This window comes from Xyrauchen texanus, chromosome 10, assembly GCF_025860055.1.
Source record: "Xyrauchen texanus isolate HMW12.3.18 chromosome 10, RBS_HiC_50CHRs, whole genome shotgun sequence".
Taxonomy (NCBI): Eukaryota; Metazoa; Chordata; class Actinopteri; order Cypriniformes; family Catostomidae; genus Xyrauchen; species Xyrauchen texanus.
In genome coordinates, this window is record NC_068285.1 from 40,967,939 (window position 1) to 41,112,117 (window position 144,179).

The following is a 144,179-nucleotide window of genomic DNA, read 5'->3' on the forward strand; positions in this document are numbered from 1 at the left end:
AAATGTAATGTTGTACATATTGTTCTGCTCTGTGTACGTGTCTTTTGGCCTCCCATGTATGATCTGTTGACCCCAGATGCAGGCTGCAGTGAGCACGATAGTGAGTCAATATATTTAGCAACTGCTGACTGTTTTTCTTTTCCTCTTTATCATGTTCCGCATACTTATTTCTGTGATCTGATTAAGGTCACACCCATCCACAAAGTCAACCGTAACGCAATCACGGCTGGAACATCTGTATATGGCCTCTACACCCATTTTCTCCCCCTTGACCTTAGGCCTTATTACCGCTTTCCTATGACATGACATGCTTGCTCTAATAAACACTGAATAGATTGAATACAGACAGAGTGTGTGTGTGTGTGTGTGTGTGTGTGTGTGTGTGTGTGTCATTCTTTCTATTTCCTTCGCGAAGTCTACAGAGACTCAGACTCACGACTGCACCTCACTGGGCACGAACATAGAAAGACGGGACTGGGGAATTGGAGATTGCGACTAGATCCAAAATATTCCTAACACTGGTCTCGAGACACAATGTAAAATCTACGGAAACGAGCGATTCAAACGGACCATTTATGTGTACCTCTGACCATCGCTTCATGCCATCTACATACTCAGGTGAGGCACTATCTCAACTCTGTTAAGCATTGGCACTTTAAAGGCACACATTTTTGAATTTTTGAATTTTTTTTACAAATTTAATATTTTAAACATCACATTACCCGCTAAGAATACACAGATGCAGGTGAAAACACTGGAGATCAGAAATTGAAAACATGCGGATGAATCAGCACTGGACGCCGCATATATAGTGGAACATATGTCACTCAATTGGACATGGATTGACAAAGTTTAGACATGTACATAAAGATTTCTGCCACATATATTTTAGTTATCGAAGGTACATGTTTTTGGAAGTTCAAATAATCCATTAAAAATCCTCTTGGCTCAATGCCCCCTCAGTCTGAATTGACATGACACCTCTTTCCAGGTGTACCTTTAGGAATTAGAAAAAGATTGACATGATTATTGTAGATTTTCAGCACAAACAGTGCATCTAAATGCAGCTTTTTTTATTTCAACATACTAAGATTCTTTTTTAATTGAACCAACACACACAAAACGTTTATTTGGCTGTTCCATTCAACCTCTTCCCAGCATGCACTTGGGCATAACTAATATGTTTGCATTGATTGGTTGTTTGACTGTGGGGGCCTGGGAGTATGCCCATCCGGTCTATATGTGTTTTGTGGATCTGGAGAAGGCGTATGACTGGGTCCCCCAGGAGATACTGTGGGAGGTGCTCAGGGAGTACGGAGTGGGGGGGTCCCTTCTTAGGGCAATCCAATCCCTATACGTCCAAAGCGAGAGCTGTGTCCGGGTCCTCAGCACGAAGTCGAGTTCGTTCCATGTGGGGGTTGGTCTCCACCAGTGCTGCGCTTTGTCACCAATCCTGTTTGTGATATTCATGGACAGGATATCGAGGCGTAGTCGTGGCGAAGGGGTGCGGTTCGGCGGGCTGGGCATTTTGCAGATGATGTAGTCTTCATGTCAGCATCGATCTGTGACCTTCAGCTCTCACTGGATCGCTTTGCAGTCGAGTGTGTAGCGGCTGGAATGAGTATTAACACCTCTAAATCTGAGGCCATGGTTCTCAGCAAGAAACCAATGGAGTGCGTACTCCGGGTAGGGAAGGAGGTATTGCCCCAAGTGAAGGAGTTCAAGTACCTTGGGGTCTTGTTCATGAGTGAGGGGACAATGAAGCGGGAGGTTGGCCAGAGTATCAGGGCAGCGGGGGCAGTATTGCATTCGCTCTATTGCACCATTGTCACGAAAAGAGAGCTGAGCCGAAAGGCAAAGCTTTCGATCTACCGGTCAATTTTCGTTCCTACCCTCACCTATGGTCATGAAGGCTGTGTCATGACCAAAAGAACTAGGTCGCGAATACAAGTGGCCGAAATGGGTTTCCTCAGAAGGGTGGCGGGCTTCTCCCTTAGAGACTGGCCTGGGAACACCTTGGGGTCCCCTAGTCAGAGCTGGTTAATGTGGCTAGAGATAGGGAAGTTTGGGTCCCCCTGCTGGAGCTGCAACCTGACTTCGGATAAGCGGTTGAAGATGGATGGATGTTTGGTTGTTTGCATGGTTTTATGTACAGTTTTGTGGTTAATTTTATAATCATAGTGGGTAACTTGTTTTTTAGGATGTAAGTTAGGAGTTTGTTTCTCTAATAAAATGATCAATTTATTGATTGTTAACCAGGTTTTATGTACCAATTGTCAAGGTCTGTGCATGCCATTTAAAAAAACAAAAAGTTCAATATGTAAGTCCTTTTTTATTGAAAATTCTAGTCCCAGCCCATTAGGTGGCGATAGAAACAAAGAATGTGAATCACCAAAAACAAAAGAATGTGAAAGTGAAAGAGGAGATTTATAGTAAAAAAAGGACTAAAATATTTATATGTTTCTCACACACACTTATATCATACATATCATTATATATTTACAACATTTATTAATCTTGGTTAATGTTCATTTATAAAGATAGACTTGTTCATTGTTACTAATGTATACATATACAACTTTCATTTATGCATTTATGATAAAATTAATATAAACCAAGATTAGTAAATACTGTATAAGTAATGTTCATTGTTAGTTCATGTAAAATAATATAATTTACAATACAACCTTATTGTATAGTGTTACCAAGGTATTACAGAATTATTTTAGATAGTATTTACTTCTTGATTTATTTCACAATTACTTTACTATATTGTCCAATTTGAATATTAACACGCATTTTTGGGGCCGGCCTGCTGTAATACAACAGATGTTGTATATAATGAGAGTAATAACTTGGCACATTGGAATAGTTTTATTTACCTGCTCACCTGTAGTGCCCAACAGCTGAAAATCATATGCAGCAATTGCGATATAATAAATGTCTTTATTGTAAAAGACAAACATACTCTGCTTTAAAGACTCACTACAGTTTTCCTAAGATGTTTGTTTACAAGAAAGAGTTTGAAAATCAAATACAATTATGAAATATAGACTACATACTGTTCCTCTATCCATAAAATGCTTTAGCCTTTTATTTTCAACCCCAAAACCCTGAACATTTGGGATCTCTGCAAAACACAAGACGTCCTATGCTATCAGAACTCTGTTATGTATGGTCTCAGAGTTATTGAAAACAAATGCACAGTCTCAACAGAGAACAAAAATTAATTGCTGGGTCACAGGAGGTCAACACATACAGTATTTCTTCAATCCTTCCTTACAACAAAGAAAAGAAAGAACCAATGCCCCATCCCCATCCCCATCAGCTGACTGTTGTTAAACAGTTACGAGGCACATTCTCAGTCTGCTTTCTGCCTGTGGGGTTTATCAACGTGCGCTAATCTAGCGGAGAACTGAGACTCTCTCTCATGAGAGTCTGATGAGTTTCCCCTGCAGGACACTGGACCTTGAAAATACATGAAAGCTGAAATTCTGAGAAAACGACCACATGGGCTGGTTTCCTAGAGGAGCAAACAACAATGAAATCAATGTGAAATGAATAATTATGACGGCCCCTGTCTGTCTGTCTGTCTGTCTGTCTGTCTGTCTGTCTATCTATCTATCTATCTATCACTCCTTCCGTCCATCTGAACTATCTATCTATCTATCTATCTATCTATCTATCTATCTATCTATCTATCTATCTATCTATCTATCTATCTATCTATCTATCTATCTATCTATCTATCTATCTATCTATCTATCTATCTATCTATCTATCCGTCCATCTGATCTATCTATCTATCTATCTATCTATCTATCTATCTATCTATCTATCTACCTATCTATCTATCTATCTATCTATCTATCTATCTATCACTCCTTCCATCCATCTGATCTATCTATCTATCTATCTATCTATCTATCTATCTATCTATCTATCTATCTATCTATCTATCTATCTATCTATCTATCTATCTATCTATCTATCTATCTATCTATCACTCCTTCCGTCCATCTGATCTATCTATCTATCTATCTATCTATCTATCTATCTATCTATCTATCTATCTATCTATCTATCTATCTATCTATCTATCTATCTATCTATCTATCTATCTATCTATCTATCTATCTATCTATCTATCTATCACTCTGTCCGTCTGTCCGTCCATCTGATCTATCCATCCATCCATCCATCCATCCATCCATCCATCCATCCATCCATCTATCTATCTATCTATCTATCTATCTATCTATCTATCTATCTATCTATCTATCTATCTATCTATCTATCTATCTATCTATCTGTCTGTCTGTCTGTCTGTCTGTCTGTCTGTCTGTCTGTCTGTCTATTTATCACTCTGTCCGTCTGTCCGTCCATCTGATCTATCTATCTATCTATCTATCTATCTATCTATCTATCTATCTATCTATCTATCTATCTATCTATCTATCTATCTATCTATCTATCTATCTATCTATCTATCTATCTATCTGTCTGTCTGTCTGTCTGTCTGTCTGTCTATCTATCTATCACTCCATCCCTCCATCTGATCTATCTATCTATCTATCTATCTATCTATCTATCTATCTATCTATCTATCTATCTATCTATCTATCTATCTATCTATCTATCTATCTATCTGTCTGTCTGTCTGTCTGTCTGTCTGTCTGTCTATTTATCACTCTGTCCGTCTGTCCATCCATCTGATCTATCTATCTATCTATCTATCTATCTATCTATCTATCTATCTATCTATCTATCTATCTATCTATCTATCTATCTATCTATCTATCTATCTGTCTGTCTGTCTGTCTGTCTGTCTGTCTGTCTGTCTATCTATCTATCACTCCATCCCTCCATCTGATCTATCTATCTATCTATCTATCTATCTATCTATCTATCTATCTATCTATCTATCTATCTATCTATCTATCTATCTATCTATCTATCTATCTATCTATCTATCTATCACTCCTTCCATCCATCTGATCTATCTATCTATCTATCTATCTATCTATCTATCTATCTATCTATCTATCTATCTATCTATCTATCTATCTATCTATCTATCTATCTATCTATCTATCTATCTATCTATCTATCACTCTGTCCGTCCATCTGATCTATCTATCTATCCATCCATCCATCCATCTATCTATCTATCTATCTATCTATCTATCTATCTATCTATCTATCTATCTATCTATCTATCTATCTATCTATCTATCTATCTATCTATCTGTCTGTCTGTCTGTCTGTCTGTCTGTCTGTCTGTCTGTCTGTCTGTCTATTTATCACTCTGTCCGTCTGTCCGTCCATCTGATCTATCTATCTATCTATCTATCTATCTATCTATCTATCTATCTATCTATCTATCTATCTATCTATCTATCTATCTATCTATCTATCTATCTATCTATCTGTCTGTCTGTCTGTCTGTCTGTCTGTCTGTCTGTCTATCTATCTATCTATCACTCCATCCCTCCATCTGATCTATCTATCTATCTATCTATCTATCTATCTATCTATCTATCTATCTATCTATCTATCTATCTATCTATCTATCTATCTATCTATCTATCTATCTATCTATCTATCTGTCTGTCTGTCTGTCTGTCTGTCTGTCTGTCTGTCTATTTATCACTCTGTCCGTCTGTCCGTCCATCTGATCTATCTATCTATCTATCTATCTATCTATCTATCTATCTATCTATCTATCTATCTATCTATCTATCTATCTATCTATCTGTCTGTCTGTCTGTCTGTCTGTCTATCTATCTATCACTCCATCCCTCCATCTGATCTATCTATCTATCTATCTATCTATCTATCTATCTATCTATCTATCTATCTATCTATCTATCTATCTATCTGTCTGTCTGTCTGTCTGTCCATCCATCCTATCTGTCTGTCTGTCCATCCGTCCTATCTGTCTGTCTGTCTGTCATACAATGTTTCATTTTGCCCCCTAGTGCTGTCATTTCTGCACATATACAGAAAACAATAAAGATACAATAATTTGCTTCAAGCCTTGCAAAAAGAAATAGACTTTTCTCCTTCAGATATAAATAAAAAGAAATCTCATGAAAGCAGCAATTACAGTTTTTCTCAGTCGCTTTGGTACATTTCTCGAATCATCCTCGACATTTGCAAAACAGTAAGTGCATTTCTCAAAACAATTCGTACAAATAGCAAAACACCATGGAATACCTGCAAAAGCCAGTCTCTTGCTCAAAATTTTTAGTTCATCTCTCAAAAGTAAATATCTGTGTAAATGAACATGTCAGTGCCATCAGAATGACAAGTCTTTGTGTCATTGTGTACGGATAAGACAAATTGCTTAGTCATGTTGTCAATATAACAGTGTGCTCTGGAGGGATGTTCTGATGTAAACTATGACTAAAGTTTTGATGACAATTATTGTAAAGTGTAGGTTACACCTTAGTGTATGTGGGAGTTTGATTGCAAGAGACTGGACAAGATTCACATTTACTCTTTTACTGTTTGTACTGTAATTTGTTGGCAGACCATGTAATTGCGATACAGAAAGGAAAAGACAGCAAAAAACAAAAGTAGAAATGTGAACATAGGACAATCTCCTTAGGGAAAACTGTACATACAGTGCTGTAGGAATTACAGTGCAGTCTTCCTACACCTCCTGACGTTCCTGTCTGTTGGGCCACAAATTCTCATCCACATCACAATGAATATCTTCTCTTGTGATGCAGCGTGGAAAGAATCTTTCAGAGTGTCTTATCCAGCCTCTGCAAGCATCTGCTGTGATGTCATCACACGCTGCATCCATGGCAGCCAGAAGGGTCATCTGTGTATGTGGCTGGCAATCATATACTTTCCATCTCCATGCTGAGAAAAATTCCTCAATGGGGTTAAGGAATGGGGAGTAGGGTGAGAGGAACTCCATCAACATCCTGTTGTGAGCCGCAAACCATTGCCTGATGATGTTGGAGCGATGGAAACTGACATTTCCCCAAACTATCACCTACTTTGGCAGGTCATCTCCAATCTGACCCCTCTCTTGTTCAGGGATGAGATCCCTGTAGAGAGTGTCTAAAAAGTTGACAAGACGCTCTGTATTGTATGGCCCAATAATGGGAATATGCGTTAGCACACCATTCTCAGAGATAGCAGCACCCATGGTTATGTTCACGCCCCGTTGGCCTGGCATATGAACTGTAGCTCTGTGGCCGATGATATATCGACCAAGCCTTCTGCGTTTCGTTAGGTTGAAGCCAGCCTCATCCATGTAGATGAAGCTGTGCGGTGGTTCACTTGGTTCCAATTCCATTATACGCTATATCCAGAAGACACAAAATGAGTTTAATGAATTACATGCATTTTGTGATGCTCTTATCTCATCAGGAACACACATATGTCCTCAGGCCTCTTCTGCCTCTTCCTCTGTTTTGCCTCCCAACTCCTCCGCCACGCAGCCTCACTCCTCTTCCTCTTCTTCTTCTCTCTGGCTGTTGACCCCGTCCAATTCCTTGTCCTTCCATTGTCAGACATTGTAACATTGTATTGTGCTCTGCTATAAATATACGTACCAGTTGATGGTTCATGAGATGCACCTTCGTTAGAGAAAATCATGATTCACCTGGGAGCAATTTACCAATTCAGGACAGATTTAGAAAAAAAGTCTAATGGAAATTTGCAGAAATATGCTTGACATATTATGACAACTTGTTCAACCATTTTGCATGTAAAGACTTATGCTATGAACTAATGCCTAAATGTTGTGGGGGGTGAGACTATTCAACAGAGACCCATTATAATACATTTTGATCAACATGACATAAGCAATTGATAATGTAGGAAACAGCAGATAATTGTACATAATCATTTGCATGGATGTACCAAAGCAATTTGCAATTGTTCAAAGAAATGAGAAATTGCTTTTTTGATGTGCACAAGTGACACAATGATGTGAAGATTGAACAGGTAGTTTTGAGAATTTCAATTCTGATCTGAGAAATGTACCAAAGCGACTGAGAAAAACTGTAATCCTCTATTAGCATTCATGCGTTCTTGTTTTCTCTTCCCTGCTGTCAAGCTTCTAATCAGCGGTCAGCACAACTGCTAATTAATTATACCAGTAATCCTTTGCTGTGCTATGTTGTAATACGCTGAAGTCATTTGATCAACTTCCTCCAGGATCTTTTGAGTCTCTTACAATTTTTTACAGGAGGCCAATTACTCTGATATTGTGCGCTTGATGTACAAGTTTCTAATTTAACTTATATCTAACCAGCAAATGATTCTGTGCATGGACGATGATCCTCTGTCATCATTATTAGAGTTTAAATTAAATTAGTTGTTAATTCATTGACGTTTTAGCTATTTAGCAGATGAACTAATTAATTAGGTTTAAGAAATTTAGTGCAAAATGCATTCAGTGCAAAATGTCTGAAGTTTGTTTCTAAGTGTAATGTGCAAATTACTTTTTTATTTTTAAGGGCATATGCCACTAAATGTGGAAAAAGAACAAAGCTTAATTGAAAGAGAAAAGGAAGGTGGTTTAATTAAAATGTTTCTCTTTTGTATTATTCTCTAGTATACTTGTAATTGGTAGTCTGAAAGTGTTCCAAAGGCTAGCTCAGCACTATGGTCATATAACATGGTCAGTAAACATCCGCAGAATAATTCAGTGGAAAAAATAATGACTTAGGTTGCTAATGGTACAAAAAGTAATACATGTTTAGTAAAAAGCAAAAATGTATTTTAATCCATTCATAACTGTATTTCCCCATCTGTCGCTCACTTCGACGTTGTGTCGAAGAAGCGACACTAGGGGTCTCTCTTGAGTGCCGAATATGCCTCTGATCAATGAAAAAAGGCCAATGGGAATTAGGCAGACGGTATTTGCATACCCCGCCCCGGACATACGGGTATAAAAGCGGAGAAATACGTTGAGTTCATTCAGAAATGTTCTTCGGAGCCGATGGTCGTGTTGCAGTCAGCTGCGAGTTACACACCTGTTCCTGTTACCTCTGATGCTTGCCTGCTGTTGGATCTACGGCGCACTTCAGCAGCTTTCCTTCTCTGCACGGCAGTGCAGTTTGCCCCTGGGTGCTTCAACAGCACAAAAAAAACTAAAAGAGTTTTATAAAAGAGTGATTTTCTCTAAAAGAGTTATTTCCTCTAAAAGAGCAATACGATGGAGGCGATGGTACGCCCCCTCGGACCACCCGCCCCCCGGCACACTCGTTGACTTCCGTCCGTGCTCGAGGCGACAGCGGCTTGCCTTACAGCCAGCCTGCCTATCGTCTAGAGCTCGAGGTGGATGAGCTCGCCGCTGCATCGGAGAGCGCGGCGTCTGACACTGATGACTCCCCTGGGCTGCCGCCTTCGGGCCAGCACACCCAGGCTGAGGCTGATGCGCAGATGTCCGATATGCTTGCCCGGGCCGCCGCCAGCGTGAGGCTAGACTGGAACCCTTCGTCCTCCCCACAGCCATTGCGGTTGGATGACTGGTTCCTGGGGGCGCCGCGCCTCTCACAGCCACCCCCCGGTCCCGTTTTTCACGGAAGTACATGATGAGCTGACGTCTGCATGGAGGGAACCCCTCTCCACACGTCACAATGCCATTGGCTCATCCACTCTCGCTACCCTCGATGACGGAGCGGCCCACAGGTACACGGCGATTCCCCAGGTGGACATGGCTGTTGCGCTCCACCTGTGTCCCGAAAACCCTACCACCTGGCGGGGTCGCCCTGTACTCCCCTCCAAGGCCTGTAGGACAAAGTCTTCACTGATGGCCAAAGCCTACAGCGCTGCTGGACACGCCTGGACACTGCCGGGTGTGCGGAGCAAGGTAAGTGCTTCGAGACTTTTCTCAGCATCAGAGCCTCGGGACACGTCCGAGCTTGGATGAGTGGCTTTCACTTCCCAACCCATCATGCTGGCTGGCCCGGACCATTCGACTCGGTTACGCAATTCAGTTTGCCAGGCCCCGCCCCCTTTCACGGGTGTCCACTTTTCCGCAGTACACGGCGAACATGCCAAATCCCTGCACGTGGAAATCACTACTCATTTACTCAAAGACACGATAGAGCCTGTCCCTCCAACCGAGATGAAGAAGGGTTTCTACAGCTCTTACTTCATCGTACCCAAGAAAGGTGGCGGCTTACGACTGATCTTGGACTTGCGAGTTTTCAACCGGGCCTTGCACAAACTCCCGTTCAAAATGCTCACGCAAAAACACATCTTAACTTGCATCCAGCATCTAGATTGATTCGCAGCGGTAGACCTGAAAGACACGTACTTTCATGTCTCAATTCTGGCTCGACACCAACCCTTCCTACGGTTCAGGCATATCAATACACAGTCCTTCCCTTCGGCATGTCTCTGTACCCTCGCATCTTCACGAAAGTCGCAAAGGCAGCCCTTGCCCCGCTCCGAGAAGCCGGCATCCGCATACTCAATTACCTCGACGACTGGCTCATTCTGGCCCACTCCCGAGAGTTACTATGCACTCACAGAGACCAGGTGCTCAGGCACCTCAGCCGTTTGGGGCTTCAGGTCAACCGAGAAAAGAGCAAACTCACCCCGGTTCAGAGTATCTCTTTTCTCGGCATGGAGTTAGACTCACTCTCAATGTTAGCTTGTCTCACCAGCGAGCGTGCGTAGTCAGTACTGGACTGCCTCGCCACCTTCAGGCCAGGCACAACGGTCCCTTTAAAACTTTTCCAGAGGTTCCAGGGGCATATGGCATCCTAGCCACGCTGGGGTTGATGCATATGAGACCGCTTCAGCACTGGCTTCAGACTCTAGTCCTGAGACGAGCATGGCGCTATGGCATGCACCGGGTAATGATCACCCCCGCCTGCCGCCAAACATTCAAACCCTGGACAGACCTCTGCTTTTTGCGGGCAGGAGTGCCCTTGCAGCAGGTGTCCCGATGCATCCTGGTCACGACCGACACCTCCAGATTGGGTTGGGGCACCGTGTGCAATGGGCACGCAGCCGCGGGTCGTTGGAACGGGGCCCCGCTGCGCTGGCACATCAATTTCCTAGAGTTGCTGACTGTTTTCTTTGCCCTGCAGAAGTTTCTCCCATTAGTTCGAGACAAACATGTCTTAGTCAGGTCAGACAGCACCACCGCGGTAGCGTACATAAATCGCCAAGGCGGCGTATGCTCCCGCCACATGTCACGACTTGCCCGTCGTCTCCTCCTTTGGAGCCAGCAGCGACTCAAGTCAGTGCCACTCACATCCACGGCGACCTCAATGTGGTAGCGGACGCGCTGTCACAAGAACGCTGGCCCGGCAGAGAGTGGAGGCTTCACCCAGTCGGTTCAGCTGATTTGGGAACAATTTGGCCCAGGTAGACCTGTTTGCCTCCTGTCTGCTGTGCATGTACGCATTTCCCCCAGTGAGCCTTCTTGCACAGGTGCTGTGCAAGGTCAGGGAGAACGAGGAACAAGTCACCCTAGTGGCTCCCTACTGGCCCATCCGGGCCTGGTTCTCGGACCTCGTACTCCTCACGACAGCCCCTCCCTTGCGAATTCCCCTGAGGAAAGACCTTCTTTCTAAGGGACGGGGCACGCTCTGGCATCCGCACCCAGACCTCTGGAACCTCCACGTCTGGCCCCTGGACGAGACGCGGAAGATCTAGCTAGTCTACCACCTGCCGTCGTAGACACGATCAGCTAAGCCAGAGCCCCTTCTACCAGGCAACTTTACGCCCTGAAGTGGCACTTGTTCGCAGATTGGTGTTCTTTCCGGGCTGAAGACCCACAGAGGTGCGCAGTTAGGTCAGTACTCTTATTCCTGCAGGAGAGGTTGGAGGGGAGGCTGTCCCCTTCCACTTGAAGAGGTTAAATCCTTCCCGGCCAAGCCTGTTCCCCTCCTGGGATCTCTCAGTGGTCCTCACGGGCCTTCAGAGATCCCCCTTCAAGCCGCTAGAATCAGTTGGACTCAGGGCCCTCTCTCTAAAGACTGCCCTGCTGATCGCGCTCGCCTCCATCAAGAGGGTCGGGGACCTGCAAGCGTTCTCTGTTAGCAACACTTGCTTGGAGTTCGGTCCGGCAGACACACATGTGATCCTAAGACCGCGACCGGGCTATGTGCCCAAGGTTTCTACCACACCCTTCATAGACCAGGTAGTGGACCGCATGAAGAGCTTTAGACGTTCTGAGCAGCTCTTTGTCTGCTTTGGTGGACAGCGGAAAGGGAATGCTGTCTCCAAACAATAGCCTCTGTTTCATTATACCATTTCATTGGCCTTTCACACCCAGGCCGTGCCTCCCCCCTTGCGGGTCCGAGCACATTCAACAAGGTGTGTTTCATCCTCGTGGGCACTGGCCAGGGGCACCTCCCTGACAGACATATGTAGAGCAGCATTTGGGCAACACCCAATACCTTTGCAATATTTTACAGTCTCAGGGTTGAGTCAGTATCGTCCTGTGTTTTCTCAGGTCCGAGCCTGAGAAATCGCTTGCACCTAGCGCCCTTTCTCTCGGTCGAGGTAAAACTGTGTGCTTTCTCTCCCAGGAGATTCCGTCTATTCGGATCCCTGGATGACTCCTCCCTAGCCCTATGGGTCCACAATTCGGCGGGGGAATATCGCTGACCCAATCCACTGCGGGTACTCAGATCTACCCTGTTCTGGAATAGGTGCTCCGCAGGTCGGGACTCCTGCATGGACTCCTCCTGTGTGTATTTTCCGCGGTACGGTCCCCTTGCGAGTTGACCCGCGTCTCCCTAAGGCAGTTCCAGCTGCCCTCCTGTTGCCATGCCAGTTCCAACTTCCCCCTCCTTGAGGCTGGATCTACCACCACGCCATTTTTTCCACATGTGACCTGAGTGGCCCTTGTGACGTATTTCGCCACTTTACCTCCCTTTCCTAGGCAAGTGTGGTCTCCGCAGGGTCTTTGCCCCCTGAAAGAATAGGAAACTGGGTAAGACCCCCTTCCCACGATGCGTGTAAGGGCCCCAGCCATTTGGCTCTATGCGGGAAACATAGAGAGAAAAGAGGCCCGGCTAGGCTCGGCCCGTTCCCAGGTTGGCAAGCGTCACCTTGTTCCCCTGCTTAGGGTAACCAAAAGGACTCCGACAACTTTTTATGGGGCATTGGGGAAGGGTACATGCAGTCTGACACAACTGGTCGCCTTTGCACGTGAAATACCTGCCCGCTCTTGTGTCAGCAGTGCACGTACACGGCTCAGCGCATGGCGTGATTTGAATTGGACCCCTAGAGTCACTTCTTCGACACAACGTCTCGTTCCCTCCATCAGGGAACGGAGGTTACATACGTAACCTAGACGGTAATGGCAATGTTAACTTACAAATTAAAAAAAAATATATATATATTTTTTTTTTCTGTAAAACTATGAACGTCCTCCAGAGGCAGCATTGTAAGACATCCTAGGCATGTTCCCGAAGCAATGGCTGTTCCAAAAGGTTAGCTTCTTAATTATTCTGCCTAATATCCTTGCTAGTGTCTGTACTGCCTGGTTCTCCTGCCCTACAAGTTCCTGATTTCTGCCTGCCACTGAGTAAGCCTGTTCCTTGTCTAATTTTCCCTGCCAAGTCAATCTCTGTTTTTGGCTTTATCTGTCTCAGACTCCTGAGGGAGCCAGATCCCAGTCTGACTCTGCCTGCCCAGGCCTTGATGTTCCCGGTTCCATCCTCGTAATTATCAGCCCCTGGCCCTTGGGTTCTACACCACTGTCAGCTCTACCCTCTCACCCTGCCTGTTGACTTTGGGTTACATCAGCCTTCCTTGCCTGCCTGCGATCATATCCTCTTGGCCCCTGGATTGTGTGCTTCCTCAGCCCCTACAGACTGCTTTATTTTCTGCTCTTCAGATTAATAACCCTCTTTTTATGTTAACCTGCGTTTGAGTCCTACATCTCTCACTGGGCCCTGACACCTTTGGTCCTAAATGTAATAAAATTGGGTTTTTAATGCAATAAAGGCCTTAAAAGCAATAATCTTTGGTACTCAATATAAATACTTTTAGCCCTAAATATAGTTTAGGGGTCTAAATGTAATAACTTTAATGAGTACTTCATGAAATAACCATTGGCTGTAATTGTAATAACAGTTCCAAACACTTTTGGTCCTAAATTTTATTACATTTCTTACATTTAAGAACTTTAATTACATTTAGGACAAAATTATCATTCTTATTAGAGACATTGTTTATTTAATTAATCACAAAAGTCATTACATTAAGACCCCTTGAATACATTTAGGAGCTTTATTATATTTAAGACAATTACATTTAGGGTCAAAGGTTATTACATCAGCACGATCACATGGGAGGTCGCAGGTCGGCATGTTGTTTACAAGAGTTCCGGTACCCTAGGATCAGCCACATTATGCCAACGTACTGACAACCGGCATCTCCTATCGGACATGTTTGCATCAGCTCCAGCATGTTTACCTTTCCTTTGTGACGCAACCGGAATCGTGTTGCATCAGCAGCATGGGAGACCTGAGTTTGGATCCCGTGTTGAAACTAGGCAATCACATTCTCATTATCAGTGAAGAGCCCGATTCGGAAGTTGAAATTTTCCATCTTACATAAAACTTTTACTCTACTGATGGTAAAATTTAGGTTTGGGATGTAGGGTTATAGTTTATAATACAGCCTGTACAGCTGGGGACAGTGTTTCCAATTTCGGTGAGCACAGATCGATTTTAGCTACAGAAAAATCAACCTACTGTTTCCGATTTCTCTTTTAGAACTGTCTGATTACATTTAGGGCCTTTAATTACTTTTAGGAACAAATGTTCTTTACATTTGGGCCTTTTTTACATTTAGTAGACATTTAAACAAGTTAGTACATTTGTGCCATCTAAAGTTCCTGTTTGGAGCATCAGACATTTTTTATGTTTTTTAAGTCCCAGATTAAATCTAACAGCCAGTTTCATGCACACCCAAATCACTTCATTAGAGCTGCTGGTTTTTATTAAGAATACATCACATCACATTACACATTTAAGCTCTGTGTGTTGTTAAAGTCCATCCATTAATGAGCAATATTGGTGATGTTTCAGATACCAGTTTTGCTTCATTTATTTTACATTCAGAAATCCTCTTTGACGCTTTGGACAGCTTCATCAACACAGCAGTGTTTGTTTTAATGATCTATTGCCTGATGTCACTTGTATCATGATGCTTTTCAGTTTAATACATTGCTTATGTTCAGAGGAAATGTCATGTAAAGGTACAGCAAAATAATTTACAATATTTTTGCTAGCATTTGAAACAGTTTAGTTTAGAAGAACTCAGTTTACTGACCTGAAGAATATGATTTCAAATAGAATATGTCACAAGACTAACACTGCATAGTAGGGACAAGGTTTATGTGTTTTGTATTTCTTATGATAGTGAAAGATCATTCATTAATGGTTCAATCTCAGTCATTTGTGTCCCCATTACTCATTTCTGAAATAATTAAAAAGATACTGAAGTAGTCACATTTTTTGATGGATTTACCTCTGTTTTGGATGTAATGCAAAATATATTTTTAAATAATAAAGCATTTATCTATTTGAAATTTTTTAGTTTTTTTTAATCAAAATACCAGCCAATACTGTCCCTGTTCTTTTCTGCATATCGTGGCCTCCTTCGCCATATCGTGGTGCCGTTTTGCGGCCCTCTTCAACCAGCCGCGGCCCGTTCTGCATAACGCGGCGGCTTGTTTCAGCTTATTGCCACCTGTTCGGCCCCGTTCGCCCCTGTTTCGCGGCCGGCCAACCTGGAAAACTCCCAGTTCTTTCTTTGGCCAGTCCGCCCCTGTGGCTCACCTAAGTGTGTCTAAGATTTATTACCAGAACTTACACAGATATCTACTCAAATGCTTACTGGTACTGGTACTGGTACAGATACTGTACTTACTGGGTAAAATAATGTAGCTCTTGGTGACTTATTCCATTTGTTTAAATCAGAGGTACAGTGTGTGCTTATTTAATTACTCTTATGAATACTTATGTTCAGGCCGTTTGTCAGGGAGAAACTTTTTGATTTACTGCCTGCGATCTTATCACAACGTAGATCTGATATTTTAAAGGAACCATACATTGATATACAATGCAAACTCATCTGAAAGCCACGCTGCAGTTCATTAGTTATGTGTAATATAGTGCTCCATCTCTTAGACATTAGGAGACTAATCAAATCTAAAGGAAATAGAGGTTATCAATGGAGGAAATGGTCTTCTTTTGCCTTAGGGAAAACTTAAAATAGCTTTCTCAGTGCCTCAGAGAACAGAGAGCATAGAGACAGAGACTTTAACAGTGCTATTGTCAAAAACTTTTTTATCCATTAGCAGATTTATTAAGACAATATATTTAGATTGATTTAGACATCTATCTCTAAAGGGTAAGATGTTCTGGTTTGAATATGACAACGTAAAGTGATTAGAAGAGTATGTTGTTGTCCATGCAGTCCACAATATCAAAGTGCTTTTTGAGGTCTGCACACCAAAACACACAAAGTATACAATTATACTGTCACATTCACAAGAGCTAAAATCTGAATGGTTTCTTTGTATTTTTAGATCATAAGGCAGGGTACGTTCCATCAGTCATTTTGCATGCAGTCCATTTAGAGGGCTCTACGGACTGACACACTTACAACTTGAACGCCTCTGCAAATGCTGATTGATTACTCCGAGGCTCATGGTCCCTGTTCAGGGTGTTCAAAAACACATTTGGACTGCAGCTTGCAGAGAAAATTGTTTTCTGCAGTCCCATGTCTATAGAAAGTGCTACATAGGTGAATCTCAAGATATCATCTCTAAGTCATATTTCACCCCCCAAATTAAAAGAATATACCAATACAGTACTGCCTTCCAAGCAAATTAAATAAATAAATAAATAATAATAAAAATAAAAAAATGACATTTTGGATTGTTATTACTAGAGTGTAATTTCTGCATTGCATTTTGTAATGAAACATAAGCATAATGGAAATTGTTATTACCTTAATGTGTTTTGATATTTTATTTATGAGTTGTGTTGTCACTGTAAAACAGTCATATTTGGTACCACTTTACATTACATGTTCCCTTTCTTAAGGGCTTACATAGTATAATGGTTATGACTAATAATTGATTTACAAATGCTGTATGAATCATTGATCTGCGATTATAACAACATGTATTAAAAGGATGACTTTCATGCAATATTACAAAAAGTTAGCCATTTTAACTCACATGTTATGAATGTTTAATAACACTTAGTCAACAACATTAGTAACCTATGAAAGTGTACCTTGATGTAAAGTGGAAATATATGAAGAAATTGAGAAACCTATTAACATTAGACCAACATTAGAAACACATGTACATAAAGTTCAGGATTGTTTTATGGTCATCGGGTTTTAATATAAACGTCCCTTTTTCAGGACACTATATTATAAAGATAATTTTGTAAAATCCAAATAACTTTACAGATCTTTATTGTAAAGGCTTTACACAATGTTTTCCACTCTTCTTTAATGAACCATAAATAATTCATGAATATGCACCTGTGGAACGGTCATTAAGACACTTACAGGTTACAGACGGTAGGCAATGAAGGTCACCGTTATAAAAACTTAGGACACTAAAGATACCTTTCTACCGACTCTGAAAAACACCAAAAGAAAGATGCCCTGGGTCCCTGCTCATCTGTGTGAACATGCCACCAGCCATACTGCTCGTTCTGTGCCTGATTTCCTGCAAGACAGGAATGTCCGTGTTCTGCCATGGCCAGCGTCTGGGACTGTTGGTTCGGAGGGTGAGGGCTAGGGCCATTCCCGCCAGAAATGTCCGGGAACTTGCAAGCGCCTTGGTGGAAGAGTGGGGTAACATCTCACAGCAAGAACTGCAAATCTTGTGTAGTCCATGAGGAGGAGATGCACTTAATGCAGCTGGTGGCCACACCAGATACTGACTGTTACTTTGTCCATGAGATTTTGACACTCCCTTTGTTCGGGGACACATTATTCCATTTCTGTTAGTCACATGTCTGTGAAACTTGTTCAGTTTATGTCTTAGTTGGTGAATCTTTTTTATGTTCATATATATATTTACACATATTAAGTTTTCTGAAAATAAAAGCAGTTGAAATTGAGAGTTTATGATACATATTATGTTTCTGATGAAAATCAGTATTTATAAGTGTATTAATTAGTCATTCATAACATGTTATTATTAGGGCTGTCAAGCTATAAAAAAAAAAAAAATTCTAATTAATTACATGGTGTCCCGATTAATTAATCACGATTAATTGAATGTACAAATATTTGCTGAGAAAGCCCCTTATATAACAATAACTCAATATATATAATAATGAAATAATGATACATAGTTATCTTTAAACATTTAATATATATATATATATATATATATATATATATATATATATATAATAAAAAATATTCAGATAATTAAAATGTATTACATTCTTGTGGCAGAGGAGTTAATCATTAATAAGACAATACAAAAAGCGGCTTTAGAATACAATGTATTGTTTACTACCATATTATTGATCATAAGTCAATCATACAGTTCACAGCAATCCATTACACAAGTGAATTTGTCAATCAGTTCGAGATTTATTATGAGGGATTGTTTAAGGACCCGTCAATAAACACCTGCGTCAGACATGCTTGTGTAGCGTCTCGTGTGCGTTGCGTCATAAACAAAATTTTTAGGTAACTGTGTCAAGTTAAATATAGTTTAATACTTAGAACACATATTGAGATCCCTTAGTTCGGATTTGCGCTACAAGTGTTTTGAACACAAGAATGTAACACATGTTTGTTCTGTCTGCTGAATGGTTGTTTTCTTCACTGTATAAACTGCGCATTGCTCGTACAGCTGATGTTTCACTTACTGCCCTCTGGGGTAAACAGGTGGTACTACAAGCTTGTATTTTTCAGGAAGGAATCTTCCTTATTATGGTCTGGGGCGATTAATTGCGTACATTTTTTTAACGCGTTATTTTTTATCAAATAAATCGCACTAATTTAACACGTTAAATCGACAGTCCTATTTATAAGTTAAAATCACTTTTTGGCAAGTGTTCGATGAAAGTCACCATCTAATGCATGTTGTTATAGCTGACTATCAATGATTTATAATGTATTTGTAAATGACAATTTAGTAATTCATTAACCCCTTTAAAAACACTTAATACATTATTATGTTACTTAATGTAAATTAAAAATTAATAAATTACAAATAATTATACATAACACGTAAAAAATAATTAAAAGGATGGTTCACCCAAAAATTCAAATTCTCTTATCGTTTACTCACCTTCACATCATCCCAGATGTGTTTGACTTTCTTTCTTCTGCTGAACACAAATTAAGATATTCAGAAGAATATTTCAGCTCTGTAGGTCCTTAAAATGGAAGTGAATGGTGACCAGACCGGTATAAATTGGGAAGCCCCTAACAGTAGGTGGTGATATGCAAATGGATTTCGAACCAATAAAATAAATAAATAAATAAAATATGAAGAATGTGAAAGTGAAAGTGAAGATTGATTGTAAAAAATGGCTTAAATTTAGATATGTTTCTTCTGAAGACATATATTTAACCACTGGAGTCTTATGGATTAATTTTATGCTGACTTTATGTATTTTTTTAAGTTCTGGTCACCATTTACTTGAATATATGGACCTACAGAGCTGAAATATTCCTCTAAAAATTATGAGAGAATTTTTGGGTGAACTATTCCTTCAATGCTAGAGTGTTACCAATTTTTTTTTTTGTACTACAGTACAAATTTCAGTAATCATTTTTTTTTCCATCAGTGTAAATGTTGGGCAGTACAACAAATACTACTTTGATTTGTAAATAATCACTAATATTTCATGACTTTTACGTTACAATTAAATGAGAATTGGGGGAGGGGTACTAAATTGGAGTGAAAATAAAATTATTGTCATTATTGTCATTATAATGTCCTAATAATCTTAATTTTCTATAATCAAGATATCATTTCTCATTTATTTATTTTCATTTTGGGGTCAAATATGACCTGAACATTCACCTACATAAAAACTGATTCCATGATGGTTTTGAAATAGCTTCAAAGGCTCAGTTCTCAGGGAAATATGTAATGTACTGTGAAATGCATCGTGAATTCCAGAACATTTCTTCTTAGGAACGAATCTATAGCAAGAGATTCTTATGCAGATATGGTGCAGCTATGAAACTTGTGACCACCATCATACAAGTTTGTCCTGGTTTATTTTTTTGGTTGCAGACACCCTGTTGAGAACCATGATCATAATTGACATTTATCACCGTGCATAACATGAGTTTGTAATCGAACACCCCTTGAGACAACCCTTCAATTTCCAACATCACTCATTGTCTCGTACAGTTCTGTGGGATTTAATGGAATTTGTTCAGACAGTGGTAACAGAGATATTCCTCACCCAGCTGTCTCAATGCGCCTTTTGTTCAAATTCATGAAACAGTCATGGGTTCTGTTTACACGGTTTCTCACATGTTGACCCTGATGTTAATCTGTCACTCAACAGACCTCTTTTGATATATATCAGATGAACCTGAACAACATTAGATTTTGGAATCTGTGGTGCCAGTATGTCACTTTTTTTTTTAAAGCTGGGAAGAAAATCTAATGCCTGTTATAAAGATAGACGCATTGGCTTCAAAGTTCTGCTTTAATATTTTTGATTTAGAAAACAAGATAAACTGTTGAGTCAGAAATGTGTCATTAGAATGTCTTTATGATCAATCAGATTTCATACATCATACCAGTAAGTAAACAGGAGGATTTGACTGGCAGCCCAAAATAACAACCCAATTAGAAGTGCAGAATATTGAGATTTCAAAATTATAAGAAATGATTTCAGAAAATGGAAACAATCATATTGTGATTAATGTAATTGTTTAATGTACAGCAGTATAATTTAGATGTTAAAATACTTCCTTCCATCCCAAAGGAACAGTTCACAAAAAATCAAGTCTGTCATCATTTACTAACCCTTCAATTATTTAAGCCCATCTGGGACTGTTGGGTCCCAGTGAGCATTTTAACTTATATCATGTTATGAATGACTAATTAATACACTTATAAATACTGATTTTCAAAAACATTATATGTATATATTATATATATATTATAATACTCATTTCTAGCCATTTAACTCTAAATCTTTTAAGTTCTTTTGCACACACTACCCTTTTCTTCTCATTTATTTTTCAGTTGTGACATTTTCTTTGAAACTCTTTCTAAAAGGACAACATCCCAGAATCTTCTCTTCACTGTTGTAGATGAAACATTGCGTTTGGCATGTTCTGGTCATTGAAGCTGCTAGTTTAGGACCTGTGAGGAATCTGTTTTCTCAAACTAGAGACTCTGATGTATTTGTTGTCTTCTTGCTGTTGTGCATCTGGGCCGTCCACATCTCTCTCTATCCTGTTGAGATCCTGTTTCAGTTCTTTTTTCAAGACACTATAGCATGGAATAGCCTTCAACAGACGGCTTAATTTGTAGAGGGGTTTGCGTCTTTTTGGACATTTTTAAAATAAAGAAATCACATAGTTGGCTCAGCATTTTAAACTGTTCCAACAAATTAGAAATATTTCAATAATATCACAGAAAATACAATAATTTTTTATGGATTACATGGCACAATATTTTCTTAGTGGACTGGAGTAATGAAGGGTGAAAATGGACCTTTGACATCACGGTTAAAGATTTAATTGGAAATAAAATAAAAATACAAAACATTTTTTTCAAACAATGACAATAGTAATAATATACAACATTACTCCTGTCTAAGGTAGTTTTTAATCAATATAAAAAAAATGGAAAAATGCATTGTAGTGTAGTTATAGTATGTTCCAGCAGGTGCTAACTGGTGAAACTAGAGTGTTTTGGAAATCTGTTTGGAAACAAAAATTATTTTGCAATTCTGTTTGGAGCCACTAGTGGTGTAGAAAGTTTCTCTTTTAGCTAACCCTTAAATACACAGGGTTTCGTCAAACATTATTACATTCCTCTGGTCTTTAGTGACCCAACATGTATGTCTATCACAAACAGATCTACTACATTCCCAGATAGTGTCCAATTCTCAAAACTTTTCAAAACTATTTGGAAATCATAGAATAGAATATATTCTGATACACATATAAATATTTTTTATATATCAAAGAGATGATGCAACAACTATAGAACAGAACTTATTCACCACTGAAATTTCACAAGACACAACTTGCTGTCAAACACATATTGTATGAATATGTTTCAATTCACCATTGTCACACAGAAAATCAATGTGTTATCATTTGTATATGGTACTCAGTTGTCTCTTATTAAACAAAGAAATAGGTATCTGGTGATGGTACATTTATTTACACATGAAATAAGCATAAAAATATAATTTATGAACTCACAAAAACAAAAAAGCGACACTATTACATATCTATAGTGTCTTTAATGACCCATACACTATCGGTAATTAAGAAGTTATTAATTATATATAATTATATTAGTTATTAATTCTACTTTTTTGTTGTTGTTGCAATTTTGCCTTTTTTACACACTATTCAGAAGAGAAAGTTTGAATTATACTAAAGAGGTGTGGGCATAACTCCATTAAAATGAATGAGGTCCTGGGTCACTAAAGACCTGAGGTATGCATTACAGGTTAGTGCAGATTGGGGTATGTGCAGCCAGATGTTAATTTTTTTTTCATTTTTTTCAATTTAGTTGACACACACACACACACACACACACACACACACACACACACACACACACACACACACACACACACACACACACACACAAAAACGCTTAGTATAATTCTTTATTTTTCAAAAATGTCTTGCAATATAAACAATTAACCTAAACTTTGAGTTCTCATTCCCATTATTAAAACAGAGCCCTTTTTTCTTTTTCTTTTTTACTAGAATGGTGGTGTGTGGTCGAGGGATTTTCTGAAATCTTCAGAAGCTCTGGAGGTGGGGCTGTCGCTGTTCCCGACCTCAGCATATTCATATATCTGATGCAGCAGTGCCTCATCCTCATGTGGATCCTCGAACATCCTCCTGCAGGCGCGAATAAACGGAGCTCGACTGAAGTAAGCGCACGCGCTTTGAGATGTGTTCACTGACCGAGCATACAGAACTGCATCAAACAAGTGAGTTAATACTTAACATCTTCTGTTTTGTCATTTCAATTGAGCCTATGTCTGGGCTACATCATTCCCCAACGAAACTTATGCAACATTTTGCTAACATATATTTGTTTTGCATTGCGGTGTAGAAAATGTACTCGCGCATTTGGTTTTCTATACTACACCATAAGCTGAAAAGCACCACCTTCTCGTTTATTGCGATAAAGCTCTGGGAGATATGGAATACTGGATTTAGTTATGAAGCCTGCGAACACTATATACATATATGTGTAAATACATTGGACATAAGCATTGAATGAATCAATGAATGAAAGGATGCAAATCCCTCATTCACGCGGCGCTGTCCACCGACAAGTGCTGAAATCTCGGAGGATTCAGGAATGTCGCAAATTCAATTAAACTTTCCTGTCAGTTTATTCATAACTATTTACAGCTTTTGATTTTTATGATAGCGTGAAATTCCTGACAGAAATGTTTCTTTTGAGATCGGGAACCGCTATGGCTACTTCTCTATAGTCCTATAGCTGTTAAACGGAGCACACAGAAACAAACTTACACTGATCTCATCATCTCTTCTCATAATGATGTTTGCATATGGGGTGGGGATCAAAATGGAAAATCTGTTGGACTCATTCATCTTCACGTTTATGGACATATAGTACAGTAGGTTATATTATAGTTTTCGTTTGGATAGTGATGCTAAACATTGAGGGTGTTGGTACAGTAAGTCACCACGTGACTGCAGCTGAAAACATAGTGAGCTACATAGACAGTATCGATGCTTTTTAATGATTCGGTCGAATCGGTTCGCAAAACGTTTGTGAAACGCTCGAATGAAAGATGTTTGTTTAGGAGTGGTAACTGAGGTGGGTGACGTGTTCAAACCATAAACAACTCCACAAATCTGTAACTTAATTGGAAACATAGTCTTATTATTTAGCGATAAATTAATATTTATTCAAGTTTAAGACTAAGTAAAAAAATAATCTGTAAATATTTTTGGGCCCCTGGCACTTTTGCACTCTGGGCCCCCTTTCTTATTGCAACCAGAACAAATTATTATTATTTTTTTTTGTATTAAAAGTTGTCAGTAATAATAAACGTGAACATAATCACGGCTGCACATTCAATAAGAGACACTAAAAAACTCATTTGAGCTTGAAAATTCATTAAAATATCAATGCATTTAAAAGAAAGAACTTTACATTAAATTAATTCATAAATGAAATAAAATAAATTTAATAAATAAATTCATTTCATCAATCAATTTGAATGGATATGGATATTAAATTTTTTATTTTTACATAAATTGGTGTTTTGATCTGCCACTCCAGGTATTCCTCAATCAAAATGTCTTTTATCATGTGAACTTACTTTTGTAAGATTTTGGTGAATATATTTTAAATAGTAGAGAATTTCCATGACAAGCCCTTGAATGCATATGTGGGTCCTATATATTTCCTATGTAATTCAGTGCATTTAACACTGGTATTTTTTTTAATACATTGATTGATTGAAGAGTAAAATAGAAATATGTGTCATATGGCAATATAGAGTACATAAGGTTGTAGTTTTACAAGTTTATAACAATTTAGTTTTTTGTAAAAAATTATTTATTTATTTTTCATAATCCTATTCCTAGTGTATTTATATGTACAGCATGTGTTTGCGTGGGTAGTTGTTGAGACACTTCATGTTTTCCCACCAAACATGGAAATTGCCCATATTTCTTTTAGACAGGCTTTTTTAGACTCTCATCCAAAAGTGTGAACTTCATTTTCAATGTGACTGAAAGTCTTCAGAATTAAATAAAACATATACATAAACTATTTAAAAATGTCAATTGCTTACAAAATTATCTTTAGTGTTAAAAATACATCGTTTTATGAAGGATACTCCTCTAGATTTCCCCTGGGTCTATTTTGACTCACATACAGCATTAAAGAGGGGTGAAGTTACATATTCGTTCTAGAGTTAACTAATCTCTTGGAATGTCTAAAGGCATTAATAACAACAGATTTTATACAGGTGAAAAACTGAAAGCTTGGCCCATAATTGAAAGACGACCAGGTTTTAAAGCCCTTGATTTACCTTTTTTATTTGTAAAAATTACCACAGGTTTGAGCTTGGAATATGTTCTCGTTTGGTTGTCACCAAAAACTCCCTGCCATGTTCTGGGAACATTAGTTTATTGTTACATAAAGGGGATTCCAAGAGAAAGTTCTGTACAGGTTCTTTTTAGGTTGTCATACAAACCTCCTTGCAACGTTCTGGGAAGATTATAAAAAATATATCCTAAAAATTACAGAACACATTGGAGAACGCTCTGTACAGGTTTCAAATTGGTAACCAAATACTAACTTTAGGGGAATGTTCTGAGTTTGTGTGTGTGTGTGTGTGTGTGTGTGTGTGTGTGTGTGTTTGTGTGTGTGTGTGTACCAAACAAGTTTAAAAACACTCACTAACAGCACTTAAAGTACCTAAACAGTACCATGTTTATACCATGTAAATACAATGGTTGGCACACTTTTCATTCTTGTTGAATATCTTGGTGGAACAAACGTTAAGCTACGCCAAATAAAATCAGGCTCTTAGGTATAAAAACAACACATTCAATGTCACAAAATTTTTAATGACTTTTGTTAATTAATGATTACGTTATGTGCATGTGTGCCAACCAACCCCATAACCTCAGTCTGGCAGTGTTAAAACACTAAAGTTCTGAGAGAGAAGGAACACACACAAAAAACAAAGGTTAGTTTACTTTAACCAGGTCGACGGAACTCAATGTGTTTGTCTTATATCATTAATATGAACAATGATTATGCAATTTAATATAATTATATTAATACTGTATGATTATGATCAATAATTTTTTGAATTAATATGAACAGTCTTTTACTTATATAGGTTATAAGGTATAACGTTATACATTTTATGAAGGCTTTGAATTTTTTATTTGTATTTTTTGTGTATGTGCTGACAAACTTTAAAACCAACGTGCCAACCAATCCTTACACTCTTTTGGTAAATGATGCTATCCAGCTAGCATATCTCATCACAGGCTTACCAATCTTATTCAAAATACAGGATCTGATACGCATCACTATTAACAAAAATTAATAGTCTATATTTAAAACAATTTCTGTTTTATTTCTATAACATTTATATCACAGGAGTTTAATTGTTAATTTGTTATAGATCAAATTAAATGTTGTCTTCACCTTAAAGTTCAGCATTCAAATGCCTTGACTGAATCAATCCGTAAAGTCAAAAGTCATGTATCTTTTGTGAAATTAAATACAAAGATACCAGAAATTACTTCTGTGACAACAAACCCCGTTTCCCCTATTATTGTATACATCACAAGTACCATGTCTTAAAGGGATTTATTTTTTGTTAGGACACATATTATTACTGAAAATACAGGGCTGAGTTTCCCGAAACCTTCTTAACGCTACGTCGTTCTTAAGTTACACCTTAAGCTGTACCTTATCGTTAATACGTGTTTCCCGAAACGTTCTTAGTTAAGTATACCTTCTGTAAGTCATACTTTCGGAAGGTTGGTCTGGAGCACTCTTAGCTATACCTTATCACTGTTGGCAGTTCACTCCGCTAGTGGGCACCACTGCAAAAAGCTTCTTTACATCTTAGTCTATACGAATATTATTTTTAATTGAATACACCCAGTGTTCAATTAGGCTAATTCAAGTGTTTTCATGCAAATAATAAAATTGTCATCACACTGATTGTTGTTAGCTTTTTAATTATATTATCCAAAGGTACATCAGCTGGCAAACCATTCGAAAGTAAAGGCTTATTCGTCTATTTAAAGAGAATGACTGTGGTGGGGAATTTGGTCAAACTATGGCAGCGATACAGCGAATAGTTGTGCTAAATCAAAGTCCGCGCCGTCCGCGAAGCCATTTAGTGTATGTGCACTATTATATTCGCGAAAACTTTAGTCCCCTGGCTACCATGTCAGAAGATACAATTCAAAAGAAATTTCGCCTGCCACGACAGCGAATTCAGCAGCTTTTAGATCTTATTAAAAAAATCTTATTATTATCCAAGACAAACTCGACGGAACCACCCCCTCAGCCCCGAAATTCAGCTGCTTGCGGCTCTCCGTTTCTATGCAGTGGGGAGTTTTCTGGAGGTGGTTGGGGATGGATATGGACTGAGTAGCCTAAGACCTCGGTGTGGCGGTGCGTTCGTTTAGTCACAAACATCCTGCTCCGTCATGCCACAGATTCCGCCAGGCACGAAGTGATGGAGGCGCATCAAAGCTTCCATGCCATTGCCGGTATACCACAAATAATAGGGCTTGTCGACGTGACACTTATCCCCATAGCCAACCCATCAGCGCTCAACCAGGCCTTCATCTGTCGTAAGGGCTTCGCGGCCATCAATGTCCAGGTGGTGGTGGACCACAGGGGATGTTTGCAGACGTGGTGGCAAAGTGGCCTGGTAGCGCACACGACAGCTTTGTATGGGCCAATTCAGTAGTGGGTTAGACGCATGACACGTTTGAGCACGAGGTTGTGCGTTCGCGCACTCTTTCCGAAATTATATAAAATATCCAGGGTTTAATTTAGTTTGCAATTTGTAATTTTTTTTTTTATAATATCCCATGAGTCCAAATAAATGCAATTTCCACTATTTCTGAAGTGCTTCTTTTAAAAAGAACACCGCTTTCTCACATAACGCAGTGAAGCAGCCCCAGCACGAGAGAATAATTGATTCTCGAGCCATCGATATCAACAAATTCAGCACCATCGGCACGGACAGCACCGGGTAACGTCGCACGTAAGAAGGTATATCTTAAGCGGCTTCCTAAGGCATGGTTCGAGGAACACACCTAGAAATGGTATACCTTCAGTTAAGTTATACCTTAAGAGTCTTCGTAGCGCGCTAAGAGACTCAGGCCAGATGAATTGAATGCGTTGATGCTGATTTTGGAATAAATAAACAAACACAAGAATAAATAAATAAATAAATGAGTGAGTGAGTGAGTGAGTGAGTGAATGAATGAATGAATGTAAATAAACGAACGAATGAATACATTAACACAAATTAACAAATTAATAAATGAACAAATGAATTAATGAATAAATTAATACATAAATAAATAAAAAATAAATGAATGAACAAACAAACAAATAAATACATAAATAAAGAGTGAGTGAGTGAATGAATGAATGAATGAATAAATACATGAATGAATACATTAACACAAATTAACGAAAGAATAAATAAATAAACGAATGAATGAATTAATAAACAAACAAACAAACAAATAAACACATACATGAATGAATTAATGAATATAAATAACTAAATAAATAAATGAATGAATGAACAAATGAATGAATAAATAAAGAAATAAACGAATGAATGAAAGAATGATTAAATTAATAAATAAACAAATGAATAAATAAACAAATGGATAAATACATAAATGAATGAATACATAAATAAATGAATAGATAAATAAATAAACAAACAAACAAACAAATAAATACATAAAATTATATTAATAAAGAAAAATCTCACGGGGAGCGTCCATGGACCCCCCACTAAATAAAACTACACCATTTTTCACAACACACTCTCATGGCGAAATCGTCAGGATTCGTACGACTTTTCTAAATTTGGCTAATTTGTATGAGAACGTACGACTGCACTCGTTTGAATCCCTACAATTTTCACTACAGCCAATGACGTCGACGGACATTGTTTCCATCTAATACACGACAATTACTTGCTTCTGTCACACACAACAGCTTCCTATCATGTTTACACACTCTATTGATCGGTTAGGTTTAGATAAGGGGTTTGGGTAAGGGCATAATATTAATACAAAATAGCCAACTCATAAATTATGTACGACTTTTCATAAGATCGGGTAAAATATATTCCTAATTTTTAAAACCCATCCCCATGAACACATGATTTTTTTACATAATTTCTTGGAAATGTATGATCTTTATGTTTTAATTAAATTATGGCAGTATGTTGTAACTGAAATGAAAAATAGAACTGTATGCTTATTTGGTAAAGTAGTTTTGTGTTGAATCAATGTGTTTGTAGCCTTTTCTGGATGTAACTGACCTTCGTCCAATTCTCCGTGTTGTTCCCCACCCTTCAGACCACAGCTGAACCACTGGTGCATTCATGGGATTGAGTCAGAGCTGTGTGTGTGTGTGTGTGTGTGTGTGTGTGTGAGCGTGTATTTATCACTTTGTGGGGACCAAATGTCCCCATAAGGATAGTAAAACCCGAAAATTTTGACCTTGTGGGGACATTTTGTCGGTCCCCATGAGGAAAACAGCTTATAAATCATACTAAATTATGTTTTTTGAAAAGATAAAAATGCAGAAATTTTTCTGTGAGGGTTAGGTTTAGGGGTAGGGTTAGGTTTAGGGGATAGAATATAAAGTTTGTACAGTATAAAAACCATTATGTCTATGGAAAGTCCCCATAAAACATGGAAACACAACTGTCTGTGTGTGTGTGTGTGTGTGTGTGTGTGTGTGTGTGTGTGTGTGTGTGTGTGTGTGTGTGTGTGTGTGTGTGTGTGTGTGTGAGTATGCCCACTGCAGTGGTGCATGAACAGGATACTATGATAGGAACATTAAGACACGACTGATGTTTAAGCAGGTCCTCTAAGCTTATTTAGGAAAAAACAATAAACAAGCACGCACTGTAGGCCTAGATAAAGCATTTGTTTGTTTGGAGTAGGGTTTAAATCCACAGGCCTGTCTCAGACAGTCACTTATTTATTGAGCCCTGGGAAATGAAGGGGATTAGAACGCTGATAAATGCAATATACTATATGCAAAAGACTCTTTGTAACTTTAGTGTTATGTTGTGCATGACAATGATCAAAACATTTCCCTTCATAGATTTTTAAAGGACTTTGAGATAGTAGATATAGCACAATTTGGTACATGGCAGCAGCACATATTGCAATGAAATTTCATAAATGCTGCATTCATTATGTCAAATAAAAAAACTACGCTACTTCGGTAAATATACAATGAGTGTTTCTTGTTACCTTGCATCATTGGTGTATAATTGGTGGGATAGGGGGCTGTCAATGGTGTGACTGTGAGTCTGTTATAATCAGACAAAAAACTGAAGTCCCCTTCTGCTGTATAAGTTGGTAATGCCCAACTAGTGTGGCACAAACTCTTCTGATAACACACATCATTCCTGCTGTTCCACAGGTAAAGCACCTTGACGACAAGATAAAGAGCAGCGCTGCCTAGCAGAACATTTTGCATTGCTGAGTGAAGAGGGACTGTAACATTTTTTAATAATTTTTGTACTCAAAAGGAGGTAGGATAGTATTGTAATCTAGCTAATGACACTTCAGCTGTACTATTATATATTTAACTACTTCATTGCAATTCAGTCCTACTTGCAACTATCAATATAACAAGTTAGCGAAAACTTAATGTTACTTTGTCGCTTAATTTACACACTGGAAGTGTCCTTTGCAGCGTGTCACTCGGCATCACTCCTTCAGTTGACATATGCCTGATTGCGTTTTGGATGCCTACTGTACTGTTGTAAACCTCCCTGCAACTTTCTGGGAACATTAGATTATGGTTACAGGGGAATCCAAGAGAACATTCTGTACAGGTCCTTTTTAGGTAGTCAAACAAAACCTCTGCAATGCTCTGGAAATGTTTATGGTTGTAAAATGAAAACCTAAAAATAACCATTAGAGAACGTTCTGTGGAAGTTCTCATTTGGTTGTCACAAAACACTCCCTACCACGTTCTGGGAATGTTAGTTTATGGTTATAAAAATAAAACCTAAAAATAACTAGTAGAGAACGTTCTGTGTAGGTTCTTTTTAGGTTGAACCACAAAAACCATCCTGCAACTTTCTGGGAATGTTAGTTAGTTAGTTGTGTGTGTGTGTGTGTCTCAATACCTAGCTGTCTCAGTTGACTGATGTCTAATGTCTGAATGCTCTGAGGTGACATGAATCTTTCAATGTGAACATCATTGTATCGATGCAACACCGTACTCTTCCACTTTTACTGTAAGTGTTCATAAAAAGTGTATATGCACCATATTTTCAGATTTTCAGTTGAATTATTGCATATAATAACTTGATTTGACAACCACATGTAAGTAGGATCACTCTGCCATTAACAATAGAGATTTACTTGAATCATTCAGTGGTTTTTAAGATTTGTTTAAATATTGCAAATAGCTTTATTTAGATGCTTTAATAAGTTTGGGTACTTTTGTGACACTGCTCTGAAATCAGGTTGTCAGAAAACAGCTCACTGAGAACCGTTGCTTAATCCTTTATATTGCAAATGTTTTGTGTTTGCATCTCTTAGAAATAGCAGCAGAGCTCCAGTCAGTCTTAGAATGAAACTTACGGGCACAGTCGAAATGTGTTTTGGATAAAGTGCTGTGAATATATAGGTTATATATAGTGCTTATATAGGGGAGACCAGGGCTAGTTGTCACAAAGACTTTATCTCAGTAACTACAGTATAAATGTGTGTTGGTTCAAACAACTACTTTAAAACTCTGTTAAATTAGAATCATTGTTAACACTTTATATGAAGCCTATATTCATAATGTATTGTAAAGGCTTTATAAATCTATTATAATGCATTCATATTGGCTCATAAAAATGACACAATCAACATCCAATTTTATCTACAGAGGTTATAATTATAATTATATATATATATAAACATTACTGTGCAGAAGTCTTAGGCGCATTATATTTTTCACAAAAACATTTGTCTTGAAATGGTTATTTTATATATTCTGCTTTTTGTGTATCAGTAGGAAATACCAATTTTAGATTTCAACATTCCCTTTGCAAACAGAACTGAACAGAATAAGATTAAGGAGCCCAACAACACTGGCCCCCACTGAGCACGGATCTCAACATCATGTCAGTCTGGGATTACACAAAGAGACAGATGCAATTGAGACTAAATAGATAGTGGGGAATTCTCCAAGAATCTTGGATCATCCTATCTGCCAACAACCAAGAAAAACGGTGTCCAGGTGTACCTGAGAATTGGTGCTGTTTTCTTTTTACTGTATATACTGTATAAATATTAAATTATTTCTTCTGTGCATACAATTGGATGTCACTTGTGTCATAATGCATTATACTCTTTAAGGTGAACAGGTTAAGTATGTATGAGTCTATATGAACAGGTTAAGAATATATATATGCAAAAGCAGCATAGTGTCTTCACCTTAACAGTCACAAAATAAACCCAACAGGGTGATCAGTATCACCCTGAAGGGGTTTATTTTGCGACAAAAACCGTCGGACTGTACATTATCCTACTTATTACACAGCTACTAACAAAATAAATAAATATATGGATATAAAATCTTGACTTGCATTGAAATTATATCATTTGAGAAGAAAGAAATCGCTGAACATCTGAAATCAACCTCCGTTTTGCATTTTGCTTAGATATGTTGGTGTTTATTTTGAGGAAATGACCATCTGACTCATCTATTACAAGACTACTAGCCAAATAAATAAATAAATGCACATGAAACATTGATTTGAGTTGATAATATTTTATTAGCTGACTTGTAGAGATCGCACAGTGAGCCGAAAAGCAGGAGAGATGGCGTGCAGACCTCGTATAAGCGATCTGATACGTCTAAATCCCCAGATGTGCGGTTGTTACAGAGAAATATCTGACCTCTAGATGGCGCCATTGACCAATCAGAATCGCGTATTCCAGAGAGCCGTGTAATAAACATTATAATGTGTTATTATTGTGGTTACAGCTATTTATGAGTTATAACATATGATAAGTTGTATAGTAATGCATTATGCATTACAATGCATGTATAATGCCTTTAAAATGCGGTATAAATACGGGCTTCATAGAAAATATTACAGTAGTTTTTTTGCATATTTTACCATCCAAAATTCTGGCAACACTTTACGTGAATGTTGGAGGGATCGAGGAGGCTGATTGCACCACCTTTAGTGAGCCGCTGGCATCCCCCTTTACATGGCGCCACTCTGCATTGCATACCTTGCATATATAGTTTTTGCGCCTCCGCTCATGACCATTAAACCTACTGAATTTGATGTACAATAATAAATGCATATGTGTCCACTTTATTTATTATATGCAAATGTTCATCCAATTCCCTCTGGTTTTAACACCATAGACAAGAGGCTTTAATGATGCAGTAAAGCAATCAAGACAAGTTCAATATCCAAATATTCAGAAACATGGTCACAGTGATTTTAGCCTGTAGGAGCACAAGGTGTTCTGGCTCTGAACAAACATGTTTTATTCATAAAGTGTCATGAACAGTTTGAAGGGACGCTTCTGAGCTGCTTGTATTTATCATTCTCAAAGAACAAGTAGATTATTTAAAAACAACAACAACAACAACAAAAACAACAACAGCAACTGAGGCGTCCATCAAAAAAGAAAGAAATAAAACTCAAAACACTGAAGTGTAAAAGAGCTCAGTGTTTACAGGGATGTGGCATTAAATGTGAGGAGACCTCAAAGCTTTGATGCTCATAACTCATGTGAACATGATGATCAATGACGCACAGAGCGATTATTATGGCTTATCATATGACACATTCTGTGTGTGTGTTTGCACCATGTGTGTTAAGGTGAATTTAAGGTGAAACTTATATTATAACGGCATCAAAATTAAACAATTCCCATCCACTATTTTTCCCACTATTTTTCCATAACACTGCAACACGATCTTTTCTCAACTTTTCAATACAAAAACTGTTCATACTAAGCCTATCAAGATAAAAAAAAACATTAAAAAATAATTTAAGTTATGAATCATTCACTCATATTTTTGCCCTCACCCTTTGGGTAACTATGCAATCTCATTCGCAATCATGTTTAAATTAAAAACTGGCACGTCTACGTGTTGTGCAAGGTGTGACATCTGGTGTGGGTTAGATTACTTCTGAATAACATTGTAATCAGTAATGTAATATTATGTAATGAACTGATTGTTTTTGGATTACTTGCATAAATCCAATCTTTAATTTTAAACGTATTAAGTACAAATTATGACTAAACATAAATTCAAAACAGGAACAAGCTATTTGTCAGTCACTGAGAGAAAACAAAATGTACTTGATAAGGAAAAATCAAAAGAGAAAACACTATGTTACACAAAATTGAAGACAACAACAACAACAACAACATGCATGTATTTTTAACTGAAAGAGAATTGGTGATTTTAAGAAATGAATTAGCAGTAGGGATTTTTCTTGAGAAGGTGTGGTCTTGGTGCGTCTTCTGCCATCATTTCTGCATGGAACAAAGTGCAAATTTGTGTGATTGCCACAAAAATAAATGGTCCTTTTCTTGAAAAGATAAGAACTGAAATTCGATATTATAACGAGACAATTACAATACAATGGAAGTGAATGGACCTATTTTTTTAAAAGTCTTTAAAGGCAAAAGCACTTACATTTATTCATTCTTCTTTAAAAACGTGTCTACTATTTTTCATGATTTTTAAAGTAGTATTAGAAAAATAAAACAAATCTCTTCGACACACGAAGGCAATAATTACTAAGACACCATATAACTAACAAGAGACAAACTGCTTCGTGTAAAAACGAATCGGTTACCTAACGTAACCTCGGTTCTCTCTAGATGAGGGAACGAGTATTGCGTAAGCTAGCTTACGCTACGGGAAAGATTCATCTTTTCTGAGATATTGAAGCCAAAAAATTATCCTTAATTTTGTATCGTTTGTCAACGCAGTGCAGCAACTGCAGACCTTGAGCGGGCTAGCTAGCAAGCTCATTGGTTGCTCTGCGGCAACTGCTGCAGCCTATAGACGAACTTGGGCGAACTCACGTCCAATGAGAGGCGTCCGCGCTCTCACTGCATCAAAGCCCGCTTACTGCATCAAAATAAAACTATTTTGAAAACACAGACCATTTTGATGCATAGAGTCTTCTTGTGGGAGGGGCTCTAGCGTGTATGATGGTGTTTATTACCCCTTCTGGCAGAGCGACGGGTAGTCGTTGATCACCCACGTGCAGCCCAGCTCTGGGTGGGGATGCCAGATCGTGCCGCGAGCTTGAGAGAGGAGACCTGCTCTCACTGGGATGGGCCACGACGCTGTCAGTGACAGCTGCGTAAGCTCTGGGAACCATGTCTGATTCTCCCAACGCGGGGCTATGAGGAGCACCGAGTGACGCGTTTCCCTGATCCTCTGCATTACCTGTGGCAATAGCGAGACGGGAGGGAAGGCGTAAAGCGGGCGGTTGGGCCAGTCCTGGGCCAGCGCGTCCTCGCTTTTCGAGAACAATATTGGGCAGTGAGAGTTCTCTTCTGACGCAAGAGGTCTATCTCTGCTCTGCCGAATATGCGCCATAACTTCTGGACTGTTTGAGCGTGCAGTGCATTCCCCTGGAGGAATATTGTCTCTGGACAGTCTGTCTAGGCCGTCGTTCAGGTGGCCTGGCACGTGCGTCGCCCTCAGCGAGTGCAGGTGGCACTGGGAACAACTCAGTATGCGTTTCGTCAGATGGAAGAGGTTCCTGGATCTGACACCGCCCTGACAGTTTAGGTAGGATACCACAGATCTGTTGTCCGAACGGACCAGGACGTGGTGACCCTGAATGACCGGGAGAAGCGCTAGCGCCGTACTCGACCGCTATCATTTCCAGACAATTTATGTGAAGGAGCTTTTCCTGAACTGACCATAGGCCAAAAAACCGGAGAGCCCTCGCAGACCGCACCCCAACCCGTGTTGGACGCATCTGTCGAGATGACTTTTCGGCGAGATACAGCTCCCATCGTCACTCCCCGCTGTTACCATTCGGCCACTGTTCAGGGCTGCAGAGCTGAAATACAGGTCTGAGTCACCTTGATCGGCTGGCGGCCTGTGGCCCAAGCCCGGCGAGACGCGCGGGTGTTTAGCCAATGCTGAAGCGGGCGTATGCACAGTAAACCCAGCTGAAGTACTGCTGCGGCTGAGGCCATGTAACCTAGCACTCTCTGAAATTTTTTCAGAGGCGTGAGGCTGTTCATCTGAAAGGACGCGGCTAGTCGCTGAACACGGCGCAGCTGTGTAGATAAGCGAGCCGTCATTGCCACGGAGTCTAGTTCTATTCCAAGGAAGAAAATTGCCTGACTGGGCTGTAGTGAGCTCTTGGTCCAATTGACTGCAAGACCAAAACTGTTCAGATGGCTGAGGAGAACTGTTCTGTGAGACAGAAGCTCCGTATGTGACTGTGCCATAATCAGCCAGTCGTCCAAATAGTTCAGAATTCGCAAGCCCTGACTCCGCAGGGGTGCTAGCGCCGCATCCATGCACTTCGTGAGAGTACGGGGTGCTAAAGACAGGCCAAACGGAAGGACGGTGTATTGATAAACGAATTCGAAGGCGAATCTCAAGAATGGCCTGTGACGGGGATTTATCTGAATCTGAATCTGAAAGTAGGCATCTTTCAGATCGAGAGAGATAAACCAGTCCCCCTGGAGGAGTTTCCTGATTGTAAGCATTTTGAACGGTCTTTTTGCAAGCACCTTGTTCAAACCCTTGAGATCTAATATTGGTCTGAGGCCGCCGTCTTTCTTGGGAACAAGAAAATAACGGCTGTAAAACCCCGACTCGCTCAGCGAAGGCGGCACTTTCTCTATGGCCCTTTTGCACAGAAGGTTTGCTATTTCTGAACGAAGCATGCAGGCTGCTTCCGTGTTCACAATAGTTTCGAGCCGCGCTCTGAAGCGGGAGGGCGGTGATCGAACTGTAGCAAATAGCCCTGTTTTACTGTGCTTAACACCCATTTGGATATCCCTGGGATAGCTTCCCACGCTTTGAAGCGTAACGCTAGAGGGTGAATGTCCAAATCGCCCTGATTGCTGCACACAGCCGCTGAACAGAATGTGTGAGCCGCTTGCTGTGCTTATGCATGACTGCTCGCAGACAGCAGGGACAGGCTGTTCTGTGAGTGACTTCCCGATTGAGGTGAATGGGGAAAGAGTCACATCTGTTAAGTGATGCGCGAGCATAGTCACGGGCACGGGACTTACATACAGAGAAGTGTTTGCTGGCCGTGTGACAGAGCGGGCAGAAAATGGGCGCGCACACGTATTCGTGAGCGCGTTTATTGACTCTAACACTCGAGCGGGCTGTGTCCGCTTTATGTGAGTGGGCTCTGATCGGGACACGGGAAGTGTAATGCTTGTGTTTAGAGGTGAACACTGGATTGTGGGCACATTTTCTACACATAAGGCTGGTCGTGTGACAGAGCGGCCAGAGAAGGGGTGCGCGCACAGATTCGTGGGCGCGTTTATTGACTCTAACACTCGAGCGGGCTGTGTCCGCTTTATGTGAGTGGGCTCTGATAGGAACACGGGAAGTGTAATGCTTGTGTGTAGGGGTGAAAACTGGATTGTGGGCACATTTTCTACACATAAGGCATGTTTGCTCTTTACAAGATTTCTTTGGGTCGCCGTGAAAATGGCGTTTGAGTGCAGGCAAGCGGGCAGTATCACCGGCTTGTTGGCTGCTGAATCCACCACTGTAGTAGCCTGAGAGAGGGGACTGACAGGGGCTGAAGCTTTGACGGTGGTCCGCCGCGGCGGACTGAGCCGTCGTTTTTCAACAAGGCTAGGAGGACTTCGGTTGCTCAGGTTTCAGCGCAACCTTAGACCGAGGCCTCGCGGGGCGGCGGTCTCGCGCCGGCTGTCTGAGCCTGATCGAGGGCGGCCGCCCTGTCGACGCTGAGAAGTCTGACTTTGTTGAGCTGGGCGCTGTGAAGAGGCTCGTGCAGGAGGCTGGTCACATGGGCGATCTGCAGAGGAGCTAAGCGACGCCGGCAGGAAGAGGTTCATGGCTTGGGTGGCTTTTGGACTTCTGAAAAGCGGTCAACAATGCCACTCACCGCGGAGCCGAAGAGACCGGTCGGAGAGAGCGGTGCGTTGAGGAACGTGGAGCGCTCTGCTTCTCCCATGTCGGCTAGCGTTAGCCACAGGTGTCTCTCGGTGAGGCCATGCACTTCCCTAGAGCTTGGGCTGCAGCTTTGGTGGCGCGAAGGGCGAGGTCCGTCGCGCTTCTTAGATCTGTAACAGCCTCTGTGTGCCTGCCTTTCTCATCCCACTCCCGAAGAAGGTCCGCTTGGAGGATCTGTAAGACGGCCATGGAGTGCAGAGCAGATGCGGCTTGGCCGGGCGGCGGAATAGGCGCGCCAACATAGGCGGAAGTCGCTCTGCAGGCCTTAGACGGAGCACTGGCTTAGACCGCCATCTCGCGGAGGGCGGGCAAAGGTGTGCTGCTACCGAATCCTCGACCGGGGGATGGAGGAGTAGCCCTTGAGTGTGGAGTTCCGGCAGGAAGGGAGCAGCCTGGGCCGCTGGTGTTGCGCTGGCGACGGCTCTGAAGAAAGCAGCCGCCGAGTCTGTTGGGAGCCTGCTCAGGGGCGGTGACCACTCGAGCCCGAGGCGGTCGACGGCCTGTGTGAGGAGGCATGTTAGTTCCCTTCGACTCGGGCGCTGGTCCTGCTGGATTCCTGGGCCGAGGAGGAGGCGTGGGAGCCTGACCACTCCTGCTGTCCGAAGCCATGATGGAACAGCCCTTATCCTCCACCTCGTCCTCCGAGATGGCAGCAGTGCGGCCGCTGGGCGGCAACTGCGCGGCCCCGAGGGGCGGGAGGGTGAGAGCGATGCTCGAGGGAGAGGCTCCGGCGAGGCAGTCGCTTCTATCACCGGTTCTGGCAGCCTTTGGGAGCGGCACTTTTTCCTGCGCTGGCGAACGGAAGGCGCTGGCGGCTCGGTTCTGAGCGCTCGAGTCGAGCCTGCAGGGTCGACATCGGAAGCTCCTCGCAGAGGTCTTATCCGCCTTCAGCTAGGGCGAGCTCTGCATGCCCCAGTCCCAGGCAGAGAGCGCAGATGATGTGGCGGTCTCTGGCGCTGAGAGGGGCGCGCATGAAGCGCAAGTGGTGCGAGGCATCTTAAAAAGACGCTCGTTACTCTTTTGTGAAGTTCGTTAAGAACTAGCTTGCTCTAAAAAGGATACGTCGCCGGATGGCGTAGCTCGCAGGATGGCTGAAGGTGGCGGAGACGGCCGGCTTCTTCGAGCTGTCCAAGCTTGCTAGATGCCCCTCGAACGGCGACGCGGCTTCCAGTTCAGAGATGCGAAGAGCTTCGCTGAAGAGATGAAAATCAGGGTTCCAGCCTCACGAACTACGCTTATATGCACTCTAGCCACGCCCATTTTGGCGGGCTTTGATGCAGTAAGCGCGCGGACGCCTCTCATTGGACGCGAGTTCGCCCAAGTTCGTCTCTAGGCTGCAGCAGTTGCCGCAGAGCAACCAATGAGCTCGCTAGCTAGCCCGCTCAAGGTCTGCAGTTGCTGCACTGCGTTGACAAATGATACAAAATTAAGGATAATTTTTTGGCTTCAATATCTCAGAAAAAATGAATCTTTCCCGTAGCGTAAGCTAGCTTACGCAATACGAGAGAACCTCTCGTAAGAGAACCAACTACATATATTTGCACTACAATTCACTACACTCTAATATCTAGATATCAATACCACAGTGAAATCTGTCAACTGATTTAATGTCCCACACCAACAACTGTATCATATTATGGAGTAGACAGATATTACTTTGGTGAATTGATGCCGCACACAAAAGTGATCAGTGATGTATGTATGTATAAATGTATATACATTCATTCAACAACACTTTTAACATGTCACCTTTTTTGCCCTTTATTTCTTCCCTTATTATAATAGCAGTTCACACACCAGTGGACCCAGTTATATTATACACTTCAACATATTTAAAAGGAAATCCAGCTGTCTGCTGCCTTATGTCATCTGTATTGTGTGTTATATAGCTATTATGTATTTCTCCTTTTTATATGTCCTTTTCTAATGTACACTCAATGATGTATATTATTTATGTGTTTGATACGGTATTGTCTGTGTAAGTCTTTATGTATGTATTTCTTCTGCTATTTGAAGCATTATGCCCAATGCCTTTTCAACGTTTTGCTGAATAAAATAAAAAGGTAAAACTGTAAAAACACAAAGTAATCTTAGGTTTTGGGGTTTGCGGCATTATAGCAATGGCGTTTTTAAATTGGCTGTTTACACAGAAAAGGTTAATAAGTTATTTTATGACACTAAAATCATGTTAACACACATATTGTTACCATCTTGTGTCTATATTTTTGAAACAGTGAGTATTTTAATGTTTACGGATTGGCCCCCATTCTCTTCCATTGTAAGTGCATCACTGTAACGTCAATTTTTTTTGTTAAGAAAAGGAGGGTCGTGTCTAAACTCATTGAACTGTTGAATTAGCAGAACTTGTATTGAACCCGGAATGTTCCTTTAAGATTCTTCCGATTAGATCGTGGAGTGGTCACTCTTTATATTAGGTGGCCTTAACTACTATGTACTAACATTAAATGCACACAAGACTATATATTTACTGTGTAACTAACTACATGTTGTTCTGCAAGCTTCCCACATTTGCTGCTACTGAGTTTTAGGTACGGGTAGGTTTAGGAGTAAGGTTAGGGTTATTGTTAGGATTAGGAGTTAGATTTAGGTTTTGGGGTAAGGATTGGGTTGGGGTAAATTTAACAGTGTAACTACAAATGTAATTACAATGCAACAACATGTATGCACATAATAAGTACATTGTATTTTGGCCACTTAATATAAAGTGGGTCCCGTGGAGTCTTTTTCAATGGATATATGTCTCTTTGAAAGTCAGTTATAAGGAACGAGATTTTTCCATAACAACCTGTTTCCCTTCTGTCGCTCTCTCCACGTTGTGTCGGAGAAGCGACACTAGGGGTCTCTCTTGAGCGCCGATATTCACCTCTGATCTATTGAAAAGGGCCAATGGGAGTTGGCAGTCAGTATCTGCATACCCCGCCCCCGGACATACGGGTATTTAAGCGGGGCAAATACGGGAGTTCATTCAGAAAATTTCTTCGGAGCCGATGGTCTGTCTGCAGTTGCTGCGAGTTTACACACCACTATAAAACGTTCCTGTTTCCTCTGACGATCTGCATGCTGTTGGATCTTGACGGCGCACAACAGCGGCTTTCTCCTTCACTTTGCACGGCGTGCATTGTTGCCCCTGAGCGCTTCGACAGCGCAGACACACATACACACTGTGTATATTAAAAGAGTTATTTTCCTTAAAAGAGTAAATTTCTCTAAAAGAGCAAACACAGCGGCATTGAACGTCCTTTTCAGGACGCGTCTTTCTGAAGATGCCTTTCCGCCCCTGTGTAGTTTTTGGAGGCGGTGATTTCTCCCCACCTCTGACGGTCATAAAAACCGCCTGGCGTACCTGGGTTGCGAAACACGCAGGCAGCGTTTTTTATGAATGGTCTATGTTTTCAGTATGAAAACATAGCCATGACAGCATTGCGGTCGTAGGCTTTCTCTTGTAGTGAGAGAGAGTCTCTTCAGCAGCCCCCCGCGCCTCGCCTCCTTCCCACGGGATTGAGGCAAGCGCTGCGGGCGATGAAAACGATCTGGGGTCAATGACGGGCTGCGTTTCGCCGGGTGAACCCCCCTTGAAACCCCCCGCCTCCCCCGGCACGCTTGCTGTTTTTCGTCCGGGCTCGGGATGAGCATGCTCTCCAATGGGTTATGTTTTCAGCCTGAGAACATAGCTGCAGCAGTGTTGCGATCTCTGCTTTCTTGTGAGGAAGAAAGCCACTTCAGCCGCCCTCCGCTCCTCGCTTCCTTCCTACGGGATTGACGCAGGCGGCGCGAGCGATGAAGATGATCCCGGGATAATGGCGGGCTGCGTTTCGCCGGGTAAAAACCGCTCGAAACCCCCGCCCCCCCCTGCACGCTTGCTCGCTCCCCTCACGAGCTCGGGATAAGCGCGGTCCGCCTAACGGCCCGGTCCCTGGAGCTCCCAGACATTGGATGACGACATCACCGCTGCATCGGAGAGCGTCACAGCGGCATCGGATGCGGATAACTCGCCTGGGCCGCCACCTACGGGTCTGCTTGCCCAGTCTGAGCCTGACGCACGGAGATCCGCTATGCTTCCCCGGGCCTGATGATTCACGGGCTGGTGTGCCGCCCACAGCCGCGCCCCCCCGTTCCTTCCCGGACGTGCACGACGAGCTGAGCAAGCCAAGCTTCCTCGCTCCTCCACTCTCACTACCCTCGGCGGTAGAACGGTCCCAGACCGCTCCCCCCCTGCATGCCATGGCCCCTCCCTGCAAGTCCACCGGGCCAAGGCACTTCAAGATTTGCACTTGGGTAGTCCTGTTCTTGACGTGCTACAGGAACTGCACTCGGACAGGTGATGTCCACCCTCGTGGTCCAGAAACATAACAAATGTCCGCCTCAACGAACGAGAGCGGGCCTAGCTCTCAGCCCCGTGTTGAGCTCCCCGCAGAAAGAGGACGCCCCCTCGTCTCACGGACCCCCTCGAGGACCCGGAAGGCTCCCAGGTGCTCCTGAGACGACCGACCCAGAGACCGAGACGTTACCTCCGGAGGTGGTAAGACCTCTCCGTTCCCCGGTGGAGGGCCGGGAGGAGAATCCTTTGTTTTTACATTTTCCACATTCTCAATAATAGAGCTATTTCCTTTGCCTCTGGGTCACCTGGCCCGCAAATGCCGTTCTCACGGCAATCTGCTTTCAGATTACGACAGTCCCGGTACACCGGACGCGGCGATCCCACCTTCCGCCTGCCCACGACTGTCCCCCGGCCGGCCGGTTCAGACGAGTCCAGAGGACGCCAGCATCAGACCTCCTCCTCAGTCACGAACCCGCCCCCCTGCCGGGTGCGCGGAGCAAGGTAAGTGCTTTGAGTCTATTCTCAGCACCTCAGCCTCAGGCCGCAATGAAGCCGCCCGACGCTGCATTACCTGTTCTGCCCCGCTGCGAGGCCCCGCCGGGTACGTCCAAAATACTCGTTCCTTTGGTGCCCCTAGCGTAGAGCTGGGAAGCGTGGCTTTCGCTTCCCAATGCATCACGCTGGCTGCACCGGACCATTCCACTCGGTTACGCAATTCAGTTTGCCTGGCTCCCGCCCCCCTTCAGGGGCGTCCGTGGAAATCACGGCCCTCTTAGCCAAGGGCGCGTTAGAGCCCGTCCCTCCAACCGAAATGAGGAAGGGTTTCTACAGCCCTTACTTCATTGTACCCAAGAAAGGCGGCGGCTTACGACCAATCCTGGACTTGCGAGTTTTCAATCGGGCCTTGTTAAAACTCCCGTTCAAAATGCTCACGCAGAGAAATATTCTGGCTGGCGTTCAGCATCTAGATTGGTTCGCAGCGGTAGACCTAAAGGACGCGTACTTCCACGTCTCAATTCTACCACGACACTGACCCTTCTTACGGTTCGTGCTCGATGGCCAGGCGTTCCAGTACAAAGTCCTCCCCTTCGGCCTGTCTCTGTCCCCTCGCATCTTTACGAAAGTCGCAGAGGCGGCCCTTGCCCCGCTACGAGTAGCCGGCATCCGCATTTCTCAACTACCTCGACGACTGGCTCATCCTAGCACACTCCCGAGAGTTACTATGCACACACAGAGACCAGGTGCTCTGGCACCTCAGCCGCTTGGGGCTTCAGGTCAACTGGGAAAAGAGCAAGCTCACTCCGGTTCAGAGCATCTCTTTTCTCGGGTTGGAGTTAGACTCAGTCTCAATGACAGCACTTCTCACGAGCGAGCGTGCTCAGTCGGTGCTGGACTGCTTCGCTTCCTTCAAGCCAGGCACAGTGGTCCCTCTAAAACTTTTCCAGAGGCTCCTGGGGCATATGGCGTCCTCCGCGGCGGTCGCGCCGCTGGGGTTGATGCATGTGAGACCACTCCAGCACTGGCTCCAGACTCGAGTCCTGAGACAAGCATGGCACCACGGCACGCATCGGGTAAGGATCACCCCCGCCTGCCACAAAACACTCCGACCCTGGACAGACCTCTGCTTTCTACGGGCAGGAGTGCCCCTGCAGCAGGTGTCCCGACACGTCCTGGTCACAACCGACACCTCCCGGTCCGGGTGGGGTGCCGTGTGCAGCGGGCACGCAGCAGCGGGCCATTGGAAAGGGGCCCCGCTGCATTGGCACATCAATTGCCTGGAGTTGTTGACCGTCCTTCTTTCTCTCAGGAAGTTCCTCCCGTTAGTTCGGGACAAACATGTCCTCGTGAGATCGGACAGCACCACAGTGGGGGCGTACATAAATCGCCAAGGCGGCGTACGCTCCCACCACATGTCACAACTCGCCCGCCGTCTCCTCCTATGGAGCCAGCAGCGACTCAAGTCGCTGCGCGCCACTCACATCCCCGGCAAGCTCAACGTCGTAGCGGACGCGCTATCACGACAATGCCTGCCCGGCGGGGAGTGGAGGCTTCACCCCCAGTCGGTCCAGCTGATTTGGGAACGGTTCCGCAAGGCCCAGGTAGACCTGTTTGCCTCCCAGGAAACCTCCCACTGCCCGCTCTGGTACGCCCTAACAGAGGCTCTCCTCGGGACAGACGCGCTGGCACACAGCTGGCCCTCGGGGCTGCGCAAGTACGCATTTCCCCCAGTGAGCCTTCTTGCACCGGTGCTGTGCAAGGTCAGGGAGGACGAGGAGCAAGTCACGTTAGTGGCCCCCTACTGGCCCACTCGGACTTGGTTCTCGGAACTCAGGCTTCTCGCGACAGCTCCTCCCTGGCGAATTCCCCTGAGAAAAGACCTCCTCTCCTCTGGCACCCGCGCCCAGACCTCTGGAACCTCCACGTCTGGTCCCTGGACGGGACGCGGAAGAGCTAGCCGGCTTACCGGCGACCGTTGTGAATACAATCAACCAAGCCAGAGCCCCTTCTACCAGGCACCTTCACGCCCTAAAGTGGCGCTTGTTCGCAGATTGGTGCTCTTCCCGAACTGAAGACCTGCAGAGATGCGCTATCAAGTCAGTGCTCCTGTTCCTACAGGAGAGGCTGGACAGGAGGCTGTCCCCGTCCACCCTCCACGTGCCGCCATTGCCGCCCACCACGATCCTGTAGACGGCAAGTGTTTGGGCAAGCACGACCTGATCCTCAGGTTCCTGAGAGGCGCCCAGAGGTTGAATCCCTCCTGGCCAGGCCTAGTTCCCTCCTGGGATCTCTCGGTAGTCTTGGCAGGACTCCAGAGACCTCCCTTTGAGCCGCTTGAATCAATTGGACTCAGGGCCCTCTCTCTTAAGACGGCCCTGCTGATCGCGCTCGCCTCCATCAAGAGGGTCGGGGACCTGCAAGCGTTCTCTGTCAGCGACACTTGCCTGGAGTTCGGTCCGGCAGATACGTCTGTGATCCTAAGACCGCGACCGGGCTATGTGCCCAAGGTTCCTACCACACCATTCCGAGATCAGGTAGTGAACCTGCAAGCGCTGCCCCGGGAGGAGGCAGACCCAGCCCTTTCATTGCTGTGTCCAGTGCGCGCCCTGCGCATTTACCTGGACCGTACACAGAGCACCAGACGCTCTGAGCAGCTCTTTGTCTGCTTTGGGGGACGGCAGAAAGGGAATGCCGTCTCCAAACAGAGGCTCGCCCACTGGGTTGTCGACGCCATCACACTGGCTTATCACACCCAGGCCGTGCCCCTACCCTTGCAGGTCCGAGCTCACTCAACAAGGGGTGTTGCGTCCTCGTGGGCACTGGCAAGGGCACCTCCCTAGCAGACATCTGTAGAGCCACGGGTTGGGCAACACCCAACACCTTTGCGAGGTTTTACAACCTCCGCGTTGAGTCGGTTGCGTCTCGTGTTTTCTCAGGTCCGAGCCCGTAGAACTCGGTAACACGTAGACCGACCGGCCGTGTGGATCGCTTGCACCCAGCGCCCTTTTCCTGACGTCAAGGTAAAGTAGTGCGCCTTCTTCCCAGGGCGCCCCACTCTGAGTTGGGACCCTGGTCGATTCCTCCCCAGCCCTCCGGGTCCACGGTTCAGCGGAGGATCTCGCCGACCCAAGCCACTGCGGGTACCCTGATGGCCACCCCGTACTGGTATAGGGTCTCCACAGGTAAAATAAGAAGGCCTCCGGTTCGGACTCCCCCTGTGTGTAATTCCACGGTTCTGTCCCCTTACGAGCGGACCCCCGTGTCTCCCTTAGGCAGTTACAGCTGCCCCGGTCGCCGTGCTGTAGCAACTCCCCTTTCGAGGCTGGATCTACCACCGCACCATACTTTCCACACGAGCCCTAAGACGGCCGTGTGACGTGTCTACCACTTTTCCTCCCCAAGAAAAAGGGCAGGTGTGGTCTCCGCAGGGTCTGGGTAAGACCCCTTCCCTATATGCGTGTAAGGGCCCCGGCCGTGATTGCTCTATGCGAGAAACATAGAGAGAAAAGAGGCCCAGCCAGGCTGGCCCGTTCCTATGTTGGCAAACATCACCTTGTTCCCCTCCCAGGGTAACTAGAAGGATTCCGATGTTCTTATGGAGCACGTACACGGTTCAGCGCATGGCAAGATTGGAATGGGTCCCCTAGTGTCGCTTCTCCGACACAACGTGGAGAGAGCGACAGAAGGGGAACGTTTGGTTACGTATGTAACCTCCATTCCCCGAGGGAGGGAACGGCACGTTGTGTCTTTCCTCCGCCATGTCGCTGAACCGAGCCACTGTTGTGGCCGGACCATTTCCGGCTCCTCAGAAAAATACTGAATGAACTCCCGTATTTGCCCCGCTTAAATACCCGTATGTCCGGGGGCGGGGTATGCAAATACTGACTGCCAACTCCCATTGGCCCTTTTCAATAGATCAGAAGTGAATATCGGTGCTCAAGAGAGACCCCTAGTGTCGCTTCTCCGACACAACGTGTCGTTCCCTCCCTCGGAGAACGGAGGTTACATACGTAACCAAACGTTTCTCACACAAAACTGTTGTATGACTTCAGAAGACTTGGAATATAGTACAAGAGACGTATTGACTACTTTAATGGTGCTTTCATCACTATGAACTGATTTTGCATAGAATAAAGCTTCTGGAATATTCATGAAAATGTTTTGTTTACAGATTAATCCAGATTTCTCTGACCTGTAACATCATAACTGCAAACAACTTCTTCTCCACTTTTTCCTCCCCAATTTGGACTGTCCAATTCCCAATGCACTCTAAGTACTCGTGGTGGCGTAGTGACTCGCCTCAATCCGGGTGGCGGAGCACGAATCTCAGTTGCCTCTGTGTCTGAGACCATCAATCCGCGCATCTTATCATGTGGCTTGTTGAGCGCGTTACCGCGGAGACATAGATCTTTTGGAGGCTTCAAGCTATTCTCCGCGGCATCCACACACAACTCACCACACGCCCCACCGAAAACGATCCACATTATAGCGATTATGAGGAGGTTACCCCATGTGCCTCTACCCTCCCTAGCAACCGGGCAAATTTGGTTGCTTAGGAGACCTGGCTGGAGTAACTCAGCACACCGTGGATTCAAACTCACGACTCCAGGGAAGTAGTCAGCATCAATATTCACTGATCTACCCAGGCCGCCAATAACTGCAAATCTTTGAGTTTCATTGCATTGCAACAGAAGTCAGTTGAGTGGGGTTGGTTGGCAGCCTCTGCAGCTCCAATGCGGCAAACAGAACACAATAAACCAATTAGAGCTCTGTGCATAACAATGTATTTATGTATGTACAAGTGTGTGTATGTACATGAATGAAACCCATTCACTTCACAGGCACTCCTGAGGAGCTGAATTAATGCAGCTGAATTCAAATTCAGATGGTGTGTCCCTGTGGTGTTATTTGTAAAGGCTGAACATACAATAGTTCAGACCTACAGGGGGAGAGAGAGAGAGAGAGAGAGAGAGAGAGAGAAATATTGAGCAGGCTAAGGAGAAAGTATGCTGTCAAAACATTACTTTCTAATGAGAAGCTCGTCAGCTATTTTTAACACTCCACCAGGGTGCAGGGCAAAATGTAGTCCAAAAAATGTTTTATTCACACCCGTATTTACATAGTTGTATAGATGCTACATTTGCACCTTATCTGTCATATTTTGAATGTAGCAATATTTAGTGCAGGGCTTTTGCTGCCAACAAATCTGTCTGAGTCTTGGAATTTGTCTGAGCATTCACTTTTGTTTTTATACTTTAAAATGTGCTGTGATGTATTAGAGTAAAGCAAAATTGGTGAAACATGTTTTTGAGGTCTGAAGAGTCTGAAGTGCTTTTAAACATAATGAGATTTTAAACAAAACTGAAAAATTCCCCTCATGATAATGAATTTATGTTGATTCTATGTTACCTAGTTTTGCTTTCTTAGAGCATAATTTATATGTGTAAGGGTTCTTAAGGTTTTTTTTTTTTTAATTAATTGATGTTGCAGTATTTTGGAGGATAACATGTATAAGAATGCACGCTTTATGTATATATATATATTAAATTATTTAAAATGTGTAAATATTAAGGCAGACACAGGCATTTATTTTGCACTGTAAAGAAAGATTTACAGTATCTTCTAAGCACATAATGTAAACCAGGCTTGAGTCTCGAGAAAGTATTTGACTGGTTTTGTTTCAATGGAACTGTAAAGGAAATCATTTTCCATAAGCAGAACTCAACAAAAATGCTTAATTAATAACTGGAATGATGAGGCAAGCTTGTTAACTGATGGGTATTCCTCTGTTTAGCAGAAGAAGCTTGTAATTTAGAGCAGGTTTACCATGATCTTTTAGGACCAAGACATTTACATTGACACATTTGGCAGATGCTTTAAATAAAAGCACTTACAGTATATTAAAGGAATAGATTGCCCATAATTTACTCACCCTTATGCCATCCCTTGACATTCTTCAGCAGAACACAAATGTCTTTTGGTCAATACAATGCAAGTGAATGTGTGCCAAAGATTTGAAGCCCCAAAAAACACATAAATCAGCATAAAAGTAATCCATTTGACTCCAGTGGTTTAATCCATGACAGGTGTGGGTGAGAAACAGACCAATATATAAGTTCTTTTTTTTTACTATAAATTCACCTTTCCAGTGGACTTTTGAAATGTGCTTCTATGCATACTGTTTGTGTTTATATTACCCTCAACCCCTTACAAAACTCAAGACACCATCTCTATCAACTTTTTCAGCTGTAGAAAAGTGAAGTGGGAATTCATTATAAGGTAATGAAATTAGCTAGATGCTAATATATAGCAGTCTGTGATAACAAGATGCAATTTAATAAAAAGCATGTCCCAATACTGACATACTATCTTAAAACACACTCAGAAGCTGGGTCCAAATAATTGATGGGGAACTGAGCTTTGGTCACCAAATACAGTGGTGACAACAGAAGTGAAATGTCACGCTGCAGCCTCAATAAAACAGGCAACACAATTTCAGGGGTGTTTTCAGCTTTTTACAGTAATGTCTGAAGCACAGGTCCAGCAAAATAGTGTACCTGGGGGTCGTGGGGACATGCTCCCCCGGGGAAAAAGGCACTAAAGCATTTAATTCTGGTGGCATTTTTACCTTTTCACAAGTATATATCTTGTGTAGCAATTAATGTAACTACACGCTACAAAGTATTGATAAAAGACTTATTCACACAGCACAGCCAGCACTAGTTAAAGTTTCTCAACATCAGTTACCTTTAAAAAAATAGCCTATGCATTGATGTACCCTATGGGACCCTGGTATTACACTTTTTGATGCGAGTTTGGTAGGAACCTTTTTTTTTATCTTGAGTTGTTCAAAAGCTACACATGCAGGTGTTGAACTTAATAAAGACATTATTCATCGCTGTCAAACGAAGGATGCACTTGCAGGTTTTGATTCAAAATATCACCATCACCATATGAATGTAAGAACCGTAATCTGACACCTACATGTTGCAAAATCATCCATGATTTCTCTTAAAAAATAGCCATTGTTAACGTAGTAAACTCCACACATTGTTCACTCCAATAGGATTGCTGAGTGTAAAACATTGAATATTGGTGGACAGGTGGCCAATTAATTAATGTATGCATTGTTTCCTCACAATAGCAGTTTTTTAATCTTGTCTCTTGTCTCCTCGCCAGTGAGCCGCCAAAAGAATGTCTATGAGACCGCTGCGTTATGCTTTTTTTTTGCTAACTTTGCAGGTTTCCCTTGGTAGAAGGGTTCTGGTTGTTACAAAGCAGGGTCCGGGGTTTTTAGGTTATGAGGGCTGCTCCACCGTTACTGAGAGTGAGTCGCTGTGAGACATGCTGTTGGAGTGAGTTTACCTCCGCTCTGCTCTGTGTATATGACAGGAAATATTTCACTTGATTGTTTCCTGTCCTATGTATTTCATTTCTGTTTTTACAGAGTGAGAAACGCTCCAAACGATACAATGCGTGAGCTGTCTGAACGAGTCGGACCATTTTGCTAAACCGTTTGACTTATTCTTTGAAGGAATCAACTCAAATGAGTAATTCATTCATAAAATCAGGCATCACTAGTTCTGATTCTAAACAGGCGACAGAAATCAGGGACACACGACATGATTGCTAAAATATTGTCATGGGAAATGTTTCTTCACACAATCTTCATACAGAGGATTATATACTGGCTGTTACAAACATTTGCTGGGAGTGTGTAAAGCAGTTCAATGGAAAGTAGGAGGCGAGAACCAGATTGACAATATAAATTATAGTTTAATAAAGAAATAAACCAAAAGACACAAACACACACATAGGACAGACAGCTGCCCATAAACTTTCTCTCTCTATCGCTCAATCGTCTGCAGTCGGCCTTTATCCCTCTCGGAGGCTTGATTAGCCTGATAAGGGGCCGGGTGTGTAAAATCGTGACCCGCCCGCCTCCACCCTGTCACAGAGTGCTATGGACATTCTTGGGGAGGCTGAAGCACACGCTAGCCCCTCCCAAGTGCTGCCTCTGCTCAGAAGTATGGACTTTCCCATCAAAAGCAAAATACATTTAAGCATAAGTTTGCAAATTGGAATGCAGCCTCGGCATTGAGACAACCCATAAATTACGCTGCACACACCTAATACACTAGTTAATGTTTTCCCTTGTCTAGAAACTTAAATCATGAGATAATACTTGAGAAGTTGAGATACTGAATATTTATATTTGATCTTAATGTTGATCTACACTATCTGTAACTGCTAACTGTTAATATCCTTGCATAATATATGTGGGTGTGCTGTGCATTTTATTTATGATGTCACATTTCTGAAAAATGTGACATCCTTTGAAATGTCAGCTCTTGATAAAGCATTGTTCCCAATATGCATTGATCTCTCCCAGCGCTTCTCTATATTTGCCACCTTCTATTTTGAGCTGACTTTGTTGTTAGAGTTGCCACAATAAAACAGCATAATTGTTTGTGATGGCAATAATATTTCTGCGAAAAAAAAAAAACGTAATTTAAAAGTTATAAAGCTTTAAAGGGGTCATGACATGAGAAACCAAATTTGCCTTGATCTTTTGGTATATAAGAGGTCTTTGTATCATTAAAACGTCCTGCAAGTTTAATATTTTAAGACGTCCTCCCCATTCTAAACAAATCATTTATTTAATCAAGCTCAAAATACAGCTCGTTCTGGATTCATGGTTAGAAGTGACGTGACGGTTAGAAGTGACGTACCAGCGTTTGCATATGACCGCCTCCAGCGCAAGATAACTACGCTTTAAGCGCAAGACAACTCACGCTCATTTCAGTATCGCCGTCGCCTCACAAGTGTTCAGTCGATGGACAGCGAGCTCTGACAGAGACTACTTGTGCACAGGAAAATTACGATGCCACACAGATGTGCTGTTCCTGGCTGTGGTCAAACAAAACCTCTGAATAAGCTGCCGAAAGATCCAGACGTCAGGGAAAAATGGATGCAGTTTATTTTTTGCGGACGTCCCAGTCACGGCAGTGTTAACTTAAGCGTTTGTTCTGTACATTTTAAGGATGACTGTTTTGAGAACAAATCTCAATATGATGCTGGCTTTGCCAGAAAACTGTTGCTCAAAGATAAGTCCGTGCCGACTATTCTGGGAACAACGACGACGCAAACTGTAAGTAATCTATTTTAAACTTTAAACTACTTTTTAAAGCGCAATTTCATTCATTATGAATAATCACAGTGTTTTTACTTAGTTTACTTGCATATTGTTCTGGCTGGAGGCGTCAATAATTGATACATAGGCACTGACGTTAGCCAATCATAACAGTGTGCGTTAACACTGAAGTCTTAAATGGAAAACGCCCCCAAAACAGACTGTTTGAATCAGAGGATGAGAAACAGGGTGGGAAAAGGTCATAAATCACTAGATTTTAAAAGTTTTTCTTAAAAAAAAATATATTAATACTATAATTGCACCTAAGGGAACATAATAATACAATAAAAAAACCCATGTCATGACCCCTTTAAAAAGCATTCGTCTTTAATGCTGTTTTGGCTGGCACCAAAATTCAGGATGTCCCAGCTAATATGGGAAAGTTGGCAACCCTATGACCACACTATATTTGTCACATGACTTCATCTTGTTGCTTGTTTAATTTGATGAGTGCCATTCAGTTATCATCTTGGAAGTAATCATTTTTATTATGCAGTTTAATCCAATGTCAAAAAATGTCTGAACATTTGGCAGTCCAATCAAATAATGAGTCAAGAAAGACATGTTAAAAAAATTGTGGCTGAAATCACTTCTAGTTGATTCATCACACTGACAATGGAAAGTCAAGCCACGTGCATTGCATTGTGAGATACAGTATTTAATGCATTGTGCTCAGGATGTACTGCACATTGTGGCAAATGTAGAAGGTCATCTGTAAAATGTGCATAGGCTACAGAGCACAGTAAATATACATACTATACAGCAACAATGTTAAGGGGATAAGGTTGTATGCTCTTCTGAAAATATAGTAACCATCCAGGTCATTCAAGGTGTACATTTTATCAGTATGTTCCTTCAGAATTTTACTCCTTGGAATCAAATGACTTTGGTGTTGATAGCATCATGCTACCAGAGAAGTCAATTAAACAATTAACAATGAAAAAGATTGTAAAAACATTTATTTCAATGTTAGGTATAGTCCCACCTATTAAAATGGATTTCTGGAGATTTCTGGATAAAGTGAACAGGATAAAATGTAAACTGTAAATGTATTAGACCCATTTTTAAAGGTGAACTCAGTAACTTTTGTGTTTGTGTCATCCTGGACTTACAGTGACACCTAGGGGCTTGGATGCAGCTTCATTCAAAAACAATAGTTTTCAGTTAAAGATGCCATTGTAGAAATCAACTTTGCACAGTCAGTCATTATTACGTTAATCCAAGAGTGAAAATGTCTAATAACAGGGCAGTTACTGAGATTAAGCGAGTAGTGTTCAGCTGTTCATGTGATTCTAACATGGCATCCCCCATGAGGGGACCCCCCCATGAGCTTTTATAAGGCAACTGATACGACTGGAGTCTTCATCTCATGTTAGTGCTCATGATACTTGTGTTGCAAAATTACTATGCATTTCTTAAGTAAAACTTTACTAAGAGAATACTGAGTACACCTTTGAATATCCCTGACAAAGAAAGTTCCGGTGTATAATCAGCTTAATAAATGTACTCATGTTTATTGATGGTAATGAGTCACCATTGCAGTGTTGGCACCAGGATGAATAGTTACAGTACAGAACAATTTTTACCCTACTTGTACGCAAATCAAATTACTGGTTGTGTTCTATCGTCACTGTCTGAAAGACAAAACAACCTGCATGACCCTAAAAACATACCAAAAATTCAAAATATTTACTCTGCTAGAAAATGTAACAAAAGATCTCACAAGCACAAGATCTCACAAGAAATACAGAGAAATAAACTTGTGGTGTCCATGTGGGAATTTTCCTGGGAGGCCAACATGCAAATCGGTTTTAAGTGATCAAATTAATAAAAGATTACAGGTTTAGATCTTTTGTTGATATTAATACTCCTTACAAAGAGTTAAAATAAAAAATAAAAAAAATGTTACTGAGCAAAGCCATGTCTTGAGCTTTCAACGTCGTCTGGCTTTTTATGCAGTGATTAAAACTCACCTGGGCTACAACGTATGAAAGCAAAATAAATGAAATACATATTTTCACATTATATGTATTCAAGTTCCCTGTCTGTCGCTCACTTCGACGTTGTGTCGAAGAAGCGACACTATGGGTCTCTCTTGAGAGCCTTGCGCATCTCTGAACTTGAGAAAAGGCCAATGAGAAATTGGCTGACAGAATTTGCATGTCCCTCCCCCGGACATACGGGTGTAAAGGGAGGGGAATATGCATCTGTCCATTCAGATTTTTTCTTCGGAGCCGAGTGGTTGTGTGATCAGCAAGCTGCATTCACTGACTGTTCCACTCATCTATACAGAGCATATGCTGTTGGATCTACAACAGTGCAGCTTTGACAGCGCTTCTAAAAGAGAATAAGTTCCCTAAAAGAGTTTATTTTCTATAAAAGAGCAATAGACAGCGGCGTTGAACATCCTTTTCAGGACGCGTCTTTATAAAGATGCCCTTCCGCCACTGTGTAGCTCCAGGATGCGGAGAGGAATCCTGGAACTAATCCTTCTTAAAGAGGAACGCCACTCCAGCTGCCCCCCAAGTCGCTCCTTCTTCCCATGGGATTGAGGATGACCCGGCTGGCGATGGAGGCGATTTGGGGATGGCAGTGGGCTCGGTTTCGCTGTGTAGATCCCCACGAACCACATGCCGCTTGTTGACTTCCTTGGGTGACAGCGGCTCGCCTCACGGCCAGTCAGCTTACCTCCTCGAGCCCACCGAGCTGGATGACGAGTCCACCACCGGTAGAGGGAGCTTAGCACCACTGAATCTGAGCCGGTAGAACTCGGTAATGCGGAACAACTGTACCGCTTGCACCTAGCGCCTTTCCCCTCCACTGAGGTGATCACATGCTCTCTTATCCCCGGAGACCCCGCTAACTCGGCTCCCTGGTTGACTCCTCCCCAGAACTCTGGTCTGCAAATTCAGCAGAGGAATTACCTGACCAGTCCCACTACTGGTACTGAAACTACTCTGTACTGGAATAGGTGCTCCACAGGATTGGCCCTTGTGTGGATTAATCCCCCTGTGTGTATTTTCCGCACTACGGTCCCCCTACGGGCGGACCCGGGTCTCCCTTTGGGCAGTCCCCGCTGCCTCCCGGTAGCCGTGTTTGTAGCAACTCCTCCCTCTCAGCAGGTAGGATCTACCACCACGCCATTTCCACATTTCATCCATCAGGGAACGGAGGTTACAACAGTAACCTAGATGTTATGCACATGAAAGTTAAACTGATAAAAAAATTGTTTTATCATTTTAGATGATACAGTAGTTTTGAATACATTTTAAGGACGCTCAGCCTCATCTTTATAATACAAAACTTTACAACTGTTATTATTGTTGCTACTGTGAACGTCTCCTATCAGTGAGAAAAGGTTCAAATAATAAAAGAACATATTTCAATAAACCAAATAAAATCACAAATGTACAGCAGTGGGTGTATATTAGGCACAGGGAACATTTAATTATTTTACGGCACTATCATCATCCCTTTCACCATGTTTGACTTTAAGCAGGGAAGTGTTTTTCTGTGGGAAGACCGCTTATCCTGTTTCTGTGATGCAAAGAGATAGCAGGTGAAATTAAGCACATGGAGCCACAAAACAAGGTATACGTAACATTTTGGTTAGGGGGGTCTGTGTCTGGGGGGTCTTATTTGAGGGGTGGCACCTGATGCACTGCATCCCTTCTTTCTAAGAAAATTAGATGAATGTTGTTCTACTGTTGACTACTGACTCTTGGCTCCACAGCGGCTGATTTTAATTCTCTGTAATACCCGTATTTGAATAAAAATGTATTGCTTGCCCGTACAAAAGTTGCTACCACAATGCCAGGGGTTTTTCGGACACTGTTATGTGGTTGGTAAGGTGTTCTAAATGGTTTTCACCATATAGCAAAGTGGTGGAAAGGGTGTTATGTGTAGTTACTGGGCTAGGATTCTGCGTGATGGCAGCAGTAGGTGGTTGTTTACCAGCCTAAGCCAACATTCAGCAACATTCAGATGCTAAGCAGTACCGATATATCACATATTCTCTGAGCGAACTAAATATTCACCTGGCTTGGTGAGGCAAAGTCACATAACTTTTTTTATGCACATCTATATTCCTATATAAATCCTTTAGGATTATATGCAGTAAATCTGTTTCCGTCATAGTTTATGCACATTTGTTCTTATCAAATAAAAACTGTATCCACCTCAAATGAGCGTATATGTTCTTTTACAAGCATTTTGGATATTTAATTCAGATCTCTGTTTCCATCAAGCAAATTTTTATGTGATATCCCAATATTCTTACAACAAAATATGTATGTAAACCCATCTCATGATGTTCTGGTCTCTTATCATTCATATGACTCAGATCCCTCTTTCAATGTAAGTCTATTGGATTTTTCCAATTGCATAGAAAAGTAAAAGTATACCTCTCCTAAACAGGCTGCACAGTTTGATTAATCATTCATATCAGTAGTATGATCAGTGCAGGAAGATAAACACTTCAGGTTAAGGGTTCGTTCAAATCCCTGATCTTACGTATGAGTACTGACTCTTGGCTCCACAGCGGCTGATTTTAATTCTCTGTAATACCCGTATTTGAATAAAAATGTATTGCTTGCCCGTACAAAAGTTGCTACCACAATGCCAGGGGTATTGTGGTAGCAGTACAGCTCCGATAATTAAATGAAAAGAAAAAATGGATCTTAAACATTACCCGCAACTCTTACATACAACACCACACATTTAGCATGTAATAAAAATACAAATAATAATAGTTTTTGCATGAATAATACACAAGAGTAATTCACTGTGAGTTCACAAACATTTATAGACCATGTTGACATTATCAGCTGCTGTAGGAAGCTATAAGTTAGAAACAGAGACCTAAATAAAAAGACAAACAAACAAAAGTATTTTTGTTTTTTGAGTTGAGTTGAGTACAAGCTTTATCTGGAGGGTGCTGGGGCATGCTCCCCCGAGATAATTATTTAGCAAAAACAACAACAAATCATTCAATTCTGGTGACATTGAGAGAAGCATTTTTTCTCTCGAGTACGAGTAACTATTGGCTAAAGCATATCAGTGACCCCCCAACAACTTTTGGGCCAGTTGCTATGTAAAATCCCAGGACGATTTCTCTTCCCAGTCCACCCCTGAGTGAAAAGTGACACAGTTGTCAAAGACATCCATCTAGCTAATGTTTATATGGAAAACGATAGTTTTCAGTGTAAGCGGATTTAAAAACACGTTCAATTTGAACAGCCCCTTGTTCACATGTCACATCACAAGCTGAAGTTTCTCAAAGTTACCTCTCAAAAAGTATTTTGTCACAGTTGATTGTAGGGATGTTTCCACTTTATCTAGTGCTGATTGTTCTCTGTATTCGTAAATATTCCGATGCTGTTTTACTCTGCAAGAAACCGCTCCAAATGATTCAGTGTGACAGCGCTCAGAACTAATTGTACTGAATCACGAATCAATTCAGACAGTTTTGTAAGCCTGTTTGGCCAAATCACTAAAAAGAACCGATTCAAAAGAATAATTAATTCGCAAATTGGTCATCGCTAGTTCTTTTAAACAGCCACAGGACACACTTCATGACTGATGAAATATTCTGAAATTAAATATTTCTCAGGTCAGTCGGAGCGCTCATGATACACACAGTGCGTACAGCCGTACAGCTGCAGGCATCAACACTAAGTATTCAACAGTGCTTTAGAGTGACACCTCAAATCATGCAACTTGTTGAGGAAAGGTGTCCTTTTACTTTTCTAAGCTATTGGATTTACAATTTCTGCAGTCAGCCCAACTTGCTTTACAATTATGTGGTTTAGCTTTGCTATAACTGGTTTATGAAATCTTTTCCCTATGAAAGGACACTTACAAAACCTCAGGTCCTACCTCTGATGACTCATAACTGTTAATTAATCAGCAGATAGTACACCACACACACACACACACATTATATAAAGTTAGAAAAACCACCGATGCACATGTTCAAATAGTAGACTCTTTATCCTGAGATCTGAGCAATGCTCCACAGTAGCCGCAATAAATATGACTCTTTTACAAGAAAACTAATTCACTGGTAAAATCCTTGCAGAGGCATTTTTGTGAACAATAGCCTCATTTCAAAACCATACTGGCCATCTGTCACGAAACAGATGATCATCTGAAATGCTTTAGAGGAAGTGCGTAGATTTCAAGTCGTGCAGTAGCTAAAGACCCTGGTGCAGATCGTGTTTTTTTCTTTTAAGATGCTGTCTCAAAGATTAAAGAGAGAGAGTTGTTGAATTAGTGCCAGATAGGAATTCATAACTGTGGTAATGAGGTATCGTCTGGGGTTTGCTTGCGATCAAAGGTTTGCCCTGCGGCTGTAGGGGACATTCGGAAAATCTACTTTTTTTCAGAATTCCATTAATGCTGTTAAAACCCAGTTAATAACCTTGAAAATGTATTACAAGCACATGAATACAATCAATGCATCCCCACTTTGATGTCAATCTATCTGATCATACTTTGGGATTTGAACAAACCCCTAAACCTATTAAACTATGTCATGTAAATTGTCCTGCACAGTTTTTGCAACGCAGTGTATGGATCTTGGCATTGCCGATATAGGCAGTCATCTAGGGTGATGGCGTTCTCTGTGGCACCCCAACAAGCCAAGCAGTGCCCCTGCATTCAAATATTGCAGGATCAATACAAGTTAAGCTCAATCGATAGATTTTGTGGCATGATGTTGATAATCACAACAATTCATTTTGACTCATCCGTCCTTATCTTAATAAAAAAAAGAAGCAAAAATCGATTTCACAGAGATTTACATTAATTCTTCTAACTCTCGTATCATTTGAGTTGTAAAAGTTATTCAAAGCATAATTTTTACAGCATTTAAGGGTCTATGGCTTTATGTTGTCATGACAAAGTTGTAAAATTTGAAATAACTTTACCCAGAAAAGGTTAGTAATAGATTTTATAACACTATGATCGTGTTTACACGTCTTTTGTTTGCGTCTTTTGGCTATTTTTTTTAAGAAATCGTTTTTTTTATGTTTGCCAATTTACGTCATTCATTTCCATAGTAAATGCCTCAGTGTCACACAGATTTGTTTTGGTAATGAACATCATGCCACAAATGCTGTCGATTGAGTTAAAATTTGAATGAACACGAAATATTGCTTTAAGTAAGAAGCGACCATTTCTTCTCAACACAGAAACGGGGTGCGGCTTGGCTCTTCGGGCTGCCCCAGAGAATGCTGTCGTAAATATTTTGTTGATTGAAAGTGTATGGCATTGTGGATTAATAAGATAGTTTTGAAAAAAACGCAAATAGCCTGGCTCATGACTTTTTTAACCTTTTTAACCTGGCTCAAGATTTGTATAAATTACTCTGTTTTCAGGGTTATACAGTATATCAATATATTTGGTATTAAATGAATCTGGAAGGACCAACTCAACACATTTAATTTTAGTATCAACCTGCCAACTTACCAAAGCACCAGTATTTCTGACTTCACTACCAGATGATAAAAAAATGTGGGACTTTATGAAAAACATTTGTGGCTTAAACCCTGGTAACCCAGCCTTAGCGCCACCCATGGTCCGGTAATTTGGCTGAAATGACGAGTCCCATACGGGATGCCCAGTGTCCCTTATTGTAGAGCCTAGATGTTGAAGCGTGATCCTACAGCCTTCTCTATCAACATCCTTGTCTTAACTTTCACGGGACCCCAGATAATGGGACCAAAATGCATGTGTTTTTCAGGAGGTGTGCAGTGCAGGTCAAAGTCAGAGTTCATTTGGAGTGCTCACATAATGTCTGTTGCACTGGAAAATGCTTAAAGAAAACTTGCCGTTCATGTCATATGCATATTATGAATCTTGGTAGTACTGGTAATATTGCTTGCTACACATGCACAAGGACTTGTTGGTCAGTTGAGGGCACTAAAGTGAACAAAACAAGAAAATCATATATTTTGGGTCAATAAGTGAATAACAATAAGTGGGAAAATGTCCCAAATGAATGTACATAGAAGGAGTGACCTAAGTTATCTAGGGACTAGAATTTTAAAGGCATTTGGGGGTGGGTTCTTTTGACTTGTGCCAGTAAACAACCACCAAGAATCTTCTAGCAACTAGGCACAGCACCCTAGCATTGTGTCAAAGAGTTTTGCATGGACAAGCACCATTTTTCTAATTTGTACATTATCCATTTCATTTCACCCAGGTTAAAGATGCTCTGCCCACCAGCCCAGTGACTCCACAAAAAAGTCCACAACATTTCCAATCTCCATGATGAACACCTCGGAGACCACAACTCTTCCCCTGCCTCTCTGGGCCTTTTATGTCAACTCCAGCCCTGTCTCCTACCCTCTCAATGCCACAGAGACCCCATCCCACCCTAAGCCGAAAGCATGCGAGCAGCTCAACATCGCCACTGAGGTCTTCCTCATCCTTGGCATCGTAAGCCTGCTGGAGAACATCCTGGTCATCTGTGCTATTGTGAAAAACAAGAACCTGCACTCACCCATGTATTTCTTCGTCTGCAGCTTGGCAGTGGCCGACATGCTGGTGAGTGTCTCCAATGCCTGGGAGACCATCGTCATCTACTTGCTCACCAACCGACAGCTGGTGGTGGAAGATCATTTTATCAGGCAGATGGACAATGTGTTTGATTCCATGATCTGCATCTCTGTTGTGGCCTCCATGTGTAGCCTTCTAGCTATAGCCGTGGACCGCTATGTTACAATTTTCTATGCTCTACGATACCACAACATCATGACAGTGCGACGGGCCGCCCTCATCATCGGAGGCATCTGGACCTTCTGCACTGGCTGCGGAATTGTGTTCATAATCTATTCCGACAACACATCCGTCATTGTGTGTTTGGTCTCCATGTTCTTCATCATGCTTGTGCTCATGGCTTCGCTCTACAGCCATATGTTCATGCTGGCCCGATCTCATGTCAAGCGCATCGCCGCCCTTCCTGGCTACAACTCCATCCACCAGAGGGCGAGTATGAAAGCAGCCGTCACTTTAACCATTCTCCTAGGCATATTCATTGTCTGCTGGGCTCCGTTCTTTCTACATCTCATCCTCATGATCTCGTGTCCCAGAAATCTGTATTGCATGTGCTTTATGTCTCACTTCAATATGTATCTAATCCTGATCATGTGCAACTCTGTTATCGACCCACTCATCTACGCTTTCAGGAGTCAGGAGATGCGCAAGACCCTCAAGGAGATCATCTGCTGCTACAGCCTTAGGAACATCTTTGGAATGTCTAGGTAACATTAAACCAGAGCAAGAAACATGAGAGATGCATTATCATTTCACAGGAATTGGGAGAATCTTTAATTTTAAGTCTTAAGTGCAGATTGCCCCCTGTTACGCTTGATCTAGATGAAAAATGACTTTGTGATGATTTATTCCATCAAAGCTCTCCTCATACTCCTGAATTCTCAGGTGGCTCATGAAATTACTGTCAAAGACATATCAGAAATAAAGACACATACATTTGTCAATGCGAAAGTTGGACAAACAGGAAAGGTAATCAAAATAACAACACTCTGATGGACAAGGATGCAAGTGAATTCCAGTGAGACAATAGTTGATATTAAGATTATATTTAGATGTTGCAATGTTGTTGGTGTTTTAAGGAGGCCTTAATGAACTGTGGAACAATGTAATCTTTGACTGACAGTATAATACACATCACACTCAGTGCAACTGTCGATCAAAGTCTATGGAAAAAAACAAGTGCTAATCATGAGTCAAATTAACCATGCAAAACAGCTTTTTGTTGACGTTAATGTTGTACTAGCATGCAATTTAAATGGGTGCATGTGCTCTGTGGTTGACAGTAAAACCATAAAGTACCATTCTACAAACCCCCATGTTAAAAATCTTCTGCAAAATGACAGCAATCATCAATGTGGAATACAGCACTGTACATATAGAATGGACACAGACCGACTGTGGTAAATATGTGTTTGCTGTCATGCTATTTTGAATATGTCTGTTAATGGTTCCAAAAGCCTGAGAGGATGACAGCTAAGGATTCTGGGTACCATGAAACTACTAATTTACCTCATATCTTGAAAGACATCTGGGGTATCGTTATACTGGAATTGAGAAGAGAAGTTCCAGTTATGCCTGTATAGTGTGTATACTGTATACAGTATCTATGTAGCTTAAAAAAAAAAGATTTATGCCGCCTTTGTTGAGTGTATGAAATTATGCATAATTATGTAGGCTTTGTTCACATAGCAGCAGAGTTCAGTTGTCAGTCCAGTTTGGGGTATGAAATGTGGTAATGTTCACACACATATTGATTAGTTTGGAGACAGATAACCTCATTCTTAACCAATGTGTTTCCTGAAACTTGCACTTGTCAACTAGTTTTCTGTCACGTAAATGCCAAACATATGGCATAGGGCACTTGCGTCACAAGATTTTCTTCACTTTCACTCCAGTGAGTAATGTTGGGGCTATCAACCTCTCTTCATCCCTATTCGGATGTGATTGATTTTATATGGGAACGCAGGATAACGTAATAATTAGCAGATCTTCTCTGTGATTTTAATCTTGTGCAAATCGTTCAAATCAGTAATTACAGCATCATAAAATTACAGTGTCTTTTACCTGCTATAAACTACCAAGTAAAAATACCCCCCGGTTACACTAATCCCATGTTTATTGATATAAGGGTAAATCTCCTGTGAGAATGGAGTTGTCCTGGTATTTTTGCACTGCTGTAAGTTCAGAGGCACTGCTGGATGACATTTTTTACTTTGTACCTGAATTAAATCATGTGGTAGTATCACGTGTAAATGCAGAGACCGAAGATACAATATGAAAACATTAAGAAAACACAAACCACTTATCAGAGGATTATGGCTTGTGACAACTTGAAGTAAGATTTATTTAGCTGTAGCTAGCCCAGCCTAGTATATGCATCTCCCAATACAAAAGTTACCCATAATGCTAATATTTAATCCCCTAATTACTGCAAAAGTATTCAGCTAAATAAATGGAAGCGCAGTGTAGTTCTAGCGGGAAGACTAGCAGCTGTACATCATCACATCATTAGCTGGGTAATTCCTAGCCAATCACATGTAAGCCATTGCTTTATAAGTCTGCACACAATCTATCACATTGCTGTTTCGGTGTGCTAACACGGCAACCTCCACCACCCCACCACCACCAGTTGAGCCCTGTCCCGCACGGGGCTAGGCTCCTCGCCCCTGCCTCCTATCTCCGGCAGGACATGACGGTTCCGGGTACAACTCCCTCGGACCGCCGGACGGGGCCTACGCCAAAGAGAGAGACATTTCTTTCTGTTTTACATTTATCAAATAAATGGCATCTTAAACTTCACTCAAGCCTACATGTCTAGAAATGCTGTGATCGATCAGTTTAGATTTAAATAAACTGTTCACCCAAAAATAAATGGAATTAATTCACGCATCGTTTACTCACCTATGTGCCGTCTCAATCTCATATGACTTTTGTTCTTTTGCAGAACAAAAACAAATATTTTTTTATGGATATATAATGTTTGCTTGTGAATATAATGCAAGTCAATGTGGACCAACATTTTAAAGCTCCAAAAAGGACATAAATGCAGCATAAATTAATCCACACAACTCAAATTATTTAATGTATGTCCTCTAAAGAGATATGATTCATTTTGTGTGAGAATAGACCAAAATGTAGCAATTTTTTTTACTATAATTACAATTTCTTTAGCGCACTCATGACACAAGCTTGAGTGCTGTGCTGTGTTGGTTGTTGTTGCATCACATTTGTCACTTAGTACCATTCAAAGAAAAAGATTACAGCACTTTACAATAAGGATGTATTTGCTAACATTAGTAAATGTATTAGGTATCATTAACTAACAATATAACAATATACTAACTAAATTACAATATAAAAATGCTGCACGATGCATTAGTTCTTGATGTGTTTAATCCCAGTGTTCTCCTGTATTCTTTGTCAGTGTGAGTTTCTGTTCTAGTTATTGTCTCCTCTGAGCCTTGTTTTCTTTTTGTTTCACCTTTTCTTTAATTAACTTAATTAACTTTCACAAGTGAATTTGTCAATCAGTTCGAGATTTATTATGAGGGATTGTTTAAGGACCCGTCAATAAACACCAGCGTCAGACATGCTTGTGTAGCATCTTGGGAGTGTTGCGTCATAAACATAAAATGTTTAGATCACTGTGTCAAGTTAAATATAGTTTAATACTCAATCTTTAAACACATCTTGAGATCCCTTAGATCACATTTGCGCTCCTTCAAGTGTTTTGAACGCAAGAACGTAACGCATGTTTGTTGTTCTGCCTACTGAAGTTTTTTCTTCACTGAATAAACTGTGCATTGCTCATACAGCTGAAATTTCACTTACTGCCCTCTGGAGTAAACAGGTGGTACTACAAGCTTGTATTTCTCAGGAATCTTCCTTATTATGGTCAGTGGGCATGCAATTAATTGCGTTAATGTTTTTAACGTGTTATATTTTGTAAAATTAATTGCACTGAATTAACGCATTAAATTGACAGCCCTTGTAACAACATGATCCACTATGGGGTACCTTCACTATATGGGATAAGTCACAATAGAAACCTGCTGTTTATTGACACTAATTTGAGAAGAATACCTAGGTTTGGAATATAAAATACTGTAGAGAAAATGCAATTTTCCACAACATGTCTGTACATGTTGTGTTTAATGGGCTATAGTATTAATAGCTTTTCAGATATACTTTAAAATAGGGCTTTAACCACTATATACTTGGAAGGGGACAAGTCCCCCTCAATAATCAGATATGGCCAGATTGTTGAATGTTGCTGTTCTGCTGCAGTCTGTTATGCAACGCTGTTTTATTGTCATTAAGTTGTTGCAGGAATAACAAAAAGGTTTAAAAAAGTTACATTTTTACTACGCTTAGTAGTCTAACACCACTCATTAATGTCATATGAGACTCAAGTTTAAGAAGCTAACGGGAACCTCTTGGATTATTCCAGCGCCACGCATCAGCAAGCAGTTCAGATTTAGAGTGTTTGTGCCATGTGAGATGTAAGTATCTAACTAAACATACAATATTTGACCACTGTTGATTGAAATGTTGTAGCAACCGACAGTAATTTCCAAGGGTGCAAACTTTTCACCATTTGTCATATGTCATGTATGGTACATGATTTATTTTTCATTCATAATTGTGAATGTGAAAAAAGCATCTCCTAAGATTCTTTGTTGAGGTTTGTGCTCAACAAACGAGCCACCAGTTAAAGTAATTCACCTAAAAAATGTAATTTTACTCAATCATTTACTCACCCTTATGTTGTTCAAAACCCATATGCTGTTTTTTTTTCTGAACATAAAAACAGATATTTTAAGCAACTCTGTTCCATAGAATAAGAGTTTATAGTGAGTAGAAGCTGTCAGGCTTTAAAAAGGACAAATACAATAAAACACTATTAAAGGTTCAGTATAAAACATCATAACAGTAGTCCATATGACAAGTGCATTATATTCCAAGCTTTCTGGGGCCATACAAATTCTTTGTAAGGACCACTTTTATGGTATTTTTATAATGATCTTTGAACATTTTCTGTATGGAAAAGCAAAGCGTTAAGGTTCTTGAAGAAAATATTGTATCAAGATTCTACAAGGAGGAAAAAAGAACTAGGGACAATTTGAGGACAGTAAATAATTGTGTGTATTTTCTTTTTGCTAGCCAGCTGACATAGTCATGTCATGATGAAAAGAAAAGAAATTCAAATTATATTCATCTTCTCTTTGAGACAAAACAGAAAGAAAACATGACTGAAACAGACAAATTGACACACTGTGATTGTCTTGTACTGTGTGAAACTTTAAAAATATATGTATCTTTAAAAAATTATACATGTTATCATATTTCAAGGCTTTATTCAGCAAAGTACTGCATTCAGTGCCTTTACTATATTAAAGGACCAAAGAGTACCATTATATTTGTGACCTCACCACCCGTGACCCCCTAACACACCAAAATGGTTTGGTCCCCCCAATGTTGAAGACATGGTTATGGCCTTGCTTTAAACGTACAATTATGAAATATAAAACAATTCATGAAAAAATGGAAAAGGTAACATACAAAAATGTCAAAACATTGTTTTGCCAAAGGAAATTAATGAAATGAATGATATATGTATAATTAATGATATTAAACATAATGTTTAAAACACATGTGACAAACTGCCCTGACCTGACATTTATGAAAATACCATTGTCCTGGAAACACTCCTCAAACTTTTGGTTATGATCTTACTTCAGTATATATTGACTATTGCCTGAATGCACAAAAAATGGAAAACCACCTTTTTTTCTCTCCATTTTTCTTTTTGCCATCAGAATTTGTAATGCCTGTAATGTATACAACTTATATAACATGTGACAATATGCCCCAATATAAATATCCTATCTTAAGAATGCAGTTTAACGTCTCAGTTAAAATCTACCTTTATAGTTAAATCCCTCCTGAATGTATGCCTGTGTGGTTTTATTGTGCTCACTTGTTTATCAACTAGCTACATAAAAAATATTATGAAATTGGCTTTTCACTTTGGAAAAAGAATACACAAAATTCAAGGCATTCAAATCAACATAAAAAAAACAAAACTACAAGAGTTAAGCATTTTGTAACATTGCTGCTGGTGCTGGCAATGACGAAGACGATGACGTAAAGATGAAGAACCCAAGTACAGTTTATTTAGATACGTGAAATCCCAAACCCTAACTATAGACATGAACGAAACTAAACATAAACATGAACAATTAACATGAATATAAACTTGACTTAAACTTGTGTTACACATTGGTGACTTGATGTAGCAGTCATTAGCACTAGACCGTGGAGCAGAGGCGGACTTATGACATGGCATGGAGCAGGCTGAGGCATGACTGTGACATGGCATGGAGCAGTCTGGGGCTTGGCTGTGACATGGCATGGAGCAGTCTGGGGCTTGGCTGTGACATGGCATGGAGCAGGCTGCGGCATGACTGTGACATGGCATGGAGCAGTCTGGGGCTTGGCTGTGACATGGCATGGAGCAGTCTGGGGCATGGCTGTGACATGGCATGGAGCAGGCTGAGGCGTGGCTGTGACATGGCATGGAGCAGGCTGAGGCGTGGCTGTGACATGGCATGGAGCAGGCTGAGGCATGGCTGTGACATGGTATGAAGCAGGCTGAGGCATGACATGGCATGGCCGTGACATGGCCAGGAGCTGACTCTGGCGTGGCCGTGACATGGCATGGAGTGGATTCTGGCATGGCCGTGACATGGCCAGGAGCTGACTCTGGTGTGGCGGCCATAATGTGGAACTCGGGCTTGGCGGACATGACTTGGAACTCGGGCTTGGTGGCCATGATGTCAGCTCGTTGGCTGTGGCAGGCTTGTGTGTTGACTCGTTGCCGTGGAAGGTGTGTGCGTTGACTCGTCAGACGTGGCAGGAGTGAGCATTAGCTTGTTGACCGTGGAAGGCGTGGACGTTAGCTCGTCGGCCATGACGGGGGATGCTGGCTCGTCGACCATGACGGGGAACCCTGGCTCGTTATTCGCCTCACCCACAGTGAAAGTTGAACCATTTATTCGCAGGGCAAAGTCGATATATTGAGCCAGATTGAAGGTACTCCCACTGCCAGGCATCCAGGTGTGCACAGCTCATTCAAGCCTGCATGAAAAAAGTCTACCAGGATGCAGAATTCCTCCACGTAGTCTTCTATAGAATGTTTTCCTTGACGTATACATATTAGTAGATCTGCTGGGTTCATTTTGGTGGGTCAAGTATTCTGTAATGTTGCTGCTGGTGCTGACAATGACGAAGACGAAGACATGAAGATGAAGAACCCAAGTGCAGTTTATTTACTCGGAGGTCCTCCAGGTGGAAAGAGTGGTAGCGATCCACCTGTGTCCCGAGAACTTCACCACCTGGCGGGATTGCACGGTGCTCCCCTCCAAGGCCTGTGGGAGGATGTCGTCACTGACCTCCAAAGCCCACAGTGCCGCTGGACAGGCCGCCTCCACACTGCATGCCATGGCCCTCCTGCAAGTTCACCAGGCCAAGGTACACAAAGATATGCACGTGAGTAGTCCTGACCCCGATGTGTTGCAGGAACTGCACACAGCGACCGACCTTGCCCTCAGGGCCACGAAGGTCACAGCACGGACACTCAGGCAGGCGATGGCCAACCTCGTGGTCCAGGAACGTCATCTCTGGCAGTCATGCCCCTCCGCTGCACCAGCACGGGCTGTGGTCCATCTGCTAGCCGAGGGCATACTCCTGCGGCTTTCACACGACAGGCAGCTCCGCCCCAACCTGGGCCCAGCTCTCAGCCCCAGCGTCGAGCGCCTTGCAGGATGTGCATCCCCCCCGTCTCCCGAACTTCCTCGAGGACCCGGAAGTCTCCCAAGCGTTCCTGAGACGGACGACCCAGGAAATGAGACATTTGCTCCGGAGCTGGTAGACAGACCACTCCGTCCCCCAGTGGAGGGCCGGGAGGAGAATCTTCAGTTCAAGGTATTTTCTTTGCCGCACCCCCTTCGGGCTGCGGTACCCACATTTTCATTAATAGAGCAATTTCCACTGTCACTGACCCCACCCCCTTGCGGGTTTGAGCACACTCGATGAGAAGAATGGCATCCTCGTGGGCACTTGCCAACAGCACCTCCCTAGCAGACATTTGCAGAGCAGTGGACTGGGCAACACCCAATATATTTACGACATTTTACAATCTCAGGGTTCAGTCGGTCTCATCCCGTGTTTTCTCAGGTCCAAGCCGGTAGAACTCAGTAATACGGAACAAGTGACCAGGTGTACCAATTTAACCTAGCGCTGAGTCGATCACGTGCACTCTTATCCCATGAGATCCCACTAACTCGGCTCCCTGGATGGGAGTCTTTACCTCCCCCCAGCCTGGGTAGATGGTGGTCTCTGCGGGGTGTTTTCCCCTTGAAAGATTAGGAGTTGGAAAAGAATGCCTTCTCTGATGCATGTGATAGCGTTAAGATGGCCCCAGGGAACCTAAAACGTTTATGATGATTTTATGGGGTGTTGAGAAGGGTACATGCAGTCTGACGCAGCCTGTTGCTTGGCATGCAACTGCCTACCCGCACCTGCATCAGCAGCGCACGTACACGGTTCAATGCATGGCGTGATTGAAGTGTTGCTTCATTCGACACAATGTCGAAGTGAGCGACAGATGGGGAATGTCTAGGTTACTGTTGTAACCTCCGTTCCCTGATGGAGGGAATGAGACCTTGTGTCCCCACTGTTATGGCCAAACCCCATTCTCGGCTCAGTGCGTCTGATGGAGGGACATGCAATTCTGTCTGCCAAATTCTCATTGGCCTTTTCTCAAGTTCAGAGATGCGCGAGGCTCTCAAGAGAGACCCCTAGTGTCACTTCATTCGACATAATGTCTCGTTCCCTCCATCGGGGAAGGTTACGTCAGTAACCTAGATGTTTTAATTATCGATACATTTTTTACACAAAACTATAGATCGTTCAGAAGACATTAATTGATCGACTGGAGTTGTGTGGATTACTTTTATGCTGCCTAAATGTGACTTTTGGACCATCAAACCGCCAACAGCCTGATGTCACCCATTCACTTGCATTGTATGAACAAACTGACCTAAAATCTGCTCATAGAAATCTTCACTTCAGTTCTGCTGAAGAAGGAAAGTCATAAACATTTGGGATGGCTTAAAGGTAAGTAAATAATGAGAGGACTTTCATTTTTGGGTGAACTAACCCTTAACTAACACTGTTCTTGATTATAAGGATTTAACACACCTCAAATAATTATAAATTAATGACCATACTTTTGTTTTTAAAACTTTATTCCTGACTGTTATGCAGAAAACTATTCAGAAATTGTGATACCTTTTACATCAATGACATTATTACTGTGAGTATCGGCCTGTTCTTTCATTTGAGATACAGTTGGTCAATATTTTAAAGGTACTATCAGACATAGTATATGCTTCTTATAACAAAAGATTGTAGGTAGATTGGTATTAGTCTGTTAGTGAGTTTAGTCTGTTAGACAATTATATATTAGGTTTGTCAATCGATACAAATTTTTTGTCAAATTAATTACACGGTGTCCCGATTAATTAGTCGTGATTAATCGCATATACATTTGCTGAGAAAGCCCATCATATAAAAATAATATAAAATAATATTAAAAAATAATAATTCATTATATAAATATGAAATAATTATGCTTAGTTATCTTTAAATATAAAAAATATGATAATTATATATATATAAATATTCAGATAATTAAAATGCATTACATTCTTGTGGCAGAAGAGTTAATCATTAATAAGACAATACAAAAAGTGGCTTTAGAATACAATGTATTGTTTAATACCATATTATTGATCATAAGCCAATCATTGACACACAGTTCACAACAATCCATTACACAAGTGAATAAGTCAATCAGTTGGAGATTTATTATGAGGGCTTGACATAAACATAAAATATTAGGTCAATGTGTCAAGTTAAATATAGTTTAATTCTTAGAACACATCTTGAGATCACTATAGTTTGAATTTGCGCTACAAGTGTTTTGAATGCAAGAATGTAACGCATGTTTGTTCTGTCTGCTGATGGGTTGATTTCTTCACTGTATAAACTGCGTGTTGCCACACAGCTGAAGTTTCACTTACTGCCCTCTGGGGTAAACAGGCGGTACTACAAGCTTGCATTTCTCAGGAATCTTCCTTACGGTCCGGGGCATTGCGCTTAATTGCGTTAATTCTTTTAGCGTGTTATTTTTAGACAAATTAATCACACTAAATTAACGCATTAAAACGACAGCCCTAATATATATATCTTCATAATATTTAGTTTATCTCACATGAACTCGGAAACAGTAGGTTGACTTTTCTGTAGCTAAAATCAGACTGTGATTAACAAACTTTTAAACACTGTCCCCAGTGGCCAAAGCAGTAAGTGTTGTTGGGCATATGTAAAAAGCTAGTTGTTTTCCACCATACAGGCTGAAATTCAGTGAAGAGGAATGCATGTTTTATTAACTGTTCCACCCAACTCAAACCTAAACATATCCATCAGTGGAGTAAAAATGTAATGTTAGAAGGAGAAATGCAAGCTCCAAATCGGGCTCGTCAGTAATTATGTGAACACAATTCATTCCTGATTTCAGCACAAGATATGAACCCAGGTCTCACACCCTGCTGCCACAACATGCTTCCAGTCACTCCACAGGGGAAGGTAAACACACTGGAGGCGATACAAACATGCTGATTGGAGATGGCATAATGTGGCCGATCCTAGGACACTGGAACTCTCAGAAACAACAAACATCTTCCCGTGTGATCATGTTAGCGTACCACTTTAGAAATTGATAATGAAGTGCTGTACAAGCGGGGCCAGATAAGGATTTGCGATTTTTGTCTGTTTCTTATCACTTTGCCAATAATTAACTGCAGATAAATGCTCTTCTTGTCTATGACGTATATAACTGATATAAATCACAGTAAACTTTGGAAATAAATGAGTTAGCCTACTTGAATCAGATGCTTTTGCGATATAGTATATGCTGATTTTCTTTCCTTTTCGGATATCGTAACATTGAATACACATAAAGACATGCACACACTCATACAAGTGTAAAACATAAAAGTTTTTGAGCATAATGGGATTAGTGCTCGACTAATCAAAACTGTAGGGAAAAGTTTAAAAGAACATTATGATATGATTGACATTTATAATTAACTGCCTGTTCATTATTTGTGAAACATAAGAGGTTCATATTTTACAGAAAGGTCGTACTCGGTTATTTCATTTGGGGGTTGGCAGCTTGTTGGCATAGTAATAGAGCCATGATATTAATTGCATAAATCTTTTTTCCATTTAGCAGATTATGTGATAACAGTTAAAACAAAACCTTTCATCATAAAAGTGACAATGTAAAGCAGAGGCAAAGGAATTTGAAAACCACAATAAATAAATAAATACAAATGGGATGTTGTACTTGGTACAGTTAGGCTTCTTCAGACAATTTCCAACAATTTTCTGTTGTGGTTCAGAGAGGCAATGGCCCATGCCAGATCCTTGCCTTCTTTTTTTTTTTTTTTTTTACCTCAACATTTTGAAATGACTTCTGCAATCCACATACTCCTCTGTTAATAGAACCCTGAAATCTCATCTCAAAACTCTAATCAAATTCTGTATTTCAGTTAATATGTCTGTCTTTTGCTGTGTATTGCAATCGATTCTAGTTCTCTTTTGAAAATGCTTTCTCTATATAATGCATCTAGATCTCTTTGGCCACTTCATAATAAAAGGAGAATACATTTCAAGCTGGCCTTTAGATTAATGCTCTCCTGAGAAGACAGTCATGTGAGTTATGTCAACGTAATAAAAAGAGTAAACACCACCAGTACCAGCAGCTCTCTGTGTGAGTGTCCTTTCCCTGTGGACTTCTCCTTTGATGTTTCTTGCTGTGGTCGAGCCATCGTCACTTTTGCTGAACGTTCATGCTTCAGGGCATGAGGAGAACTACAAAGCCCCATTTGAAAGCTCTCCACTGACTTTAATATGAAGTGATAGCAGCCTGAAGCATGTGACCCTGCTGATCACACATCGCCGCTAGCAATGTCAAAATCATTTGTGTGGGTTGAATGTTTCATATTTAAATGTGATAAAGCAACAAAGTACGAGCCACCAACGTTTGGTTATGCAATGAATGAGGTACAATGTATCTGAGTTGAAGAGATAGTTCACCAAAAAATAACATTTTTGTTATTTACTCACCCTTAGGCGAAACTAATGAGGCTTTCTTTCATTAACAGAACTAAGGAAATGTTTAGCAGAATGTCCAATCTGCTCTTTGCCATTCAATGGCTGTGAATGAAAACTGGGGCCTTCTGTTTCCAAAAATGAAAATAAATAAATAAATAAATAGGATAGTACCATAAAAGTAGTCCATATAACATGTGCACAATATTTAAGTTTTGTGGTACCATACAATATTCATTTTGTGAGGGAAAGACTGAAATTCTTTCGAGCACAACTAGGTTTTACAAGACTGTCAAGAAGAACTAGTGCATATGTCAAGATCTTTAGTGAATATAATTTCTCACCCACAGACATTGAATACATTTACAATACTTAATATAGCAATCTTATATGACATCACTGCATGCAAAACCCCACATACCTTCAGTGTGCCACTTTTTAGAAAGCTTGATAAAGAGATTCTGTTGTGATGCTGTTTACTTATCCAACCAAAAATATTTTTTTTTCCTTCAATTAAGTTTGTGACATGGCTTCATATCCCCTAAATGAAACAGGCTTAAAACAATTGTCAGTTTTTGATCATTTATTCAGAAAATGTTTTAGCCCAGAGCTTTGAAATTTTACCTCAAACGTCTTTGACATGTCAGTTATCTGTACACATGCCAATTCAATTTATAACATGATAGACGAGTTGGACACAATTAAACTGTTAAATAGTTCACCCAAAAATGAATCTCTCATCATTTACTCGCCCTCACGCCATCACAAATGAAGATTTTTAGATGAATATTTCAGCTGTATAGGTCCAGACAATGCAAATGAATGGTGACCAGAACTCTGAAGGTCCATCTATCACATAAAGGCTTCATTAAAGTAATCCATAAGACTCCTGTGGTTTAATCCATGTCATCTGAAGTGATCCAATCGGTTTTGGGTTAGAAACAAACCAAAATGTAACTCCTTATTCACTGTACATCTTGCCATTACAATCTCTAGGCACAATCATGATTTCAAGCTCGATTACACTTCCTAGTGTTTGACGCAAATTTGGAATGACATGAGGGTGAGTAAATGATGACAGTATTTTCATTTTGTGTGAACGATTCCTATAATTATCATTATTAAATTAAAGTAACTGAAAGAACGCTGTTCTTGACTTCTCTGCTGAGTTAAAATAAATATAAAAACATGAGGGAAGAGGTTTATTTTGTGATAATGACTGGCTGAATATACATTATCCTAAAATGATTAAGTATATACATCATTTATTTAATTATAATTTATATTTTTATACGAATATTTTTACATTTTCAGGATTGTGTAACACATGTTACAAGAGAATGTAAGCCCAGCTACTGCAGGAGGTACTCTCTCTAGAGTCGAAACCACTTAGCGATAGGGCACACAGAACAATATATATCAACGACCAGAACCTCATGAACCACCCCGGCCATTCGTGATACGTTTGCATTATTACCACAGGTTGGAAGACATCTTGCACAAAGCAGCAACGATAAAAAAATCTCCAATACCTAAGCCAGAAGATACAAATATTCCCCGTCTATCCACCAGTTGTCGCAAAACAGAGAGCACTCTTTAATAGAACCAGGGAAATACTACGAGATCACCCGGTGTCAAATATGGCCTGCTTTACACCACGAGACTCCTGGTGACTTATAACGTCATCCAGAATCAATTTACAATTTGACAAAAAAGCCCAGGACTACAAGGAACGCCTCTTCAGAACACGTTGAGACGTGACAACACAAGACGAACTTTAACTGAACAGTGAGATGCAACACTTTGACAAACGGAGCTCGTCAAGCCAGAGACTAATGTTAGCAGATAGCTAACTAGCTATGTTAAGACAGTTACAAGACAACAGCAAATATGGTATGATCAGGAAATCATATGTCTTATCACACTGTTTAAAGATTCAATGTTACTTGTAGTGGGTCAAAAATGAATACTAAATTATAGTTAACTCAGAAGTAACAGTGATTTAGGAGACATTAGTAATGTTTACATGGATAGACTGAAATTGATTATATTTTGTATGGCTTTCATAACTCTGTCTGTCTGTCTCACCATATAGGCAAGATCTGTTGAAATAGATGACTCCACCCATGTAGAGCAATCTGATTTCATATGGATGTCAAAGATAAAACATTGACGGTTAATATAAAAAAAGAGCTTTGATTTATGTCTATACAGATAATATTTCGAAATTTTGGTTTATTGTTTCCTTATGAAAAACGTTTTTTATTTTGTCAGTTTGTTATCTAAAGGTTGAATTGCCCTGCATTATGTTTATCTACATGAATATGCTTTTTTCACTAAAGCAAGAGGTACCACCATAATAATAAGAAAAGGAAAACCTTTCATCCACAATAAAACAATTGGTGATAAGGAGGGACGATACCTAGTTGTAGTTGGAGAAATGCATAATTCTTATTTGACCCTATACATTTATATGCCCCAAATATAGATAACCCTTTATTATTTATTTATTACAAACCTATAATAGGAGATTTTAGTACTATGCTAGATCCATAACTCTACAAAGGATCCCAAGAAATAACTCAAGTGAATTTTAAAATAATTTTTTAAAAATAAGACAATTTCAGATATATGGTATACTATGAATCCCTCCAGCAGAGATTATTACTTGTACTCCTGAGTACATAATTTGGTGATGCAGCCCAATTGCAGCCCAATTTACAGTGTAAGTACACCGAATTTACAGCGTACATTTTTTGTATTCATAGAGTAACTACACAGTACATACTTGTAAGTATAAGGGAGCAATATGCAAAGTTTGGGGAATAAAGGGGCAACTTCAATTTACAGCCTGCAGATGTTGCACTTACCCTATAACTACATGGAAAAAGGGGGGTAACACGTTGGATTTACAATGTAACAACACAGAACAAGGGTGTATTTACACAGTAACTACAGAAACATGTTTTGCAATAGTTCTAATTTTGCTTCTCTTGTATTCCCTAGTTGCCTTGCCTAGTTTTAATTTTGCTTGATGACTCAACTGGCATGAATAGCAGCTGTATGCAATACACTTTCATAACGTAAGTAGCCTATACTGAAAATTCTAAAATCATAGCAGAAACTCATTAACTTATTTCCCTAGATTTCAAGTTTTGTTGTTCAGTAATCTCCATCATGTATCCTGTAATAATAGAATATGTGCACTGTGGTTAACAAAGTAACTAGTGTAACCCGCACAAGAAGAGACAGTCACAATGTAAAAGAAAACTGCTTTTATTACAGAGCAGGCAAAAGTACAAAAGGGCAAATCCAGAGAAGAGTACTCATGGGGAGCGAAAAGGTCGAAGCCGGGGAATCAGAATATGGCAAAGGGGCAAATCTACAGAAGAGTGGTCAAGGGAAGCGTAAGGTCGAAGCCGGGGAATCAGAATAAGTATTTCGAATAAGACAAGCGAGTTGAATAGACAGGGGAAGCTAGGGGAACACTAGAGCTGGCAAAGCGAAGGGGTAAACTAAACAATAACCAACAAGCGTGAAGAGAACGGGCAGCGTAGATATAGGGGAAAACGAGCAGTACAGGTGAAACTAATAATCTAGTGATTGGAACGAGTGCGGGTGAAACTAATACTCTGGTGATTGGGAGCGAGCGTGAGAGCTAGAGGGGGCGGGGTGAACTTGAGAATCAGAGTTCATTACAACTAGGCATATATATATATATATAATATAATTATATATTTACAGTATAACATTATTTGTATTTTTCCAGGTTGTTACCCCTTTAGTCCCCAAACTTTGCATATTGTTCCCTTGTACTTACACGTAAGTAATTTATAGGTATACACTATTATTACAAAAAGGTACGCTGTAAATTCGGTGCATTTACTCTGTAAATTGCGAGCTGTAATCTAAAGCATTACCCATAATTCCTATAGTAGAATGGACTACTCCTTAACTGATGCAAAACTGATACCCTTCATAACAAATGTTAAATACTATAACATTGGAATTTCAGACCAGAGCCCCGTTACCTTTTTATTACATTTGGAAGATATTACCACGCCATAGGACCTGGAGATTGAACCCTCAATTGTTAACTGAAAATCAGTTCTGTGAATATTTGAAAGCCCAAATTAACCTTCAGTATATTTTGAATAAATTAGATCGCAGAGACCACTCCTTCCACTTTGTGGGAGGCCTTTAAAGCCTGCTTGAGGGGCTGTGTGATATAATTTGAAGCTGCGAGAAAAAGAATAATAAAATGAAAACAGAAGAATTAGAAAAACAGATCCAACAACTAGACAGGGAAAACACTCTCACTCCCTCTTCTAATTTACATCGGAAAATAGCAATCTTGAAATACCAATATAACCAGATACTCTCGATGAAAATAAGCAAATCATTTCTATACACCAAACAAAAATATGTTGAATTCGGAGACAAACCACACAAATTACTAGGAAAATAGAGAATGATCGAACAATACATAAAATATAGAGTTGCAATGGAACTATCACTGACAAAACCCAAAGATATAAATGATAAGTTTCCACCACAGAATTCTCAACTATGAATGAATTTCTTGATAACTGTAACCTTCCTTAAATAATTGAAGAAGAATGCAAAGACCTCAATTCTGATCACAATATCACAGAGATTGAAAAAGCCATTATATCTCTTAAAAGCGGAAAGGCTCCAGACCCAGATGGACTTCCAAGCAAATTATACAAGAAATGTAACAATATTCTCTCACCATACTCATACAGAATGTGCACACAGGCCCAGTCAGATGCATTCTACCACCAACCATAACTTAAGCAAGTATTACAATGATCCACAAAAAAGGAAAGATGCGCAAGAATTAGACTCATATCATCCGATCTCCCTTTTAAACCTAAACCTAGAATCTTGGCCAATAGATTGAGCCCTTTAATAAACAAATTAGTGCACGTGGATCAAATGAGCTTCATACCCAATAGAAATTCTACTTTTAATTTAAGGACGTCTTTTTAATATCATGCACTTGGGAGCTGAAGATCTAGCCATACTTGCACTCGATGCTGAAAAAGCATTTGACCACATTGAAAGGGCATATTTATTTGAGATCCTTAAGGGATTTAACTTTGGGTATAATTTTCTAGCATGGATTAACTACTTTACAAAAACCTGACAGCACTGATTCTCACAAATCAGACACTATCTGCACCCTTGAAATTGTTTAGAGGGACAGGTCTGCCCTTTATCTACATTAATATTAGCACTTACCATAGCACCTCTTGCTCAGAGTATTCGATTAGACCCCCAAATCTATGACACAAAAGAAACAACAAACAAAATTCCATTGTATGCAGACAATATTCTCCTGTACATAACGAAACCACAAACCACTATATCAACAATCTTAGAAAAAACCTTACCTAGTTGGTGCATATTCAAGATACAGTATTAAAATAATAATAAAAGTATATTGATACCAGTACACTCTATCCCACCAGGTACCTTAGAACACTTTTCATTAAAGTACAGATTTATTTATCTAAGGATTGAGATCATGAAACATCACGAAACATACACTTTTGCTGGCCAATTTCCTCCCTTTAGCAGATAAATCTTCCTGCTTGGTACAGTGAACTCCATCAAGATGATCTTCCTACTTCAATTATTAGATCTAATTCAAAACATTCCTATTTTTCTGACAAAATATTTAAATAATAAAGCCTTTTTTGTGGAATTACAAAACTCACAGGATAAGTAGAAAACATCTTTACAAATCCAAATCTAATGGAGGAATTGCTCTTCCAAATTTCATGCTATACTACTGGACCTCTGCAAGAAAGTCCTTTGCTTTTTGGCTGGATGCCTCAATCTCTCCTCCAACCTGGTTAAAAACAGAACAGGACGATTGCCATTTCTATAGGTGCTATACTTCTAGCTCCCATTCCAATTTACAAATCAATTTACTAATTTAATCCTATCATACACAACTTTATTCGTATATGAAAACACATTAAATCTCATTTCGGTCTTAAATCAATATCAAATTAGAAATTACATGCAAAAATATTTAATAGGATTTGAAATCGAAAGACAATCAACAATAGACAATAGTCTTAAAACATCACAATTTCAAGACAATTTCATCTCCTACTTATATGACACCCAACTATCAATAACCTCTCCATCTTCTGACAGCTTTAAGATCAGTTGGGAAAAAGAATACAAGATGACGTATGGGAAGAAAGTCTCGAACACCCACACAAATGCCAGACACTGTCTTATACAATTTACAATACTACATAGACTCATTACTCAAAGGTAAAAATACATCACATTTATCCAAATGTATCTCCCACATGTGATAAATGTCACTCCTCTTTTTCATAGCTTTGTATCATGCCCCAAAGTTACATCTTTCTGGTCTGATATCTTCAACAACATTTCAGAAATGATTAAACTCAGCTAGAACCAGAGCCTTTATTATTATTTTTGGAGTATCTGAAGAATTGTGAAGACTCACCACAGCCCAACAACAATTTCTCTCTTACTGCTTCATCACAGTAAAAAAATGACTACTCATGTCATGAAAAGAAACAACAGTCCCTACCTCCAAAATCTTGATATGTGATCTAACCAAATGTGACAGGGTGGAGGCCGGGTCATGATTTTACACACCCGGTCCCTTATCAGGCTAATCAAGCTTCCGAGAGGGATAAAGGCCGACTGCAGATGATGGTGTGACAGAGAGAGAATGTTTATGGACAGCTGTCCATCCTATGTGTGTGTTTGTGTCTTTTGGTTTATTTCTTCATTAAAGTATTATTAATATTGTCAAGCCGGTTCTCGCCTCCTCCTTTCCATTGAGCTCCTTTACACTGGTGCCGAATCCCGGGAAGGAGGAGGGATACGCTGTAGCTTGGTACTTGGCCACTCCTCCACCCTCTAGTGGATGACAGCTGCACCTCCCCAGGCAGATCGGAGGCAGTCCTCCAGCCTCTAGCAGAGTCAGAACAGAGAGTCTGACTGAGTCTCCCCCGCCCCTGTCAGCGGTTCTCCAGCTCCAGGCGGTAGGCCGTGAGCCCCTCCCCGCTCGCGGTCAGTGGTCTCAGACCCCGCCACGTTTTAGCAGCTGGTAGGTGTCTCCTCCGCCTCTGGCAGTGGCCCTGACCGCCCCAGGCGGTCGGCTAGGAGCCCCTTCGCCCCTCGCGGTCGGCGGCCAATTCCTCAGCTTCCAGGCGGCCGAGCTCCTCCGTCCCCCGGAAGACGGCCACAGCTGCTCCGTTGGGGTGAATGGTATCCCTCCTTCTTTCCGGGTTTCGGCACCAGTGTAAAGGAGATAAATGGAAAAGAGGAGGCGAGAACTGGCTTGACAATATAAATTATAGTTTAATAAAAAATATACCTATACTTATACACTGCTTCACATTATTTAATGTGAGTAAATGAGTGAGAGAAGGGCATGGGACAGGGAAACAGGAGAGATTTAGGAAGTCAAGTCTAACGGGGAAGAAAAAGGTTGAAATGAATTACATTTGAGTTATGTCACTGTTCTTAGATTGTTTTATTTTATGTTTCTTTTAATTAATACATATACATTTATCCTATCTTTGGCATGTCTATTTTGTTATCTTTATTTATTTTTTTATATATATATTTTTAATACATATATAATTGTACACATTTTTCATGTAAATATGAGCACTGACATAACATTGCATTGTAGGTATACTCTTTTTCACCTCGATGAAAATACTTTGACAAATTATTGATTATTTATATATACTGTATATATACAGTAAATACAGTAAGTTTATGATCTGATACAAATAAAAATCAAGTTTTAAAAAAAATAATTTGAAGTGAAGATTTGAAAGACATGATGGATTGGAAGCGTGGAAAGAAGAAGAATAAAAGGCTGTTCTAGAAGACTAATGCATGAAGCACTAAAACAAACGCAGTCTGCTGTCGTGCTCTACACACACACTCTACAAAGCACTGAGAGTCCAGACAAAAACCAGGTTTAAATGGAAGGTTAGTTAGTGTCACTGACTCACTGTGTAATAAATGGACCTCTATCTAGCTAATATTACTGACAACTTTAGAAAGGCTGATCACTGTGCATGATCACGGTTGCCCATGGCAACATTTATTGCTGCTTCAAAGAGTCTGCAGTGGAGTTACATTTGTCATAATGTTTGCCAGAATGTGGCACTCTGAATTTATAAGGAGCTCTAGCTCATTAACATGTGTCATTGTAAAACACAATTGTAAAGATGTTTTTTGCTAATACACAAAAGAACTGCAGGAAATGTGCACTGGAGTGTTTCTGAAGGTGTTATGAAATAAAGTATATTGGATCAGATCTTATGGTTGCCATAGCTCCGGCAAGATTTTAGAGATTTGATGTGCTAGTAGAGAGACTAACAATCATAGACGTCATGTGTCGTGACTATGAAATTTGGAGAGACCAGGGAAATTGGTCAAATTTGCTAAAATTATATGTTGCAACAGTAAAAGTACAATTATTATGTTGTCAACGCTGAGAAAGACAAGGTCACATTAGCCTACAGTATATTGAATTAAATACAAGAAGTCAGAGATTGAGGGGCACCTGTAAATGAAAAAAACTTTCACTGTAACTCAACTAGTTGCACACTTCATAGGAATCATATTCCTGCTTTTATTGTAATATTACTGAATATAGTTCTTATTGACGTACTAATTGGTTTATTCCAATAATTAGGTGCCATTTTTGTCCCCACAACAAGTTGTGGTATTTATAATGTTTAATTTCACCCGATAACAATTTTAATAGGCTTGGTAAAATGAATAAAGACGATATACTGCATAATGTTAAACACTGCTGTGGGCCTGAAAGTCAGTTATTTTCAATTATTGCACTTCATTTCCTCATGTTCCCAGATTTGCACATCAATTATCTTTGATAAAATAAGTGCTAAATCATCAGACTTTTTTACATTACATTTTCTCCATTCAATTAAGTATGACCTTTGATTAAAGATACAGTAGATGTTATGAAAAGACATCACACTCACAGGAAGTGATATCAGACTTTCAGCAAAATGATCCTGATTAAGTTATTTGTAGTACAGAAGTGTTCTGTTTTATATTACTTTGTGATGTTAGTTATATATGGTCAAGCATAACATGACCACTTTATAATGGGAAGACAGGGACAAATATATATACACACACACACACACACACACACACACACACACACACACACATTTTCAATACGTTTATGTTACAGGAATAAAATCAATATAAATTTACAAATATGTCAGCTAGATATCATTCACAGATTATGTAATGGTTAATTTTACCCAATGAATGTTCACCCTGTTATTGTCCACACTGACCTGCCCATTTGACCGGATGGACATCTGAATTTTTCAAGTAATTAAGCTAGGCTGGTATGACTCATAGAATCTTAAACATGTCCCATTAATGATGAAACACAGATACTTATTAAAGTATGACTCATTCTTCAAAAGTTTAAAAGGCAAAATGACACTGAATTGTTGGAATGACCCAGTTCCTATAGCTTAAAAGGAAAAGTTTAAGTGGGACAACAATTTAGTTATTATTATTATTATATCCATCTAGCTTGTTTGTGATTGAAGAAATTAGGCATGTTGCAATTACCATTGGCTTCCCCTTGTTTTGAAAAGTATATGTATAATTTGACTGATTGTAAGACAGTTCTGCTTTGACTTTCATGAACCCACATGCTATGTTCAGTATGCAGATTGCTGCTCGCTCTGCTGTCTGCGAGGGCATAATCCACTCTCACGTGCATCTTGTGTTAATTGGCACCTACCATCTCTTTTATGTGCCAAGAACTGCAGCGATTACAGAGAATTAACTCTGAACTCACTTGAAAAGCACACGCATACCCAGGAAAACAAAGACTCAGCAGAGCACAGTATAAACATCATTAGAGTCTAAAGAGCTGTCCAGACATGATGGAAACAAGATATTCTTATTTTAATTCATTTGAATAATTTTCTTTATGTAGCCATTCAAGTCAACCTTTGTTTTACATATCCCACTGATCCATGAGTCTAGTTTGTAAATTGAGTAATATTAACCTTTATTTTCTCAGTAGAAACTTTCAAAACAAAAAGATCCAGTCCACAGACACAGACGTAAAGGCACAATGTTTGTCCAAAGAAAATACAAATAGGGCATTAGCCTAAACCCATATGCATCAGCATATATCACCTTAATACATGTTTATATCATTCACAGCATTTTATGCATTTAAGTTCTTGCTTAAATATCTCAAAGCATTTTATACATTTAACACATGCTTAAATCACTCTGTTATGCTTGAGTAAGGAAGCAGATGAGGATCCAAACGCAGTTGAACTTTATTAAGTGAACAACACAGGAAAAACACAAAGTAACAACCCACGATGGGGAAATGAAACATAAACTGAGTAAGCTGACCAAGGTAGACACGAACACGGAACTCGGGAGGGAAAGATACACCGGGTTAACATCAAACAACGATCGACAAGGACTGAACAAAAAACCAGGGTTTAAATACACAAACATGGGAAAAGGGGCCAATGAAAGAACAGAACTCAAACAAGATAACAAGGTGATTAACAGAAACCAAAGGCAAATTAACAAGGGAATGAGGGACACCTGGAAGAAATAATCAAGGGAACACCAATCATAATAACAAACTACAAAAGGACTACAAAAAACCAAACAGGAAACAGGGACCAGGAAACAGGGGCTAAACTAAACTTCAAAATAAGAGCACGAAGACAAAAGACACCAATGAACATGACAGAAACCAAACAGGAAACAGGAAACAAGGACTAAACTGAACTTCAAAATAAGAGCACGAAGACAAAAGACACCAATGAACATGACACACTCAAAGCATTTTATACATTTAAATCTCTCAAAGCATTTTATACATTTAACACATGCTTAACTCACTCACTGTAGTGTTGTGCTGGCAATGATGAAGATGATGATGTGAAGACGAAGATGATGATGTGAAGACGAAGAACCCAAGTGCAGTTTATTTACATATGTTAAATCCAAAATCCTAACTATAGACATGAAATAAACTAAATATAAACATAAACAATTAACATGAAAATAAACTTGACTTAGCAAACAAGGTACATTAACAATACTAGACAAGAGACAATGGCAAACATGAGGGCTTAAATACATTGACATTGGATAAAACAATAACAAGAAAACCAATAAACAGACAGAACTATAAACAAGATAACAAGACTAATAATCTTAAACCAATGACAAACTAGAACTGATAAGACAATAAAACAATGAAAACAAGACACATGTACATGGAGGGAAACATGAAATCACATGACAAGGGAACCACATGACATGAAACAGGAACTAGAATTTCAAAATAAAAGACATGAAAACAAAACATGAACAAAACACATCTAGACATGACACACACTCAAAGCATTTTATACATTTAACACATGCTCAAAGCTTTTTATGCATTAAACACATGCTTAAATCCGTCAAAGCATTTTATACATTTAACACATACTCAAAGCTTTTTATGCATTTAACACATGCTTAAGTCACTCAAAGCATTTTATGCATTTAACACATGCTTAAATCACTCAAAGCATTTTATACATTTAACACATGCTTAAATCACTCAAAGCATTTTATACATTTAACACATGCTTAAATCACTCAAAGCATTATATACATTTAACACATGCTTAAATCACTCAAAGCATTTTATGCATTTAACACGTGCTTGAATCACTCAAAGCATCTTATGCATTTAACACATGCTTAAGTCACTCAAAGCATTTTATACATTTAACACATGCTTAAATCACTCAAAGCATTTTATACATTAAACACATGCTTAAATCACTCAAAGCATATTATACATTTAACACATGCTTAAGTCACTCAAAGCATTTTATACATTTAACACATGCTTAAATTACTCAAAGCATTTTGCTTATTTTTTTTAACCATGCTTTAAGGACTGTTATGTTATGTACTGCATAACAGTCTTGACAATTAAATACTCATTACACGTTTTCACATAATACGTATTACACTTAATAGTTTAACTGTAAAACACTCTGGGCTATAAATCATTAAAATGAGATATGATTAATACTAAATCTACATAGTCCTTGCAATGTGGTCTAACTCCACAAACGCAATCCATATGCATTCTTCAAACATTATCCATAACAAACACTCAATTTTAACATATGACTCTTCTGAACACTTATTTAATGCAACTTATAAGCACTTTGTGTAAAATGATACATTTACCCAAGTAATTCTCAAACGATGAACAAAACTGGGAGCTCCCTTGCACAATACATGTTCTCATGTTCTAACCAGCACACATGTGTATAACACGAGAGAGTGCCGGAAAGCAGGTGTTGCAAAACTCTGGTTATTAAAGGGCCCATGTCCAATTTATGACTGGCGTTAAATTACATGAAATTTCTCCACTTGGCTACATATGGTAGAACACTATTCCAAGCATAGCCTTTGTCAGATGACAGGTGGCCATCCCACAGACCACCGGGCCATCACAAAACACCTGATGCTTAATACTGAAGACAATGGCTTCCAATTACAGTTAACTCACAACAACAACATAAACATGCAATAACTGTTGATTGAGTCTAGTAAATCACTTCTCAAAGCTTTGAGGTTTTGAGGCATTAAAATGTCACCAAAAATCAAAAGAAAGGTTTAGTACTATTGCAAAAAGTCAGAATAAACAACAAATTTAATGTAAACATTTTTTATGTGCTAGACCTAACATTTTATTGACAAAAAAACGGGAGTTTTCATCAATGTTTGGCTTATACTTTCTAAGGAAAGCTTTAGTTAGGTAGAACCTGGATTAACACGCAAAAACATTCTATCCCAAGGCACATTCTCTGCAATATTGTTCCAAAAAATGATAAGGAATCGTAACAATATTCTTCTGGAATAGAGTTCTTATCGTGCTATTGCTTTTCTGCCTTTCTGTAGAAAAAGATGCACCACCAACTGCTGTATCCAATAAATCAAAAGTGTGTGCAATAGCCATAGAAAGTTATTACTTCACATCAGCAAAGGCTTCATTTGTAACTGCACAGAATAAAATTGCATACCTCATACACATGAGAATTTGATAATTCTGCCAAAAAAAAATCAGAATAGCTACAGAGACTATCATATGAATCGAAGATGAATGAATTCTTTATATATTTTTTTTAATAAGAATAGATAGGGTAGATGCCATGTTAAATTTGATGTGAACAAGAAACAAGATTGATATAAATACAATCTGTTCAATGTTGTGTTGTGCACACTAATCAGTTAGTCGATGAATCATTGAAAACATGTCTTACAAAAAACATTTCCAGTGGACATAAAAGTCCACTGAAAACATTGGCAAATATGGGTTATAAAAGTAGGCATGACCTAGTAGCATACTGAATGGATTGTACCGTACTTCTGTTCTGATGCAAAGGAAAGTCTCGCTTTCCTTTGCATCAGGTTTAAAATGGCGTCTATCCTTACGAAGGTCTACAGTCTTATTGTTCCAGATGTAATATTTATGCAGGTAAAAAAGTTGTTTTCATATTACTAATAAAGTCAATAGTGTTTGCTATTGGAATTTGTTTAATTTGATTGGGATATTTATAATACATGCATAATAATAGGAACCTCCATATGAAGGGCCAAATTAACTTAATTTTCTACTAATTTTTCTAATTAACTTAATTTCAACTAATTAACTTAAATAATGAAAAAAGTATTGAAATGTTTAAATAAACCATTAAATGCCTAACAAAATGGTTACAAAAACATAAAAAATGTAATTAAATAAAATAATTTAATCGTAAAATTACCAAATAAATAATTGTCTCTTGTATTTTATTTTAGCACTAGTTTTTGTCCAATTTCATTTTAGCATTATCTTTTTGTTAATCCCTCATTTAAGCACGAGCTTTGTATATTTTCAATGTCAATTGAATGTTGTCAATCTCAATGTTCTTAACATTGACAACACTTTTGTCAATGTTCGTTTGGCAACTTCATCTGCAAGAATTAACAAGAAAACTGTTATTGTACCAAATTTTGCAGTGTGAAAAGAAAAACATGCCTAGAATATCTAATCAGAAAGTCGATTTTGAATGGTGCACCTGCAGTCATTGAATGGCGTGCCGATAACGGTAACCCTGAAAATGAAAACAAACAAAGCTTCTGTTTAAATGAATAATGATTGATCTATAATAAGCACAAGCTTTGTGTCTTTTCTTTTTTCGTCTTAGGCCTACCAAAGATATGGCTAAAAGGAAAATGGACGCAAACTAGTGCTAAAATGAAATACATTGGGTATTTATTGATTTATGATTTAAGGATCTTAAATAAAAAAAAATTTATTGGTTTTATTTACAGTTTCATTATATATTTAATGTTATATTAAAATATTTATGTAATGATTTAATTTAGAGTAATTTGGCCCTCCATACCGCCAGACATCAATTGTAAAAAAAAAACAAATGTCTAAATTTAGGACGATGTTCCAAAGAAATGAATACATTTAGTTCATATTTAGTCAATCAATTTTCAATGAATCATTAAAATACGGTCCAGAAAATGTAGCACCCACAAAAAATTGTTTTGCAAAATTTCACCAACTGGTGGCTACAAGACTTCATAGACTACAAGCTGCGTAAGTAATTCTGGAAAACCCTAATGCTCTAGTGTACAAAATAAGATTACCCCTATTATTGTTAAATCTCTTTACAACCATGAAATACAATTTTAGTTGTAAAAAAGTTTTCTACTCCTTCACTAAGAAGACATAACAACTTTTAATAGCAATGAATTCACATTTAAGGGTTAGGTAACGGTTAAGGGCTATTAATTCATTCTTTAAGGATAATTACTGACTAGAAGTCTTTGATGAAAAGATAATTATTCTTGTAAGAGGGATTTGGGAATAATATTTCAAAAACAGTGTGGTGTTATCAGCCAGCAGGCTAATGATACATGTCTATGCTAGAGATGGTCACTCGCTGTAAGACAATATTGGAGATAAGAAGAGCATGAAACTGAGAGGGAAGCAAGACTAAAAACAGTAATACAGGGCAGGCTTTGCAGCAAATAAATGTAGCGGATATCCTTGTGCCCACCTGTTTATTCCAGGATCAGAATTGGGAGACACTGCCGGAGAGCATTCCCATTTATAAGAGCCCTATATGAAAAAACCACCTAACCCAGCTCTGTGAATACACTGAGCACAGTCTTCGCTCTAAGACCTTGTCTAGTGGCTGCTGGCAACAACGAAAAGAACAGCACAGAGATAAGGATGATTTTCCTAAGATTGCCTTGTAAATAAAGATGCACGCAGCTGTGTACACATTGAAAGAGAGGCCACCCCACCATCTCATACAGTAAACAGTGATGGCTCAGGAACTTGGCATTTCTGACAAAACGTAGTGAGGCATGATAAACAGAATCCATTCATAAAACAAAATTTTATTTTCTCAAGGAAAACAAGAAAAAGATAATGCTGTGGGAGTTAAAAAAAAGACAAAAAGGTCGCACCTACTGTACATTGCAGAGCATGTGCATTTATGGCAGCAGAGCAGATAAACGTGCAGTCATTTACTCTGCCACCACCGTTTTCAATGACTGGCAATCTTGCTGAACACTGGCAAAAGTGTGAGCAAAAACGATATTTCTACATTGCACACAGTGTAACTGTGTTTCATTAGTTTTTATATTTATCTGTTGCAGTCAATAGATTTGGAATTACGTCATAGTTAAAATAAAGGAAATCTAGAGTGCATTCTAATAGCACGTTATATGTGAACCATGCTGAGATGTCTGGGTTCATTTTAGGATTTTCACATTCAATCCGAAATTCTTACAAACTACTCTAAAATGATGAAGTGTTGCATTGCACGTGACAAAGTCTTCATTATCTCATCTGGATTAATCTATTGTCTCCACTCACACTCTACGTCTATGCATACTGAACTTGCTAGAAACAGCAAAGACAGCTGATGCTGCATGCAGTGTGTTGAGATATTTATATAAGGTAAACATTGGACCGCTGACTATTTATCTGGAAAACTAGTCGACTAGCAAAAATGTTGTTGTCGTGTAAGCACTACTATGCATGTGGACTAGAGTAGTATAAAATCTTGCATTAAACCGTACTAAATCTCCATGTGCAGTACAAGCGAATCAATTAAAGGACCATAGCAATAATTAACATATACACACGTTCGCTGTCCATTTCTGCATATCGCGGCACCGTTTTGTGGTCCGTTCTGCATAATGCAGCGGATCGTTTTAGCTTATTGCGGCCCATTCGGCGATCGCTCGGAGGCATTTTTCGTGGGCTTCATTGGCCACGGTTCTCTGAATGGTAAAGCTTTCTCTGCTGGACTATGGTAATTTAGACTTTTACCATGAATTCCGCTCTCAAAAACGATTTTTAAACAATGAAGTTGAAGTAACACAGACGCATGGCTTCAACAGAAGCATATTTCATCGATGAACAATCACGATTTTGTTGAAAATCTGTTAGTCTATTAGATAAATTAATGGGATTTTTACTTCTGGAACCAGATTGTTGAGCGCCATTGTACCCAATGTGTGCTGAACTACAGAAAGCTTAAAGAGAGATATATGCAAGTTGCGTAGGGCCCCAGATCCGCCAGGGGGCCCCGATGCCGTCAAAGATGTTATAATCAGTCGAGTACTGGTGTGCTGCCATACAAACAGCAGAGCTCTTTGATGCAAAGAATTATAACAGAATTAATTTATATATATATATATACTGAAAATATACATGTAATACCTGTAGAGGAGGGGTTTGGGGGATATTATAATTATTTTGTTTCCATTTCAGACATGCACCAGGTAATGAGATATGCAACGTATAAATAGACATGCTATGGTTACTACACTTCAGGAGCTAAAAAAAAAATGGCACATTGAAAGTAATTTCTTAATTTGTGTCAGGAGTACACATCACAGATGACATATTATGAATTGTGTACTAAGAAACTGCTCTGTGAGACAGGCTTAATAGGTGGGGGGATTGTTTTGGGGGTTACGAATACACTAAGTATTGTTTAGGGCACCCAAAAGGCTAGGGCTGCACCTTCTGATCTTTGGGCGTATCCGAGGCAGAGACAAGTTAATATGACCTTTTAGTTTTCATTCCAGTAATATTTAAATATTATTTGAGTGTTCAAAATCACTGCATACTTACAGTCCTGCTGGGCCAGCAGACTAGTGATCACTTCATATAGAAAGAAGACAATATGAATGAACTGAGAGAGAAGCTTGGAGCCTTCAATCATTATGAATCATTCCACTTGACATTTAATATAACTGTTGAATCAGAAAATCCACTGGCATTTTCTTTGTTCCATTTTTATTGACAAGGACATAGCAGACAGCCGATACAAGCAAGGAACTCTGCTTTGTGCGTGACTGGCTTATCAGCCCACAGGCTCAATATGATTTGGGTTAGGGCCTCATCAGTCTGTCAGGCACAAATAGGGGTACCTTATTGCAACTGAAAATGAAAATTCACAGTTAAAACGCGGTTGCATTCAGTTGTTCCCATAAAGTGCTATTTATACTTGATCTGACCCTTAAAAATTACTTTGTTGATTTAACCCAATGTGTTCAGATTGATTTTTTTTTTGTAATATTAAATTCTTTTTTTTTCTTCAATAAAACAAGTTAATTCAAATTTTTACCACATAACAAATTATTTTCTGTGCATTTAACAGCAAAAAAAAAAAAAAAAAACAGTTTATGTGAATAAAACCCTTTATTTATACTACATAAGAAATGATGAGCTGCCCTTCTCATAGACCCTCATCAGTCTCTACAATGAGGAAGTATATTGAGATATTGAGAAAGCTAAGGACTACTTGAGAGACAGATCTGTCTTAAGACATTACAGACATTACAGCAATATTTTCTGTAAAGCTGCTTTGAAACGATGTGTATTGTGAAAACGGCTATAAAATAAAAATGATGACTTAATCCCTCAATTAAATGAATGAACATCTTAAGCCATATTTTGATAGTTACCTTGAGTTAAGGTAAATTGAATAATGTACTTTGTGTTTTCATCCTTTCCGAAATGAGCACAACTGTGTTTTTTTAAACAACCTCCTAACTCCTCTGAAAAATGTTTTTTTGCAATGCTCAGTTGTGATCTCTGCTGAATACTGGAACCAAGGACGGTTTAAAACTGAGAGGCCCATGGGCCGGTATAACCATGGAGCCCCCCCATTAGAGTTGGGGCACTTGAGTCCAATTTTAATGGACTTGGTATTGCCACTGACTTTTTAAAAGTCAGAAAATACAATGAAGAATACAAGTGAGGGGAGAAGTCTCTATTCACCTATTATACATACTAAATATAATATGAAAAGCACTAAATGTCAGCTCAAGGAAGGTTTGACATAAAAATTTTATCTTGACTTTGGAGAAGTAGGCTACACCTGGACACAGCAGGGGGACAGAAAAGTTTGAAGTGTAGTATACAAATACATTTTTAATGGTATCTGATCCTTTCTGTTTTTATTTTATGTTGTAATTTTACGGGCATTATTACATATTTTAATATTACCATTTCTTAAATGTATTAAACACATTAAATGTATTTAATTAATTAAAGACGCTACCACCCCTGGTGTTCGCTAGTTCACTAGTTCGAATCCCAGGGCGTGCTGAGGGACTCCAGTCAGGTCTCCTAAGTAACCAAATTGGCCTGGTTGCTAGGGATGGTAGAGTCACATGGGGTAACCTACTCGTGGTCGCTATAATGTGGTTCTTTCTCAGTGGGGCGTGTGGTGAGTTGAGTGCGGATGCCGTGGTGGATGGCGTGAAGCATCCATATGCACTATATCTCTGTTGCAACGCACTCAACGAGCCACGTGATAAGATGCATGGCCACAGCATGGCCACGAGGACTTAAAAGCACATTGGGAATTGGGCATGCCAAAAAGTGGGAAGAAAAAAAAAAAAAGTAAAGGCCGATGAATAGTGCCGATGTTGCGGAGGGTGACAGAGATTATATTTGTTTGACTTTAATGTGATTTTATCATTTGAAGATCTATGTATTGTGTTATTTAGGCTCATAGCTCACTGTGTACTTTATTCCATACTATCTGAGATTGTGTTTGACAGATCCATGGCAATAAACGTTCTTTATTCCCGAGTCTTGTCTCCCAACATATAACAGAATAACCTTTCGTGAACTCTCACGGTTAACCAAATATTACAAAATGTTACCTTGTACATATTTATGGTATAAAGGCACCTTTCTCTTTGTCATTAAACATTAAATGCATGTAGGACTTAAACATTTTAGAATCCTCTATGCTGTTGCACGAATTCTGTCAGGTACCAACAGTTTGTACACAGCCAGGGTTAACTGCACCTTACGTTCGTGTTTGGAAGTGTTGTGTAAATTAGATGCTGTTCTCTGTAGTCCTTCAAATAAACGTGCTGCACCTGTGAGACGCAGATTCCCTGAGCGCACTTGATTGCCTGTACTCGCGCTGCTGTCGTCCAGCATGTATTCCGCTGAACAAATGGTATTTCACATAAGCCTGACATTTACATGAATTTATAATTGGTATCTCAAAATGAATAAATATTTGATTCAGAGCTCAAGGCCCTTTGGATTTAGAGGCCCCTGGGCAACAATGGCCCCATCGGCCCCATCCCTGACGAAAACTAAATTTGTTGTTGTGCTGCATGGTGCACACACATCATGGAATTAGGCCTTTTTGCCAACTTTCTGGTTAAAAAACAGGTTCAATTTCTGCTGGCATCCCATTAAAAGATCAAAGATATTAAAAGATCAAATTAAATCAATGAGAAGAGTCTGATCATCACTGCTCAGAACGTCTTCTGCAGTAGCAGCGTCGGGTATTGCCATACCTTAATTGAACACATAAGTAGGTCTTGTTTATTTAAATTGGTTTGTGATATGCACATCCAGACCACATAAACTTCCCAAACACCCACATGCAGACCAGAAAATAGACACTCTCATGCTTGTTAAAAGAGATCCCAAACCCATCTGAATCAGTCCATGAGACATCCTATATTAATAAATGTAACTCAAATGCTGTTTACATCACTAATCCTGTCTGAATAGTGCTGAATAGTGTGATGACCATGATTCCACTGCAGCCTCTTTGGAAGGTGTTATAGGGATCATAGTGTGCTGCAGGGATGTGCACAGACATTTTGAGGGAAAGGGGCTCTAAACCTTTTTGAGTGGCAGTCACATCAATATTGTCTAGAGTTCGGGGAGTTGTTGGGGGACTACAATCGCCATCGGACAATTTATTTTTCATTATATTTATATTTGATCCATGTTACGTTTTAATGCTTAACTAAACAAATGAATTACACTTTTATCAGTGGAGTAGGTAGGCCTATTAATATATGAAAATGTTATGCTTATTAGATTATTTTGTGTTCATAAATATTTTCTCAAACATGCTAAAGACAAAAATATAATATGGGTGCGATTATTTGGCCTATACAGGAAAATTTACCAAAATAATAATAATAAAAAACACCTGGGTTTAGGTTACATTCACTGATTCAGAAACTTAAAAAATAAATGTGTAATCCATTACGTTGAACAGAAGAATGCATAACTGTAAGAAGATTCACATTTTTTCCAACATTCTTTGTATTTGTGAAGTACAGGGCGGTTTGTTTCATAATAAAAAAATTTAAATAATACTGTTGTTACAATAGTTATTAAGCCAAAATGAATAAAGCATAATATCATGTCTGACTTTATGCAAACTAACACAAACAGATTGTAAGACTAGAACATCACAGGAACATTTAATGAACCAATAATGGAAAAATAAATAAAATCTGTCATAAAGGCAGATAAGTCTGATCTTTAACCACGCACGTTGAAAACCTGATGGCGTGTAACACGTGCAGGACAAATTATGATCGCGAGTAAACGCGCAGTATACAGTATCGCCTACTTTTCCAAGTGTATTTTCCACAATATGCATAAAATATCGCAATCGGGGAAGAAAAGAACAACAATGAACTCAATTTGCTAATACAGTTGCGGGCAATTATGAACAATGAGGTAAAAAAAAAACAGAACTAAACAATCATTATTTAAAGTGTGCGTTGTTTCCTCAGTCACGTGCCCCGCGTCTGTTGCGAGAGTGTGCAGGTAATCTGAAACAGCTTTTGTAACAGACTGGGTATTATTATAGTCATTATAATTGATTATTAAATACCATAATCAATGCATCGAGGTATCAGCATAATATTGACACATTTTTACACCCCTAAATACTATCAATACGTGTAAATTAAAATAAGAAAAAAAGCCAATTTAATTTGGGTGTGCCACGTGCTTTCCTCGCCGCTCCTACTTGTTTCCCTTGCCATACCTCGTTTAGTCCTTGTTTCATTCCTGTTCTCCCTAGATTTTGTATTTTGTCTTGGTACATGAGTAGTGCACTACAACACCTACCTACCAACCTCACAATGTCCTGCTGCAGCATAGAAGAGAGGTTTCCCGACTCCAGAACCAATGCTCACATAAAAGCCTAAACACTGGTAACACCAGAAGCAGCTGAGCAAGAGGACATACCAAGCACTGTAGAATGTATCTAACATGAACTGACAATGTATTACTGAAGATAGTTAAATTAACTCTCTAAGAAAAAGATTCACACTTTCCCTTTTTCCTAAGTAAACACTTTTGACATTAACAAAATAAACGAATTTACAGAGGATGTGGATTCCTTTCCCCAAGTAAAAGAAGATTCGATTAACCTTTTGTAGAGTGGGGGGTAATTCCTCCCTTAACTATCTGAAATAATGATGCTGCTCAATCACACTCCTAATCATTTCTCATGGCTTTTTGCTTCCCAGCCCGTGAAGCAGGTCTCTTTTTTGTGGTGCACCTCGAACATTCTTCCAACCATAATTTAACAGAGCCTATAAAATGACAGGTTTTGGACAACAATCCATATAAATCTGGATTAGTAAAAGTCCAGCAATGTCTACTCATACAGACACTTTCCTCTTTCTCTGAGTTTCCAAGAAACTTTCAAATCAGGCATCCAACTGTTCAAGAGGACTCACTTCAGACTCACATCTGTTTTCAGTCAAACTACCGTATTTTATCCACTTTTTGTCTGTAAGGGTTAGATGGGAAGGAGGACACGGAAGGCGGGTTGCTCCACTCCAGGTAATGCTTTTTACTGAACACACTGCAGCGCTCACAGCTTCACATTAATGTCTCAGAATAACAACTCTTCAGCTTCACAATAGCGACTCTACAGCATCACAATCACATCTGTTCAGGACCCAGACTCTCTCTGCATTCTGCTGGTGGCGTGGGTGGTTTTATCCATTCTCCTCATGCTCACTGGAATTAGAGACAGGTGTTAGTCATAATTTAGCTTAGGTGTAAACGCCCTTACCACTTTCTCTCTCTCTGGACGTGCACTTGACCAAACCCTCTGCCACATTGTCCAAAACAAATATTACAATCCCTTATATATTACGAGGGGGTAATAAAATAGAAGAGGTTTCAGCCAACCGCCAGACCAAAAATATGCAACAACGAAAAGTCGTTATTTTTTTTAAAGTTAAAGAAGCAATAGATATCTTTTGGCTTCAGGGTAACCAAAGGTCCAAAACAACAAACAAAAACCTACTTAGAAGGACAAATAAATATACTAATACCTAACAAATTAAAGAAAAATACCAGTACATACCAGTTAACCTAACTACACTAACAATAAACAAAGTCAAAGCGTTCTCAAAAGAAAAGGACAGGTTACCCCAACAGGTTACTGCATTAAACTGATGACATAAACAAATTAACACAAGAAAACAACATAACACAATTCACTGTGGCTGCCGGTTGATCTGCCGGTTGGTCTGGGAGCATGGAGATCAATGTGGTCATTTTTCTGCACAGAATCCTCTCATCTCTTGTTTCCACTGCCTTATTTGCAAATTCCTCTGGTTTCCATAGCACCACTAATCAAATGTCACAACACATTCCCTTATATAAATTACATTCCCACTTGTTAAACACTGCCATCAATGTGACATTCCAGAACAGAAAATAAATAAATACATATGTCAGTATTCATTTGACATGACTTATTTAGCCCATGACATAATCATTATTAAACCTTACAGGAAGTCTACCCTTTTACTCTCTTGTGGAGCATCTAGGCTCCACCACTGACCCTGCAGTGCTCAAATCAACCCCCCTTTATGAACACCAGGTGAGGTCCTCAAAACAGAAGTTGACTCATTAATTGACACTGAAGAGTCACAATCTGTGAAAGATGTAGGCTCTGTGGGCTCACTCGCTGACTGATCAGACTTCTGTCTGATCTGTGATCCTGGACAGAACATCAGCATTGACATTCTGCTTGCCCAGTGTGTACAGGATATCAAAGGTGAATTTATCTAACTGAACAACACAGTGGTGTTCTAAAGCCCTGAGATTTGCAGAAGAGAGTTATCTCAGAGAGTTGTGAAAAGTGTGCATTTGCTGTACTACTCTCTGATTTCCTCTGTAATTGCCCATTTTAGGGCAAGGAGCTCCAATTTGAAAGCACTACAGTTACGGCCATTCTTTTCTTAGCCACATAACCCCCAGCTGGCATATTGTATAACATGTTCCTCACAATCTTCTTACTGAGTCAGAGTGTCTCCAAGGCCTCGAAGACTGCCATCAGTTTTCAGGGTTAATGGAAGGCTGAAATCAGGAAAGGCCAACACTGGATAAGTCAATAGAGATTTCCTCAATGCACCAAAAGCCTTCTGACACTACTCAGATCACTGAAAGGGGCCTTTTCACTTGCACCTTTTCCCTGTCTACGTGGATACCCTCCTTGAATATAATATGGTCCAAGAACTTGACCTTTTCCTTTAACAGAGAACCCTTGCTATGCTTCGGTTTCAAATTGTTTTCCCTCAAATGAGTGAATGCTTTATTCTGCTTCTCACATTGCTCATCAAAGTCTTTTGAGGTGACTATGATATCATCTAAGTATTCCAGAAGAGTATCAGATGTTCAATCTCCCAGGACCATTGACCCCCATTAGGCACTGAAAGTTTTCTGGTGAATTTCATAACCCAAAGGGCATGCAAGTCCATAAGAATAGGCCAAAGGCAGTAGTCACTGATGTCTTCACCTGATCCTGGCTATCCATGACAACCTGGAGTAGCCAGAAGTCAGATCAAGTATTTAGAATATATATGTGTTTTCCAGGGCATCAATTGACTCTTCAACCCATCGGCCAGTAATGCATCTTTACAGGTTCCATGGTTCAGTTTCCTGTAATAACAGCTAAAACATTTTCCCCCATACTTCTTAACAACGATCACTGTGGCCCATGGACTGCAACTTTAGTTCAATATGCCTTGGGAAATAAGGTCTTGTACATTCCATTTGACTTCTTGAAAGACCTGAGGTGGCAAATAGAAAGAGAAAGAACATATTTATATAAATGAAATGATACTGAGCCCTTTAAATAAAAGTTCACAATCAATTAAGGGCTAATTCAACCTTTTCCCATTTTACACTTTTGCCTGCCTTGTTTTCAATAATTGTTTTCCTTCTTATCCTGTCTGCGACTGGGTCCTATTTACCCCAAACCCTGACTACCCACCACCTATCAGGTAAAGTAAAAAGAGAGTTACGCAACCACATGTGGTTATCAACTATTTCTGGCTTGGGAAATGTAGTCACGTGGAGATAAATGATGATTTAAGTATTGTATCATATACATTTTCTGTTCTGTGCAGATTAATAACTGGATGTAAAGGTGATCCCTCATCTCAATTAAATTTCATGAAGATCAAGTTTGTAATAGTTTTCAATTACCCAATCCCATTAATCATTTCATATTTCATGGCCATTATTTAAGGAAATAATCAAGGTAGTAACCCAAAAATCACTTTACTATCTTAATTAGATCTGCAGCTCTGCAGCAGAAACAAACTGAGTGCTTGCTCTTACAGTCAAGCTGCTGTGACGCCCACAAGCTGCAGACACAAGATGTGTAAAACAGGTCTAATTATAAAGGTGTGTCTTAAACTTCAGCCAAACCATACATGGCTAACGACAATGATTGTTCCCCTTCTGTCGCTCTCTCTGCGTTGTGTCGGAGAAGCGACACTAGGGGTCTCTCTTGAGCGCCGATATTCACCTCTGATCTTATTGAAAAGGGCCAATGGGAGTTGGCAGTCGGTATTTGCATATCCCACCCCCGGACATACGGGTATTTAAGCGGCGCAAATACGGGAGTTCATTCAGAAAATTTCTTCGGAGCCGATGGTCTGTCTGCAGTTTGCTGCGAGTTACACGCCACTTAAACGTTCCTGTTTTCCTCTGACAATCTGCATGCTGTTGGATCTTGACGGTGCACAACAGCGGCTTTCTCCTTCTCAGTGCACGGCGTGCCCCTGAGCGCTTCGACAGCGCAGACACGTACATACACACACACTGTGTTTAAAAGAGTTTTTTACTAAAACAGTAATTTTCTCTAAAAGAGCAAACACAGCGGCGTTGAACGTCCTTTTAAGGACGCATCTTTTTCAAGATGCCTTTCCGCCCCTGTGTCATTCCTGGATGCGGTAGAGTGCTCTCTGCTTCAGATGGCCACAGGCGCTGTCTCGTGTGTTTGGGCCGCGATCACACCGAGGCGGCGTTTGTGGATGGTTCATGTTCTCACTGCGAGAACATGACCATGACCACGTTGCGGTCGCGGCTCGCTTTCAACAGAAAGCAAGCCACCCCAGCTGCACCCTGCATTGCTCCTTCTTCCCACGGGATTAAGGACGGTGCGGTTGGCGCTGGAGGCGATTTGGGGCGGCAGCGGGTGCAGTTTCGCGGGTAGCCCCCGCGAACCTCCCGTTCCCGACACGCTCGCTGGTCTCCGTCCACACTCGCGGCGATAGCGGCTCGCCTCACGGCCCAGCCGTCTATCCTCCCGAGTCCGAAGCAGATGAGCTCGCCGCTGCATCGGAGAGTCGCGGTGTCTGATGCTGAGGACTCCCTGGACTGCCGCCGGGCCAGCAGGCCCAGGCTGAGGCCGGCAGCTCAGATGTCCGACATGCTTTCCGGGCCGCCTTGAGCGTGGGGTTGGACTGGAACCCTCCATCCTCCCCACAGCCTTCTCGGTTGGATGATTGGTTCCTGGGGGCAGCGCCGTTCAGCGGCCTCGCGTCCCCCCGGTCCCTTTCTTCCCGGAGGTGCATGATGAGCTGACGTCTACGTGGAGAGCCCCGCTCTCCGCTCATCTAGGTGCCACCCGCTCCACTCTCTCCACCCTCGACGGCGGAGAGCGCCACGGGTACGACGCGATTCCCCAGGTTGATAGGGCAGTTGCGCACCATCTATGCCCCGGTAGCCCTACCTCTTGGCGGGGTCGCCCCGTACTCCCATCCAAGCCCTTTAGGACAACATCCTCGCTTAACACGAAGGCCTACACTACGGCTGGACGCGCTGCCTCCGCCCTACATGCAATGGCCCTCCTGCAAGTCCACCAGGCCAAAGCTCTCAGAAATATGCACGGGGGTGGACCTGATCCTGATGTGCTGCAGGAACTGCGCTCAGCGACCGACCTCGCCCTGATAGCGACGAAGGCCACAGCGCAGGCACTCGGACAGACGATGGCCACCCTAGTGGTCCAGGAACGCCATCTTTGGCTCAACCTGGTCGAGATGCGTGAGGCTGACAAAAACCGCTTCCTGGATGCACCTGTCTCCCAGATTGGCCTTTTCGGTGACACCATCGAGGACTTCGCCAAACAGTTCTCCGCGGTGAAGAAGCAGACGGAGGCCATTTCGCACATCATGCCCCGCCGCAGACCTGCCACTACGGACCCTGCCCCATCTGCCCGCCGAGGGCGTCACCCTATGAGGAAACCAGCTCCTGCTCCGCCTCAACCCGGGCCCAGCTCTCAGCCCCAGCGTCGAGCACTCCACAGGCGGCGCACGCCCCCTGTCTCACGAATCCCCTCCAGGACCCGGAAGGCTCCCAAGCGTTCCTGAGACAGCCGACCCAGAGCCGAAGACGTTAGCTCCGGAGGTGGTAAGAACGCTCCGTCCCCCGGTGGAGGGCCAGGAGGAGAATCCTTTGTTTTTTTTCATTTGCCACACCCCCTGACGGGGGGCTGTGGTACCCACATTCTCAATAAAAGAGCTATTTCCTTTGCCTCTGGGTCACCTGGCCCGCAAATGCCGTTCTCACGGCAATGTGCTTTCAGATCACAACAGTCCCGGTACACCGGACACGGCGATCCCGCCTTCCGCTTGCCCACGACTGTCCCCCGGCTGGCCGGTTCAGACGAGTCCAGAAGACGCCAACATCATACCTCCTCCTCAGTCAAGAACCCGCCCCCTGCCGGGCGCGCGGAGCAAGGTAAGTGCTTTGAGCCTATTCTCAGCACCTCAGCCTCAGGCCGCAACGAAGCCGCCCGATGCTGCATTACCTGTTCCGCCCCGCTGCGAGGCCCCGCGGGGTACGTCCAAAATACTCATCCCTTTGGTGCCCCTAGCCTCCCGGTCCGGTTGGGGTACCGTGTGCAGCGGGCATGCAGCAGCGGGCCGTTGGAAAGGGGCCCCGCTGCGTTGGCACATCAATTGCCTGGAGTTGCTGACCGTCCTTCTTGCTCTCAGGAAGGTCCTCCCGTTAGTTCGGGACAAACAGGTCCTCGTGAGATTGGACAGCACCATGGTGGTGGCGTACATAAATCGCCAAGGCGGCGTACGCTCCCGCCACATGTCACAACTCGCCCGCCGTCTCCTCCTATGGAGCCAGCAGCGACTCAAGTCATTGAGCCCTAACAGAGGCTCCCCTCGGGACAGACGCGCTGGCACACAGCTGGCCCTCGGGGCTGCGCAAGTACGCATTTCCCCCAGTGAGCCATCTTGCACCGGTGCTGTGCAAGGTCAGGGAGGACGAGGAGCAAGTCACGTTGGTGGCCCCCTACTGGCCCACTCGGACTTGGTTCTCGGAACTCAGGCTCCTCGCGACAGCTCCTCCCTGGCGAATTCTCTCGGTAGCTTGGCAGGACTCCAGAGACCTCCCTTCGAGCCGTTCGAATCAGTTGGACTCAGGGCCCTCTCTCTTAAGACGGCCCTGCTGATCGCGCTCGCCTCCATTAAGAGGGTCGGGGACCTGCAAGCGTTCTTTGTCAGCGACACTTGCCTGGAGTTCGGTCCGGCAGATACGTCTGTGATCCTAAGACTGCGACCAGGCTATGTGCCCAAGGTTCCTACCACACCATTCCGAGATCAGGTAGTGAACCTGCAAGCGCTGCCCCGGGAGGAGGCAGACCCAGCCCTTTCGTTGCTGTGTCCAGTGCGCGCCCTGCGCATTTACCTGGACTGCACACAGAGCACCAGACGCTCTAAGCAGCTCTTTGTCTGCTTTGGGGGACGGCAGAAAGGGAATGCCGTCTCCAAACAGAGGCTCGCCCACTGGGTTGTCGATGCCATCACATTGGCTTATCACACCCAGGCCGTGCCCCTACCCTTACGGGTCCGAGCTCACTCAACAAGGGGTGGGCACTGGCCAAGGGCACCTCCCTAGCAGACATCTGTAGAGCCGCGGGTTGGGCAACACCCAACACCTTCGCGAGGTTTTACAACCTCTGCGTTGAGTCGGTTGCGCCTCGTGTTTTCTCAGGTCCGAGCCCGTGAGAACTCGGTAACACGTGAGACCGACTGGCCGGGTGGATCGCTTGCGCTCAGCGCCCTTTCCTGACGTCAAGGTAAAGTAGTGCGCCTTCTTCCTAGGGCGCTCCACTCCGAAGTCGGGCCCCTGGTCGATTCCTCCCCAGCCCTCCGGGTCCAGCGGTTCAGCGGAGGAACTCGCCGACCCAAGCCACTGCGTGGTACCCTGATGGCCACCCCGTACTGGTATAGGGGCTCCACAGGTAAAATAAGAAGGCCTCCTGTTCGGACTCCCCTGTGTGTAATTCCACGGTTCTGTCCCCTTCGAGCGGACCCCGTGTCTCCCTTAGGCAGTTACAGCTGCCTCGGTCGCCGTGCTGTAGCAACTCCCCCTTTCAAGGCTGGATCTACCACCGCACCATACTTTCCACACGAGCCCTAAGACGGCCGTGTGACGTGTCTACCACTTTTCCTCCCCAAGAAAAAGGGCAGGTGTGGTCTCCGCGAGGGTCTGGGTAAGACCCCTTCCCTATATGCGTGTAAGGGCCCCGGCCGTGATTGCTCTATGCGAGAAACATAGAGAGAAAAGAGGCCCAGCCAGGCTGGCCCGTTCCCATGTTGGCAAACATCGCCTTGTTCCCTCCCAGGGTAACTAGAAGGACTCCGATGTTCTTATGGGGCATTGGGGAAGAGTACGTGCAGCCAGGTACAGACGATGCGTGGCACTGGATGAAATCCCTGCCCGCCTCTGTATCGGCGGTCCACGTACAAGGTTCAGCGCATGGCAAGATTGGAATGGGTCCCCTAGTGTCGCTTCTCCGACACAACGTGGAGAGAGCGACAGAAGGGGAACGTTTGGTTACGTATGTAACCTCCGTTCCCGAGGGAGGAACGACACGCTGTGTCTTTCCTCCGCCATGTCACTGAACCGAGCCACTGTTGTGGCCGGACCATTTCCGGCTCCTCAGAAAAATCCTGAATGAACTCCCGTATTTGCGCCGCTTAAATACCCGTATGTCCGGGGGCGGGATATGCAAATACCGACTGCCAACTCCCATTGGCCCTTTTCAATAAGATCAGAGGTGAATATCGGCACTCAAGAGAGACCCCTAGTGTCGCTTCTCCGACACAACGTGTCGTTCCCTCCCTCGGGGAACGGAGGTTACATACGCGTCCATTTTAATGATTGGGAAAGGAGAAGACGTAAGAGGAGAATAAAGGAAATGAATGGAGAAAAGGGATATTCAATTTGCCTGGAAATCTGTCCCAGAGACTTAATGTCACTGAAAGCACAGCTTGAGTAAACAGCATTTCAAATCAATCTTCTACTCTTTAAACAAATAATATCAGCAATCCAGTTTGCCTATGCACTGTTTGACATATCAGACATTGTGTGTGTGTGTGTGTGTGTTTGTGTGTGTGTGTGTGTGAGCGTGTATTTATCACTTTGTGGGGACCAAATGTCCCCATAAGGATAGTAAAACCCGAAATTTTTGACCTTGTGTGGTCATTTTGTCGGTCCCCATGAGGAAAACAGCTTATAAATCATACTAAATTATGTTTTTTGAAAATGTAAAAATGCAGAAAGTTTTCTGTGAGGGTTAGGTTTAGGGGTAGGGTTAGGTTTAGGGGATAGAATATAAAGTTTGTACAGTATAAAAACCATTATGTCTATGGAAAGTCCCCATAAAACATGGAAACCAAACATGGGTGTGTGTGTGTGTGACAGCACTAATGTAAACAGACTTGGATGCGTGCATCGGATAATCACGCTCGATCAGCATGTTTTCACTGTGAGTATACAAGTTTTAAACTTATCATGGCGCTTTTGTGATAGTTTGTGATTAGTTCTGTTTCAGAAAACAAACATAATACATGCCTGAAAAGACTGTTTGAGTTGCTGTTTGTGTGAATGAAAACCACATTTGCACCTAATCAGCAGACATGGTTGCGTGCATAGATCGTGTTTAGATATGATGGCTGTGTATATACAAGATATGAACTGATATTGTAGTACTTTAGTGACAATTTGTTACAAGTTTGTTACATAAAATAAACATATTATGTGCTTGAAAAGACTCTTCGAATAGCTGTTTGTATGACGAATGACAACCGCTACTAATGTAAACAAATGGCAGTATGCATCGGAGGAAGATCGCGTTTGATATTGACTTTGTGTATAAAAGCTGTAAACATTTTAACATGGTATTTTGGTGATGAGTTGGATGTATGTATATAAAATAAACATATTCTTTGGTTTAAAAGGATGTTTGAGTAACTGTTTGAGCAAATATAAATAACGGACACTTGACTAGCGCAGCCTGTGTCGGCGTGAAAGCCGACTTGAATCTGGCAGCTTGCAACGTAACTGGCTGTTGCAGAATCACATATGTGTGACACTACTCTGTAGGGGCCAGTTATTAACTGTCACATATGTGTGATGGTACGAATGAAAGGGTTAAACAGAAGTGTAATTACACATTTTGTAATTAAAGAGATATATACGTACTGTACATGTATTAACCAGGGACTTAAAAATAAATGTTTTTCATTTATTTAAATATTTTTTATTTTTTTAGCAGAAACCATATTTTTGGTTACGGTTGCACAGCCTCCTTTCCAAATGGTAACGTTTAGAAAGAAATAAAAGACTGGTTAATTACATTCTTTTTAAATTGACAGTACTCTGTGCTATGGTTGGGTGATATACCAGTTTCAGTGTTTCCAGGTCTCGTTATAGAAAAAAGACTCCTCTTTTGAAAAAACAAGCACAAAATAAGGGACTTGCCTCACCTGAAATAAGCAAAAATAAGCAATACAATTTTTTCCCCATTTTGGGGATATAGATCATAGCAAGCAAAGTATACAGTAATCTATATAAATTGACATCTTTTCAATAAATGTATCCTGAATATTAAATATATCTGAAATATATATATATATATATATATATATATATATATATATATATATATATATATATATATATATATATATATATATATATATATATATATTTTTTTATATATTCATTTGGTCACCTAAAATCAATTAATAGCCTAAATCTCTCTCTCGTTTGGACTGAAAGAAACATTGGTTTTTAAATTGGTTCTGTCCTTCAGAATCAAAGCACATGCTTATGTTCTACTAAAAAAGCGAGAGGCCTAATTTTTCCGGTAAGATTTGAAATTCCAAATATTTACTCAGATAAACAATTCTGTCTTTGGGTTCATAAAAAACATATGGCAACCAAATTAACTGGTTATTAACCACTTAAAAAGTTTTAAAATATACTCTTATTAAGACATTTTGTTCCAGTTTTCAGTTACATTCTGCAAAACATTCTGTTCATTTTTGATTTTCATTCCTTGAACCTTTTTTAGTTCCGAAAGCAACAAGAAATACACAAATTACCAAAAATTATATAAATGACAGCAGTGTTATTTTGATAGTTAATTAGAAATATAATATAAACTTTCATGTCAGTGGTTATCAGCTAGTTTAGCTTCAGGGCCCAGATTTTTCATTGGACATCAAGCAGCCAACAGGGTACCGAAATGGTTTACTGTACACATGTACAAAATTGTCCATAACATTAAATATTACATCACATGCCATGAGTAGTATTAGCCATATAACCAAGTGGAGGAGGAATGTTAGGCAAAATACTGTTGAACTTGATTGGACGTATGGCCTTTATTGTCAACAACAAAAGATGGGAAGTGTTAATTACAGTAGCCTAACATCCAGAAGTTGATTTTCATTAAATCTAACCATTTTCAACTGTTTTACTGATTTAGCCTTGTACCAGACCCAGACTTTCAACATTAAACTATGAAAATCCATTATAAAAATATAAATTATTACGTTTAAACTATGATGATCTAAACAAAGTGTAAAATAAACAAAAACAATTTCAGTATTTATTGTGAAAATTATTTTTATAAAGTTTTCACAAATGACTACTGTCCCAACCAAAACAAGCTTTTTGTTTCAAAAGGTAGTGTACTTCTTAACAAAGTGGACAAAGTGAGAGTGAAGAGCATGCTTCAGATGAAATATGAGTTATGTTTGAAGAAAAATAAATCAAGATAAATATCACTAGCAGAATATTTTTATATTAAGGCATAATTCCCATTCAAGCTGTAACTTATAATGTACTTAAAATGTTGTCATATTATTAATAATATTATTTAATATAATTAAGGATACTTACAAAAACGTAAAAAATTTATTTCAATCAGTGTCATTTCCAGCACAGAATTCTATTAAACACAATACAGAATTTGAGATGTGCTGGAAATTACACCGCAATGGGAATTTTCATGACTTTCAAGAAAAAAAGACATATATCTCCTTTTATGCATGTACATAAACTGTTGATCATTGTTAGTAGACAAATTAAATAAACTAGTGAGAGTGTGAAAAAATTTTAACGGGACGTTAAATGTTTCTTTATAGACCTCACTTTGTGCACAGTGACATTGTCATGCTGTCATAAAATAGGGCTCTCCTCAAACTGTTGCCACAAATTTGGAAGCAAACAATGCCCTAGAATTCCACTGAATGGAGTAGTATTATAATTTGTCTTAGAATAAATGGAGTAGCCAAACTTGGTAATTAGAAGTGCAGTGTCCGCATACTTTTGTCCATATAGTATAGCTCTCCACAGGTATTATCTTTGGAACAAACTTGCCTTCACATAATTAAATACCTTAACAAAACACATTAAACAAGTACATTTCCATCACACATCAACACAATTCTATAAAATTTCAGCTCAGTTTGAGCCTGAGCAAATGCTGGAAAAGCTCCACTAACAATTGTGAACCAGCTAAAGCAATCATATTCAAAACATCAAAAGCATAGAGCTCTGTTTCCACAGTTCTGGTGCTCTATTCTATTTCTCTCAGACTACCTGTGCCAAAACTTCTCTTGACAACAGAAACGCTAATTAGCCAAGTTATCCATGGCCAAGGCTGTGACGTTTTTTCTGAGCTTTTAGACCGTGGCGGAACAGTGTGCAACTGACTCTCTGGGACACAAAGAAGTATTGGAAGTGTGTTTTGGTTAATTGGGCATGGAGAAGACAATGTCAGAGCAGCACAGAGACAGTCAATAATATATTCATGAGTAAGACTCTAATTGATAAGGCATGGATTTCCAATGCAAGCGGAGTCAGTGAAGAGAGCACAGCATGAACAGGAAATCCCACAGTGGGCAATCTCTTCTTACAGCTTCTGTTGTGTCCTTGAGCAAAGTATTTTAATCTCCAGTCTCAGCCCTCATACCATAGCTTTTTAGTTACCAGTGATAAAAAGCAACAAGCTGAAAATGTAGCACCTCTGCTTTTGCAATGCTTGCAAGGCAGCACTGTGATGAAATTACTCAAACTTTCCAATGTTATATAAACCATAAAACCATGATTTAACTTCAATAAACAAAACAAAATGAACAGAACAAAATCTTTACCTCTGCCAAAGACACTAGCCCGTGTCTGCGTCCTAATAAAACTTTTTTGGTGTGTCAACGTCATTGAACGAATTGGTTCTCACATGTGTAATAAGACAATGCAATCCGACATGTTTTAATTCTGGATGTGAATGTGGGCTAGATGCAAGCTTTGGTGGAGACTTGGAATATAGAGCATATGTCATATGGACAAATGTTTTTTTATTTTGCTTAAAACTAGAAAAGCTATTTTCCAATGGGTTAAAGGGTTAATTCACACAAAAATGAAAGTTCCCCTTCTGTCACTCACTCGACGCTGTGCTGAAGTAGTGACACTAAGGGTCGCTCTTGGGAGCCCGATCCACCTTCAGATCTTTGAGAAAAGGCCAATGAGAAATTGGCGAGTTGAATTTGCATTCCACTTCCCCCGACATACAGGTATAAAAGGGAAATCGTAATGCAGATTCATTCAGACATTTTCTTCGGAGCCGAGCGGTCGTATTTCAGCCAGCTGAATGCCACTGCTGTTCCCATTCATCTGGATATACGGCGCATTCCAGCGGTTCTCTCTCCACTCTGCACTCCGCTCCAGATTACACGCCTGGGCACTTCGACAGAGCTTCTAAAAGAGATTTTCTCTAAAAGAGTGTGTTTCCTTTATTAGAGCAAGGCACAGTGACGTTGAACATCATTTTAAAGATGCGTCTTTTTAAAGAAGCATTTCTGTCTCTGTGCCGTTCCTGGTGGTCGTTACCTCTCTGCCTCTGATGGTCACAATCACTGCCTCAAGTGCCTGGGCAGTAAGCACGTTGAGGAAGCATTCATGGATGGCTCATGTTCTAACTGTGAGAACATGACCATGGCAATGTTGCGGTCGCGGCTTTCCTTCTTCCGAGGGAAAGCTGTCCCCCTCGCGGCTCCTTATACCTATGGGTACGAGACCGCCTCGGTTGACACCAGATGTGATTTGACCCACTCCCGATATGCTCATTTGCTTCTGTACACTACTGGGATAATGCAGGCTTGCCTCACCGCAAGCCTTGCTCTTTCATCGCTCGCGAGCCAGATGAGATGTTGAGAAGGTAAGTGCTTCGAGGGTCCCCTCAGCACGGCCACCTCTGGTTGGAGCTCCGCTCCCCGACGCAGCACCCTCCGCTCCCCCTGCTATGAGGCCCCACCCCCAGGAATGTTGGATGCAATCCTCCCCCTTGTTCCCTTGTCCGGAGCTTGGACGCGTTGTTATCGCTCTCCAACCCGTCGCACTGGTTGGCCAGAACTATCCGACTCGGATATGCAATCCAATTCTCCAGGCGTCCGCCCCGGTTCCACAGCGTTTTCTTCACGTTAGTGAAGGACGAGAGCACCGCCATCCTCCGGGCAGAGATTGCGGTCCTCCTTTGGAAGGACGTGATAGAGCCTGTCCCTCCAGCCGAGATGAGACAGGGGTTTTGCAGCCCTTATTTCATCATTCCCAAGAAGGGCAGTTCTGAACCGGGCCTTGCATAGACTCCCGTTCAAGATGCTGGCGCAGAAGCACATTTTGACGTGCATTCGGCATCAAGATTGGTTGGCTGTGGTAGACCTGAAGGATGCGTATTTCCTCGTCTCGATTTTGCCTCGACAGACCCTTCCTGTTTCGCAACTGCTTTCGGGTCATTGAATAACATATAACGTACGAGTAAGGGCAGCCGGTGGACATTCTGGTGCCCTCCTAGGGTAAGATGGTGCCCCCCTTGGGAGTTGGTGCTGTACGCAGACTAGATATTCTGCTTATAGGGAGCAGAGGTACTGATACTGTATACTTATTTCCTGGCAAAATGTATTTCTTTCTTTCTTTGGAAAGAACAACAAAACAGAACAAAACAATATGTAGCAATAATGCTTTATTAACATTTTCCAAACCCCACAGTACAAAGACAGAAATTCTCTAAAATAGCACCAATTCAAGTAACATTAAATCAAAATCTAAGTGGGATGGTGACTGATTGATATAACTACTATTCATTGCAGTGCACATTAAATCTTTTAAACCCTCACCCTCCACAATTTTTATCATCATCAGGCTGTCTTTTCAATTTGGATAAAGAATGCACATGATTTGTTTTAGGGCAGCAAGCACCACTTTGAACTCCATATGAAAGGCACATCTAGCTTTTAGCCCTGGCACTGCTGATGGAAATATAATTAATCCAAATTGTTTGCTAATCATTAGCTGATGCTTCAGAAGTTCGGCAGCAATGGGTAAAAAGTTGAAATTATGTTAAATTTGAGTGGACCCTCCAGGGGAGAACAAGCTGCACAGCAGGCTTGTAACAATTGGCATGCTTCTGTTGTAAAATGCTGACTTCCAAAAGACACAAAGAATGTAACGTTTGTCACAAGTCTATCAGCATTTGGTTTATAAGAGGTACTTTCTCCAGCATGGACTCACTGTTGTGTGTTTGTTTGTTGTGTGCATGCAAGTGTAAAGTCCCGCTGGACACATCGCAAGGGTTCCGCTCTCTAAGTTCTAACCAGTGTTCAGAACCCACACGGAGCTGAATAAAATGTCAGAATCAAATGTCAATTCGGTACATGCCTTAATCGTGATTAAGAAGAATGTACACGTTATACATTTAAAATTAATCACATGCATTTGTATATACCATTATTTAATGGTTGCTACACTCTCCTGAATGTAGCCTTAAAACTGAAATGGATACAAGTATAACAGATAGAAATAGAATATGACGGAAATGTTCATTTTATTTACAATTTAAAAATAAAAATTCTAGTCAACCTCTATGGCAAAGGATTTGTTTGAAGGAAAGAGAACATGCTGACCTTTCTGTATAATCCTTCTCATTACAAATGAACACCCATAGATAGAGTTGTGATGCCTCCTCCTGATTGGCCAACTTTATGTAGATCGCCAAATCGGCTGCACACATCTTACGAATTCAAGCTGACAGATTTTTTTAGACATGTTTAAAAATTATCTGGAGGTTGTGAGCTCCTCGTCATCTGCACAGCTCCACTTGTAATTCCTCCGTGCAAATAATGCAAGCCGTGACCAAATGAGCACCAACGATTTCCACACGATTTCTCCAGACAGGAAAAAATTGTCGGTCGCTTGCACAACTGGCAAATGTCTCAAAAATATCAGCACATGGTTTGGATTCACATTAGGGGCAAGAAAATAATGACAAAATGTACAAGTTTGGGTGCACTATTCTTGGTAGTGTTTAACATTAATGCTCCATTTGTTAAGGTTCTTTAAAAGGGTTCTAAAGGGTTCTATAGTTTTACAAAGTGATTTACAAAAACATTATAAGCATTTATACAGTATATACTGTATACATTTGTAGCAAAATGCATAAAAAGGGCAGCATTTATCCAAAACTTGACAAATAGTGAGTTGTTATAAATGTTATAAATGCTTAATGCGACTAATCTGATAATATGCAAGTGCAAAGCCATCACTCCCTCTAAGATAACAAAAGTCATGATGTGATCTGATTATTGCTCAACAAGCACCTATCAAAGATGGGACCATCTGTTCACAGCAGTTTCGGAAAAGTTTTAGAAGCTATGAGAATGCTTGCCAAATACACAAAAAGTTGTCTTTACAGTGGGTCTGCTTCAATTTGAATTTGACTTGCTGAATTCCAAAGGACATGATGAAGGCATGCACATCCTCAGCTATTTGTGCCAAAGCTGCTTCCAGGACAGATGCTTTCCAAAACAATTACTGAGAGAAATGTATGTAGATTGACAAATTGGAGTAAAATAGCTAAAAGTTTAATTACAGAATTTGAATATTCTTCGTAATTTTAAAGCTTGTTTTCAGCAGAGACCTCAATTCTTCCCGCAATACAGTTTAACCAGGCACTGTTTGCGCTCACTATGGTTGCTAACTGTCCAGTATTTTGGCCAAAAGGAGCATGTCCCATTACAGAATAGCTAATATGCCATATGTAAGTGGCAAAACGCTCTTGGGGGCACCCCAACTGGAAGTGAGCATGCATATTGCGTTAGTATTCAATTTTGGCCATGTTATTTCATAACCTGGTTTGCATACATTTTTAGCAAATCATGTGCTAAAACAACACAGACAACCTGCAAATGCACAACTAGCAAAATCCCCCCTGAATAATTATAATGAGGCTGATGTACTTGTACATTTGCCAACTTTCTATTCAATGCACTGCTAAAAGTGAGAGAATACTGTGTGAACAAATCACAGCAATTACCATCATCAGAGAACTGTAATGTGTAGTTCCCCTTCTGTCGCTCTCTCCACGTTGTGTCAGAGAAGCGACACTAGGGGTCTCTCTTGAGCGCCGATATTCACCTCTGGACTATGAAAAAAGGCCAATGAGAGTTGGCAACCAGTATTTGCATGTCCCGCCCCCGGACATACGGGTATTTAAGCGGCGCAAATACGGGAGTTCATTCAGAAAATTTCTTCGGAGCCGATGGTCGTGCATGAACTCTGCTGCGAGTTACACACCAAGTTCCTGGTTAATCCTCTGACGCTCTGCATGCTGTTGGATCTGACGGCGCATAACAGCGGCTTTCTCCTTCGTGCACGGCTGTGCATTCTTGCCCCTGGGCGCTTCGACAGCGCAGACAACTCGAAAGAGTTATTCTAAAAGAGTAATGTCACTCTAAAGAGCAAAACACAGCGGCGTTGGACGTCCTTCTCAGGACGCGTCTTTTTAAAGACGATATTTCCGCCCCCTGTGTAGTTTCTGGATGTGGTTGATGTCTCCCCACCTCTGACGGTCATAAAAACTGCCTTGCATTCCTGGGTTGCGATCACACGCAGGCAGCGTTTTTATGAATGGTCTATGTTTTCAGTGCGAGAACATAGCCATGACAGCATTGCGGTCGTAGGCTTTCTCTTGTAGTGAGAGAAAGCCGCTTCAGCCGCCCCCCGCGCCTCGCCTCCTTCCCACGGGATTGAGGCAGGCGCCGCAGGCGATGAAAACGATCTGGGGACAATGACGGGTGCCGTTTCACAGGGTGAACCCCCTCGAAACCCCCCGCCTCCCTGGCACGCTTGCTTGTTTCTGTCCGAGCTCGGGATGAGCATTCTCTCCAATGGGTTATGTTTTCAGTGTGAGAACATAGCCGCGGCAGCGTTGCGATCTCTGCTTTCTCTTGTAGTGAGAGAGAGCCATCTCAGCCGCCCCCCGCGCCTCGCCTCCTTCCTACGGGATTGAGGCAGGCGCCACGGGCGATGGAGAATGATCTGGGGAGAATAACGGGACGCTTTCGCCGGGTGAACCCCCTCGAAACCCCCCGCCTCCCCGGCACGCTTGCCTGCTTCCCTCGAGCTCGGGATTAGTGCGGTCCGCTTAACGGCCTACCATCCGGTCCCTCGAGCTCCCCAGCATTGGATGATGACATCACCGCTGCATCGGAGAGCGTAACAGCGGCGCCGGATGCGGATAACTCGCCTGGGCCGCCACCTTCGGGTCTCCGCCCAGTCTGAGCATGACGCAAGAAGGTCTGCTATGCTTCCCCGGGCTTAATTGGTTCCGCGGGCATATCCGCCGCTCACAGCCGCGCCCCCCCCTGGATTCCTTCCCGGACGTGCATGACGAGCTGAGCAAGCCCAGCTTCCTCGCTCCTCCACTCTCGCTACCCTCGGTGGTAGAACGGTCCCAGACCGCTCCCCCCTGCACGCTATGGCCCCCTCCTGCAAGTCCACCGGGCCAGGGCACTTCAAAATCTGCACTTGGGTAGTCCTGTTCTTGACGTGCTGCAGGAACTGCACTCGAACAGGCGATGGCCACTCCGTGGTCCAGAAACGCAATGATGGACAGGCAGTACGGGAGGCAGACAAAGCACGCTTTCTCAAACGCCCCTGTCTCCCAGCTCCGTCCATTCGGCGACACCACTTGGCGACTTAGCCCAGCAGTCCTCAGTGGTGAAGAAACAGAGCGAAGGCTATTTTCAAGCAAAAAAAGCATCCTGCCCTGCCGCAAACCTGCGCCAGGGGCCATGCCTTGTCTGCTCGCAGAGGGCGTCCTCCTGCGGCTTTCAAGAAAGAAAGAAAGTGGTGCTCGCCTCAACTAACAAGTGAGTGGGCCCAGCTCTCAGCCTCAGCGTTGAGCCCCCGCAGAAGTTGGATGCCCATCGTCTCACGGACCCCCTTGAGGATCCAGAAGGCTCCCAGGCGCTCCTGAGATGACAGACCCAGAGACCGAGGCGTTAGCTCCGGAGTTGGTAAGACCACTCCGTTCCCGGTGGAGGGCCGGGAGGAGAATTTTTGTTAAATTCGTTACACTCTATAGAGCTATTTCCTTGTTGTCTCTGGGGTCACCTGGCCCGCAAATGCCGTTCTCACAGCACTCTGCTTTCAGGCCTCAACAGTCCCGGCTCCATGGACGCGGTGTCCCCGCCTTCAGCCTCACGACTGTTCCCCGGCCGGCTGGTTCAGACGAGTCCAGAGGACGCCAGCATCAGACCTCCTCCTCAGTCACAAACCCGCCCCCTGCCGGGTGCGCGGAGCAAGGTAAGTGCTTTGAGTTTATTCTCAGCACCGAGCCTCGGGATGCCATGTTGCCTCCCGACGCCGCGTTACCTGTTCCGCACCGCTCGCGAAGCCCGCCGGATGCGTCCAAAAACTTCGTCCCCTTGGTGCCCCTAGCACGGAGCTTAGAGGCGTGGCTTTCACTGCCCAACCGTCACGCTGGCTGCCCCGGACCATTCGACTCGGTTACGCAATTCAGTTTGCCAGGTCTCCGCCCCCTTCGTGGGCGTACATTTTTCCGCAGTACACGGCCAACATGCCCATTCCCTGCGTGAAGAAATCGCCTCCCTTCTATTAAAGGACGCGATAGAGCCTGTCCCTCCAACCGAAAAGAAGAAGGGTGTCTACAGCCCTTACTTTGTTGTACCCAAGAAAGGCGGCGGCTTACGACCGATCTTGGACCTGCGAGTTTTCAATCGGACCTTGTCCAAACTCCCGTTCAAAATGCTCACCCAGAAACAAATTCTATCTGGCATCCGGCATCTAGATTGGTTCACAGCAGTAGACCTGAAGGACGCGTACTTCCACGTCTCAATTTGCCCTCGACATCGACCCTTCCTACGGTTCGCGTTCGACGGCCAGGCGTATCAGTACATAGTCCTCCCCTTCGGCCTGTCTCTGTCCCCTCGCGTCTTCACGAAAGTCGCAGAGGCAGCTCTTGCCTCGCTCCGAGTAGCCGGCATATGCTTACTCAATTACCTCGACGACTGGCTCATACTGGCTCACTCTCGAGAGTTACTATGCGCACACAGAGACCAGGTGCTCAGGCACCTCAGCCGTTTGGGGCTTCAGGTCAACCAGGAAAAGAGCAAGCTCTCCCCGGTCCAGAGCATCTCTTTTCTCGGTCTGGAGTTAGACTCAGTCTCAATGACAGCACGTCTCTCCAACGAGCGTGCTCAGTCAGTGCTGAAATGCCTCGCTTCCTTCAAGCCAGGCGCCGTGGTCCCGCTAAAACGTTTCCAACAGCTCCTGGGGCATATGGCATCCTCCGCGGCGGCGCCGCTGGGGTTGATGCATATGAGACCACTTCAGCACTGGCTCGGACTCGAGTCCCGAGACGAGCATGGCGCCGCGGCACACACAACGTAAAAGTTACTTCTGCCTGCCGCTAAACCTTCAAACCCTGGACAGACCTCTGCTTTCTAAGGGCAGGTGTACCCTTGCAGCAGGTGTCCCGACGCGTTCTGGTCACAACCGACGCTTCCAAATTGGGTTGGGGCGCCGTGTGCAACGGGCGCGCAGCCGCAGGCCGGTGGAACCGAGGGTCGCTGCACTGGCACATCAACTGCCTAGAGCTGCTGGCTGTTTGTCTGGCCCTGCAGAAGTTTCTCCCGTTAACTCGGAACAAACACGTCCAAGTCAGGACAGACAGCACCACGGTCGTAGCCTACATAAACCACCAAGGCGGAGTATGCTCCCCCCACATGTCACAGCTCACCCGTCGTCTCCTCCTTTGGAGTCAGCAGCGACTGGAGTCGCTGCGCGCCACTCACATCCCCGGCAACCATTTCCCCCAGTGAGCCTTCTTGCACAGGTGCTATGCAAGGTCAGGGAGGACGAGGAGCAAGTCACTCTGGTAGCCCCCTACTAGGCCTACCCGGACTTGGTTTTCAGACCTCACACTCCTCACGGCAGCCCCTCCCTGGCGAATTCCCCTGAGGAAGGACCTTCTTTCTCAGGGATGGGGCACGCTCTGGCACCCGCACCCAGACCTCTGGAACCTCCATGTCTGGCCCTTGGACGGGATGCGGAAGATCTAGCCGGTCTACCATCTACCGTCGTAGATACAATCAGCCAAGCCAGAGCCCCCTCTACCAGGCATCTTTACACCCTAATGTGGCGTCTGTTCGCGGACTGGTGTTCTTCCCGAGCCGAAGACCCGCAGAAGTGCGCAGTTAGGTCAGTGCTCGTGTTTCTTCAGGAGAGGCTGGAGAGGAGGCTGTCCCCTCCACCCTCGTGGCCCACCATGAACACGGTGGACGGAAAGTCTCTTGGTAAGCACGACTTAATCGTCAGGTTCCTAAAAGGTGCCCGGAGGATAGCTCCCTCCCGGCCTAACCTGTTCCCCTCCTGGGATCTCTCAGTCGTCCTTACGGGACTCCAGAGACCCCCCTTCGAGCCGCTTGACTCAGTTGGAGTCAGGGCCCTCTCTCTCAAGACCGCCCTGCTGATCATGCTCGCTTCCATCAAGAGGGTCGGGGACCTGCATGCGTTCTCTGTTAGCGACGCTTGCCTGGAGTTCGGTCCGGCAGACACTTTCGTGATCCTAAGACCGCGACCGGGCTATGTGCCCAAGGTTCCTACCACACCCTTCAGGGATCAGGTAGTGAACCTGCAAGCGCTGCCCCGGGAGGAGGCAGATCCAGCCCTTTCACTGCTGTGTCCAGTACGTGCCTTACTTATCTACCTGGACCACACACAGAGCACTAGACGCTCTGAGCAGCTCTTCGTCTGCTTTGGGGGACAGCAGAAAGGGAATGCTGTCTCCAAGCAGAGACTCGCCCACTGGGTTGTCGACGCCATTTCCCTGGCTTATCACACCCAGGCCGTGCCCCCCCCTTTGCGGGTCCGAGCCCACTCCACCAGGAGTGTTGTGTCCTCATGGGCACTGGCTAGGGGCACTGCCCTAGCAGACATTTGTAGAGCAGCGGTCTGGGCAACACCTAACACTTTCGTGAGATTCTACAATCTCCGAGTTGGGTCAGTATCGTCCCGTGTTCTCTCAGGTACCGAGCCCGTAGAACTCGATGGCACACTCACGATCTGACTGGGTGAATCGCTTGCACCTAGCGCCCTTCCCCCTAACCAGGGGAAACAGTGCGCCTTCATTCCCAGGAGATCTCAGGTTTGGGACACTGGTTGATTCCTCCCTAGCCCTCGTGGGTCACAGTTCAGCGGAGGAACTCACTGACCCAAGCCACTGCGGGTACCGCAAGCTACCCTGCACTGGTGAAGGTGCTCCACAGGTAAGGCCTCCTTCGGACTCCCCCTGTGTGTAACGCCACGGTTCTGTCCCCTCTGGCAAGCGGACTCCCGTGCTTCCCTTAGGCAGTCACGGCTGCCTCAGTTGCCGTGCTGTATGTTCCCCCCTCTATAGGCTGGATCCACCACCGCACCGACTTTTCCACATAGGCCCTAAGTCAGGCCTCTGATGGTTTTGCCACTTAAACTTGCCTCCCCTCTCGGGTAGGCGTGGCCTCCGCAGGGTCTTCTCCGCCCTGAATAAGGGCTAAGACCCCCTTCCCTCAATGCATGTAAGGGCCCGGCCTAAGTTGCTCTATGCGAGAAACATAGAGAGAAAGAGGCCCGGCCAGGCTTGGCCCGTTCCCAGGTTGGCAGCCAGCACCTTGTTCCCCTTCCGGGTAACGATAAGGAATCCTGATGGCTTAAATGGGGCACTGGGGAAGGGTACGTGCAGCCTGATACAGTTGGTCGTCCTGCACGTAAGAATACCTGCTCGCTCCTGTATCAGCAGTTCACGTACACGGCTCAGCGCGTGGCGCTTTTATAAGTGGACCCCTAGTGTCGCTTCTCTGACACAACGTGGAGAGAGCGACAGAAGGGGAACGTCTAGGTTACATATGTAACCTCCGTTCCCCGATGGAGGGAACGAGACATTGTGTCTCCTCTGCCACGTCGCTGAGCCGAGCCACTGTTGTGGCCGGACCATTTCCGGCTCCTCAGAAAAATCCTGAATGAACTCCCGTATTTGCGCCGCTTAAATACCCGTATGTCCGGGGGCGGGACATGCAAATACTGGTTGCCAACTCTCATTGGCCTTTTTTCATAGTCCAGAGGTGAATATCGGCGCTCAAGAGTGACCCCTAGTGTCGCTTCTCTGACACAACGTCTCGTTCCCTCCATCGGGGAACGGAGGTTACATACGTAACCTAGACATTCAGAACACTGTGATCAGGAACCAGCAAGCACAGTTCTATTTTAGTTTAAAATGTTTGCCAGTTATAGACAAAGAATCATACAACTGATTACAATGCTGTCATACTTCATTTGGACAAATTTGATGATGTTAGGCACTGCAGTGCATAATGCATAGATATACTGGAATGATATTGTTATTTATACATGCCCTCTGAACAAAACAGTCAAATGTAATAGTCAAACAACAAAAGATTATTGTGATATTGATCTTACATCCAGCATTTATAGAAAAGACCACATCTATATGACCATTATGTTTTCTAAAGCAACCTCTGGTTCGGACAGAAAAGAATAGTTCTAGCCCTCTTAAAAATTATTATTTAAAATGTTATTGTTTTCAGCCAAAATATGGGACATCCCAGCTAATACAAGACTGTTGGTAAGTATGGTAATACAGTTGACGATATAGAGGAATTTAACTAAACTGTCCAGTTTTACTTCAAGGAGTGTTCCGGGTTCAATACAAGATAAACTCAATCGACAACATCAGTGACATGTTGATTACCACAGAAAATACATTTTATTTGTCCTTCGATTTGTAATAGAAGTCTATGGACCAAGGCATTCCTGAGGGTTTTAAAGCAAAAATGTGCTTCTTGTCTTTTGTTAAAGCACTTACATTTCTTACATTGTTTCTTAGCTGTGTGACTACTGCTCTTGGTGGAAGAAACTCTGGATGAGCGCAACCGATGTAATTCCTGTAGGTGATTTTTTTTTCTTAATGTAAAAAGTCCCTTTTTGGTATCCTTGTGGTAATACACTGTGTAAGTGCAAGACATTGGGCTCTATTTTTCTGAGTGTGCATAACACAGTGCTACACGCATTGAACGTTTCATAAGTCTTATCCAATTTTCGTGTGAGCGCAAATGTTTTGTGCAATTTTCATGCCAGCACAAACCACAGCAGACATGGTAGTATTAGCACTATTTGCGAGCATATGCGTGCAAACTGTGGGTGTATTTCCTGAGAAATAGGTTATTGCGCTAGAGAAATTTGCCGGCACTAGTTGTTGGGTGTGGTTGAGGGTTTGTGCTGTAGTAAAGTCACCTCCGCTTAAATCTCCATACTCTTAAATGCACCTCCACTTAAAATTGCTCCTTTTCATTAGTGAAGGGCACCTTTAGATTTGTGAATGAAAGGGGCAGGGGCTTGCACCCCTGTAGCCCCGTTCTGTGCATGTCAGTGGCGCTAAGACTCATTCAAAAGCAGGTCTGTTTTTTGCACAAATTCCAAACTCAGTTACAGCATTTGCAGTTTGGTGATTCCACCAGCAGGTAGTAATAAAGTTAATGTCCAAACACTGAAAATATAATGGAACATCAAATGAAGTCCCTGACCATCAGAGTTGTAGCCGTATATTGTGTTAAACAACAAATGTTTTTGTGTTTCAATAAATTAATTGAATTGTTCAAAATCTACCAGTAGACGTGAAGTGCATGCTGTTACAATCACTGTTAAATACTAGCCATGATTTGTCAGAAGATCGGTTAATAATACATACATTCTATAATTCAGCAGAGCATACATCCATATCCTGATGAGAATAACATTTCATAAGCATATAAAAGGAGCGTGTCCATATTTCTTTTATTCTAATTCATTGCATACAGTCCATTTACACTACCAACGTCTTATGAATGTGCTGCCTTTGTTTATATCAGTGGTTATTGACACGGATTGGACTGTATAATAGGACGCAGATGCTGCAATAACCGGAGAAGAACCTCAGAATTAAACTGCACTTGACCTAGCCCATTATCGTGTTGCATGCCCAATTTTGCCAAACCCACTTGTGCCTAGACTTAGCGCATGCTTGCACGAAAATATCAAAACTTCATGGCCTTGCCCACTGACATGTGATTATGACTTATGGCATAGCGCTGCGCTTAGCACTAGCACTCTTAAAATAGGACCCATTATCGGAATTAAACATTTGAGTAGTAACTACATTAATATACTAATACTAACCCTAACCCTAACCAAATCTGTATTCTTACATTTACGTCTTAGCAAATGTATTATCTTGCAAGCCAGGGATCAATAGGGATGTGTTAAGGGTGCGTACAATTTTCTATTTTCTGGCACATCTGAGCCAAATTTGGGTGCCAAAAACAAAATCTGAACTAAAACAGATTTTCTGCAAGATTGTGTTGCATAAACAACATGCCACAAATGTTATCGATAGACCTTAACTTGTCATAACTTGGAATATTTAAATATTAATTAACCCATGCAAGCTTCAAAGATTACCTATTTACATTATTAATTTGCTTTTTTATTTGTATGTTAGATGCCATTGCTATTCTTTTTTTTTTTTTTTAAACAACAATTTTATTTGTCAAAAATTGTCACACAAGTTTAAACAACATTTCCATTTTCCATTACAACTGAATAAAAATAAAAATAAAAATGTACAAATAATAATACAAAATAATAATAATAATAATAATAAAAATAAATAAATAAATAAAAAACATACAGCAATAACATAGGCTACTTGTCTATATACTCTCAATGTCCATCAATTCCACGAAGGAGTCACCATCTAGACTCTCCAAAAAGTTATAAAACACTTTCCAAATGGACCAAAAGGTTTCAGGCTTGTTTTTCAAAAAGTAGGTAATCTTTTCTAAGGCAAGGTGTGAGGTCATCCCCTTTATCCATTGAGACACGCCGGGACTTTCTTCTTTTTTCCAAGTATATGCTATTACACGCTTAGCCTCTAGCAAACAGAGAATTAACAATAATCTTTCATGTTTGGTGATTTTAAAATTCAGAGGACAAACATGCAATATACACAGCTTTGGATCAAGAGGAATTGCTTTACTAATGATTTGGCTTATAATATTCAGTATTTTAACCCAAAAGCAATTAACTTTAGTGCATTGAATTGAATTGAATGCCTTTATTGTCATTGTACTTTACAATACAACGAAATTGGGAGCACTCTCCACTGGTGTATACAATAAATACATTTTAATAAAAAAAAATAAAAATCAGTATAAAATCAGTATAAAATGAATTAAAACGGTAATCACAGTGCAAAGGGTGACTGGATTTGTCTGACTATTTATTAATAGAAACTATTGCATTTGGAAAGAAGCTATTTTTGAATTTGGTGGTGCTGGATTGTATAGACCTATAACGCCTACCAGAAGGCAACAGTTGAAACAAAAAGTGACCTGGATGAGTATTGTCCTTGATGATATATTTGGCTCTTGAGAGAGTGCGACTAAGTGCAATGTCTGACAAAGATGGTAAAGGGCATCCTATGATGTTTTCTGCAGTCTTGATGATTCTCTGCATAGCCTTTTTGTCGGCAGCAGAACACGCAGCAAACCACACAGAGATGCAATATGAAAGAATGCTCTCAATGGTGGATTTATAAAAGGACACCAGCAGCCTTAGATTCATGCTGTTTTTCTTGAGTATCCTCAAGAAGTGGAGGCGCTGCTGTGCTTTTTTTACAACTGTTGTGGTGTTGATTGTCCATGAGAAACGATCTGTAATATGGATGCCCAGAAATTTAAATGAGTGAACTCTCTCCACACTCTCGCCATTAATGAAAAGGGGTTGGTGGTGTGTGTTACATTTCCTAAGTCCATTATATGTTCCTTTGTTTTTGCAGTGTTTAGGATTAGGTTATTGGCAGAGCACCACTCAGACAGATTCTGCACTTCCTGTCTGTAGGCTGACTGATCCTCTCCCGTTATGAGTCCCACCACAGTAGTGTCGTCTGCAAACTTTATGATGGAGTTAGTAGAAAACGTTGATGAACAGTCAAAGGTGTATAATGAATAGAGAAGAGGACTCAGCACACAGCCCTGAGGTGAGCCGGTGCTAAGTGTGATAGTGGAGGATAAGTGAGTGTCAATTTTGACAGTCTGTGGGCGATTTGACAAAAAGTCCTTTATCCAGCTGCAGATAGGCGGGGGAAGGCCGAGAGTCAACAGTTTGTTTATCAGGATGTCGGGAATAATTGTATTAAAAGCGGAGCTATAATCCACGAAGAGCATCCTGATATAGCTGTTTCTCTGTTCGAGATGGCTCAGGGCAGTATGGAGAGTAATGGATAAAGCATCATCTGTAGATCTGTTAGCCTTATATGCAAACTGATGATTATCCAAGGAGTGAGGTAGACTGGCTTGCACATGTTTGAGTACCAGTCTCTCAAAGCACTTCATTATAAGAGGAGTGAGGGCCACGGGTCTATAGTCAGCAAGGCTATTTGATGCTGATTTCTTAGGGATAGGGATAATAGTTGCTGATTTCAAAGAGGAGGGGACAATGGCCTGAGCGAGAGATAAATTGAAAATGGTGGTAAAAACAGCAGAGTGTTCATTACAACATGCTTTGAGTACCTTCCCAGGTACCCCATCAGGGCCAGCTGCCTTCCTGGGGTTCACTGCTTTAAGAACCTGTCTCACTTCGTGCTGTTGAACAGTGAGTGCAGGCATGTCAGTGACCACAGAACGGGGTAAATTAAATGGGCTCTTGGTCTCAAAACGGGCAAAGAAGTTGTTCAATTCTTCTGCCAGTAGGACACCGTTTGTTGTTGTTACAATTTTCTTCCTGCCCTGATAATTAGTGAGATGTTGTAACCCCTGCCAGACTCATCTCGGATCGTTATCCGAGACATAGTTCTCAATTTTCTCTCTGTAGACCCGTTTAGCGGTGTTAATTCCCCTCTTCAGATCATTCCTAGCAGTGGAATATAGGGCTATGTCTCCTGACCTGAAAGCCCAGTCCCGTGCTTTGAGAAGTTTGTATACTTCAGAAGTCATCCATGGCTTCTGATTAGAAAATACCCTAATACGTTTATGTACCGTCACATTGTCAATGCAGGTTTTTATATAAAAAAGTACTGTATCTGTGTACTCCTCAAGATCCCCTTGTTCAAAAAGTGACCATTCAGTACTTGAGAAGCAGTCCTGGAGTTGTGACAGTGCCCCCTCTGGCCATGTTGTAATGGTTTTGATACATGCTTTGTTGTTCTTCTAAGAGAGATATAGACAGGAAGGAGGAACAGAGAGAGGTGATCTGAAAGCCCCAGGTGAGGAAGGGGCACTGCCCTGTAGGCATGCTTTAGGTTACAGTAGACATGGTCAAGAATATTTTTTCCCCTGGTGGCGCAGTTCACGTATTGAGTGAATTTGGGAAGCACTGACTTTAAGCATGCCTGATTAAAATCACCCGCAATCATATGGACTCCATCCGGGTAAGATTTCTGCAGCTTGCTGATGGTTTGATAAAGATGAGCCAAAGACGAGCTAACATTTACATCCGGTGGAATGTAGACGGCAGTCACAGTTACTACAGTCAGCTCTCTCGGTAGATAGAAGGGTCTGCATAACACTGACAGAGATTCCAGATCGCGGGAACAGTGACTGTCTATAACGCGACTCTGCTCACACCAGTTATCATTCACATATACACATAGCCCCCCTCCTCTTTTCTTTCCGGTGTCTCTGGATCTATCCTGTCTGTGTAGCGTCCTGTCATTCAACTTGACAGCAGTATCGGGGATCAAAGAGGTAAGCCAAGTTTCGGTAATTATCATTATGTTGCAGTTCCTTATTTAATTATTTGCGGCTAAGAGTAGCTCCAGATCGCCGATCTTGTGGACAACAGATCTGGCATTTGAGAGGAAGAGGCTGGGGATCGCTGGTCTGTGTGGGTCTTTCCTTAATCTGACAGTGATACCTGCTCTGCAGCCCCACTTCTGTTTTCTCTCACGCCGGCGTCTGCGTCGCTTTCCTGGAATAGCAATCCACAGAGAGCCCGGTTCTCTGGTAATGGAGTCAGGTATGTTATGAGTCCGGTGGAAAGATGACATAATTACCCTGCTGTGGGCAACTCCAATGTTTATTAAGTCCTGACGACTGTAGGAGTTTGTTAACTGATACATATCTATCTGTAGTTGCGGCAAAATAAACAAAATTAGACACAAAATTAGACACCAACTCGGAGAGCAAAGAGCCGCTGCACTCGCGTGCGCCGCCATCTTCCAGGGTAGATGCATTCCCACATACAGTAGAATAAAGTTCCCTTTTCTTGCTTACATTTGTAGCACATATCAGGAATATTCGGGTTGAAGTGATGTAACTTAACTGGAGTGATATATTGTCTGCTCAACCATTTATACTGAAGTAGTCTCAAATGGGTGTTCATTGTCTGAGTCTGGGCTTTCAAGCATGCCATTTGCCACTCTTCCTCTGTTATATCAGTCTGCAGGTCAGACCGCCAAGCTTGAAGTCTATCATTAAATGATTCTTTAGATTTGGCTACAAACAGTTTATATAACACATAAATCTGACCTCTACCTTTCAAGCAGTTAAGTGTGATATTCTCCAAAGTAGAAAGAGTTGGCTCAACCAGACTTTGGCCTTGTCTTGAAAAAATGAAGCTACGTAATTGCAAATATTTAAAAAAGTGTTTTTGCGGAATTCCAAACCGTGTCCTAATTTCTTCAAAGGACATAAAACTTCCCTTGTTATAAAGATCAGACATCTTACTAATACCTTGAATTGACCAGATTTTAAAACTTGGATCAGCTCTGCCAGGGCGAAAATTTTCATTACCAAAAACTGGTGAAAAGGGTGAGAGATGTGGTAATTCCCCTAGGTGGGCAAGAGCCTCAAACCAAACTGCTATAGTATTTCTAGTATACGGGTTTTTAGTACATTTACTTAACTTTTTAGCGTCTGTTGAATGCAAATATAAATTCAAAGGAACTGGGATAGAGTGAGCCTCTATAGATACCCAGGTCGGAGAACTATCCCTCTCAAAATAAAACATTGCTGCTCTAATTTGAGCTGCCCAGTAGTACCATTTTAGGTTTGGTAGGTTTAACCCCCCTCTATCATAAGGCAAGTAGAGCAAGGAGAGCCTAAGACGAGGGCGCATGTTGTTCCAAATGAAGTTTGTAAACGATTTTTTCATTCGAACAAAAAAAGAAGAATGTGGAGGGAGGGGAATGGATTGGAAAAGATATAACAATTTGGGTAAAATTGACATTTTTAATATATTAACACGGCCAATCAATGAAATAGAAAGTTTTGTCCATCTATTAAACAGGTCAATTGTCGAATCTGATAGGGGCTTATAATTGGCTGATCCAATTTCATTACCAGTTGGTGTAATTTTGATCCCAAGATAGGAAAAGCCTTCTTGTGAGATTGTAAAGTTTGACTGAACTGGGGGTGAAGTCTTTCTGCTTTGTGGAGGAACAGCAACACAGACTTAGAATTATTAATTTTATACCCAGAGAATTCTCCAAATGTTTCAATCAAGTTTAGCAATGCTGGGGTAGACTGTTTTAGATTAGAAGAGAATATAATTATATCATCTGCGTACAATGAAATACGATGTTCTGAGGATCCAATTGTGATACCAGAAATTTGTGTATGATTTCGAATTGCCATAGCCAGTGGTTCAATTGCTATAGTGAAAAGCAGAGGAGAGAGCGGGCAGCCCTGGCGTGTACCCCTGTAGAGTCTGAAAGGGGCAGATATTATTCCATTTGTTAATACCTCAGCTAAAGGGTTAGCATATAGGATCCGGACCCATTTCATAAACTTATTCCCAAACCCCATCCTTTCCATAGTCCTGAACAGGTACTGCCACTCAATTCTGTCAAACGCTTTTTCAGCGTCTAATGACAGGAGTGCATTATCGCGAGTATTACATTTCTCATGTAATATATTAAGTACTCTACGAATGTTATGAAAACCCTGCCTCCCCCAAACAAAGCCATTTTGATCAATATGTACAAGTTTGGGCAAATGTATTTCTAGTCTCTTTGCTAGCACTTTGCAAAGAATCTTTAAGTCATTGTTCAGGAGAGAAATTGGTCTATATGAACCACAATCAGTTGGTGACTTGCCAGGTTTTAACAACAGAGTGATCACCGCAGTGTTCAAAGAGGGAGGTAAAGCCCCATGCTCTAGTGACTCCTGGTACATTTACAATAGAGGATGAATTAATTTATGATGAAAAATGTTATATAACTCTACGGGTATGCCAACTGGCCCTGGGGTTTTCCCTCCTTTCATACTGATAATGGCCTCAGACAGCTCCTTAGACCTTAGGTCATCTTCAAGGGATACCATGAAGCCCAAATCTGTTGACCCAAAGTCCAAAGCATCCAGGAAAAGTTTTTGTCTCTCTGCTGCACTCTCAAAATATTCAGAGCTGTAAAGAGCCTGATAGTAGTTCCTAAAGACCACATTTATCTCAGTTTGATCAAATGTTATCTCACCCTCCTTTATCTGAATAGAATTTATGGCTCTTTCAATTTGTAACTGCTTAATACGCCAGGCTAATAACTTACCCGCTCTCTCCCCACCCTCATAATAGGTCTGTTTAAGTCTCATCAAACTTTTCTTGGCATGATCTAATGAAAGGTCATTATATTTCATTTTCAATTTGTGCAATTCCAAAAGAAGATCAGGTGTAATTTTCTGGTATATTTCAGATTCAATTCTCTTTATTTTGTTTTCGAGGTTTACCATTTTTGCTTGGCAGCTCTTATATTTATAGCTTGTGTAGCTAATCATTCGTCCTCTCATAAAAGCTTTAAATGCTTCCCACCTGACTGAGGCAGATGTTTGATTCGTGTTAATTTCAAAATAATAGTCTATCTGTTTATCTATGAACTTCAAAAATTCTGCATCTCTCAGCCAAGTTATATGCAAACGCCATCTTGGGGGTCTACATGAGAAGTTAGGAAAGTTTAACGTGAATGAAACTGCAGCATGATCTGAGATTATTATGCTATCATACCAACAGTTCCTAACTTTAGATATTAGATCAGTAGATAAAAGAAAATAATCAATACGGGAAAATGTTTTATAAGTACTAGAGTAGCATGAATAAGTCAAACTATCCGGGTTTCTGTTTCTCCAAATATCAATTAAATTGAAATCTTGCATACACTGTTTTAACTCTATTCTAGTTTGTAAATGAGAGATGTCTGATTTAGTTGATCTATCTAGTTCTGGATATAGAGTGCAATTAAAATCTCCTCCTATTACAAAATCTCCCTGCAGTCCAGCCAATGTTAAAAATAGATTCCTGTAAAAAGCAGGCTTTTCCACATTAGGCCCATAAACATTCACTAAATTCAGTCTAACAGATAGGATCTCTGCTTGGACAATTATATATCTCCCCAGTTTGTCCGTAATTGTGTTAATTATTTGTAAAGGTATGGATTTATGTATAAGTGTGAGAACCCCCATAGAATGTGAATTGAAGGAGGCCGAAAACACTTGCCCTGGCCATCTCTTCCTCACCCTTATGACATCTTCTGGAACTAAGTGAGTTTCCTGAAGGAACACTATTTTAGCTTTCATTTGTCTAATTCTATTCATCACTTGTTTTAACTTTACAATTTTGTTTAGGCCTCTTACATTCCAGGAAGTAAATTGAATATCAGATAGGGAAACCATTATTGCATAAAGTAATTACCTGTTCTTCCAAAAAATGCTAAAGTAAGTATATAGATCATTAATGTGAAGGAGGAAATGTATATAGAGAAAGAAAAAAAAAAAAAAAACACTGAACAATATATAGCCGAACAGAACAATCGGCCAAACGTACAGGTATTTCCCCAAATGAAATACCATCAACCCTCCTCCCCTCCCCCACCCCAGTTAAACACTTCCAAAGGACTTCTTCAGAGAGCCTGGTTGTGGCACTTTGCCAGTCCACCCGCGAATTTTCGGCGGTGAGGAACAGCTTGCCTGATCGCTGGGCGGGTCCCGCAACAGTCAGAAATGTAACCCCAACATCGCGTCACGAAGAAATTATTTTCGCATTTTGCTTCTAAATAATAAAATCAGTAGATTGCTTACGTTCATGAAACTGATCCCAAGAAGATATTTTTTTTTCCATAAGTCCTGCTAGGCATTATCTTTTAGATCCTGCAGAAACCTCTGAGCGTCTGGAGGGCTGTTAAACAAATGGCGCTTCCCCTTGTGTGTCACGCACAGAGTGGCTGGATGCAAGATGCCATAGTGCAGTTCAGGGATGTTAAGATCACGAAGATCTTTCTTCACCGTATCAAATCATTTCCGCTACTTGTGCAGTTCAGCCGAGACGTCAGAAAAGAACATAAGCTTACTTTTGTCCAACATCACTGTACCTTTTGCTCGTGCTACTTTCAGGGTACGAACTTTGTCAGCGTAGTTTAGGAATTTCATGATCACAGCTCTTGGCGGAGAGTCAGGACGATCTTCGGGGAATCTGCCGATTCGGTGAGCTCTCTCAATTACCAGGGGACCAGGAAAGTTCTCCAGTCCGAGGATCTCAGGTAGTAATTTCTCTAAGAAAGCACACATATCTTTCCCCTCATTTTTTTCTGGAAGTCCCACTAACCGTAGATTCGACCGACGGCTGCGATTTTCCAGATCATCAACTTTTAATGAGAGTGATTCAATGGCAGTTTTCAGTGTTGCGTTTTGCATTTGCAAGTCTGAGACGTTATCTTCTTGTGTACTTATTCGATCCTCCGCTTCTGTTACCCTTGTCGTAAGGGCTTTAAGGTCGCACTGCACTCCATTAATCGCCTGGAGCAATCCATCAAATCGCACAGTGAATTCCGACTTCAGTGAATGGATAGCCTCGAGAATTGCAGAAAGTGGCTCTTGGCTACCACTCGACACTCCCTCATCACTATTAGCTTCGGTAGATTTAGCATCTGTCTCGGCGGTCGATTTAACTTGTTTTTGTGTTGTTTTAATTGGTTTTGGTGGCATCTTGGCATACTAAGATATATCCGAATTCAGAATGAATCAGTTTGTCAGCGATTATTGGGTTAAAGAGTTAAGTTTTAGTCAGTATTTGTTGCGGAGCTCCGACCCACGTCCACTCAGCACCGCGCCATAACCGGAAGTCCTGCTATTCTTAATTTTATGTTGTCACACAGAGCAGAAAAGTAATTTTCTTTATTGTCTTACTTCACAACATTGTGCTGAATCTTAGTCTATGCACATGTTTTGCTGTACACGAGGGATATTAAACAGAACATGCTCACACGGTCACCTGTACCCGACAGGCTTAGCTTTGATATAGCAGTCTAATCAACCATGCTACATGTCTTGTGATGCTTATCAAACAACCTCCAAAAGACTTTAGACAGCTCAGCCATGCAAGGTTGCAGCAACCTTGTTCAGACTGCGTCAGAACCTCCCCAGCATCTTTATTGTGTAATTTCTCAAAGTGAAGTAAACGAGTTCAGTTGAAGTTAGCAGACTATTTAATATAGTATATTCAAGGGGCCTTCTACACTTTTTGCCCTTTGAACGACCACTGCAGGAAGAGAGACTTTCCAAAGAAGCCTCAGCTAGACTGGTGTATTGTTGTGATAGAAAGTATAGCACATGATAGTGCAGACACCAACATGTCAGTAGGGGATTTTTTGGAATAGGATATATAAACAGTTTGCCTAGGGCAGCAGCATTCTTTAGGGCACCCCAACTAGCTGTGCCACTCCCCAGAATCAGTCTTGGCAACTAAAGCTTAATCACATTATACAACAGCGTAACAGGTCATTGTAGCCAGAGCCGTAGCTAGTGGGGTGAAAGGTGGTAACAATTCTAGCGGCCCCATCGTTTTGGGGTCCCACAACAAATTTGAATCTGTATTTTTTTAATAGGTAAGGAGCCCAGAGCAATATACAGTCTGTGGGCCCAGAATTCCTTGCAACGGCCCTGTATTTGGGAAGTACAGTTAATTGTAGTGAATCAGTTAGTTCAGATGGTTCTAAAGAACCAGTTCAAATACACGATTCATTGATTCTCTTCAGCATATGCATAGAAGTCACAAAGTAATTGCAGTTGTTTTCACTATGTTTTCCTGTGTTTATTTACTATGACTCAGTTGTATACAAAGTTCGCTTAATATGTTTTTATTCATCAGATAGCAAAATTTGAAAAACACCATAGACTTCCCTTAGACATATTATAGAGACTTTGGGAGGACTTTTTTGTCTTGGGCCATCAAGCAGCCATCTAGCAACCATCCATAAAACCTTAGCAACCAGATATCAACTTGCTTAAAACCACTCAGAGCACTTCAGCAACCAGACAGTTACACCCTGGCAGACCACACTCAAGAATGGCATAAATTAGCCGGGATGTCCTGTATTTTGGCCAAAATTAAGTTGTTCTATACATATGGGACACCTATTGTCCCTTATTTTAGCATTGAGATGCTCAAGAGGGACACCCCCCACACCACACCCAATGGATGGCAAAATGTTCAAGGGGATCCACGGCAAAACACTTGAGTGGTTTGGTTGCAGAAATTTGGCAACCCTATCAAGGTGGCGTGTTGTGCACAGGTAGTCAGCAGGTAGGCCTGCATTTTCTTTAGAAAATGTCAAAATAAAGTTATTTTTACTTCCCCTATGTCATTAGCAACAAACAGCTAAACATTTCACCTTAGGGCCTCTTAAAACACAACACAATTATCGAAGTTCTGCATTTCTCAAAATTACCTTTGTGGGTTTATTCTACACAGTTTGGAAACAAGCTAACTCTATATGAGTGTACTGGCCTCATTAATTAAAAAAACAAACAAACAAACAATAGACCACCAGCAGCTTTTATCTTATTTAATTGCCTTGCATTCCCATCCCCGCTAATTCTATTTACTCAGACAAATAAACAAACTTTGCTCTTTTGATAGACCTGACACTTCTTTTTATTCATGTGGAAACAAAAGAACTTCTCAGATAATGCTTTATGCTCGCATAATTATCCCTGTTGTGTGTTCCCTTCTGATCTCTTTTAATTTAACAGACTGAGTTGAGGGAGGATGGCTGCATTTGGTTGGAATGGGACTAACAAGCTCTCTGTCATTGGGAGCTGTGATTTAAATGCAAAGTCTGTCATGTAGGTGCAATTTAACAACAAAAGGCTGCTTTACTTTTCTTAATCAAAGGCTTTCCACTCGTTCAGTGACACTGTGAGTCATTCAATGGACAGAAGAGGTTTATTCACATTAATGTAAGACAGATGGAAACAGTTGGACACAATAGCTCACACCACAAGAGACTGTACATATGGACAACTTAAAGTATGTGCAGTGTACTTTATAAACTAGATTTTTACATTTTCTGAAGAAAATCACCTTTGCAAAAGTTGATTTCATAATGCTAGAATGTTCTGGGTTGTTGCTTGGGTGTTGCTAGATGCTACTTGCTAGGGTGTTCTGTGTGGTTACTTACTGGTCCAAGTCATAAAGTCACAATCTATATTTACTAGTGATTATATAAAAACTATTTATTATTAAAGTGAAAGTTTTTATCTTTTAAGTTTCGCAAACTGCAATGCAACTGTAACTGCATTACATTTTTTTGAAAGTGGTGTTTACCTGAACAAAACTTGCCACCATGATGCTGGAGTGTTGTCTGCGGTTGCCAGGCCATTGCTCTGTGGTTGCTAAGGTGTTCTGAGTGGTTGGTTGTGTCTGCCTTCAGAGGCTGTATATGGAGGTAGGAAGGAATGAAGTAAAGGCACTTCTGAATAAAATGTTCGAGTCACATCCTGACTACAGAGATACCTTCATCTGATCAATTTTTGAAGGCAGCATAGATGTATCCTTCGTAGTCTATGAAATCCCAAAATCCTATGTGTGTGGATCCAGAGTGGTTGAGCTGAAAAATGAAAATGGTGGCCGAAGTGGCAGTTGATAGCCAGTTTGTGTATAAATTTAAGTTATTTCCCCCAATTTTTCCAACTTTTGAATCCATTTCTAGCAAGAAAGTAGTAGTATTACAGTTATTATGCTTGTTTATTGCCAAGCCTCTCTTGATTTTTTTCTAGATTAAAAGTCCTTTCTGGTTCTGTTGGACTGAATGAATGCTGGTATCCTAACAACGATGTGACAGTGCCTATCCGAAACCAGGTACCTTCGTAAGCAAATGCTGTCTGTTAAGTCATTGACTGATATGTCAGCGAGGCAACAAGTCAGCTAAATTAGGATTCAGACGCAACCATTATTAGCATATTAATGTGTGGTTACTAGGGTGCCATGTTGCTTGGCAATTCTTGGTGGTAACATACTGGCCTTCTCCCAAGTCTATGATATTCTGGTACTATTCTGGTTCCAAATCGCACACTTTGCTCTATTCTACAGCATTTTGTAGTGTGAGTAGTATGTTACCACTGCAAATGTAAGAGAAGAGAACTACGAGCACCCGGATGATGTACTACTTCAGCTGCAAAAAATGGAGTGTGTAATATTAAATACTTTATGCAGTCAATGGTCATGGCTTGCTCTATGTAGCAGAAGGGGCACAGTTACTTGGTCCCGGGTGATGCTGGCCTAATAGTGAATATGGAAACTAGGGAAACGTCTGTGAAGACAACACCTTACAATTGTGGGTTGAATGCTTCACCATCTCCCCAAGATTTGTGAATCTGTACATTATTTTAGATATAAGTATTGGACTGAGTTTGGCTAATGCGCTAAAGCTAGCATCAAGACTTTGTGTACGTTTGCAACTTCACTTCAGTCCGCTGACAAACCACAAAGGCTGTCGTGAATCTTGTTTTCCATTTGGGAAAATAACAAACACTGAAAATGTATACACTAGATTGCAGAGTGCATTTAGAATGAGTACATAGTATAGTTATTTGAGACAGCTTATAAAACTATGACCCCATAGTTTGTGGGATTTCTTCGCCCATTTTATCATCTGCCAGGAAATGTCCATTCATTTAAAACGGTAATAGCAGTAGTGCACACATCTCAAGCACATATGCACATATTTATTACAGAGACTTTAGAAATATCAAGTTGAAAGTGCACTTTATAGGTGGTGTGCATGTGTGAATGTGCCGTATTTGACAGCAATAGTTTTGAAACAAAGCGCTTGTGCCATCTACTGGTTACTTTCCTGTGTCCATGCAGATACATCAAGAGATGATTCATTTAAATAGGTTGTGTTCAAACTTCTGTAGCCAAATATCTAAAATGAAAGGAACAGGAGATAGTTCAAACAAAACAATCACATTTCTGCCCCAACGATGTATGTGTGTTTTTGCGCAAATCAGGTAAAAACTCATTCTGTTTGACAGTGCTCAGTGTAATAGACAGAAGCTGCACTGTTATTGGTACCAGTCTACTTGTACATTCTCATCATAAGATATCTAATATCTAAGACTAACAGTAGCCCAAACCCTAACCGTTTTCTCTTTAGAAGTGAATAAAGACCATTATTTGTTTTGAAGACATCCCCAAAAGGAGTGTCTCAGTATAGGTCAAGTTTTAATAATAAATGATACGTATGTATATGTACACATGTATATATGTATGGGCATTTAATATATATTTTCTGTACATTATAAACAATTGTTTCACTGTTGAAGGATATAGTCTTGAAATGTGCAAATGTGTGTTATTTCCTGAGATAACATGGAGAAGAATAAGATGAATGGCCATTGTGTGTGTTTTCAGATGTGGCGTGGTCCGTGGAAGCAGGGTAAAGGGGATGTTGACAGGGAAATGCCTACACTGTGCTCTGGGTCCATATACAGTCTCTGTGGTGTCTGCAGGTCAACAGAGCAAAATAGCACATGGGCCCTCACATGATGAATAGGCTGCTTCTTCAGGAACAACTATTCAAAACGTTTCTTTGCTTATATAACAATAGGATGTTAATAAAAATATTAACATCCTATTGAAAGACACAGACTGAAAGTAAAAAAATTTATTCTGAAGTAATTTAGAAAGTAATAGATCCACAAGTGATGTCTTAAAATAGCTTACATAGTTTGTAACAGCAGTGCACCTTAAAAATAAATTCTGTGTTGATAATTAAACATTTCCAGTATAATTCTGAGGAAAAATCAATTTCAAGTATTTATAAGCTATAAAAATTAAAAGTATAAGTTATTACCCAGACTTCTATTGCAACACGTAGACAGCGTTGTCACATGGTATGTGTTACTTTTCTAAGCGCTGGTCATGATGGACCAATCACAGTGATTTGTTGTTCCTTTATAAAAAACAAATTATAGAATCAGTATATAGCGACTGATGTGGCGTATTTACATCATACATATTAATCTGTTAATAATATATTTATATAGTCTGCATTAAGATGAAAAAATGTCGTAAGATTTAAATGCGGCCCAGTCAACTTTCTGAGTCGTCTAGTGCCCCGTGGAGGAAGACTTCTTATTTCTCATTGAAAATCATTGTTGGCCAGTAGAGAAGGATAGGCCAGTAACATCTCGGGGTACTTAACTGTAACCCCTGTTCCCTGCTAAAGGGCAAAACGAGATGCTGTGCTGATTTTAGCGCTTTGGGAACAACCTGCGACCCACCAGTTGAGAAACACTGCTTTAACTCACACACAACAACAACAACTTACATTTATATAGCGCTTTTCTCAAACTCAAAGCGCTTTACATAGTATAGGGGGTATCTCCTCAACCACCACCAGTGTGCAGCATCCACCTGGATGATGCAACGGCAGCCATAGTGCACCAGAACACCCACCACACACCAGCTATTGGTGGAGAGGAGATGGTAGAGTGATGTAGCCAATTCAGGGATGGAGATTATTAGGAGGCCATGATAGATAGGGGCCAATGGGGGAATTTGGCTAGGACACCGGGGTTTAACCCCTACTCTTTACAAGAAAGTGCCCTAGGGATTTTTAATGACCACAGAGAGTCAAGACTTCAGTTTAACGTCCCATCCGACAGACGGTGCTTGTTTACAGTATTGTGTCCCCGTCACTATACTGGGGCATTAGGACCCACACAGACCATAGGGTGAGCACCCCCTGCTGGCCTCCCTAATACCTCTTCCAGCAGCAACCTTGGTTTTCCCCAGGAGGTCTCCCATCCAGGTACTGGCCAGGCTCAACCCTGCTTAGCTTTAGTGGGCAACCAGGCAATAGCCGCAGGGTGATATGGCAGCCGACACACATACTCACTTGTGTCAGACCCCCTTACCTCGCTTCTCTCTGACATTTTCTCTGCTGCATGTGTGTGTGGTGCAAGATGACAAGTCTGACAGGCAGATGAGGAATATTGCTACCTTACATACAACTGTAATGAATAAAAAAACAATGTGGTATTTCACTGTTATTATAGTTTGTGTCTGGGTTAGTATACTGTGGCATCAGTGCAAGTGTGACACCATATGGACTCCGCCCTCTTGTGGACTAAGGAAACAACGTCAGTTTGGTAAAAAAAATTATTTTGTTTCTCTTCTCAATTGACAGCCCCTCTCTAAGACCATTGGATGACATTCAGCTCTTCAGCTCTGTTTCAGCACTTTTAATACTCTTTTACAGTTCCATTAATTCATGTGCTTTGATCTTTTAAATGAGTGAGGCATATTGTATGATCTGCCCCCAAAGAACTGCCTTAAGTGCCTCCCATGCCACTCCCACAGAGGACAATGAGGACCAATTAGTTTCTACATTAACATTTACTTCTGTCTTTAACATTTGTTGAAATTCTGGGTCTTGTAGAAGGGATGTATTAAAGCGCCATCTATATGATTTTATTTTCTCTATATGCAGAAACATCTCTAAACACATCAAAGCATGATCTGAAACTAAAATGTTCCCAGTTGAGCAGTCAGTGGCAGATGGAGTAAGTGACTTAGAGATATATATATATATATATATATATATATATATATATATATATATATATATATATATATATATAAAAAATCTATTCTAGACTAAATCTTATGAATTGATGAGAAAGAAGGTGTAATCCCTCCCAGATGGATTCAGAAGTTTCCAAATTTCTGAAAAACCAAGAATTTTACACATCCTCTGAAGTGTCAACATTGCGTTAAAGGATCTACACACTTTTGTATCACTATGATCAAGGATTTCTGTTTCATGGAGGATCCTAGCAGCTTGTAACTTTCCCTCTAAAATCTATACAAATTGGTCTGATAATCAGCATTGGGTGCATAAATATTTGCCAAAAAGGTGTTGCCTCTGTATTTCAGTCAAAACAATAATGACTCTTCCTAAATTAGCTTTAATCTGCTGGAAACATTTAAATTGTAAATACTTACATTTTAATGTGCTGACTCCCCTGCTCTTATTCAAACCAGCACTGCAAAACACATGCCCACCCCATGAACAGCCACGTTTTTCAGCTTCCTGTGAAGAAAGGTGCGTTTCTTGAAGGAACACTATATAAAAAAAATTATGCTCAAGAAAAGATACCATCTTCCTTCTTTATATTGGGTGCCCCAGTCAATTATACTAAACTATACCTATACTAAAGTGTGACATATTGACATGAAAATAAAAATTGTGTACCCAAGGTTAAATTATATCGACCACCATCCATCATTAATGTAACAATAAAATATTTTATAACCCACAGAACAGAAAAAAGCACTTCAACCAACTGGTGACTTGCCGCAACACTATTTCTAGAAGATTAATTCAGTCCAGTGCCCCCCCCTTTAAAATTGTTTTAAGTAAAACTTAGCATTGAACTGCACATTAAAGTTTTAAATGAAACAGGCTCCAGTAAAAAACAACATCGAACCCATTTGATGCTTTGTTGTTTTTTACATCAGTAATGTCCTGACTATACTTTGTGATCAGTTGAATGCCACTTTGGTGAATTAAAAGTACAAAACAGCAAAACCTACTTTCCTTCCAAAACAGTAAAATCTTATATTATACCAAACTTTTGGCTGCCAGTGTGTGTGTGTGTGTGTGTGTTTTTAATCAATATTCTGGATAGTCTAACCTCATGTATTACATTTGTAGACTACTGATGATTTGTGTCTTATTTATTAGGTTTATATTCAAGCAGACCACGCTACCTTCATGATAATACAAATCTGGGCTCCATCTATATAACTTTACAGAAGTGTTCTGTAATATGTACATTTGCGCCCCTTACTAAAATTAGACAGCAGTCTTCCATTATAGTTTCTTTTGTTTTGCTTGTAACACATGTGTGAAAGATCAAAAAAGAAAAGTGATCATTACGCATGTCATTTTACTTTAAATGTCAGACTTTTTGTTCACACACACACACAAATAATAATACAGAGGCGTATAAAGTATTTTTTGTAATTTCCTGTGGCTATTATGAATCAGGTATTATTAAATTAATTTCCCTTATAAGACAATCAATTCGTACATATACCAAAAAAGAAATACAACAATAATTCATGGTAATGTATGAGCATATTGACCTGTTTCATGTGACATCACTGTATGACCATGCTGGGGATTGTGTTATCTGGTCATGTATGCGTGCACGTGAATCTTTTACTTGCCTTTTCAGCAGATTCAAATTCAATTTTCACATTTTGTGTAGTTTAGCAAAATTACAGCTTTATTGGAAATTACGCCTAATTGCAAGTGATAATTACCTTGAAATTTTCTTAGTTTAAAACATCACTTGTCTTATATTTCATCTCAAGCATACTTTTCACTCGCACTTTTGTCCACTTGGTGTACTACCAAGTGGCAAATACATAACTTATAAATAAATAAATAAATATATAAATATAAATACACATATATACATATTTGTTATTATTATTATTAGGAGCAATGTGTGGTGGAAATAATGACACAACTGTCACTGTGCAGAATGAAAAATGTATAGAAATAATTTTCACACAATATATATTCAAACAGTATGAAATAATTGTTTTATTATTTGTGTTTTTATAATACTTTTGCATAGTTTAATATTATAAGTATGTGTCTGGGACAGGGCTAAAACAGTAATCTGTTCATAAAAGCCATTTGAAAATTGCCAACGTGAAACGTACAGTGTGACCAATAAAGACTGATTCCCAAACAAATGACTCTTAGGAGCTGGTTCTTTTAAATCTATAGTGCAAAACAAACAATGTGACCAATATTTACACCAATGTGTAAATATTAAAATAATCATTAAGGAATATTTTTTTTTTAATTAAAACTGCATGCCACTAGTATGGTCTAATAACTGATATTGGTGGCTGCTGTTGCGTGTGTTGTTTCCATCAGTGGAGGCTCTGTGAAGGGATCCTGGCCGGTCTGGTGGATGTTGGTATATGGGTGGGCACCTGTGCTGACTGTGCATCAACGGGATGGAACGGTATCCAGGGTGATTGTTGAAGATCTTCCAAAATAAGCATACCGTCTTACATTCGCCACCACCACTGTCACCATGGCAATAGAAGATAGCCACATCATGTTCTTCTGCCAAATAAAGAGGCTTCCCCATAAAAATGAGACCAGCAATTACTGATAATAATGTTGCTTTGGGTCCAAACATCTCTCATGTTCTAATAGTTAGTGATTCTCAGGCTTAATATCATGATAGCTAGGACGGATTAATGCTCAATTTAGCTAATGCAGACCCTCAACTAAAGAGTAAGATGATATTACCATGGTTTTTCGACACTGCCATGATTGTAATGCCAATACGTATCTTGGAGTATCAAAGTAATAAAACAGCACCATAGTTTTAACATCTGATAAGATTACTGTACCATGATACCACCACAGTCATTTTTAAGGGGAGATCAACAAGTTATTATAGATATCCTGGATTATATTTATTTAGTGCCTGACGATTGAATTACCTATGGCAGCGAATCTCACAAAAACGGTGAAGACATACTTGTGTCATATACTGGATGACACCAAAATGTAAACTGTAATGCAGGACATTTGTATAATTGTTTCTGCAGAGCAAATAATAATGATGTATTTTTTTTAAATGTCCAAATGCGTGTAAAGTACTATTGTAACTATAGATCATGGTAGTATTTGTTGTACTAAATTTAATTTATGCTGATTAAAAAGAAAATTGTGTGCAGACAGGATGTTTTTCATTAGTGTATTACAGCAATGTGTACAGTGAATATTGTAGTAAAATTGTTGTGTATTGCAGTTATTTCTCATTTTAAAAATAGGCTTCTTTTTAAAATGTTTTGTAATTTTTTTTCCCTTTTGATTTTGGAGTGAGATATGACATTTCTTCCTAAGATTCACCCATTAATAAAGACATATACATATTTTCCTCTATGTTATACTGAGTTTTCTTACTATTTTATACTCCACTTAAATGTTTTGATAAAAATAAACACATTTATACATTACTAAAATAGCTTTTGTTTATGAAATGGGACCAAATACTTGTTAAATGGCTTCATAATGTTGATGATCTGTCGGAAATTACTACATCATAAAAGAGGGTGTAGATGGAAAGTCCTGGAAAATGAAGTGTGTGGCATGACTAAGGTCTGCTGTGGTGATAAATTAGTTCTGCAGCTGCTGTGCTGAGTGTTCAATATTATGACAAATCAGATTACTGTTCCTACAGTTTAGTATACACTGGCCCTAAAAAGTGATTCGAGATTTAAGCAAAATTTTGAAAATGTATAAATGCCACTGCATTACATAAGAAACCATCAAAGCAAGTGGCATTTATTTTAAATAAGGCCGGGTCTTGATTTAAAGGGATAGTTCACCAAAAAATGAAAATTCTCTCATCATTTACCCACCCTCGTGCCATCCCAGATGTGTATGACTTACTTTCTTCTGTAGAACACAAATGAAGATTTTTAGAAGAATATATCAGCTCTGTAGATCAGTACAATGCAAGCGAATGGGTCCCAACATTTTGACGCTCCAAAAAGCACACAAAAGCAGCAAAAAAGTAATCCATAAGACTCCAGCAGTTTCATCAATGTGTTCAGAAGTGATATGAAAGGTCTGGGTGAAAAACAGATCAATATTTAAATCCTTTTTGAGCTAGAAATTAATCTCCCGGCCCAGTAGGGGCAGTATGCACGAAGAATGTGAATCACCAAAAACACAAGAATAATGTGAAAGTTAAAGTGGAGATTGACTGAGCAGGGAGGAGAATTTATAGTAAAAGAATCACTTCTGAAGACATGGATTAAACAACTGGAGCAGTATGGATTACTTTTATACTGCCTTTATGTGTGTAGAACCCTCACGGGAAGGAGGACAGGAAACGAAGGTTCCAGGAAAACAAGGTAAGGTTTTTAATGTCTGTCTCACAAATAATTATACGAAAATCAACACACAATAACACAAGCGCAGTGGGTTGGCTTGTTCTGGTCGACCCTCTCTGCTCTGCGGCCGCTGGCTTTTTCACCGCTCTCCTCACTCTACTGCAATTAGAGACAGGTGTTAGTCATAATTTGGCCCAGGTGTGAGCGCCCTTACCGCTTCTCTCTCCCGGACGGGCGCTTGACCACGCCCCCGCTGCCACAATGTGCTTTTTTGAGCTTCAAAGTTCTGGTCACCATTCACTTGTATGGACCTACAAAGCTGAAATATTCTTCTAAAAATCTTCATTTGTGTCCTGCTGAAAAAAAGAAGTCATACATCTCTCATTAAAAAAATGAGGGACGAGTAATAAATCCCTTTTCTGTGTAAAGTTCAATCAAATTTCAACTTCATTGCTATGATGACATAACGCTGTAAACCCTGTAATCTGGTAAACACCATCAGTTTATCACACTAAAATCATGTAAGCATGTAAAATGTTTACATCTTGTAGCTATACTTTTAACATTTATGGACCGACCCCATTCACTTTCATTTTAAGTGCCATACTGAAATCACAATTTTAATTTATTTTTGTGGTAATCAACATTATGCCACAAACACAACTGACCTTAACTAGTATTGAACCTGAAAATTATAAGTGCGACATAAGTGTCCATACCTTATTTTAAATAACAATCTACAATGTCCCAATATAGTTTGTAGAGTTCATAAATCAAAGTTTTTTCAGGCTCAGGTGTCTTTTACATTTATATTGTTTTATTAGATGTGTAAAAATGGCTTATACATACATCAGCAATCTTTTTTGTGCGTGACAGACGATAGCAAATTTTTATTTACATTTCCAATGGCCTCTCAGTTGCTACGTAACACACTTCTTCCTCTTCATTTATCTTTATCTTCAAGTTAAAATCTTCTCAAACCACAGACATCTGTTTAAAATATGCTTGTGTCCACCAGTAAGGTGTGCTATTATCCTGTAGCATTATGACAATTCCTGAGCATGCCCAGTGAGTCTCGTCTTGGGCACCTAAAAGCCAGCAGAGTTTTGCTTAGTGACTGAAGGTAAACGGGTTCAGTCTCTGGCATAGTTGAACAAATAAAGCAGCTGTTTTGTGAAAACATAAAAAAGACAAACATCTCCTTTGGTGAGAATCGAGTTGGGTTGCACTATCACAGGATGGCTTGAATCCGGTTTTCCATGACCTGTTTTATGGCCTCTTGTCATTGACAGCTTGAAATCATGGTGTTTGAAATATTACACTTGTCTATACTCTAATGTTTATCAATCTAAAAGACGATATAGACACTCCGTGCATCTCTCGGATTAATTAAATGAACACCTTAAAGGGATAGTTCACCCAGAAATGAAAATTTGGTAATTATTTATGCACCCCTCGTGTCATTCAAGCCCATATGAATTTCTTTCTTCCATGAACATAAAAGGAGAAGTTTAGAAGAATGTTCTTGCTGCTCATGTCCATGCAATGAAAGTCAATGGTGACCACCACTGTAAAGCTAGATATTCAATGCAAGATTTTTAGTGAAAAATGAAAATTTGAATCTGTCTCTCACATATAGCTAGCAAATATCTTCTGAAGATTTGGAAAATATTGCACAGGTCAAGTTGCATTTTTATGGTGCTTTTTTCTGTCCCTTTCAGAGCTCTCAATACACTCATTGTATTGAAGAGAGCAGCTTCGATATTCAACTAAACATCTCCTTTTGTGTAACACAGAAGACAGAAATTCAAATGAGTTTGAAATGACATGAGAGTGAGTAAATTAAGACCGAAATCTCATTTTTGGGTGAACTAGTCAATATGTCCCAATAAACGCAAGTATCAACAATACAATAAATCTGAAACATCATTGTCATTTACTGGTTATGCATCTCAATTTTCTACTTTTCATTCAGTGCACACACTCAATCCTAGATTTGTCTGCACATCGAATTTAGAGTTAAACAGGAAATGTTTCATTTCCCTGCTCATCTCCAACACACATAAACAGTCCTGCCATATTTTGTGTTGGTCCATTGTTGCGTTGGTGTGTGCTCATCCACGTGAAGGTTTAATGATACTCGCCCAACAGCAAGCGTGAAACGTTTTCAAACACCAAGAAGGTAATGCAGCACGCTGGAATGACTCGCACCAAGTTGGGGACCATCCCTTTGTAAAATCCCTCGATCCCCTCGTTGCTATTGCGGAAGAAATAAAAAAAGGATATATATATATATAAAAAAAAAAAACCTGAATTGATTTAAAGTTATATCAAATAATAGTACATAATATATCCCCTGACAAATCAACCAGATTCCAAAGAAATTGAGACGGTATGGAAAATTCGTATAAAAATGAAAAGGAGTGATAAATATTCACCCTGTGCTATATTGAAAGCAATACAACAACACCGTTTATTTATTTGAATATACACTCAGTTGAAAATCAGATGATTTTTAAAACAGTTCAAAAAATGTTGGTACAGTCGAGTGTTTACCACAATGTAACCCCACCATTTATTCTAATAACTCTTATTAAGTGTTTGGGCCCTGAAGACACACAGGCAGGTCAATCTAGCACCCACACTCTCTGCTTACACAGTCATGCACTTGCAATTCGGGTACTAAGTGGTTTGGTGTTGTCCTGTTGAAAAATGCAGGGACGTCCTGGAAAAGACAGCGTCTGGATGGCAGCATATGTTTCTCCAATATGTTTACATATCTTTCTGCATTAATGGTGCCCTTATAGTTGTGAAAGTGACCTGTGAAATGTGCACTAACACTCCGTACCATGACAAACACTGGATTTTGGATCTGACGCTGATGGTCCTTTTTCTCTTTGGCCTGGAGAACACAACGGCTGTTTTTTCCAAAGACTATTTGAAATGTGAACTGGTCGGACCACAAAACACAATTCCACTGTTCTACTTTCCATCTCAGATGAGAACGAGCCCAGAGAATTCAACAGCGCTTGTGGACAGTGTTGATGTATGGCTTCTCCTTTGCATAGTAAAGACTTAACTTGCACCTGTGGATGCAGCGGCGAATGGTGTTGACTGAAAAAGGTTTACTGGAGTATTCCCAAGATGGTGTCATGATATCATTACAGACGCATGATGGATTTTAAGACAGTGACGTTTGAGGGATCAGAGATCACGTGCATTCAGAAGAGGTATTCCAGTAGGACAACTTTAAACCACATACTGCCTGAATATCAAGTGCATGGCTGTGTAAGTAGAGAGTGTGGGTGCTAGATTGGCCTGACTGCAGTCCTGACCTGTCTCCAATTGAGAATGTGTGGCACATTATGAAGTGCAATATACGACAATGAAGGCCTGGTACAATTGTGCAGCTGAAGACCTACATAATGGATGAATGGGGAAAATTCTGCTTGCTAAACTTGTGTCTTCAGTGCCAAAACGCTTAAGTGTTATTAGAAGAAATGGTTACGTTACACAGTGGAAAACACTCGACTGTCCCAACTTTTTTGGAGTGTGTTGCAATCATATGATTTGAAATGAGTGTATATTATAGAAAATAAACAATTAAATTCACAAGGTAAAACATCAAATAATGTGTTGTTTTAATGCTTTCAATTACACAACCGTGCTGGAATGTTTTGTCTAGCTACACTACAAAAGTAGTTCGTTAATGGAAAAAAGCTGCATAAACACAGTGACATTATAGTTGCGTTGTTTGCCGAGTGCATGTCCTGCTGATAAATGCTCTGTGATAGACTTTGAAGTCTCATATATGCCCATACCTCCACGTTCTACGGACGACATCCACGATTCCGCTGTAGTTATTGTGCTGGTCCTGCAGGCGAGCACGCACAACCTGGTACGGGTAAGTTACTGCCACAGCAAATATTTTGGAGATGGCTGCCATGGTGATGTACTCCAGTGGAGACTGAAGTAGAGAGACAGGAAGGAGACAGTAACTCACCTCCATCAAACAAACATTACTGGTTCCAGTACACAATAAACTTCTTATATAAAAAAAAAGATACAAATTGAACAGCAGAACCTTTGCTTTAAAGGAATATTGCAGGTTCAATACAAGTTAAGCTCAATCGACAGTATTTGTGGCATGATGTTGATTACCACAAGAAATAATTTTGATTTGCCGGTCATTTTCTTTAAAAAAAGCACAAATTGCGGTTACAGTGAGACACTTACAATGGAAGTGATTGGGGACAATTTTTGGAGGGTTTAAAAGGCAGAAATGCGAATCTTATAATTGTATAAATGCACTTACATTAATTCTCCTGTTATAACTTGTGTGTTAAGCTGGAAAGTTGCTTAAATCATAGTTTTTATGGAAAATTACTGTGTTATGATGTCATTGCAACAAAGTTGTATAACTTAACATGGAAAAGCAAAGTCAGTGATTTTATCTCACTACAGTAAAATCATGTTAACAAACATTATGTATGTCTTGTTGCTATACTTTGAAACAGTGAGT

At 41.1% G+C, this 144,179-nt stretch overlaps 2 protein-coding genes across 2 annotated transcripts in view; one reads left to right on the plus strand and one right to left on the minus strand.

Moving 5' to 3' along the window:
* Positions 1 to 425: 425 nt before the first annotated feature.
* LOC127650741 (melanocortin receptor 5-like) lies at positions 426 to 64,426 on the plus strand. The gene is made up of 3 exons (XM_052136350.1): positions 426 to 618; positions 22,927 to 23,156; positions 60,380 to 64,426. Exon 3 carries the CDS (start codon positions 60,445 to 60,447, stop codon positions 61,441 to 61,443), a length of 999 nt encoding a protein of 332 aa, XP_051992310.1. The 5' UTR covers positions 426 to 618; positions 22,927 to 23,156; positions 60,380 to 60,444; the 3' UTR covers positions 61,444 to 64,426.
* Positions 64,427 to 140,406: 75,980 nt separating this feature from the next.
* Positions 140,407 to 144,179, minus strand: part of LOC127650742 (mitochondrial folate transporter/carrier-like) — an 11,512-nt gene continuing 7,739 nt past the window's right edge. The window contains exons 6-7 of the mRNA XM_052136353.1: positions 143,479 to 143,624; positions 140,407 to 141,914 (exon numbers count right to left, since the gene is read on the minus strand). Of these exons, the coding sequence (XP_051992313.1) occupies positions 141,788 to 141,914; positions 143,479 to 143,624 (273 nt within the window). The 3' untranslated portion in view covers positions 140,407 to 141,787. The remainder of the gene's footprint in view (positions 141,915 to 143,478; positions 143,625 to 144,179) is intronic.

Coding starts and splice junctions, on each gene's coding strand:
- LOC127650741 (XM_052136350.1), top strand. CDS start 60,445: ATGATGAACACCTCGGAGACCACAACTCTTCCCCTGCCTCTCTGGGCC.